The sequence below is a fragment of the Lonchura striata genome, chromosome 3 (assembly GCF_046129695.1).
Source record: "Lonchura striata isolate bLonStr1 chromosome 3, bLonStr1.mat, whole genome shotgun sequence".
NCBI lineage: Eukaryota > Metazoa > Chordata > Aves > Passeriformes > Estrildidae > Lonchura > Lonchura striata.
In genome coordinates, this window is record NC_134605.1 from 30,577,809 (window position 1) to 30,699,704 (window position 121,896).

General features: G+C 45.4%; 3 protein-coding genes across 3 annotated transcripts; 2 read left to right on the forward strand and 1 right to left on the reverse strand.

Annotated features, from left to right (window-relative positions):
- The first annotated feature begins 55,201 nt into the window (after positions 1-55,201).
- MRPS18A (mitochondrial ribosomal protein S18A) lies at positions 55,202-78,091 on the forward strand. Its single transcript, XM_021550484.2, has 6 exons — positions 55,202-55,318; positions 55,490-55,521; positions 58,997-59,101; positions 66,984-67,107; positions 67,866-67,932; positions 77,127-78,091. The coding sequence occupies exons 1-6, from the start codon at positions 55,219-55,221 to the stop codon at positions 77,269-77,271; spliced, it is 573 nt and encodes a 190-aa protein (XP_021406159.1). The 5' UTR covers positions 55,202-55,218; the 3' UTR covers positions 77,272-78,091.
- A 1,056-nt stretch (positions 78,092-79,147) lies between these two features.
- On the reverse strand, positions 79,148-97,583 carry RSPH9 (radial spoke head component 9). Its single transcript, XM_021550483.2, has 5 exons — positions 97,321-97,583; positions 96,981-97,143; positions 96,154-96,283; positions 95,450-95,596; positions 79,148-79,418 (listed from the first exon to the last, which is right to left on the reverse strand). The coding sequence occupies exons 1-5, from the start codon at positions 97,545-97,547 to the stop codon at positions 79,258-79,260; spliced, it is 828 nt and encodes a 275-aa protein (XP_021406158.2). The 5' UTR covers positions 97,548-97,583; the 3' UTR covers positions 79,148-79,257.
- An 8,062-nt stretch (positions 97,584-105,645) lies between these two features.
- On the forward strand, positions 105,646-113,327 carry LOC110481681 (uncharacterized). The gene is made up of 2 exons (XM_021550429.2): positions 105,646-105,669; positions 111,594-113,327. The coding sequence occupies exon 2, from the start codon at positions 111,621-111,623 to the stop codon at positions 112,749-112,751; it is 1,131 nt and encodes a 376-aa protein (XP_021406104.2). The 5' UTR covers positions 105,646-105,669; positions 111,594-111,620; the 3' UTR covers positions 112,752-113,327.
- The last annotated feature ends 8,569 nt before the right edge of the window (positions 113,328-121,896 follow it).

Here is a 121,896-nt window from a genome sequence, read left to right on the forward strand (position 1 = left end):
TCAGGAACACAGAAAGGGGACCCATGCATCTCAGGGAAGAGAGAATTGGAAGGATAGTGCATCAGTACACCAGGCACCCAGCAGGGGAAAGGCATTTTTCACACTTCCTTCTGGCACCACAGCATATTCTGGCAGGGCTGTGGCAATTCACCTGGAGTGTTACATCATTGGGGCCTGGCAAAAAAATGCTGAAAAAAAAGAAGTTTCACCAGGCACCCAAGCACTGGCTACTGGCACAACAGCATTGTTGGAAAGGTACTGAGATGTCAATGAGTCACAGGTGCAGAGTCACATCAGAAAGGGTATACCAGTTTGTCCCCTCCCAGTCCGGTTTCAGAAGGAGTTGCTGGTCCTGCTAGTGGTATTTTCCATGTAAACTTGGCAAAGCTGGTGATGCCCAGGATTAGCTTCTCTTAAGGGAGGGAAGGGAAAGCCAGGTGATACTTGGAGTTGTGCTAGCCTGATCCTCACACAAAAATAATACTGGGCTCTTCCTGGGCTCTGCTTCTTTCTGTTGCCTGCATAGGAACCACATCACTCAGTGGAGACTGGCTGGGAGGGCAGAGGGAGAGACAGAAAAGCCCAAAAAAGCAAATGCAGTTATGCTACCTAGGTTGGACTGATGCAACAGCTATTAGGGGCATTGCAGGATTTGCCTGTTTCGGAGAGGAAAGTAAATGCCATGACTGCTTATTTGGTGGGGTTTTCCTTACTTGCTGACAATTTCCCGCTCCCCCTGCCTTGCTCATGCACCACACATGACAGACCTCAGAACAGCTGCAAACTCTCATTGCTGTACAGAAAACAACAGGCCAGCAACTCCTCCCTGTTTTCTTTTAACTTAAATATGATAAATGTCAAAGAAAAGATGAGAAATTACTTTGGCCTGAAGCTCAGTATGGACAATAGTGAAAGTCTTGTAGAGCATTGGTATCCTGCTTCAGGAGAGGAATATTGCCACCTTTCCAAAAGCACCAGGCTAGGCATTAGCTAAGCATCAGCTCTACACAGTCCAAGGCAGCCTGTCTAACACAGCACAGAACTCAAAGCCATGATTTCACACAAGAAGAGGAAGCTGTTCAGGAGTATCTGGGAGAGAGAGCCTGCAAAGGAGGACTGCGCTATCAGGCACTGGGAGGTTGCAGCACACAGGCAGAGCTGGGGCCCAGGGCTAGACCAGCAAAGGCTGAAGGGCAAGAGTGTGGAAAGATGCTTTGGGCTGGATGAGTCACAGATAGGAATGGAGGGCACAAGCTGAGCTGCATGGATAATATTTCCACAGTTGCTGTCTGCAATAAATGTGGATCTTGCCTCTGCCCTTGGTCTAGTTATCCTCATAGATCCCATGGAGCCATGGTTAGTTAGTTGGTTGGTTGGCTGAAGCAATTTCAAGCCCAAGAATAAAGCTGGAGTTTCCTGGAGCAGTGCTACTGTCCACACACTGGGTGACCTCATGCATGTATACACCAGGGAGGTACATCCACCAGTAATGACCCAGGACCTGCAGCTTTAAACTCCAGGTCTAAGTGTTGCATCAGGTTATATAAAGTTCAGTTGCATCACACACTGTTGCACAATGCAGCCTGATGGCAGCATGCCATCTTCATTCATCGATCAGGTCTCATCGGCCACAGCAAACTGGTCAGGAGAGAGGTGTCAGCTCTTCAGGTTACCCCAGTGTGGGAAAGCCTCTCCCAGATCACCACACACTCCCAAAATGTGCAGGGGGAGTTGCCACCCAGTCCTCTGTGGTATTTGGCACAACAGCAACACAAGAGCCCAGTAGGTAAGCAAGGCATGAGCTGCCCAAGTGGCTTCCTCTTGACCAAAGCTGAGACCATGTCTTTTTGGTCAGACCCTCTGCATGCACTGCTCCACAGGAAGCTCTGCCAGGCAAAATGTGCCATTTCAGAGCCCAGGACCCACCTCACCGTGGTGTATCACTGTGGCACCTCTTGCAGGTGGTCTTGTCAGCTCAGCCCAGCACTAAACCCAGCTGATGTAACTGCTGCTCTAGGTATTGCCACCAGGATCTGCAGAATGCATCTGCAGATCAGTCAAGAATAGGGCACAGCACCAGCACTGCCCTGCTCTAGCAATTCAAGACGTGGACTAATGGGAAAGATGGTGAGTGGCTCTTCAAGGGGCAAAGGTGACAAGAAAGCAGTTGGAAATCACAGTCCACCAGGAGCACACTTGAAGTTCAAAGGAAGTTTGTGTTTATCTCCAGAGAGCCCCTGCTCAACAACCCTCCCTGGATGTGCTGGGCCACCCATGGTGGCAGGCTCAGCAATGTTCAGTGGATTCACTGCTATTGTGTGAAATCCTGCCTCCTTGCCAAACGGCGCCCCTCCTCTGCTAAAAGCGCAATCCCGCGATGACCCACTCTAGGGCGTGGCATTGCAAGCAGCGGCCCATCCACCAGGATGAACTGGATGAGAGCCCTGCAGCATGGGAGGATCTCTTCTAGGAGGGGTGTAGGGGCACCTACCTCTGCAGCGAGGTGCTCTGTCCCCCTCCAGTGGCAGAGACCTACAGGAATCAGACCTACAGCTACCAGGCTTCACTTGCCCAACCCACCAGCCACAGCCATCCCACGCCTTCCATAGCAGAACGTGGGCATTTTGTCCATCAGGCAATGCCACGTGTCATAGTCACGGTGGATTCTGAAGCCACCAAGGCATTGTACCACGGAAGTCTTTGGCAAGAAAGGTGCCCACATGTGTGGTCCAGTAGCCTGTGGGAGACCTCAGACAACCAGATCCTGATCCTCTGCACATCTTGACATCAGCAAAGGCATACAGGTTGTCATGGCTCCTATATTTACTTTAAAAAAAATAGATTTTGACTTCTGCTTCTTCTCTGCCCAAAATGCTGTTGCTAGAAATGGAGGAAGGAAATCCCCAGTGTCTCTGCATACAGAACTGTACATTTGGTCTTGCATTTGCCATGCCTGCATTTTCCTTGTGGGGCTGTAATTGAGCAGGGACATGGACTACTTGTCTGCAACCCTACCTGCCCCTGCAGTACATGTATCTTCATGGGGATCATCCCAGTTCTTCTGGAAGATCACAGGAAAGCCCAATGCAACAGGGATCCACCAAGACTGCAGCATGGAGATACTCAGAATATTCTTCTCGAGCAGTTGCTGGTGAGATGGCAACACAGCACAAGAAGACATGGACCCAACTTCCCTGCAGACCAGATCAGCTTCATGCAGCAGGAACATCCTCCAGCCTGGGAATGAATTTGGCACAGGGAGGATGAAGGTGAGAGGTCTGGGAAGATAAAGGAGCCTGACAGGTTGGCACATCTAGTGATTTTCCTCTGTGCAATGACAGGAGGAGAACACATCCATACCCTCATGACTGATTTTATCACCAAGATATTGTACACTAGCTGCAACAGGAGCACACGCTGAGGAAGAGAGTTACAACCAAGCCATGGCCCAATCTCCAGAAGCTATTTGCTCCCTCCAGGAAGGTACTCTGCAGCCAACACCTGGCTTTGTCAGGTTTGCTCAGCCTATTGAGTAGGATGAGGGTTTAATACCAGCCAGTCAGGGCTGAACTGTGAGGGCACACTGAGCTGGACAAGGGCATGGACAATTTGTTGGGCCTACTGTGACCTCTGCTGGCTTGGTCTGAAATTGGTGTGCTGGTTGGCCTTGACTCACCAGAGTGTGGTGGGAGCCGGTCCACCTGTGGCAAGGCTCTCCAGAGCTTCCACACCGCAGTCCCTGGGGACTGCAGCCTCCAGACATGTCTTTGCTCTCACTCCTAATGTAAACAGAATGCAATACCCTTAACACCTCTGGAAAGAAAATTGGCCCCAGTCCTCATGACAACATCCTTCTGTGGTCCCTGGGCATGCCAAGTTTAAGTTGTGATCCCCCTAGAAAACGATATGGGGTCAGGGAGTGCCACTTTGAGACAGCAGGCTCTGTGAGGCCATGGTGTCCTGCTCCAAGTGGACTGGTGATTCGTGGGGTCCCACCACAAGCCTCCCTCATCCTGCTGATAGTGTGGACATCAGAAGGCCTGTGCTATGGAAGGGACCCTCTTGTGGAAGATACAAATTATACCCTTAAGTGACTATGACCATGAGAGGCCATGACAAGTGCCTTTTTCGGTCTGCTATAGATGAGCCTTGGAAAGGTCATCCCAATGAGCAGAACAGCTCACCCTCTTCAGCTGCTATCTCAGGGTCTGAATCTTGATCCCTTTTTCTCCAAAAAAAATGCTGATTTAAAAGTTTCTGGCCTTTCCTAAGCCTGGCTGCTTGTTCCTGAACCCATGCTGCAATGTTCTGCCTTCTCAGGGCCATACTGATGAGAAATTCTCCTCAGCAGCAAAGCTGCTTAGGAAGCTCCTGCCCTAGCTTCATGTTCTGGATCCTGCACAGCAGTGTGTTCTTCCTCTTGTCCTTTATCCCCTGTGGTGCCACTACATCAATGTACATGACCACAGAGACAGCTCATTCATTGAAATGGTTTGGGTTAAAAAAAAAAAAAAAAAAAAAAAAAAAAAAAAAAAAAAAGCTTCTAAAATTAAAGCAACTTTTGTGCCCCGTTGTAACCATCTCTGTGATCCAGGTTGCAGATGATAGCAGTAGCACAACCAAAGGTACAGTCAACCTCAGCACAGGGGACAGAAGCCTCTGGCCATTTTTGCTGCCAGGAAAACTGCAGCTCTGAATTGCACCAATCAGGTTTTGAAACTCCAGGAGGTTTTGCTTTGCTTCTCTTTAGATCAGGGTTTTGATCTTGCCTATGCAGGCAGAGAGCAGGAAGCTTTCTATTTTAAAGGAAATCTGAGCTTTCAGTTTAATCCTGTGTTTTTAGGAACGCCTGGATCTTAATCCAAGCCTGGAGTTTGAACTGTTTTAAATGGATGTTGTGTGACATTTCAGAGCTAGTTGCATTTAATTGGTGACTTAGAGTCTGTTCCCACTGCCTTGTATGGAGTTTTAGACTACAGTTTGATGAGAAACACTGAAGCACAAAGAAAGCACATTCACTCACAAACCCCTCTCCAACCTGTACATATAAAAAGAAACATGGAGGGAGAGAGAGAGGCAAAATTGTTAACAAACCAGTAGGGTGCTGAACCTCACTCAAAATAAAAAACCAGGCACTTATTAGTAGTGACACATTAAAGTGTCACAAGTAATTCCCATAAAAGATACTGCAGAACTAGTTTTGGTTTGTGCTTTTTCCTATGCAAGTCACCTCATCTACAACAACACAAATGTTTATTGTAGCAGAACTTTTTCAGTAATTAAACATTTCAAGATCAACTGCTTCTGCAGCACCAAACAAGACTGAATGGTCGTACAGATTCAGAGTTTTCCAGTCATCTGACCTCTCTTGTAATGCAAATACTCTTCATCATAGCAAGCACACCTTCCTCTGGGCTGTTTGTTCCTGATAAACACAGGACAGATTCTTACCAATGCTGCAATATGTACTGAACAAACATTGTATCATGATCTAAAAATAAAACCCGGTGAAATGAAAAACTGAGACATTTAAAACCCCCTATAAGACATTCCTGGGCTATGGGGATGTCTTTTGAAAAGCCGGGACACGCAGACATATGACACAACACGTCCTTATCAGACAACCTTTGTCCCACCCCATCAGACTGCTTCTCTCCCATATGATGGACTTGTGGACTTGACCTAATTGTGATACTTCAGTAAGAGCCTAGCCTTTCTTTAGCAAAGGGGATTGTCCACACAGACAAGGGGAAGTGATCGGTACCTCCAGATAACTAGCAGTGTCACTCAAGAAAATATTGACAGCACTGAATAAATGATGGTGCAAACCACTAGGCAGAAGGTTTTGTTATTACCCTTACTATTTCATTTGGGTTGCAAAACCACCTAGAAGATTCCAAATCCCATCTTTAAGCCCAGTGCGCAAGGCTGACATATGTTTGCCAAAGCTGAGATCTGCTCCAAGCAACACATGAACTGAGACAAGCAAATGAAGGAAGAGCACAGAGAGGGTCAAGGTGATGACAGAGGGAGTTCCCAAATATGTGCTGTGCCCCACCACAGGAGGTGCTGAATTTTCCAGGTCTGAAACAAAACTTGTACCATTGAGAGAATTATAATGATTGTGACTGAGAGAAAAACTATTCTGCAATATCAGCCTTGACCTCACTGAAGCAAAACCCTCTTAGTCCCTGAGGCAGGGTGGAGTGAAGCAAGATAACTTAAGGAAAAAGAGACTCAAACACTCCCAAAACAAGAGGCTCAATAACAAGTGAAGAGTGACTGAGCAGGAAGGCAGTTGTGGGCTCTTGCAGTGGGCTGCAGGCTGAATCCCCAAAGCTGGAAAGTTCATTTCAGTGTCCATATAAATATTTCTGTAAGTTATTTTTAAGTGTGTGTTTTGAAACTGAAGTATATTTAGACGAGTTAAATGAAAATGTGGTTTAAAGGAAGCTGCTTCTTTAGAAATTTCCCACACTGGGGAAGTCTCCTCAGCCGTGCTTGGTCCATGCCAGGGGTGCCCAGTCCCATGGGCAGCTTTGCAGGCCGGCGCCATGCGGCAGCAGCAGCACTGCAGGGCAGGAGCAAAGCCACCTCTCTCGCTGAGGACAAGACAGCCGTGTACCAGCCCTCTTGTTGGCACAGGAACGCTGGCAGCCCACATTTCCATGCTGCTTTTTGGTCTTGACATGCCAGGAGTGGGGCAAGATGTGGTGCAGCACATGAGAGAGGGGAATGGGGAAGGAGGAAATCCTGGATCTAGGGAAAGCCAGCTTCTCCTTCCTGTGAGCATGGCCAAGTGACTTTCCCAGGGTGCAGCAGGGGTCATGACAATAGTCTCTTCCCAATGCTGCACAAATCTGGGGTACTCATCACATGTGGTCTGATCCCAGAGCACTTTCCACAGAATCAGGATATTGCTTTGGCCAGGCTCCAACCTGGTTTGAGCAGCCAGTACCCTTTTCACAGAAGCCAGAGATCAAAAAATTTCATGAGATAGACAGCACAGTCCTGCCTGGTCAGGAGACCATGGACCACAGCATGCCGTGTTCTACCTCTCTGTTTCCCTGAGGGAGTTTTAATGAGCTGCAAACCTATTTTTCCTTGCACATCCTAAGCCATTCTGCAGTACAAATGGACAGCTTTCTGCGCTGCCCCAGACAGAACTGCTCTGCACGGGTGATAAAGTCCTCCTACCTGTGCATAAGGCTGAAGAGGGAACCCAATTATTTAAGGACTAATTCACATTAAATAATGCTGGGAGTGACTAAATAATGCTGGGAGTGACATGTAGAGAAATACGTTTTCTTCCCTTTTTTGCTTGCCTTATCTTTCATCTCATGAGCAGAATTCTCACAAGCTTTCCTGTGGATTTCAGCTGGCTGGGTTGATTTAGGAAAAATCTTTTGAAGCTCTTGCACTCCTGCCTGCACAGTTGGATGACTTTTTGGGGGAGTTCTGGGAAGTGCACATCCAAGAAAACCTTTCCAGGACTCTGATTTTCTTTTCCAGCTTTTATAGATAGTCCAGCTGGAACAGCAGCATCGTGTATGCTATAGTTTAGAAATCTGACCTAGTTCCTTTAATCTGCACTAGCTGTGGGAGCTCTCAGAGGGCTCAGAAACTGTGCTCAGCCTCACCAGGTCACTTGCAACACAGGCTTTAAAGAAAAACTTTCATCCAAAAGTAAAAACATCATTTGATGGATATGAATTTAACCTAAGATTGGGGGGGGGGGGGGGCAGGGAGATATTTTCAGCTTAAGCAACAACAAAAGTATTACAAGTCCTGTTTCTTCTGCAGCTAAATGAAAGTTGAACTCTGTGAGATGCAGCCTCCATCACCCATGAGAGCTTTCTACTGGGGAATTCCATAAAAAAAAAAGAGCAAGAGGTGTATCTGCTAAATACAAATACAGGATTAACAGCAACTGACCCTATGGCAAGACCCCAGTCAAGCTGCTGAAATGAAATAAAGCTTGCAGTAAGTCCCAGATTCCCTGTTTGCTGTGCTGTGTATCCCCAGTGCTGGAGAGGCAGTGTTCTCCAGCTGGTAGGCTGCTGTCTGCAGAACAGCTGCCAAGGTGGGGGTGAGACCGCCAAAGTGTTCTTTAATCACAAATAAAAGCAATGTTGCTTCTTTCTGCCTCTCTCCCTCAGCTATCCTTAGAGGGCCAGAAGTCACCTCTCTGAACACCATTTCTCTACCCAGTCATCAGTCAAGCATTTTGATATTCCTTTTATTTTTCCCTCACACACGAGGGCTTTTTTTCCTCTTTTCTCAAAGTGAGGGCTTACTCCTTGAAATAGAAAAAGGCTGAGAAACCCATTCCTAGGTGCCCTTTTCTCAGTATAAGCAGAGGTTTATATAAACAATATTCATGGTCTGTTTGGAGTCTGTTTTCTTCTTACAATGATAGCTGCCACTTAAAAGGAGGAACAGACCTGCTCTCCCTCTAGTCAAAGCCAATGACAACATTTCTTATCCTAAATCACCCTCATCTTTTCCTTCTCTCATAGAAGTGCTTTTCCCAGGCTCCCAGCCTTTTTCAGTAGCAGTGCCCCAACCCCCTCTGTTTCTTTTTTATCAGAGCTGGAGACTATATTCCCTTCCCATGAGAAAATGCCACTATAATATTTGCTGGTTTTTCTTTTTTTCTCTCTTCCACCCCACTCCCGTTTTGTTTCCTTTTGACCCTGGTGACACACTGGGAAGAGCTTGCCACCCAGCCATGCCCACTGATACTGAGAATCCCATCCAACCAGCTACAGCTGATTTAAGACAAAGTCCTCTGAACTAATGGTTTGACCAGTCCCTTGCCATACACCTTCCCCCAGACTGGTTTGTTTCTCCATGCCTCAGGGTCCAGATGTTCCCACTGCCCTCCTCAAGCCTCCTTCAGAGCAGAGATAGCACTGTCCCAGAGAGGAAATCTCTGAGCCTCATCAGCAATGTTGAAAATGCATTTTGAATGCAGTTTTCATCACAAAGTATCCCAGCAGCAGTGACATACTCACCTCACTGCTTTGATCAGGCCACTCAAGAATATCAAGTATACAAATAGGACATTTGCTGAAATCAGCTATGAAAATTTAAGAGGTGGTCACTGCCTGCCCTGCAACAAAATTCCCGTTCTTAATCTGCACAGGGAGACATTTACAGGATCACTGGAGTTTTGGTTTGCTTGTTTTTAGGCAATGGGAATTTTGGTTTTGTTTCCCAGGTTTCACATGCAGCCAAAGGGCTTTTCTGAAACAAACAATTACAACCTACAAAAAAGATAGGCCCACAGGACATTCTGACTGCACAAAAGCAGAAATATTATACTAACAGTAATAATTTGAATTGTGAGAGCATTCAGGGTGAGATGGCTGAACAGAAAGTAACAAAGGTGGGTTTTAGGAAGATGTATAGCCCCTGGTGCTGCTGCAGAGCTGCTGCTTCTTTTGGATCCCTGGTGTCAGGAGAAAACACCCCTGGATACTGGTCACATCGTCCCTGTAAGTGTTCATACACATGTACCTCTGCAACGTCACCATTTGGCTGCACTGAAGAAGAACCCCAATATTCCCATGCGTGGCTGCACTCTGCAGAGGCGGCAAGCCTGTGGGGCCAGCCAGGCATGCATTTTTCCCCACCTCCTTATTTTTCAAAGAGTCCTTTCTTATCATCCCCCCCCTCCCCACTCAACCTCCCCATTTCCACATGTTACTGGCATTCAAGGCAAATATTTCTCCCAGACTCTTTGGTCTGGTGTGTTCCCCCTGACTTTTCAGAGGCCCCTTTATCAGTCAAGATCATGGTGAGCCGGGCAAACATTACCTCAGGGGCACTGTGAATCAGGGCTGGGGGTGTGAATAGGCCCCACACATTCTCTCCAGCCTCTTCCCTTTCCTATAGCAACCAAGTTGGGAGCAGGCAGGTCACACAGCCCCTCCGTTGTGTGGAGAGCCCTGCCGGGATGGGGGGGCAGCCATTTGGTGGGAGCAGGTCACAGGGGGACGGGACTGGGAACAGGGGGCACGGGGGCAGTCCTCAGCCCTGTGCAAATATGGCAGGGGCTGCCCCGGCTTCCTGCTCGGGGCCTGGCCCATGGCTGTGCCCCACCCGCTCACGCCTGGACCGCTCTTCCCCGTTAACCAGCCATCTTTTCTGGTGCGAAAGCAGAGCTGCTCCTCTTCATCCTGGCCTTGTCGGCCCTTCAGAGAGGAAAAAGGAAAACAGCATAACAAAAAATCCTGTGTCAGCCGTAGATCCCAATGGAGAGCACCAGGCAAAAGGGAGGGAAGGAGCAGGAGGAGCCTGGTAGATCTTTCCACAAGCAGGGGTTCCTCCAGGAGGAGGGTCTTTCCAAGGCAGCATCCCAGACCAAGCAGTTGTGCCTGCCTCTCCACACCAAGCCCCACATCTCCCTGACAGACTTCTCTGGAAAGCTTCTCAGCCTTGGTACATACAGCAGCACCAAGGTGGGAGATATCTTCCTGTGCCACCTGGATTTTGCATGACAGTGCCCAGGGACTGGCATCAGCTGTGCCTCTCACCAAATTGCAAAGAAATGTGGACTTCACTTCAGCAGTCCCCTCATCCCTCACAAGGTGTGAACACCAGCTCCCTCACAGCACCTAGAGGGTTTCCCACAGCCCCAGACATGCACTCTCCTGCTCCTTTCCCCACAACAGGGTTTTGTGCAGTTTCTTCCCAAGGGAATTTGCAGTGCACAGATTATGCAGTGCTTAGCTAAAGATAGCAGAGGGCCATCTGTCCTCTCACTTCTGACCTCCTGGAGGTGACCCCTCTCTTGGCATAATTCCCACTGTGAGTGTGTGGAGATAGGGTCTAAACACAGTTGCACAAAAGGACGAGATCTCACCCAGCCCCATGAAACTCCATGTCTGGGTGTCCTCAGGGACAGCAGACAAGACACACACCCTGGCATCAGTGACCAAAGACAGCACTGATCAACAGCCTGGGAATGTGAGGCAATACACTTTTTCACAGGGAAAAGGGAAGAGGATGACATTTTGGCTCTGTAAAGCTTTCCCTTGTAAAATATTTATGATCTGATGTGACAGGGAGAGTCATGGGGAAAACTCTACGTGCAACAGCAGCCTTCCTGTGGCTCCACACATAAGGGACAAGCACAGCTGTGCTGAGTCAAAGTGAGCATCAATCTAGCCAAGTGCTCTGTCTCCAATGCTGGCTGATAGATGCCTGAGGGAAAAGAAGAGCAGGCCAACAGTGATATTACCTCTGTATGCTCTTCCAGGCTGATTGTAGCTCAGGACTTCCTGAGACAGAAACCGCTTTCATAACTAAGAATCCTTGAGGGACTGTTACTCCTTGCGTCTGATTAATCATCACAGAAGTCACAGATTTGTAGCACTCACAGCATCCTGATGTGTGAGGCATTCTATGAATAACCAACCCTCTTTGCTTTTGTACTGTACATGATTTTTGTTTAAGATGCCTTCCTCTGGCATCTTAAATAAACAAACAAACAAAAATTAAGTAGGTAACTTTTCTTTTGGAAACATAGTGGTGTCTGGGATGTCAGACCAGATTCTTTGCCCTCAGACTCCTGGTTAGATGTTGGATACACCCACCCAAGTAATGGGATGCACAGGCATGGGAGCTCAGTACAGTGTCTTTTCCGTCATGCTCAGGTATAATGGGGCTTGTTGCCTTTCCATGCCAGAGCCATAGCTCCTGGGGTTGATATTGTCCTTAGCTGTTTGGGACAGCTCCTGCCTCTGCCAGGGAGCTCTTCCAGGAACTCCTGCAGCGTACAATGCCACCACAAATTCAGCAACATTTTTCTCACTTTTACTTTGCTCTTCTATTTTATGCTCAGCAGCTCTCCCCCAGGAGCCCTTCAGTCACTGATATGGCATTCCTCTTACAGAATATGGCCATGGATAGATGAAATTTCTTCCTTAGGTTCAGCTTAACCCATTAGAGAGCACCCAAGCCATCACAGAGCTCCCAAGCCTAAAACCAGAGATATTGAACAGGACTTTGTCTACCAGGAGAGAAAGTAGGATAGATTATAGAGGTGTAGACATGAAAGTGACCCTGCTCAGGTATCACCAGCACTAAGAGTTACTCGTCTAAGCCCCTCTGAAAATATCACAGGAAGGGTCTCCCATTGTACCCTTAGATTGTTTGCCTCTTCATTAACCAGCTTGACAGTAGGAAAGTTTTTCCACATATCATACCTCAAATATTCCTGGACACTTATGCGTGTTGAGCCTCATACCAGCTGGAGCTTTTTCAGGACCTGTGGTTTTACTCCTAAGTATAGAGGGAAACTGTCAATTTGAATTCTCATATGGTTCCAAAATGAGTGTGTTGTGGTTATTTTACTAACATTTTTTATGTCACAGTAGCAGCCATGAGGCACTATGAATTGTACAGATGGTGAGGAAAGAATGGTCTTCCCAAAATCCTACATGATTCATGGAGAATTAGGATGCTGACAAAAGGTGGGTAGCAGGGAGTAGTAGGCCAGGAAAGTGATAGTGATGGTGACTAACATCCTGAATTCCAGGAGCCATTTAGGCTCTCCTACCCACGCCTGAGACCCTCCGACACTCTTGTGGTTTCACAGTCATATATTCCACTTTCTAAAAAAGCTTTCGCTCTCCCCCAAAGTTTGTGCAAGGCCCACCCAAACAACGGAAGAAACTCACTGACCAAAGGAAGACTGATTGCACTCAAAGTGCTGACACATGCACCGCATGACCCAGCCAGGAGCTGAGCATGAGCGTTTTTCTCCGCTCTTGGGAACTTCACAGCTCAGCAAAGGGATGGAAAAAACTATACGAGAGAAGTGCATTTTTTAGTGGATAGTGCCCCTTCAACGAGTTGCTACGGCCTCTGCTGAGAGATAACTGGGTCTGTCTCAGGGTATTTTGGGTCATAGGTAAAACATCTGACACCTTCTACTGGATCAAGGGTAGGTAAATGCGTCCTTGCAGGGCTGCTCCCTTGCTCTGTGGGAAGAAGTATGCCTCCATCCTGACATCCATAGCCATTCCCACCACGTGGCAAGAATTGCCCTTTCCAGGCAATGGAGAAAACCAGGCTTTTGATCATGCACTGAAGACACTGCTAGTCATATCACAAGGAAAAGGCTGGGGGATAGCAAAGAGCAAGAATGGTTTGCAGAGTCCGTGACCTGCTCCTCACAGACTGAGGGCTTCAGAATAGAGGGGATATAAGAAGGAGCAGGTCCTGTGCCAGAGAATGTGGTCTGGCAGACTTTGGGCTGTGGCCTGCAATCCCAGCTCCAGAGGGTGACATGACAGGGTAAGGCAGCACCATATGTACAGTGAGCTACCAGATGTTATGCCAAGCGTGAGATACAACAGGGCATAGTAATACCCTCCAGCATCACCCTGACCCACTCCAGAGCTGGACTGGACTGCCTCAATGTAGGATTATTGCCCCATGTATCCAAACTGATGGGACCACAGAGAAGGGTTCCTGCTGGTTCCCAACGCCCAGGGAGGCTGGAAATCAACACCAAGAAGAACTAACCACTACCATGGCATAGATAGCCTCAGCACACAGAGCCACCCACATTCCTTCTCCCTGACTCCAAGGCAAGAAACCAGGCACTGCCTGGCAATCGACTGTGTTATCTGGGTTTAGGATAGATTTGGTGCATTGGCCATGCTGCAGGCAGGGCTGGCTGTTCACAGTGAAGCAGGGAGAACATGCTGCTAAAAGGGCACCAGCCTCAGCCACAGAGGGCTCTTGCCACACTCTTTCCACCAAAAAACCCTTGAAGAGGGATCCTGGTGGAGATGGCAACCCACAGGACTGGCCAAGAGGATTTGCCGGTAGGCTCTTTGTCTTCGCAGTGCTCAAAGGCTCAGCAAGGGAAAGGAGACTTGAATTGTTGGATGATGTTCCATCCTAACACAAAGGTGGTACCAGTCACAACTTTTGCCCTGAGCCACACAGAATCTTTGCACATGCCTATTGTTCTCAGCTTTTGCCTCTTCACCAGGTATTCCCACAGAAGAGAACACATGAGTTTGGGATTAAAGCACTGAGCTCAGGTCTCCCTCCCCTGCATGCAGCAGGCAAACCCCTCCTTGCTTCAGTCTCACCTCCAGGACCTAAGGCTGACAGGTCCCTGCACCCTTTTCCTGGGGTGATGGTAAAAAAAATCTCATCTGCTGAGGGCTGTGTAGGCATCAGCCCCCATGCTTCCTGACGGGGAGCAGGTTAACACGTAGCTTGTGCGTCATGTTTGCAGTTTATTTAAAATCAAAGACAGGCAGGAGAATAGCAAGGATGCGTTGGCTAAGGGCCACTTATCCTGCCACCCCCATGTGTGTAAAGTCTCCATTTGAGGCATCTGTGCCTCCCCAAGGACACATCCTCTGCTCCTGGACTGTGGGCAGAGCCTCTCTTTCCAGCTGCCTCCTGCCCCCCAAGCCCTGCAATCGCCTGTGAATGAAACGGAGCTATTATTGCTACTTCTTTTAAAACCCATTTCCCAGAAAAGAGGAAAAAAAATAAAAGAATCCACGTTAACAGGAGCCTTCGGCAAGGCACCCACCTTTGTCTTCCTGCCTCATTGCCACCCACCCAAATCAGCAAGAGCTGTGGGTGGCATTTACAGAATATTTCCCTGCTGAGAAGTAAAAGCACTAGGAAGGTGGCCCAGCTACCAGAGTGGGAAAATCAGTGGTCTGAGAGCATTTGGCCCCAAATTGAAGTGGTTTATTTCTGGTAACTCAACCACAGCAGCTTCCAGTAATGCTCATAAAGCTCCTTTCCACTCGGGAGACAGTGACTTCCAAGGGCCATTTCAACTAGCGCTCTAGTCTGGCTTCCCTTAAAGTGTGCTGGTGGTAAGCTGAACTCCATGAGGGAACTGAAGCTGACCAAATCCCATGTGGGGGACACAAGAGATCTCTTAGCAGAACCCACAAGGCCCTTTTACACTGTGAGTATTGACGAGCCAACCTCATATGGTCTGGCCAGCATCCATGTGTTTAGAAAAAAAAGGGAGCAGGATGGCTTATGAAGACTGCCTTTTCCTGTCATTCCCAAAATCTGCCTTATCCAGCTAGGAACTCCCAACCTGCTCTGGACAGGTTGCTTACATCACCTCACTCCCACCAAGCCCAAGACAGGGCAGTGTCAGCTGAGAATAGCTGTGACTTCTCCTTATATATGCTCTGGACCTAATGATGTCTGGTGTTTGCACTGTCCTGTGGGGAAGCTGGGATGTTGCCTGAAAGACATCTCTTGGGGAAGCTGCAAGAATAAAACTAAAGCACATCAAAGCCTAGCTTTGTCCAGAGCTGTTGCACATCCGAATCCAGTGACTTCATGCCATAAGAGTGCCACCAGAGCTGCACCAAGTGAAGCTGAAGAAGGCATGGTCTGGCCAGCTACCACAAACCACTGTTTTGCCATGCCAGACGCCATCACTGATTGTTATCCTGCTTGTTGCTGTCCTGGCTTGCAAGATAAGCTTGTATTCTATTTGCCATCTGTTAAAAGTTAGACAGTTTTTTTAAGTCCTTCCAAGAACAATGTCTCCTTCCGGGGAAATATCTTCTGTTAATGGGCCATTGAATGACTCACACATGACTGGTAAAGTTACATTATCCCACTGTGAGATGCTCTACCCAGAGGGAGGAGCCAAGCATCCCTACCTGCATAAAATCAGCACTTTTTGGGACATCAGGGCAGACACTTTGCTGAATTCTCAGAGGAGCAGCTTCTGCTCTGCTGGATTCCCAGAGGAGCAGCTTCCTCCCCGCTGGATCCCCAGAGGAAGACCAGACTCATCTACTCCATCACCAGACCTTCAGAGAAAACTCCACCCTTCTAGAGATCACCGCTTCAGCAGCATTTCATCTGCCACTCCAGGAGGAGCAGCCACCATTTAACTGGACTATTACCAACACCCTCACTCCTCAGGGTGTCAGGTTTCTGACACTATCAGTAATTTTATTTGTACTAATTACATTATTTCTTATTTAGTTTTTTTTTCCTAATAAAGAACTGTTATTCCCATTCCCATATCTTTACCTGAGAGCCTTTTAATTCTGAAATTGTGGTAATTCAGAGGGAGGGGGTTTACCTATTCCATTTCACGGGAGGCTCTTGCCTTCCTTCACAGGCTCCTGTCTTTTCAAACCAAGAAAGATTTTGGCACCCAATATGTGGCTCAAGGGCATTGAGAGGGCAAAAAAGATTAAGAGTTCTTAAATAATTGAATTTTTTTGTCTGTGCTGATATAGAAATATCTTTAAGTGTCACCATGTAGTCTAGTTTACCCTGATTTGGGTGGCATGTGGTTCTCCCATTTGCAGGCCCTTATCTAAACATGAATCCTATAACTAAGGCTACTGTGTCTGTTATCCAGTTTGGCTTATGGGTTAATAAGGTGAAGAATTGATGGATCTTTAATTTCCTCTGGAAGGCAGGTACATGGATTCAAAGCTCTCACACACTAACTGTAAGTTTTTGGGGTTACTTTAATAATAATACCTACTGTAAGAAAATGACACCGTGGGAAATTTTCTTCCAACCTTTTAACCATCTTTTTGGGTCTGCTCCACCAGTTTTCGAAAGGTTAAGATCCACTCTAAATACTAATGATATCATACAATGGGTGGTGCTGCTGATATGCCTGTTATATTTAGCACTCAGAGATAATGGAAGATTAACCTGGATAACTACCCTCACACCTACACCACAGACTGGAGATGCTGCTGCTCCAGAGCCTGACCCTGCCCCACAGCCGACCTCAGAAATGAACCGCCCAGATTGGGTGAGGGTTCTGGTTAAGGAGATACGAGAGATGCTGAAGGAGTGCATTTCCCCAGCTGGTGAGAAACCGGCCCTTTGCCTTGAGGAGGGATAGTCTAATAGTACAGCTGTGGAACCCACAAATGTTACAACTGTCCAGGTTCCAGCTGAACCACAAAGGCAGTCACGGCCAGCAGCAGTTGCCCTGGTAGAAACAAGGAGGTCTAAGATGAAAGCAGAGCACCCAGATAGGGATAGGAATGGAGGAACCTCACAACCCACAGGGGAGACAGAGGTCGTGATCATCACCGAGTCCTTGACGTACAAAAGTCTCCATAATCTGCACAAAGACATTGTGCGACGAGGGCGTGAGGCTTATATTACCTGGTTACGCTGGGTCTGGGATCTTATGGGTACAAGCGTGCAGCTGGATGGTGGTGAGGCAAGGAACTTGGGACCCTTGACCCAGGACTCAGGTATGAATCAGATTTTTGTAAGGGAACCAGGGTCCCTTTCCCTCTGGGAGCGGCTTTTAATGAGTGTCAGAGAGAGTTTTGTCCACAGGGAGAGAATGCAAGAGCACCATCATAGAATGCGCTGGAAGACCCTCGAGGAAGGGATCCAACAGCTGAGGGAAGTGGCAGTATTGGAGGTACTCTTTGGGAGGGATGGATGACACAATAATGACCCCGACAAGGTCAGGTGTACGGGACAAATGCTGTGGAGTCTGGCAAATCTTGGGCCATCTCAATACGCCACCTTCATTGCAACAATCAATGCTGACGCCCACCAGGAGACAGTGGGCTCTGTTGCCAACAAACTTAGGAATTATGAGAGTATGATTAATGGCCCAATGCAGGCTCATATCTCAGCTGTGATTAAGGAGTTCAAAGAGGAGATGAGGGAGGAGATAAGGAAGGTTAATGCAGCACCCATGAGAGTCACAGGCCCCAGAATCAGCGCCCAACAATCCCCAGCTGGAGAGAGAGGGTACACCCCAAGGGCTAATCTGTGGTTCTTCCTGCATGACCATGGGGAAGACATGGGGAGGTGGGATGGGAAACCCACTTCTGTCCTGGCACCACGGGTCCACCAACTTAAGGAGGGAAACTCTAACCGGGGGAGTTCCACCAAAGTGAAGGTAGCCTCAACCTCCCGTGACCAAGCTTGTGGGTACGATCTGTCAGACCCCCTTGAAGAGACCTCTAGTATGTATGCCCAGGAAAGGAATAATAACCAGTGTTAGAGGGGCCCTGTCTCTAGCCAGGGAGAGGCATGGGAAAACCGGATCTTCTGGACAGTGTGGATCCGATGGCCTGGCACATCAGAGCCACAAAAATATGATGCTTTAGTTGATACTGGTGCACAGTGTACTCTGATACCATCGGGACATGTGGGGGCAGAGCCTGTTTCCATTGCTGGTGTGACAGGGGGATCACAACAATTGACTCTGGTGGAAGCCGAGGTGAGCCTGACTGGGAAGGAGTGGAAGAAACATCCTATAGTGACTGGCCCAGATGCTCCGTGTATCCTAGGCATAGACTTCCTCCGGAACGGCTATTACAAAGACCCAAAGGGACTCAGGTGGGCTTTTGGAATAGCCGCTGTGGAGGCAGAGGACATTAAGCAATTAAACACCTTGTGTGGACTGTCATCTCAGGGGTTTCTCCTGACTGCATGTGTTCAGCTACTTACCATTGCCACAGCTGAACACTCAGCCCTGAGAACCTGACCCTGGCCAAAGCCTCTCCAGATCCTGGCTCCAGTGGCTAAACAGCACCACCTGGGGCACCTTATAAAGCAATTGGCTAATGCTTTTCTCTGTCATTAAAAATATTTCATGTGTTCTGTGCTGAATTCTTCACTGGTTGCAAGGGTTGCACAATCACCCCTTTTATCTGCCTGGAGTTTGGCCCCTTTGCGTTTCAGCTGGTGCTCCATTCACCTGAAACTGAAAGCTGTGACACACCAGAGCCTCTCTACATTTCCTTGCAACATTTATTCCACTACTGCACTGCCCTTATTTCCTTTTCAAGATACCAGGTAGGCCACAATGCTCCCTTGTTTGAGGCCATGCACTGGCTACAGCAAATTGCTCCCTGTTTTGCCCCCTGTCCTGTCATTTTTTGGGTCAGAGCTGGCCATGCAGCACAGAGATGGAGAATGATGGAGCAGCAAGGAAAGACAAAACCTCTGCCCATGGAAAGCACACTTGATGAGTACACCCAGCTTGGCCTCAGCAGAATCCCACTGTGTGAACAGGCACACGCAAACACAGCAGCACACACACACAGACCCAAGCACTGCTGTCCAACACCATCACACTGGTTCCAGAGCACAGTGCAAGCCCCTGAACTCCCAGATGCAACTTCCCAGTTATCCCCTCTCCCAGGGACTACCCAAAGCACTTGTTCATCTTCCAACCCAAAGTCAGGGCAAGGAGCATCAAGGAAGTTGTCCCAGCAGATTCCACTTCCCACTCAGGTAGGCAATCATTGCCAGTTTCCTGGGGTCAGCCAGGAGCTGTTGCTAGCACAGGGAGGAGGGATCTCATTCCCAGCTGATGTCGAAATGATGGGGATCAGCTGAGAGCCCATTTCCACTCCCTCTGCTGCTTCAGACTGTAATCTGGCCTTTAATGACTGAGCAGATCTGAATTTCCTGCCAAAGTTTAATCACAGGGATGGAGAGAGAGAGAAACACATGCAGTTAAGGGGAAAGGTGAGTGAGGCAAAGGGAGGAAGAGATATATTATCTTCAGCATGTCAGCTTGGGAAAGAAGGTCCTGAGGAAACAAAGGCAAGCAAAGCAATATATGCTAGCAATGGATGGCCTTTCCCTTAGGCTAGCCAAAGACCAAAGCCAGGCAGGGAGGTGAGGTGCTGCAGTAAGGGAGAAACACAGCCAAAGAGCAAAGGACCCCAGTAGGGAAGGAAGAAGAAGAGTGGGAAAAAGTGGATGAGGATGTAAGGAACTCCATCCTCCACACAGACCCCCACTAATCAGGAGTATGTGGAAGCCTTCAGACTCTAGACAAGTAAATTAGTGAGAATTAACAGCCAGCAGAGAACAGGTGGCCAGAGCAGCTTGGATGCAGCGCAGGCTTGCAGAGCTTGCTGATCACTAAAGTTCATAAACACAAGTGCCCTGTGGTACCTCCAAGTACCAGTGGCCCTCTCTGTGGGAAGCCCAGTCACTACAGCACTTGACCCTAATATATGATATTTTCCAGTAAAGGTATGTTTCCTTCCTCTCTGTGCCTCTGCCTCACCACTCTGCAAAGGAAAATGCCAGCAGGGATGTAGCCATGCTCTGTGTGCCCCTACAGGGCAACGAGGCTGGGAGCATGCCTGTCCTTTCAGTTCCTTGTCTGTTGCTCACCCTGAACCAGGATGTCCTCTCTGTCTGCCAGTGGCTACGAGTGAGGTTGGCTCAGGCTTCTCAGTAAGGAACCCAAAACTTCTCCTCATGCCTCTCAACTTCACTGATCCATTCACACCACTGCTTTCATCGCACTGAGTTTGCACTCTGGGGAAATAAGCCTTGAACTTGTCCTGTCCTCCTGCAGTGAGCAAATTGTCCTAGGAATGCTGGAAGTGCTCTGCCAGGTCAGCTTTGTTTGTCACTGTGGTGTTTGCCAAGTCAGGACTCAAGTACAACCCAGCCTGAGCTTCCACAATCCACCTGCCTTTGCTGTGGGGCTCCACACCTCTGGCCTTCTGCAGCCCCAGCACCTAAAGGAGAGCAGGAAAAGCTTTTTCTTGGCTTTGGAGAGGGGCAAAAGACAGAGGCGGAAAGAGAAGAGCTGGTGGTACCTGCAGTATCTTCTCTATATACAGACTTGGTTCCTTCTGTCCTCAGTTCTGCAAATAGCAACAAACATGGTGCATTGGTATTACTGCCAATGTTTTAATTATTATTGCTAATAATACAATTTATATTAATAAACAGTGCTTTCTGAGGAGTGGAGGAAAGCCCTACAGCAGATGCAGAGGAGAATGAAGTCAAGGAGGTGAACTTGGGTGGATATCCCACACCAGCACTCCCCACACCACACCACTCCTTCATAATTGCTCTCCCTCATCACATCGCCCATCCGGTATCTCCCAAAAGTGCTGTGGCATGAGGACAGAGTAAGTGTCCTGGGCTTCTTCTCAGCCTCCTGGGAGCCACCACGCTTAGTCTCACTTCACAGCAATACTGAGTTGGCTTGGAAAATGCTGCGAGTAGCCAAGGAGAGGAAATTAAATCTGAGGCTACTTTACCATTAAGCCTCAGAAGCTAATCAGAGAACTTTATTAAAAAATAATAATGGTGATAAAAAGAGAAAAAAGTAAGCCGCCTTGGAAGCTGTTCAACTGTGAGCAGCTGAGAGCATGGAAGGCCTTTCCAAATGCAAACACAAGTGAGCCTTCTCAGGGCCAAGCTGTGCTCAGGACAGCAGGCTGCAGTTATCAGTTATGCTGAGGTCCAGTGCCAGATCATTTCTGATCAAAACCAGCCCCTACTGGGAATGAAACACATGCCCTCCTCATTTTTTGCCAGGATCAATTCCCGTCTGGACAGCAATGAATGAAAGCATTTCACAGAAGCCGGTGGTACTTCTTCCCAGAAGTTTTCCCCTCTGAAGCCAGGGAATCCCCAGTGGCATGCCTGAGGCTTACCCAAGTACTGCTCTGTGGGCAGTCAGAGCTCTTCCAGTACCTGGTGATGTGGCAAGACCAAGATAATCTCAAAAGTCTTTCATTTAATTTTTTTTTTTACAAGCGTTTACCAACAAAGTATTGCTCAGAGGCTCAAGGTGCACACTTGGGATACACTCCCCTTGATATCACAGAATTCAGATGGAGCAGGGTTGGCTGTCCCCAGAGACACTTGTACCTTGTAATTGTATTTCCTGAACTCCCTTCTTGGTGCTCCTTTCACTACCACTGATAGGAAGAGTGAGAAGATGGGAAAGTACCACTGATTTCCCTCTAGTCCATTCTCCAGCTGGGAGCCAAAGCATAACTGAAACCCATTCAATCAGGGAGCAGCCAGGCCCTTCCTGGGTATAAGGTTCCATGGACTCAGAATCTCCTATCCCAGCTATCTCAGGACAGGACCACTAGGAAACCAAACATCCGGTACACACAGAACTTATGGTACAGTAGGGGCATGAGCTCATTGCCCATTTCCTCTTAAGCATGTCTGCACCTGCCTCAGTCCAACCCCCAGAATGTAACAAGAGGTGCAAAGCAACTGCCAGCTCATGCTGACCTCTTGGTTCCCCAGGCAGCATCCAGGGAGCAGCTCCGCTCCCCTTTCCATCCTTGGGGCACAGTGAAAGCAGAAGAAAGTGCTGCTCTTTTGCTCCAGGGAGAAAGGAAACCTGCAGCCCACACTGCTGCAAGTCCACGTACTTTTCCAAGAGTTTTCTACCCTCCAGATAGCATCCACTGGGCTCAGCCCCCAGCACCTTGCCAGTGTGGCAAGGAATTGCCCCAGCAACTGGGCTCACCCCTCTCCACTGGCTAAGTCCTGGAGAAACTCATGAAATTACAGGAGAAGGAGAGAGAGAGCATAGGCACTTAGGGCAAGGAGTTAACAGGCACTGAAAACCTAAGACAAACCCCTCAGCTAAGGGAAAGAGGCACTAGGGTCCCTTCAATATGTCTTGACTACTATCTATGAGGCTTTCCCCTGCAGTCTGTTTTCCTTTGGGCCAACCCCAGCATGAGTACCTTTCTACTTCTGTTATTTCCACCGTGTGGTCCATTACACAGCTGGATGTCTTGGACATAAAAAGCAATTCTCATGGCTAAATTGACTGTACTGCCTAATCCTTCATCACAGCTGGGAATTTTCATCTTGAGGGAAAAGTGACAGAGGTCACTTCACTGCCTCTACTACTAACTGTTAGGTTAAATGAGAATCTCTCTGGGGCTCTCCTTGAAAATCAGTCATCTGGGAGCTGTGAAGTGCCCCCAGGGAGGCAAAAGAAAGGCAGGGAGAGCTGAGAAGGGAGCAGAAAGCTTACCCACGACCTGAAGTGCATCTTAAGCACTGATATTGTATAAACTCCAGGAGCAAATTCTCCCTTTGCCCAAGGACACCCTCACAAGGGAAAACACATGAATAAGTAAATCCTGGAGGAGACTACATCAAGATCCACAAGATACTCATTTGCCTGCAGCTCCCCTGCAACTAGAGGAGATATTTACACCTTCACTGAAAGCCCACGAGGATTTTCCTTTCCTCTGCAGCCCACTCTGCCTGGCAGAAAGGGCCAAGGTAGAGAGGCTGAAGTGGCTGCTACAGCCCCTCAGGCTCTTTGTGCCCCTCCACCCTGGTCCTAGGCTTTAGGAGATCATTATCAATTGCAGGTGACTCTCGGCTTATCCCTCATCACTCTTCAAGCTCCTGCCATCGTGCATTCTTTACAAGCCTCCTCCCTTCTCAGGGGCAACCTGGCTTTCGGACCCCCCTGCAAGTTTGTCAGGGATGTTGGGACACAGAAGGGGTGGTGGAAGACAGAACCAATAGTCCATGAAGTGGTAATCCTGAGATTAGCCAGAGTTCAGAGGTTAATTGCAAAGGTGTGGAGAGGAAGAAGGGAGCACAGGGACCACAGGTAGACCCAAAATGAGTCTTCTTCCTAAGCAGCAAGGCTGGCCCCAGGTGCACTGCAGTTTCTGAGAGACAGTGTGAAGGAGGCAGTATTCTAGGAAGATGTGATCTCCCACTTGTGGTCAGAATGGCTCATCCCCCACAGTTCCTGACCTATCTCCAAGCCACTGAGCATCCATCTCCTAAGCCCCAGGTCATCAAACTAGCACTGTTTACCCCACAGGGGGGTGAAGAAACTAAACCCACTGGAGACTGTGCACGGCTCAAATACAATCCAGGCTGTGCATGAACATAAAATGGGAACATGCAGGGCAGCTATTTCAGAGGAAGGAGGCAGGATTTACAAATCTTCCCACCCAGACTGATTTCTCTGTGGCAGACAGAGGCATCCTGCAGGGAGATCTGAATGGGTTTGTAAGCAGGAAGAAGCATAAATGCTTCAACCTCAATTAATTATCAGAAAACATTACTAATTTGCTCCAGCACAGCCCTACCAAGTGTGGGGTTTTTTTGCTTCCAGACCATAAAGTGACTATCTCTGCTGGATACAGCTCTTGGATTATGTAGCTTTACCCACTTGTGGAGAGCTGCCTGTGTGCCCAAGTGTGGCAGAGGCAGCCCTGTGTGACCCATTGAGCCCTGCTGATCTCAAGGGGAAGATGGGGAGAGCAGACCCCTCCCCAGGGTCTCCAGGCAGCAGCTCCTGGGAAGTCAGTGCTGCCGGCCCACCAACAGGTTCCTGACATGCCCCTCACCCGCTCCATTGCTGCCACATCCCCAGGGCTTTCCTCTGGGATGTCATTAGTCAGAAACTGCAGCATATGACCACACATCTGGAAGGAATTAGATGACAAGAGCCTCTGCCAGCTGTCTTCATTTAGGTTTGTTCATACTTGGAAGCACTCTGCAGCATGATCTGTAAAATAAAAAGTTGTGCTGATTGACACGAGCCAAGGGTTTCCTCTGAGGCGCTCCCTGCCCCCATCATTTCTGCCCAGGATGACATTAGTACTTATTACATCCCGGAGGCTGGCTGTGTACTACGGAGAAGGTTGTGTAAGAATAATGATGGCACAGCTGTTAACCATTGCCTTTCTCCATGTCAGAGCATGGCCAATTCCAGCATGGACACAGAGTCCATGGGAATGAAACCCTAGCTGACAATTGGACAGACCCAATGACACTACCAAACACCATCACCTAAGGGGCATCCAATGGATCTTTGGGACAGCCCTGATGAGAAGCCAGGACCTGTCCCTCAGGACTTCACCTAATGCTGAGTGCTGAGTATGGGCATCCCATGGACTGTGACACAGCTGGTTCCTTCCCTATCCCTATTTCTGTACATTGGGCTTCTCCAGCTTCCTTCCCAGACCCCAGTGGCCCCTGAGCTCATGTGTTTTGTTCTGCTCTGAGAGGGAGGAGAGCCCTCTACTGCAGTAGTCTGGGGGGCTGGCCTCCCTCCAGCAGACCCTCCTTCCCACAGACCTCCATATGACAAACTGTGACAGCTGGGCAGGTTGTGCTACCTCTGCTGTAAAGAAGGAGATGGCGAGGACACCAGTGCCGTGGGACACATGAGGCACTGGGTAACATAGCAGACACCATCCTAGCAGTGGTCTGTCAGTGGGGTTGGGCACAGTGCGAGCATTCCTCACCTGTGAGTTCAGTCTAAATATCCCAGATACCTGCAACACCACTGAGCTCAGGAAGGGTTGCAGAGCTCACTGGAGAAGCAGATGAGAAGCTTGGGAATCTCCCTTTTTCATTCCACACACCAGTTTCCCATCTTAAGCTGTTTTTGCAGGCTTGTCTCTGGGAGATTAACAAGGTCTGGGGTCAACCAAAAGAGGCTATCAGGAGAGTAGTGTCTAAGCTTCACTGACTCTTCATGGATTTGTCAACAGACTTTGGATCAGCTGTTCCCAATCTAATAGTCCAAGTCCCACACACGAAGTGAGGGGCTGCTGGGAAAACAGCTGATCTTTTTTTTAGGCTCTCCCAGGGTTGGATCCTTCCCTCAAAAGATGAAGCAGAACAGGAGCATCAAACCCCTGACATTGAGTCCTTCCCAAGAAACAGGATGCTACTGTGGGGAGGGCAATGAGGAGGTGTGATGCTGCCGGAGTATATACTCCTGCAGGAGTGTTATGTGTTCACACAGCCAGGTAAGGCTCCCTTAGCTTCTGCAGGGTGCCCAAAAGCAGCACAAGGGGCTCACAACAGAGCTGGAATGATTGTCTCGTCTGTGTGACACATGATCTCCCAAAGGCTGCCATTGCTGGGCCCCCACCAAGGGATTGCATTCCTAAGGACATGGCTTCAATTAATGTATATTCTTTCCCATTTTATTTAAAATTGAGATTGAGCTGCTTCTAAACAGATGTGTTGGGGGTAGCCAAATATTTGTGCTTTTGCTGGCTGCTTGTTTGGCATCCATGCCTGGCTAATGCTAAATTCTTTCTGTTTCCTCCCAGAGGCAGTGAGTGAGAAGCACCTCAGGGGATGTGGTGGGCACCCTCCACTCAAATGCCCAGATAATCACCTTCACACAGGTCCCTGCTGCCAGGATGACTTACCTGCAACCCTGGCATCTCCTACGTCAGCTACATGCTATGGAAGGACAGGAAATATGAAAGCAGTTGCTCCTCTGGGAAACTCAGGAAAAGAGTGCCCAGCACTGGAAGGAGTGGACAGGAGGCCAGGGAAGAATCATCCTTTTGCAGGAACAAGAAGTAAAGCTGTCCTGCATTCACTCTGTTTCCTGCAGCCCACACCAAGAGCAACTAGACAAGCAAACCCCCATCAGAGGGGTTCCACAGGCCCTTGTCACTGTGCACAGCCCCACAGAGCCCCAGTAACCCAGGGTTTTTTTCATGCCCCCACTCAGCTAGGTAACCGTGTCCATTCTGTGGAGGTGGATGGCTTTGGAGATACCCTAAGCTGCAGGAAATAAAAGGATGCACTGGAGAAAAAGGCACCACACCAGGGGGTGGCAGCAAGGCCGGTACCTTCTGTCCCCGTGCTCACTGCAGGGGGACAGTACCCACAAAACTCAGCAAAGTCCTCAGGGACTTCCACCCACTCAGCGACATTCTCAGCTCTGGCTTGTCCAGGAATGTGTCTTCGGAGACGACTTCCAGCTGCCTGCGAGGAGGCTTCTCGGCACGCAAGCCTTTGAGCGGGGCGCTGGGAAATCCCCCTGCTCTCGGGCAGGACCCGAGCTGTGACTCAGAGGCAGGTGGCGGAGGGACAGCTACGTGCGAGCGCAGGCCGAGCCGGCTGCGTGCCCGGGGAGCGGCGCGGACACCCCGCGGCGCGGAGCGGCTCCGCCAGCCCGGCGGCACCGCGGGCTGCGCAACGCGCCGGCGTCACAGGCGCGGGGGAACCTCTGCCTGTCTCGTCCTTAGCCTGGGAGGCGTAAGAACAGCATCGCGCAGTTCCCTCCTCCTCTCTTCCCGTGCAGACACAGACCTATTCGTGCTGGCAGAAAACCGCAGTCAGTTTCAGAGCTGGAAGTGGGGCTGTCTCCACAGACTCCAGCCTCTTAGCACGTTTGGCCAGGTGCAGGGTTAAACACAGCCCCCTGCCCCCACAAGTGGTTTCACCAAAGCTCCCAGAACCGGACACGCCACCTTAACTCTGCAACAACCTAATAGCAGTGGAGAGAGCATTAAACCAACTGCTCTGGCGCAGCAACCTGATCCACCCCTACCCAGTCACACACCTGGACACTCATCCATGATGCAGACAACCAAGCTAGAAACAGTCCTAGCACATCCTCTGGCTCTGAGCCTGAGACACTATGGTGGGAGGAAGACATTTCAGCGTTGCAAGCTTCTGTTCCCTTTTGCTAAGGGATAACCCATGATGCTATCAGTTTACCCCAATGCCAGGCTACGTAAGCCTTCCCTGCCTCCTGCCACCTTTTTCCCCCTCTCCCCCCATTTCCCAGGTTCCTCTTTTCTCACCACCGTCTGAGTCCAGATGCTCAGGACAAACCAGGATATCAAAGGACAAAGCACAGTAGTCAGGTCACTCCCTGGATATCCATCAGCAGCTATTTGGGTCTCACTCAGGAGGCTTATTCTTGCTGTTGGCTTATACAACCACCAAACCCTCAAATCTGTGACTGCAGCCCCACAAGATGAGAAGTCATGATCTTGAGGAAGAGAGACATTTTATACTAGTCACTTTACAATTTTTTTGAGACTATAGTAAAATTCACCCTTGACCCATCAGCCCAGTGCTCAGCACCTCAGCAGCATGTCAAGCCAGAGAAAGCCCTTACCCAAAACTGCAGGGTCAGGTCATCCCAGCTGATGCAGGAACATCTCTCTTGCTATGCTTTCATGTAGGATTTTTGAGTTTGATGCCAACTATTTCAATCCAGGTGCTTCTAAGCTTCCTCTGATCTCTGTGTCAGCTTCAGTGTCTTTCCTATACTATTTTGTCTTACATCATTTCCCTGAAACAGGACCCAGTCTTGTCCTTCAGCAGCAGACCTGAGCAGGTGAGATACCACAGAATTTCACCTCAGAGACAATTGAGTTATTTTCAAAAACAATTTAGATGCCAAATTGATGGGTCTGGCTTGCAGTGCTTTCCAGCTGGAGGTCTGCCCTAGGCCTTATACTGAGGTGCTCACTCACACTGGAGTTTAATGCAGCTCAAACAGACTCAACATCCCATCCCTGGAAATGTCCAAGGCCAGGTTGGATGGAGCTCTGAGCAAGGTGTCCCTGCCCAAGGCAGGGGGGTTGAAACTAGATAATCTTTAAGGTTCCTTCCAATCCAAACCACTCTGTGAATCTATAATTCTGTTACTCCATGACCTGATTTTGGCAGTGGATGGATCCAAACATTAAGAAATGGGAATCAGTGGCAAGGAAGAAGTAGTGGCTGGTAGGATATGCTGGTTGAAGGCAGACAGTTGGCACTTGTGGTCATACTGGTCAGAGATGCAGAGCCAGAGGATTAGAATGGTCCATCTCAATGGGACACAGAGCAGCATCAGACTCTTCCTTGCTGCTCCAACTACATGGCAGCTCAGTGCCACCAAAGGCTTGTCAGAATGTCCACCTAGCTCCCTTCCCTTTCTCTTCACTGACGTCTTACTTTGTCTCCTCTGCCTGGGAAGGCTAAGGGGAGAGAACTGGTGCAGCAACCTCAGTCACAGCATTTACCCCAGCAACACCCTGCAGCCTCCTAACTACTCCATATAAATGCCACAGATTCTAGAATGGGTTCCTGCCAGCTGATCATGACTGGGATCCATCCCTTCATCAGGGAGGGGCTCTGCCTCTCTAGTCCTCCAAGTTCAACACGTCAGGAGAACAGACCATCTTCCCCTTGCTGTCAAACTCTTAAGCCCTTAAGTATGCAAGTACAAAGGGATGACATGTAAAGGCTTAAAGAACGCTCCTGCTGATCCTGTGTTTGGGTCAGCACTGGCTCCTTCCACAGATGGGCCTTTGAAGAAAAGGCCACAGAGCCCAGGAATATTCACTTTCTTGTCTGCACTTCAGATAATTGTGGGCTCTCTCCCAATCCCACCAGCAAAGACCTGGGCATGTTGTGGATGTGCCCCACAACAGCATACCTGTAACCCAGCTGTGCACAGCTGGCAGCACTGGCAGCATCCAGGGCCTCCTGAGGGGAAAGGAATCACCAGCCTATATGTGCTGTATGGGCTGTTCCTCTAACTCTGAGCAAGGAGCTGGTGACCCCTCTCAGCCTTTGAGAAAGGAGCTCACTGGTCCTCTGTGGAGAATCCCACTCAGCAGGATTTTGTGTCTGGATGCTACTACATAAGAATATCCAGTGAGGAGGGAGGACGGTGGAGAGACATTGCTTTTTCCCTGATCACCAACTCACTCGCGAGCTCATCACAGTGCCTCAGACAGGTCAAACTCCAGAAAGCACTTCTCCCCAAACACCCACCAGAATGAAGTCCTTCAGTCTTAGCAGAAACTTTTCATGATAACACAGGATTTCCCTTGTTTCCTCAATACCTGTGATTTAGGGCTTTGATTGCCCAATATTTGTGTGATGGGCCTGAAGGGAAGGGGAAGGAGGTCAAGCTGGTGTCCTCAGAACTTGATGACCATCATCCCCAAAAAGCCTCAAGCATGTCTTGGATGTCTGCCCTGAGTCATTCCCTGTTGAACTTAACATAGCCGTACAGTAAACATCCTACTCTTCAAGCCAGCAACGTCAGATGCTAACTGTCCTGACTGGCTGCTCACATACACTACTCACGTATTACTAGAGAGCACTCACAGATCTGTCACAGCATCAGAGTGGGATTGTATTTTTCCAGTCTGTCGTGACTCACTGGTGAGCAACTGGGGACGTGCAGATTGTGTCTGGTGATGTTGTGACATGCATACACACATCTGGGGGAGTAATTAGATCTGCGGCCAAACTCTAACCTCAGGCTTCTTCTGTGGTCCCATACTCAACCTGGAAGCCAGAGACCGAGGGCATAGTCTGGCCTTGCTGACCCCCGGTAAGGGAGATCTCCAGTTTGAGGACATTCCTGGGCCAAAAGATACTCTGATGTTCATTTTAGCCCTTACCAACCAGTGCCTTACAGGCACCGTGAATGTTGGTGAGATGATGAGAGGGGGAAGGATGCTGGTAAGGCTCAGCTCCCAAAGGCCAGCACCAGACCCTGTGGTGCATGTCCCCAGGGTGCACCATTCCCAGCCCCAACTGCCCCCATCATTCTCCCCAGATCCTCAGCTCAGTGGCATGTCAGGCAGGGCATTTTCCAGCGGGTATAGCCAGTTCATGCTCAGCTATAGGATATGAGACCTCATTCCTCAGGAGTCTCATGCTGGAAGGGCAGAGATTAAACCCTCCAGAATTTGCTCATAGAAGACCTTTTTTCTTTCCTTTGCCTTTCCATACACTCCATCTCTCTCTCCCCACCTCTGACAGCCCTTCTGTACTCCCAAGGAGGAGGCAATGATAAGAGCAGAGCTGGATAATATCACCTCTCTGATGCCAAGAAAGCCTTTGGTATGTTTGCTAAGTGCTGTCTTGAGGAAGCTGTAGTCCATGCTCAGGCAGGCTGACACATGGGGGAGGGTTTCTGCTGCCTGGAGCTCCAGTGGGCAGGATTGGGAATCTCCAGATTGGTCAAGGTGTGAGCAGACTGGCCCCCTGCAGATAAATTCCAGGGGTGAGATAGGGTGCAGCTGCTAAGGAGCAGGGAGGGGGCGACTGCCCAGCTTGGCAGGACAGTCCTTCTAGATGAAGAATGGCTGTAGTTTAAAAAATGCAAAGTTTTCCCATATCTCCCTCCCAGTGCATTGTCTATTCCGCCTCAGTCAATGGCAGACCTTGGGGAGTGCACAAGGCACAGGACAGGCAGCAGCAGGGCAAACTCACACACCCTCTGGCAGTATCACCATCACACACCAGTTCACACCAGTGAAGGATTTCCCTGGTTGCCAAAACACCACTGCTTTTTTGTGGGAAGGGCTGGTGCAGGGCCATGGGATACATACTGCCTCCTCCCTCTTTTGCCAACAGTAAGGTCAGAGAAACCCAAATCTGTAAACAGACCACATCCATCTTGAAAAATCCTTTCATCCTTCCTAAAAGGATATCTGTTCCTGTGCTGTGCATCAAAGCTAAAACCAGGTAAAATCAGGCTGGCCTGGCAAAACTTGCTCTGGCTATTATGACGTGGTGCAGCTAGGGACTTTTGGTTTGGGGGTTTCACATTATTGTCTTTCCGCAGCTCTTGTACACACAAAACATGAAGGTAGAGAGCTGCTCAAGCTCTGCTCTCCACAGAGGAAACAGAAGTGAATGTTTGCAGGCTGCTTGTAGAGAAGAGAAGCCCTCCGCAGCCCAGCCCTCAGCCCTCCCCTTCACTCCTCGCCAGAGAAAGGCCTTGCTGGGCCCCAGCTGCCTCTCCACCCCAGCTACCTCACCAGATGTTGGTCATTAACAGGGACCAGTGTGAAGCAGGGTTGGCCTCTGGGAGCAGCCTCCCTGTGCTGTTAGTGGTAGTGTGTGTGAGCAAGAAGGTGTTTGTGCAAGCCAGCATGTGTGTGTGCAAACATGTCTCCAAGGGTTGCAGTGACTGCTCCTTTGCCCTGCTGCCCTTTCTTGCACACTCATGCTCTTGGCTTTTTGCTCATCCTTGCCCCCTCGCTGTTTTGTAAAGCCTCGAGAGCTGAACTATCCAGAGGCCAAGAGCTGGAAGTGTCCCACCTCCTCAGCTGTGCTCACATCCAGCATACAGAGCTTTCTCAGTGCACAGAGGTGCCACCTTCTGATGCCATTTCTGTGGTGCCCATTTGGCTCTTGTTCTTGTCAGCCCACTTAGACACACACAAAAAGCCTAGCCTTCTGATTCATCTGCCGTGGGTCCTGAGGAAAATCAATCTTCAGCTTTTGTTTTCAGAGGATGGAGTGGGAACTGTTTACTCAGTGAGATGATTGAGTCATTCTTTTTCTCCTTTACACCAAGTAAGGGAAAACCATTTCAAAGGGAAAGGAGTGGAACTGGATCTGGCATCAGACAAAAGTTGAATGAACTCAGACAAGAATCAAAGACAAACAAAGCTTTTGGGTGGCTTGTCCATAATACTGATCAGTCCCAACCCAAGTTCTCTGCCACCACAATCAGAAAAAGACTTCATTAAGAGTAAAGCTACAGCCTAGCCTCCTGCTGCTAGGACATGATTTCAGCAGTCCTGCCTTCCAGGGGCCTGCTTCACGTCTTAGGTCCATTCATCTCCTAATGCTGGGAGGGAAGCTCTGGAGTCCTACTCTGGTTGTTTGGCATTAGTATTTGGAAGAGCTTTTGTTCCACCCACTAAACTCTGCAGGGGCTGTGGAGGCACCTAGGAATAAAGCAAATAATGTCACTAACTTTGTCCATACACATCACCTCTTCAAACATGGACACAGGGTCCTCAGCTCATGCCCATCTTGATGCCAGCAGGATTTGAGGTCGAGCACCTCCATCCTAGAAGGATAGAGGAAGAGTCTTTGGCCCAAACTGAAAGTAAAGGAACATTGTCTCTAACATGAATGTTTTTTTCTCCTCAAATATTTGTCTGACCTTAAAGTCTTCTCCATTGGGCATTTACATGCTGCAGCAGATGCAGCCAGAGTGGAGCAGACACTGGGTAGCTGCTTAGGAAGATGAGCAGAGATTTGTTGCCCTTCTTGCTGCAGGACCCATGGCAATCACTGCTGTTTAGTCATGAGGAGTAGCACCTGGGAGATGGCTGCTAGTGCTCAGTGGCTGATAGATTCAGCATTTCCAAAACTTTCTTGGCCACAGTGGGTCAGTGGTCCTAGACATGGCCTCAGCTCCCACATGTGCCTCTTGCAGTAGAAAAATAAACAGAGATAGCAAAGCCACGGACAATGTATTTTACAAAAACCTCTGTTGCTAAGCAGAGATGCATCTGGGATTGACACCAGTTGAAGTCTCCCTCTTTCCCTCTTGGCTCTGTTCCCAGATATAATGAGTTGTATTCAAGGACCTGACAGGTCCTGCTGCCAGATCTGCATCCAACAGAACATGCACAGGGGCAACCTATGGTCATGTAACCCCCAGGACTGGAAATGTCATCATTGACTTCACTGGGTGCATTTCACTGCTCTCCAGAACCCCACAGAGCGACTCAATGACATCATTGCTATGGGCGGGCTTGGCAGAGGCAATGGGGATGAGGTCCAGACCAGCCAGCAGCCTGGGGATGGTTAGCATGGTTTCCACATGTTAGTTCTTCCTCAGAAGTCCATCTTTGCTGCTCAAAAGCCTCAAGTGCCCTCTTTAGCTCACCAGCGCAATAACCATGACTGCTGCTATATATGCAATTTCAACACACTTACATAAGCAAGACACCCTGGCTAAAGGAGCAACCAACTGGAAATTCTTCAGCTGATTCTGCTACAGGCAAAGGGAAATTAAATTAGTCATCCATGCAGAGTCCATCCTTTTTGTTGAGTTTGCTATGAAATATAAGGTTTTCACCACTGCTGGAATACTACCAACTCCTCACAGCAGGATTTTGGATGTACACACATCTGTGCTTCCTCAAAGGTACCTGGACAGTAGGCAAGTGGGATGGGCAGAGAAGAAAGAGAGAGGAGGAGGAGAAGGAGAAAGAGACAGGAAGCGAGACAGCTGGATAAGCACAATAGCAGAGCACTGCTCAAAAAATGAACAGCAAAGAATAAGGGTTGCCATTATAAATTAACATTATGACATCCCACATGGTCCACAAAATCCATTAAGCAGACAAGAGGCCATAAAATTCTTTCTCCCAGTAAGGTTGCCTTCCAAAAGGAAGTTAAAATTGAGCACAGGTTTGACTTTATCTGGAGCAAAATGCACACACCAAACAATGGTGTTGTCCACAAATAGGCAATGAGAGTGGCTCTGCATCTCAACACTTGAAAACCAAGAAAAATGAAAGCTATATGTAGTAAAGAGGATAAACAATTTTTCCCAATGAGCAAAATAACTAGCTCCTCCAATAGACTAACAAATTGATCTATGTGCACATTATCACAGAGCAAGATATGCTTGAAATGAGTAGAGATTTCATGACATTTTGGAAAGTGAGAGGATGAAGACTTACACACACAGTCTCAGTCAGGGTGCTATGAATAGGGTTTTATTTTCTTATGAAAAATACCATTGGGTCATTATTGATGAAGAGGATGATTACAGGTCTGTTATCTCAGCCAAAAGATTGCACTTCCTACACCCTAATTTCTCCTAGTACTAGGATGTGCCATTGGTTCAGCAAGGGAAAGTGCCAAATCTTGACTCATCAGAACTTCCTGTTCACTACACAGTGACTCAGAAGACATATTTCTAAATTCTATCCTCTTCTTGTTTCCCTTTTCACCATGCTGCTCATATTAGATAAGGGTAGTTGGGCAGAAAATATGACACAACTTGATTTCTGTTACCTAGTGTGTCAAACTAAAGATCACTTTTGTTGGGCTTTTTTATTTCACTTGCGTGTACTAGTAGGCAAAAGTCTTACTAAGTAACTCTGCAGTGCATATTTTCTCTATGAGATTCATCTGGTGCAAGATGATTTCTGGTATAGATTCATTTCTGTGTGGGAGACTGACGTGTGTGGACTGGATCTTACCTGATATTTCTCAGCAAGTTTTCTTGCTGGTTTTTTAATTGGGAAAAAAAATCACTTTACTGGAAATTTACAGTTTTTTGGAAATTTATCAAGACTGACAGACAACATGGGTCAAGGTTAGGTCTGCAAGAAGGATGCAGGAGACCCAGACTCACAGTCTGCATCAAGTTGGCCAGAGAGACTGATTCATAACACTGCTGTAGTTCCTCTGCCAGGATCCCTCACCTAATGAATAGTGAATCCCTTACATAACATGAAAAAGTTCCTTGGGAAGAGGGACACCACTTCCACACAGAAACTTGCAGGATGGGAAAAATGTCTGGGACACTAAAGATGGAGATCTCAGTCCCTACTTCAATCCAAGCAAATATTTAAGCAGCTCTCACTCAGCATCTTCAAAATACTTTGTGCCACATTGCTCACAGTGCTCTGGGTGGCCACTGCAGTGACTCGTGCCTGGCAGGTCTGACCTGAAGCCCCGCTCATGTATCCTTTCACTCAGGGGATTAGTAAGGACAGCTGAGCTGCTCCCAAAGCACAGTTGTTAAAAGAGTTGAAGCAAACTGCTGAACACCTACAGGGTAGTGAATGGTGACCACAGATACTAAAAACTGTTGGGAAGCCAGTTAATGACCCACATCATTGCTGAGAAAACAATAGGACCTAAATCTCCTAAAAGGCTTCCACTGACATCCCAAAAAGCAGATGGGATCTCAGGTGCTTCAGGCTTCTCACAGACAGTCCTTGTAGGCAGCACCCAGTGGCCCCAAGCAAGTATTTTACTTCATTATCCCCTAGACCCCACTGCCTAAACAGGTTCCTAAGCTGGTAAAGAGCTGTCATTTCCACAGAAACTGAAGCACAAGATAGACTGGAGCAGATAGAAGCCATGCTGCACACCCACTCCTCTCCATCAGAAAGCACACAGTCCACAAGCCACATCCTGGTTGTTCAGTCCTTGGTGTCTCAATGCAACTGCAGCGAGTGCAGCCCCCAGCACCAACCATGCTCTGACACCACCAACAGACAATAACCCTGACTCCCACTGCTACCACAGCCCTGCAAGCCAAGACATAAACAGAAATCCCCCAGCATTTACCAAACTGCCAGAAAGATGCAATGACTATGAAGGTCAGACCTCATGTACTTTTTCCCTACCAACCCACATCTGGTGGTTGTAAGAGGCCACTTCTGGAGCTGGACATCAGCTGTGGGTTTATTTTTCATGAGGGGACCTCTCTGCCCACTGCAGGGCCACAGAGCACTGCGGGCACCCTGTGGTCAGGCACGTGTTTGCCATTGTGCGGGAAGCTTGGCTGTCAGGAGAGCTTTGAATGCTGCTCCCAGCTGCACCTTGGCAAAGCTGCTTTCTGGCAAAAGGAATTCCTCCTTGCTAACTAGTTGCTGTAGGCTAAGGAGGGTTGTACCTTCCTGGTGTTCCTCCTGCTTTTCCTCCCCACTCCTGGGTGCTAGTCCTTGCCCAGCCAGGGTGCAATCCCTTGCTGCTTAGCTTCAGGGGCAGTAGCTCCTGGGCTGCAGGATCAGCCCTCCTGAGTGCAGTAAAGCTCTGTGCAAGGCAGGTACCCCCTGGCTCTGCCCTTCCCAGCCAGCCCCATGCTGTTCCAAAAGCCCTGTTGGCAAAGTGCCTCTTGGCTCCTAAGAAAACATCCCCTCGGGAGCTGCTCTTAATTGGTGGTTTCCTCCTCTTGCTCTTACAGCACTGAGTTTTGCTTCCTAGCTCATATTTTATAAGGCTGGTTTTTAATAGGTTGTGCAGGCTGCCAGACCTGAGTCTACCTTCAAACTACTGAGAAAAAAACATCCTGTCTGCAAACCAGAGGATAGACATGGCTTTGTGTCTGGATGTGGGCTGGGCAAGTGGACAACATCTAGAAGCCAGTAAGGGCTCTGAACTTTGAGGTTTCAGGCCTTCAACAATTTGAGTAGCACCCAAATGTCACTGAGGCCCAAAGAACACAAACCAGGGTGGTTTCCAATGTGCAATGCCATAGTGAAAATGAGGGTCTGGAGGGCAGGAAAGATCTTCATAGACTGTAAACAGCCTGAGTATTTATTACCCTCCCATCATTACTATATCCTTCTCCAGGGATCACCGGCTGGGCCAGGGAATAGATGAAGCTGAAAACAGCACTGTCTGAAACACAGACAGATTTTATCGCTGCACACCCCAGCTGCTGAGGGACGAATGGCTATACACAGCTAATTTGCCAGGACATGGCATACACACAAGAGGAGCCTTCTGCTGCCTTCAGTAGGCCAGGCATAGAAGACAGAGGCTGGCAGAAGCAGCACAGTCCCCTCTAGCTGCCTTGGTCAATTTTTGCACTGTCCCACCCCTACAAACCATCCCAGTCTCCCTTAAGAACTACGGTACTGATGTCTCCACAGCTACTTTGGCCCTTTCCTCCTATGTGGGTATTTGTGGGGTGGTAGGGGCAGCAGAGTTGGTATACTGATGCTGAACACCTATTGCACACCAGAGGCATTGGGCTAGCCAGCATCTTTCTCTTTGCCCTGAGAGCAAGTGCTGGCTCTGGCAGGGCTGTCACAGCAGCAGGGCCCATGTCCCCCTCTAGCCAAGGTGCCACTTGTCTGAACAGCTGAATTCCATGCTCAGGGATCAGGCAGGGATGGAGGCACATAGCTATAGCTGATCAAAGCCACAAGTTATTCTTCAAGAAGAAACCCAGGCTGAACTCTGTGGTGGCAATTGCAGTTCCAGATTCTAGAGGCAGACTGCAGTGAGAAGGAAGACAAAAGAGCGCCACACAAGCACAGATAAAATCTTCATTCCTCTTTCCATTAGACTGTCTCCTTTGCTAGCTGCTCAGCTCTTCACCTCCAAATCCTCACCAGCTCCTCGACCTGAGCAAATCTGCAAGTTATCAACCCTCACCTGCCTTTTTGCTCAGATCCAAACTGAGGAGTCATCACCCCTCACACCTTATCACACTCACTACTGTCCACTGGTGCTTGGAAAGGTTTCTCCTCTCCAAGGAGCCCACACACGGTGTGACTGCTGAATTCCACACGTGGCTGGCAAGTCATGAGGGGATGTTTGTGCTCCCAATCCAATTTGCAGAACCGACCAACATACCATGAATTACAAGTGTCAGATATCACAGGCACATCTCCAGCTGGATTTTCCATTCACAGGGGAGGTATTGGTCCCAGAATTGGCAGCAAGTACCTCCCAAGTGTAAGAAAGAAGGGTGACTGTCAGAGAAGGGCCACAGATTGATCCCCCACCTCTATCCTTCCTCCTTGCTCACTTGAATATTCAGTATGTGTCACATCTCTGAGCTTTTGACTCCATTTGCATACAAATCTCCTCATAGATAAGGGGCAAAGGAGGGAGACCAGAGGCAGGATAGTTTCTAGAGAGAATAGGATGCCCACTGTTTTCCCAAGAAGAATCAGGACCATCCTGCATCCCTTCCAAGACACTGGCCTCCTTGTACTCCAGGGATGAGCCCCACCACCAAGCCTGGACACCAGGTCATGAAGAAGGAATTTGCAACTTAACCCTGTGAACTGCAAAGCAGGGTTTATTTAGGTGTGAATTGTTATTAATTGCTGTGTGCATTGCAGCAGAAGAGAGGGGCTCCAGTGGAAATCATGGTTTGCAGGCAGAGACACATACACAGAAGCTCATCCCTGCCTCAGAGTTTACAGATTAAGGAGGACCAGATGCTGATGCAAAAGGTCCCAGCAAGAAACACCAGAGGCTATCTCAGTCCAACATGAGTGCTCAGCTATGGGGTAATACAAGTAGGGAGAGAAAAACACTGAGGGGAAGCAGGGTCTGTAAAAGAAAACAGGTAAAGTACATGGCAGACTTGAGCACAGAGATCCCCTGGCACAAATCCCCAGCACCATTTATTCTTGCAACAAGAAGGCATCCTGCTGAAAGTGTACAAAATACTCACAGAGAGAAAGGCAACAGGGTGTTGCTGCTATCCTTGCACACAGAAGGGCAAACAGATATTCAATTCGATGAGGAAGAGACCAGTCCAAACTTCATCAAAGCAACTGATTTCCTTTACTCATCTGGACTAACCAGCTATCCCAAGCACAAGAAGATGCAGAAGACAAGAATTTAGCAAACCTTACAAAAAGTTTGGACAATGGTATGAATGAGAAGAAACAAAAAAAGCACACTAATGATAGCTAACAACACTTTTGTGAAATATGCTAAAATTTATCCTCCTGGTCCCAATCCCATCTCAACAGAGAATAAGCAGAAAGTGATGTTAAATGTTGAACGGATTTTGTTACATCTGCTTACTGCAAAGTTCTTGCACTTTCCCCTGAAGCATCTGGCAAAGGTATCAGAGAAAGCATCAGATAATCAGCTGACAGGATCTGGAAATAAATGGATTTTGGGGTTCACCCAGTTTGACCATTTCAAAGTTCCAGTGTTTCCAGGGTCAAAATTGCAATCCCCATATTTGCATATACAAAGTCCTTGCAGACACCAAGGAAGTGAAGCCATTTGAAGTAGCATTGCCAGTATTTGTGATGGATTGTGGATCTCATGATACTGTTTCTGTTTTTCCTTAAAGCTCCAGAACCTGACAGATGATTAGGTAATAAACACATTATCTGCATAAGACAAGTCTCTAGTCTGATTGTGTGTAGGGAAAACTGAAAATTATTATACTAATGTGTTACAGTGAGCTCATGGGCACTCTGTGCCCCCTTCCCTGGGACCCTGTGACTCTGATCAAGATAAACCTGGACCCCTCCTTCCTGCCCCAGCGGGGTTAGCGGAGAGCCAGGGAAGCCCATCCTGTCCAAAGTCTATATAGACCCCTGATATTTCCTGTTCGTTCTCTTTTGCCTCACTCTCCCATTGGACACCACAGAATAAAGAGAGCTGAATCAACGTATACCAGAGTAAGAGCGTCTTTTAGAAATCTTTGCCTTCTCCTGATATTCCTCCTCTCACAGCCTCGGACCTCTGGGCTAGCCTGATATTCAGGGGGCTGTGTGAGGGGGGGAACGTCACTAATGCAATATGTTTTCTACACAAGAAAGTTTCTCATAGTCTTCACTGTGGGTAAAAACTAAAAAATGCTTTTAAAAGGCAACTCTAAGGCTCAGAAACCAAGGCAAAGGGATAACATGTTGCATTTATTCTTTTATTAAAGCTCATGATTTTACAGCTATCACAAATTTTTGTGGCCCAGCTTAAAACATCAGAACCCTTGAGGCTTAGAATACTGAATTTAAGGCAATGTAACCTGCTGTAAGCTTCCTCATATCTCAGCACTTTATTTTTCCACCTTCTGACCTTCTCTCAGTTGCAGGGCAGCCCAGCAGCTCTTCAGAAGTCCTCCTCTGCAGTGTCTGCCTCCCCCCATGTGGCTGACTTCCTAGATTTTATCAGGTATCTTGTTGAAGTCACTGTTTTTCTTAAAGCTCCAGGTCTCAGACTCACTCAGATATGTGAAAACTTACATCATACAAGGAAAAGTTTCTACTCCTTATAGCTTCCAGGAAAAGCTATCAACAGAGCCCTACTGTAACCCAAAAGCCCAATACTGAAGGCCTGAAAAAAACACCAGTATCTTTTTACACTAATGAGACGTTTACGATTTGAGAGATTCAGGTCTTGGATCATGCATCTGAATTCCTTCTGCTGGCAACATTGTTCTCCCCAGCCCTCAATTTGTGAATGGGTCTCTCTTGCCTCCAGCCTGCTGCTATGCCATGCCATTCTAAATTTACATTTCTGCTTCCTAAAAAGGCTAAAATGCTAAAAAGTGCTCCACAGCAGTATGGATTCTGGGTAAAAGGAGATTGATGTTCCCTTGAACACCAAAACTCACTCCAGCTCAGGCACTAGTAGTATGCCCTTAGTACAGCCCTGAGCTTTTCCCAGGGCTGTCTCTGTTGTGTCTGTCTCCAGCTGAGCTACGTGTCTCTCTCCCTCATCTCAGGGCAGAGCACCCCCTGGCCAGGCAACAAAAGCAGCTCTCCTGTTCCTCCTAACACTCCATTCCTGGCTCCCTTGTCAGGTTAGCAGAGGTAGCCATGAGCTGGTAAAGGTTATGACCAATTTTCCACTGCTGTTGTAATTTGGCTCTTGTTTCTACAGCACCGCACAATTTTGGAGATGGGCTTTTGGAAGCCCAAAGGCTTTCTGACTGGAGTTGGAGCTGAGGGTTTGGGCATTCACAATTGACATGGGAAACAAGTTAATGCTCAAGCTCAGGCTCTGACTCAGGTTTAGCATACAGCGTGAACATGCCCACATATTAGACTTGTCCTGGGGCCAACACCTTACAGCAGCATCCTGAAGGCGAACATACACATCTCCTAAATTTGTGTAACTTGCTCAGCGAGGGGTTTCCAGTGCTTCCTGCACCCCAGTACAAGGTGTGTGAGATTTATGTCTGTGGCTGCTGCACACAGGCACAGCTTTCCAGGAAAGGTGTGTTTTCCAGCTCTTTTCTGTGCCAGTATTGCCGCCACCTGGAGATGAGAGGAATGAAGGGCTCCCAGCCATTTCCTTACCTTCATCCCTCTCCCTTTTCTCAGCCACAAAACATCCTCCTCTATTTCAGCTGGAGGGAGAGCTGGCAGCCTCCCAGCTTCTGTGGTTAGGATATCCCATGAGTGCAGCCTCTTGCGAGCCTTGCTCTGCAAAGGATGGGGCCCTTACGCTCTTGGTAAAAACACAGCTCCTGGGCACTGGGGGAGGCTTTGGCAAAAGGAAGCAACCCTCACTCAGCATACTCACAGTCCTTCACCTTTTGGGAGGAGGCAATTTGCCCTGGGCTTTCCTGTCCTTGTTAATTTAGAATTCAAGCTGCAGATCTGCATGAACAAATACAGGCTTGTGTGTTCGGCAGAGTTGTGCACATAAAGGAGAAGGGGTTTTGCCCATGTTTTTTATGGCAGTGCCTGTGTAAGGGAGATGGGAGGGAGCTTATACCGTGCATGTGCATGTGCACATTTTCATGTTGTCTGCACACGTGTGCATGCGTATGTGCATTTCCATATTGTGTCTAATAGTCTCTTTGTTTCTTCAGAGAAGAAGGAAAAGGAAATCCACATGTAATGAATCCATTTATTTTATGGAGCTCCCCTGGAGAGGGGCCGGGGAGCATGATTTATGCAAAAAAACAGGCAGCTGCTGTTGGGAGCAGGGCATCAATCTGGTTTTGATTTGAATTCATAAGTGGAGGTGGCCACACAAGCCAAGGCCTCATAAACTCCCCATAGAAGAGAGTGGCTCGTTGGTGTGAGGCTGTCAGAGCCTATTTGGCCATTAGTATCGAGCTGTTCTCCACTGCATCCGACTAATTCCCACCCTGTTGTTCTGCTTTCTTAGAATGTGTTTCCCTGTGTTGAGGCCTCCCATTAAAAGAGAGAGGCAGAGCTGTACTGGGGCACAGACTGAAATCTTTGTATTGAAGGGCAAAAAAGCCCTTTACAGAATATTTGCAGTTTATGTCACAATTCAGTGTACAATGTATGCTAATACAAAAAGTAACATGACTTCTATTCTACAGTCCAGTTCCTCAGTGCCATTTATAAAAACAGAGGGAGTGAGGTGGGATGGAAAGACTTCTGGGATGAGATCAATGGCCTGGAAACTACATATCATTCATCAGTCTTTTTTCCATCCCTGTCATTCTGCATAACTCAATGCATATTGTCAGGACTCTGAGTGTAAAGGGACAATGAGGAGATGCTTTAACAGGGCAGAAGTCTTCACAGATTCTGTTTTATTACATGATTCTTCATCAGAATAAGAGTCCATAGAGTTTAACCATCAGTAGTATAAGAGAGAATTGTCCATAGCGTACTCGCTCACACTGTGATTGTCCCATATGACAAGAAAGTTGCACTTGGCTTCCTGATCTCCCCCAGCTGTCTGTGCCTGGCACAGCAGATATGAAAAGAATCTAACTCAGAATCTAACTCAGGTCTGTATTCTTCACCATAATCTCATGCATGTCCAGCAGAGGTAGGCAGTTAAGTAGACAGACAGTTCCACTATATCAGTTCAGGAAACCAAGAATGAAAACTGGTCTTTCCTGAAAACTGTCCTCACATGCTACCAGCAATTAATTATTGGACCAAATAAATGATTTTTGTATTTCACTTATTCTGTGTAACTTGGGTCCCTATAAAGAACACAGATTTTCTTGTTCTCAACACTGAACGATATTTTTAGATCACTCAGATACATGTTGTCCCTACAGAGAACAGACAACACTTGTCTGTTGACATTGAACTTTAGAAGACTTATGCTTGGCAAAATTAAAGCCTAGTGATGGGACAGTAAGAAGAATTTGGAATAAGAGTTGTGGCTCACTTGCCACTTCCTAAAATGCCCAAACCACCTTGCAGAAGAAGGATTTGTTTTGAGAGCTACAAAAACGAAGGTGGCTAATTGCATGTTACACCTTTGTTGATCTTCCAGATAGTCTTTCCATGGCTTTAGCATGCACTGATGTGAAATGCTGACTTTAGGAAGCAGCCACAAGGAATGGTGCGGTTTTTTTGGAACCAGTGGGATCAGGGCCTTTCCCTGAACCATCAGTTTTTAGGCTGATGAGAAAGAGCTGCTTTTACAGACCATGCTGGAAAAAGCTCCTATAAAAGAGTCTGGTCTCCATTTCTGTGGAGAAATGGATCAGGTCACAGAACTTCCTCCAGCAGTAGCTTTCAAGCATAAAGGTGGATCCATTTCACAATTTTATTTTGGAAGAAACCTAATTGCTTACTAAGTCTCAGAACTACTACTCCTGTAGCAGAGACTAATAAAGATAAGCTGAAAGGCCTCAAATATGCAGTAAAGTGGCATTATCCACACTTGTCCCTTGATAATCTCCAATTCAATGATTTTACTGGTTGAGAGACAAGACTGAGCACCAACAACCAAAACAATGTGAAGGACAGGTGAGTAGCTAGAAGTAAACAGATCACCTGATGTTCTTCTGTTTTGCATTTTCCTTACTTGTATACCAACAGAAGTGTCTTAGTAGCATTGCAAAGGATATTTATAATTAGGGAAATGTTTGAACTAATCTACCTTTCCACCTTCTGCCTGTTTTTACTTCCACTTATCAAGTGCATGTGTTTCAAGTCATCTTATGAATTGTACATTTTCTGAAGTCTCGACTAAATGATACTGTACCTATCCAAGTTTTTCAATGGTCCCTTCAGCTTGTGCAACTCTTATATTTAATCTGTTCATCTTCATACAGACTTCCAGGAGAGAGGCACATTTATGTCCCAATTATGGCTAAGTCCCTGACAAACCCAAAATACTAAGGCTTGTCCCACACTGCAAAGGTCATTCAGCCAAAGGGGGCTGCTGATGTAACTGTGCCAGCAAAAACTCTCATGTAGATGTCTTCAAACTGATGCAACCCTATACTGTCCTCATTCCTGTCACTGGATAAACATGGAAATGGCCGAAGGCTGGGAAAAGAAGGCAGTAAATAATGCCCAGTCAAGCTTCTAGACATGCAGACCATATTCCCCCTAGGTATCTCAGCCAATGTTGTTATACTCCTGATGATACAGTAATTAACTTATTACTCCTCCACTGAAAACACACTTTTTAAAGTACTTTCTTCTTCATGAATTCATGAAAAGTTTATTCTTGCTATTCTATTGGAGTTTGACTTCTAAAAATGTGTCCCTTAATTGCTCACAAGAAAAACATGTTGGAAAAATCACCTCATGAGTTTTCAAGGTCACACAGAAAGTATGTAGAAAAGCAGAGCATTGAGGCCATGTGGTCTGTGTCACCATATAGTCACCTAAGAACATGGATCAGATGAGGTGTGAGAAGCAGTACAGCCTAGAAGTACCCTGAGAAATATTTGTGCCATCATCAGAATTTAACAACCCAAAAAACAGAACACAAAATAATCCTGGGAGAAAGGATGAGCTATCTCAACCAACAGACGCCAAGACATGCTCACACATGGTGCTGCAAGGCTTGCTGAATATTACACAGAATAGCACTACCCACATGGGAGTGTCATGCTAGGCTATGACACTTCATCCCCAAATGGACAGCTCTAAGGACAGGGAGAGCAAGTAGTTTCCTGCAGTATCCCTGAAGATCAATAGAAGCCTTCACAAAACTGGAATGAGGACCACACACCAGGATTGAGACAGCAGCTGGGAGCAGAGAAGGTTCCAGACTGGCCTCTGGGCACCCACAAAGGGCATAGTAACTTCTGATGCTCCTTACACAACAGTTACAGGGCCATTGCTGCCTGTTTGGAAAGAGTCTTAGTATACAATGGGGAAAGTTGAAAAAAAGAAATCCTGAAGAGACTAGTCTAGCTCAGCTGGTTGAAAACAAAGACCCTCCTAGCAGCAAATAACTCAGCACAGCCCTGACTCCTTCATCTAGGAGGTGATTTTCATCCAAGAGCTCCTCACCAGGAATTACACCTTTTCAGCCAGCTCTCTGCAGTTCCTACTGATTTGGTCTAATGAAAGTCACTCCTAACCAATACCGGTTTAGTAAAGTTCCCACCAGATCAAAACTGACCTTAGTTGGCTCCTGTCACTTCCAAAGAGCTCCTGCTGATTTGGCTGACTGACTGAGCTCCAGGAAAACTCTGTGTAAGCCTTGCATTTGCAGAGGGTAAATTCTCCCTTTCTGGAACACAGAGGAGACAGGAACAAAGCCAACAGGAACAAACACAGTCAATTTGTCTGGATGAAAATGTTTGCAGCACCCCCTGCTCTAAGGCATCTGAGCCGGACCCCTAGACATCCTGGGCAGAGCAGCATCCCATGCCACAGAGACACAAACCTTCCCAGCCCCTGGCCACTTTCTTTCTAGCTTTATCTGATTGCCCGAGGCCTGGACACTGGCACAACCACATGCTGCAGCCACTTGCAGCAAGAACTATCATTACAAAAAGTTCTTTCATCTAGCAAGGGGCCAAAAGATTAGGCCCAAAACAGACACTCAAAAACACCCTGTACTTTGGAGATGAGCCCAACAGGACTTTCAGGCACTTTCCTCACCCCTCTCAAACTTTTGGCAGAACTGTGATTCAAAATTATTGCTTTAATTAGAGGCTTACAGCTACTCTAAGCATCTGACTTCCGTGCATGGCCCACCTGGCAAAGCAGGCACACCTCCCCCAAACCCATGTTGGGCCCATAACATTTGCAGGTTGTGTGGGCTGCTCTGTTTCAGGGCTGTGGAGCCTGTCGCATTCCTCTCCAGCTGCAGTGTCGGCAGCGTTACGCTGACAGGTTCAAGCCATGCAGAGATGGTTGTTTTTATAACCCACTCTCTTTTAACAAAACTTTCCCAAGCTTATTCGTCTACCTTATAGTTAAGATCACCTGCTGCTCAAGGAAATTCAGATTCTTAATGGAAAATTGAAAAAAAGACCCCAAAAAAACTGAAAAAACTGACACATAAAGGCATCCAAGGAAGGAGAAAGCACCTCAGCACTAACCAGTTAGTCCAAATACTGAGCTCTGCTAACATCTCTCATTCCTGACTGGCAACTCTCCTCCTCTCTCTGTTGTTCCCTGATGTCACCACAAAATCTCTGCTGACCTGCAACTCTCCCTACTGTTTCAGCTTTGAGCCTTGATCAGTAGCTGATCTACTCAAAAATTAATCACAGCTCAGCTCTGGGATCCCACAACCCATCTCTGCTGTATGCCTGGGTCTTTTCTCATGACATCTCAACTGCTCTCGTCCCTCATTCTTAGTACAGCTCCTTCCATGCACTTCAGTCCCAATTTACCACCTTCTTCAGCCCATAAACCAGACAGATATGGAACATGTGAGTTCCTCTGCTACATCAGTCCCAAGGTCTCCATAGTCCAGTATTTTTCCTCCTGAAACAGCTACCAGACCAGAGAGGGAAGGGTTTAAAATACACTTAGCCTGTCTACATCTGAGTTTGAAATCCACTTAGACTGTCTACCATCTGAATTTGAACTGACATTAGCTTAGAAGCCTGAAACATCATGTTTATTCTGGCTTTCAATTATGTTGTTAATAACTACAGTGATTCTCCACATACTTCCACTACTTGCCATTCACACACTGCCCAACCAAGTAAACAGTAATAATGTAAGTGCACCGAGTAGCGCTACTCAGGTCTTTTCCTAAACGAATTTAATTAAATTAGGGCAATTCAAGATGTCTGAATAAATCAGTTTTCTCTCAAACCATGCACTGGCATTCTATAGGGAACTTAATTTGCCATGGAGCCTCCTCTTCAGTATGTTTGGCTGGGTCTCTCTGAACTCTTCTCGAGTCTTGATCAACCTAAATTTGGCTAGTCCTCACATAGTAATATTTAAAGCTCACACAATACAAATGAAAAAAACATGCTATAAAAGGATTCAAAACAATACTATTTGTTTTTTGTTTTAAAATTTTGGTATTGAATTTCATGCTATTGAATCCACAGCTCTGGAGACCATAGTCCCCTTCTTAACTCAAAAGGTGCTGCCCAGGCAAGACAAGATTCTTCACAGTGTGCTGGAGAATCGACTTCTACACTCCCTAGTGAGTTTAGACTCTGAGTAACATTTAGTCCACAACTTTTTTGATTAAACAGTCAATGAGTGCAATGAAAGTCCAAGGCCTTTTAGAGAAAGAGATATTCTTGCTCACTAGAAACTGGACTACAAGAAACCCAACTTATTTGACACATTTACTGCCAAAGAGCTGTCAAATGGAAACAGCTTATTGTGAAATGTTTTTGTCATGAGAATGAATATTCAGTCAAGAACAAAACAAAACCTACCAACCTCTCTGACTTTAAAAACAAAAAGCGCTCTGGCCAAGAGTTTCAAAGCTGTTCATTAGCCTCCACTGGCCTGAGATCCAGGATCCAACAAATTTTAAGAGCTGCTGCCCAGTAGGACAGAGAACAAGACCCCAGACAGGTGTGGACCAGGTGTGAAAAAGTAGAAGGTTAACACACCCCATCCATCACTGGACAGCACATCTGTAAAAATGGAAATAAATATTAAACTCAAGTCACTGTCTTGTCTGGAGATGAGCAGAATTCCCCCCAGTGGCAAGTACAGAATATCACATGGTAAAGACTGCAGTTGAGCTGATTTACTGCTAAACTGTGCTTGTATGTTTGTAGGAGGCTCTCATTCCCTTGCTGCTGAATTTCTTCTTCTTAATACAAGAGACAAAGAGACCTAGTGCTCTTCTGAATATCTCTCTGGTTCATTTTTCCAGTTGCAAAGCAAATGGTTTGAAGTTTGATTGTCTTGCCAGACTCATAAAAATAAACTATCAAGCGCTAGCCAAATTGTGAAGAACAGCATGTTTTATGAAAACCCAGTTAAACTATGGCCATCAGTGTCTCACTTTCATCTTTGCTGAGCACTGCCTCAACTTTCTTGCTGCGTGCCAAACTTGTATTCTTCGCTGATCTACTCAGTGAAATTACAGTTAATAGTTTTGTTTTGTTGTTAGGGGGAAAACACACACACACACACACACACACACAGATATAGACAAAAAAAATTCCTAGTTTATATACTAGATCTGCAGGGTACCAGGAACAAGTATCTTTGATGCCAGGAGGGGATTTTATTTCCATGTATTGGATGTCAAGATGGGAATTGTTTGTTATTATCACTCACACAAGCACAGAAAGTCTTTCCCAAAAACAAACTGACAGACATTAAATGAAAAGCACCACACTGCAATACACTTTAGTAATCCTCAGCAGTGGAACAGCTTTTTGAGCTGCACGACGACACATGCAGATCCCACAGTCCAATGTACCAGGAGATTTGGAAAGTGTCATAAAAGTACTCTTTTGGAAATTCTCTTTTCCCTTATCTGTCTCTAAACAGTTGAGGCATCCAGCCATCCACCCTAGAAGACAAAGGGAAATGCAACATCATATTGTGTTTTCACTTGATGGCAAGGAGGACATCACTACAGTTTTCCAGCAGCCTCCAGGTCTCTTCCAAGTTGATGATTAATAAAAGTAAAGATTTCATTAAAAATGCAATTCAACAGATTACAAAGCAGAAAGCACATATAGTTAGGGATGAAGTAAAATTGATTTTAATAGACCATTAATAATCACTTCAGCTTATATAACCTTTTTTTCCAACATACCAATCCAGGAAGTAAGCTTGATGATGACTGAAACAAAACAAAACAGAGATGTCCTACTGTCTTGCACTGTTATCACTCTTCTATTGTCTTCTATCATCTTCTCTTTAGAAGACTGTCTAATAAGACTGTCCCCTATTATTTACTACTCAGTGCAATTCTGATGTTTTTATTTGTTATTTGAGGTTTTTCGAGCTGAACAATACCAGAAAATTAAAAAAAAAACACAAAAAAACAAAACAAAAAACACCCCCAAACAAATAAACAAAAAAACCACCCCAAAAACCTAGAAAGCAAATGTATTCTTTCCAGATTTACAAAATGCAAAGATAAATCAAGATTCAGATAACAGTTCTCTGTGGATTAGACAAATCTGCTGAGACTCAAAGTGGTAGCGCATATAGGTGTGTACAAGAAGTGCCATGTTTTAAAATTTCTATCCAGCTGCAAAACAGCAGCATTACAAAGAAATACCACTCTGAGAACTACATCAACAGCACAGTTGGCTAAGAGAGCACTCTTCTCAGAAATACTTGCAGGAGTTAGATGACTGAAAATCTCCAAAAGTAAAGGACTTTGAGGCGAATCCAGCTGATATATTTGTAATATGGTGCCAGCATAATTTCCCCGAATGGCTAAAGAAAAAGGAAAGCATGAAAAGGGTCAGTTGGGAATGTATGTGCATGTGGGGGAGGGGGACAAGGAAAAGGCAAAACTAGCTGGGAACAGGCTTCATTTAAATTGCATACAGACCTCACACAAAGCACACAGAATTGGTCAGTAGATTGAAGCCATCTGGCTGGAGGAGCCATAAGAGTAAAAGCCTGCTGGAGATCTCCCCATCATGTCCCATCATGGTCTAACATCAGAGCACAGCACGGGCTTCCTCCCCTCCAATCTCATGGAGTGAAATATGGGAAGATGAGCAAAAAGAGGATTGAAAAGTTCATCCCTATGACATAGCCCCTACTCTTTTCACAAAGTATGTTGTCCCAAGGCCTCTCCACTAAATCTTGTTGCCTTGGTGGCAACAAGAGAGAAACTGAGTCAAGCTCTATGTGCTGCAGCCAACAGCACGGACACCAACAGCTGTCTTCAGGCTTCCATGAATCCCCAGTGAAAGACCACCCCAGGGCTCTCCTAATGTGAATGAACCAGAGGACTCCAGTCTCCTGCTCACCCTGGCCATTTACAAGCATGTTTGTTGCAGAAGGCAGATGTAGCATTTGCTACAGTGCAGCCTGGGAACATCTGAAGAAGCAATATTTTTGTTAGAAAAACATACAAATGTATTTTAAAACTTATAAAACATATCTTGATTTATATCTCAGATAAAGCCTCTGATTTCATTTAATGCAAATTAAGACTGCTTGTGTTTCAGAACATTGGAATCTGAACACTCAAAAATGCAATGGTCTTTATACCAGCCAACCATTACAAATTTAATAGTTTTTTATTGCCTGTTTTTCTGAAGTCCCTCCTTTACCTGGGTTGGAAAATCAAGGCACTTAACATCTGGAAAAATTAAAGCTTTGGAAGTTTGCCGGTCTGATTGCCATGGTGTTGTTACAGAGTTTTTGTTCCTTATGATTCTTCCATGCAGCTCAAATATTAATTGCCAGAGATCAAATCCAGTGCAAGTGGTTCGGTTGTTTTCCGTCATTTTAACTTGCCCATATGGAACATTCCCAAATCATCAAAAGTCATCAGTATTTTTTAAGCACTGAGAAGCTCAGAACTTATCATTTCTACATCAGAAGTAATTTTGAGTGATCCTAAAGTCTTCTCCCTCTAATAAATGCCATCACTGAGGTATTTTAGCTGGTATCAGCAATGCCACAGATACTAGGTATAACAGTAGTAGTAAAAATGTATAAGGAGCTTGGTGGGGGGGGGTGAAACAGAACTGAAATGCTCTCACAAAAGGAAGTTGGATTAATTTTCCCACTGGATTTTTCTTGTTTACACTTAGCTTGAAATCTTGGAAGGAAACGTAATGAAATTATTCCTTGGTTATTTTACTTTGAAAAATAGCTATATCCACTGGGAAAATAAGAAAACCTTAAAAATATAAACAAGTTATATTCAAGTGAGTCACTTGTTCTTCTATCCCAGCACCATCTCTCTCTGCTCTCTTTGCAGCATTTCCTTCTTACCATCTCCAGCTGCCTTTACATCTCCCTTCACAATTCCAACTATTAATTTTTGTCCCCATGTCATTTTCCTCCACCCTCTAAAGTCAGTTTGAGAAGCTACCTGTCACTTCTTCAGGGACACAGGCATTTGGGGTACACTATTGTGGTGTGGAATGGGCCAGCCTTTCCTGCTGACAAGATCTGGCCACTCTTGACCAGACAGCTGATCCACGTGTGATGAACCCTGCAGGAGCCTCCATGCCCTAAAGGACTCATGACACTGGACAATCTTCAAGGACATTCCTATATCTCAGTGGCTGAGTAGGATGAACTGTATTGTGGCAGGATGATTGTTATTCTCTTCCCTTATTTAGACTTACGATAGGTTTTGTTACATTCATCTTTTATTATTACAATTTTGAATTATCCAGGCTTTTGTACACATAACTATAAAATATTATCGTAATATGTGCTTTCTAAGTATGAACAACACACCAGGATAAACCTGTGAATCTGTGTCCCTCTCATTTACAGCTGAGCATCCCCAGAACAGTTCTCAGGATCTGTAATAACATCTAATGTATGTACATATATAACAAGTAATTTTGAAGAGTTTACTAATTTTCCTCATTTAAAATCTTGGATGATCAGTTGTTGAATTTGAACACATTTCTTCAGCTTTTGATCACGCAATATCAAATTATAGACTTTAACATAAGTTCTGGATGTTTTGCAACCTACTTGTAACAAGATTCAGGTTTCCTAATTTTTCAAGAAGGGGGAAGGGCTGTTGGATGCAAAATGAGCGCTGACCTGCACTGACCCCTTCTGGAAAGCACCAAGAATGTACCATTGGAAACAAACCTGCACTGGACCTGGGGGTGCATGTGGGAACTACTTGACCTAATAGCTTTTTCCATCTTGACTCCTATGACTTTTAATCATTTTTGGTTGGAACAGCCTCAGCCTTCAGAAGCTATTTGCATGGGTAAGGCTCTGGAGCAAATATGTCATCCATTAACATCCAACAGACCAGAAAAGGCTCACAAGACCAGAAAAATTTCTTTGTAGATGGAAGCAGATACACTAATACAAGCAACAAGAAAAATAACAAAACATAGTCCATTTTCAGATAAGAACACAACACAACACAAATTAGTATGAAAAGAAAAATGGAGCCTTACAGAACATCGACAACGTGTAACCCCAAAGCTGTTCAAAGAAGAGAATACAATTTCTTTGAGAAGTGCCCCATAAAATCTCTGGAGGCTGTGAGCAGTTAGGGCATAAGTTTCTCAACTAAAATACGGTACTTCCTTGCTCCTGACCAAACCCACATTTGGGAGCAGAGGTTTAATTTTTATTCAAAAGGAAAAGGACTAATTCTTCAACTGCCAGTGACAACCTATTCTGCTCCTTGGAAACGTCCAGTTCTATCTAAACTGTATGACCCACAATAGTGCTGACAAATCACAGATGAACCAGTTTACAGAAAGAAAATCACTTTATTTTCCCTCATGTACAGGCACATCATATTCAGGGCTATATTTCTTCTTCCCTGAACACAAGGGCTTGATGAAATAAACACATTCAAAAATTATCTGCAAGAAATCAGAAATATGTCAAATTTCCAAATTTGGAAATAGACTGTGGGCTTCAACTCAAATTGGCACATGCATTGTTTTTCTCCTTGGGACTTGATGGCCTGCACTGCTAACAGTTGTAGAAATATTCACAAGAAAAAAAAATTCTCAGGAGAAAAGACAAATTGCTCAACCCAAGCATGCAGGTTTTTAAGAATGCAACAATCTTCCTTCTTTACATTAAGCTGTTTGTCACTTAAACTCCTTTAGAGACAGCATTTGTTTGAAGGTGAGGCAAGCAAGTTAGGTACTTACTGAATTTGATCTACCACCATGTTGCTGGTCTCTTTCTGTCTAACCAAAAGACACACTACTGCTTAAGTATCTACTTCAAAAGTACCATGACATAGAGAAGTTTTTGAACAGCCACTAATCTCCGGTCTACATAACTTTACCATGGTGAGCCAGTACCATGCTTATCAACTGTTGATTTCCATCCCACAAGTTAAGTTTTTACTATCACAAGAGGCAACAAAGCCAGCAGAAGAAACTGCATTTATTTTAAGCCACTGAATAAACCCTCCTGTTAGGTTGTTTCTTCCCCTAGGATAAAACTCACTTTATAAAGAAAAAAAAACCAACAACCAACTCATAAAATTACTTCACTACACCACTGTGCCCAGCGATGTTCCTTCTCCTCATAAGGAAATAATCTCCTGACTGGATGGCAATAAATATTTTGTTTGGCTCTTACGTTTAAACTTTGGGACAAGTTGAAAATCACCCTGATTCTAGAAATCATTATATAGGATAAAGTGGCAAGAGAGGAAGAGTTTTCTTCCGGCAAGCATTCTTACTCAATTTGTTCTCTGAATAAATGGGATGGCCCTGCTTTCACTGCTTGGCATAAAGCACAAGAGTCTGGACAGAAGCCCTGCCTTCATTTCCACTTCTTTGGAAAGTCCGAGTTGAGAGCTTAGACCTGCAACAGAAAGAGATTTGCAAAGTAGACTGTAACACAAAGCCAGTGTAACACACAAGAGGAAGGAGATGGAAGGACCTCCTGTGACAGGAAGATCAAATTGTATTTTGCAATAAATATTACTTTTATGTTGCAGTTTTGCACCACATTTTAGATGCAAACTGAGAAAAACATACAGAACATCTTGGATGCGCACTCTTGACCACCGAAAAAACAGAATGGCATGAATGTCCATCAGTGTGCATGACTCACAAGTGGTTTTAATTTACTCTCTTAGTTTTCACTTTCTGGATTTTTTTAAAGAGTTGAAATGACAGAAAACAAACAAGCACTTGGAGAAACTCCATGAATGACCTTTGCTCTCAAGTACAGCTCAACTCAAGTACACTGTTTACAAAGATGCAGTATTACCATCTAAGACAAATTGTTTGTTGGTATCTGAAATCCCAGTGGACTATGTGGGTCTGAGCAAGCACCTCTAGGCTACCTTGCACCAAATGCAGGTATAAAAAGTCAAGCAATGAGGTATCCTAAGAAAGATGATGGGGAAAAGTGATCTCTCAGCAGCCTGTCAAAGATAAATTATATTCAAACAAAAATGGAAAGTGTTTAAATTAGAATGACTGTTTCAAGAGTTACAGCCTGGCAACACACTGCTTCAAATAGTCACCTGCTGAAATGTACAAAATACTGCAGGAATGGGCAGGGGCCTCAGGATTCCTGGAACATACAGATATGATAATGGTGATTTGAAACAAACACCCTCCCCAAATCCTACAGCTGGCCTGAAACCCTCCTTGATGCAGGAGGCACTCCATAGCCCATCAAAACAGAGTAGCCATATAGTTGAAGAAAAACACCTCTCAGCCTTCCCTCACTGGAGAGCTAGGAGATTCAGGAGCTGTGGCAGGAGCTAAACATCCTCCTAAACATGAGCCAGTGTGTGCCCAGGTGGCCAAGGAGGTTGATGGCATCTTGGCCTCTATCAGCAAGAGTGGCCAGCAGGACCAGGGCAGTGATTTTCCCACTGTACTTAGCACTGGTGAAGCCACACCTTGAGAGCTGTGTCCAGTTCTGGGTCTCACATTGCAAGGATGACATTGAGTTACTGGAGAAGGTGCAGAGAAGGGACATGGAGCTAGTGAAGGGTCAGAAGCACAAGTCCTGTAAGGAATGGCCGACAGAGCTGACAGTGTTTTGGCTGGAGGAGGCTCAGGGGTGACCTTATCGCTCTCTACAACCCCCAGAAGGAGTCGTAGCCAAGCGGGGATCGGCCTCTTTCCCCCAGCAAGCACTGCCAGGACGAGAGGGCACAACCTCAGGCTACGCAGGGGAGGTTCAGGTTGGACAGCTGGAGGAATTCCTCCCCAGAAAGGGCGATTCGACATTGGAATGTGCTACCCGGGGGGGTGGTGGAGTCACCATCCCCGGAGGTGTTAAGGAAAGCCTGGAAGTGGCACTCCCATTGTCTAGTTCCCATGGCGGCGTTCAGTCATGGGCCGGACTCGATGACCTCAGAGATCTTTTCCAACCTAGCTGAATCTGCGATGCTGTGATCCCAAGCTGATGCGACCGCAAAATACCCAAGGCCCCAAACAAACAACCAAACCAAACAAAGAAAAAAATAAAAACCAGGAAAACTCAAGCCCAGTACCAACCACAACACACTTAAAAGAAACAAACGAAAACAATGAGAAGGACCACACCACAAAGAAGACACTGGGCAGGGCAAGCGCCACCTCCCCCCGGCCCGCCCGAGGCGAGCGACGCGCGCCCCGAAATGGCGGCGGCAGCGCCGCCCCCGCCAGCGGAAGCGCCGTGACGGCAGCGCCGCCCCGGCAAGATGGCGGCGCCCGGGCTGCTGCGCGGGGCGCTGCGGCGGATCTTCTCCGGGCTCCTGGGCAGCGGCCGGGCCGCGCCGCCCGCCCGAGCCCTCCGCCAGGGTGAGTCCGCAGGGGCTCTGCACGGCCCCGCGGCCCCTTGCCTCGCCGCTGTCATTGAGAGATGATTGCGGTCGCTGTAATTTGCCCTCTTCTCCCGCCCCCTCCCAAATGCTGCTTCTTTCAGGCTGCATGGGTCTCATTGTGGCTTCCCGTCTCGTTTTTCTTTTGCAGTTGTGGAAGTGACTGAAGGCAACACGACCACAGTAAGTCCCTGCACCTCTTTTCCTTGGTAGCTACCTCTGCCGTGGCTCCTCTCTCTTTCAGCCGCGCGTGTGCCTGTGCCCTACCCTACAACAAGTAAAGGAAAAAAGGGGACGCTTTTCTGCTTGAAAGACCTCTCAGGGTGTGAAGGCAGAGCCAAGGTGGGGATTCGCTACGAGTGCAGGTAAGCAATGGAGGGTTTGGCTGCTGAAGGGAGACAGGATTATCAGCCTGTTGTTGGTGACAGGTACCTCCAGTCAGAGCCACTCATGAGCACCAAACCCCTCGCTGCTAGCCTAGCTAAAGTTGGGATCCTTGACCAGAGGCATTTGGGATCTAAAGCGCTAGAGACCATTCTTCAGTTCATTTCTTAAACTGGTGCTATTTGGTATTGTCTTGAGTGTGGACAGACACTAGGGAGGATTGCCAGTGGCTTTGTCACTTCATCCTGTGCTGGCAGTGCAATGTAGCATTGAAGGATGTGTCTGTACTGCCTACATGCCACACACATCTCATGATCTGTGTTGTGTTTGACTGCAACGTGTGCCATACTGACTTCAGGTGATACAAAGCTTCCATCTCATAACACGTGTTAAAAAAAATTTAAGTGAAAGGGGTGTTTTCAAATTAAGATGTTAAATACTAAAGGAAAACTGCTCCTGAAAATGAAACAGACGTTCTGAACTGATAAAGAAGAGCATCTTCTTAGCTACAGTTTAAGGCAGGAATGAAAAGATTAAAACTGTAGAATTAGAACTTTGTGTAGTCAGCACCATCTAATCTGTTATACTTTTATCAAGAGAATTATAATTTTTTAGAAGCTCTGAAATTACTGAAGGGCAAAGGAGATTGCATTATTCTGCTCACATTGCATATGGCAGTAGCACTATATGTCTTGTCTGCAGAGAGATAACACAGATATTTATATATATATATATATATATATCTATATAAGATGAGAGTTGAGGAATTTGGGAATAGCTAGAAGACAGTGCACTTAAATGTTAATCTATATATACACAAATAATAAGAAGGGAATGGACTATTTTGCTTGCTAATGAAACAAAAAACTTCCTTCTTCATGCCTTTGAAGCTCTTAAGTATTTTTCTCAGAAATATATTTTGCTGTAAGTTTTTTGTATTTGTGTTAGCAGACATTGTCATGTCTGAAGCCTGCAGGGAGCAGATAACTTACTCTATTTGATATGACATATCTAAAATATATGGCAGTTAGCAAGATGTCGTAAGACTGTCAACAAAAAATAAGTTTAAGGGGTGACAGTATGTATGATGGAAAGTATCTATTTCTTGCCTTCAAGTGCCAAATTACTAATCTTTGCCCAGAAACTGAAGAGAAGAGCTTGCAAGTGTGACCTGAGGTTGTTTTAACCAAAACAAGAGGGGGGTATGCACAGCAACAAAGCACACTCAGTGGATTGCTGTAGCTTGCACTCAGTTTCAAAGGGGATGTAAATTATAGTCGCAAAAGTCCAAAACATTAACTCGGGCTTGAAGTAGAAAAAGTAAGCATTACATTACCAAGGTACTTTATGGAAATAATTCTTCCTGGAGATCTGGATATATTTGTGGTATAATATCCTAGCATGAGTCTGGAATCCATCAGTGCCCCTAGATGAGAAAAATGTTGTCAAAAAATGGTGTAAATTGACAAACTAAAGTGCTGATATGTTTCTCAGTCTATCCATTGGTCACTCCATTTTTCCTGCCAATTCTACATCAGTCTGCCTTGAATCCATATTTCCCTGTTCATCTTTCTGTGTCCTTGTTTTCAGTCAGTATTGAGGGAAGTATTTCATGTGAACCAGTAAATAAATCCCAGAGAAATACAGATTTCATCAGCATACTGAGAATGTAAAGCCCTTACACTCCCTCGTAGACATTAACAGAAATACAGCAACTGGGTGGATTAACAGTATAGAAGTCCTCAGCAGTTGGAAAAACATTGCCAAAACTTGCACACTGAAATTTACCTCAAGAAAAATTGATGTTGACATAGCATTCTGAATCTGTATTTTCGAGATGGAATTACAGCCATTATACAGTCTGAAGCCAGACTGGCAAGAATCAAGACTAGATACACCGGCTTCCCTGAAAATAACTTTACTGATTAATAGAAAATTAGGTACTGGCCTATATCTTATATTCATAGTAAAGTATTTGTTTTTGTAAAACTGGCTGTTTTACTTGTAGGGGAGGGAATCTTACTTAAAAATTGACAATTCTGTCTGAGGTACTGAGATGCTTAAACTACAAGTAACTTACTTGTTTCTATTTTATCATCGGAAAGGCAGAAATCTGGCATATGAAATAGTTATGTGAGTTCAGCTGGGTGCCAGTTTCCAGTGCACACTTACAGGAAAGGTCATGCTTTTCTCTTCCCAGGTTTTTAGGCACAGAACCTGATGTTTTCATAAAAGTAATCTTCCATTTCACCCAGGTTTTCTTTTCAAACTCTGGTGCTTGCACTCTTTGAAGCAGACAGTTGGTGTTCAGAATCTGCTTTTAATCTTAATTTGACAAGAGGAAACTCCAAAATATCCTGGAGAAAAAAATAGCTTAGTTTTACTGTCTCTTCTGTTCATTTGGGTGCAGCTTGAGATAGCTCTTGTTTCCATTAGTAAGTTCTCAAAAAAGAAAAAGAAGACAAGTGCACATGTAGATAGACTTCGTATTTCTAACACATCTACGATTAGGAAACAAATTTGTCAAGTTCTTCCTTTACACACCTCGTACATCTCTCTGCATGTTACTTGTGAGAAAATTATTATTATTAAATAAGTATTAATAATCACTTTATAGTGATGTAGAAAAGATAATTTTATAATCTTGTGAAAAAATTGTTCAGAGAATTAAACTGGATGAAATATCAGTATTATAAATCTACACGCCCCACAGCCATTTCCTAACTATCCTTTCTTAAATTTAAATTTTGCTCAGAGTTTTCACTGCTGGTGATTTATAATCACCATATATATCTATATATATTTATAGCAAGCCCCTATATGTTTTCAGCTATAACATGCATCTGCTATTCTGTGACATTCTCATGTACCCAGAAAAAAAGTTATTTTAAAGCTTTTGGCTAAAAGGCCTCTCCACTTTCAAGGTATGGTGTTTTAAAAGAGTACTGCAATAAGAGGAATTCAGGTGACTATGAGATCTGCACTCTGACTGTCAACTAGTTTACATTTAGAAAAACATACACAAGAATTTGCCAAAGGATTTTCTATGCCCTTTGAATTTTTCCTTCTCCCTATAGTTTATGGCACTAGCATACCAAAGAGCTTGTTGTATCTCTACAAAAGTGAGTTGAATGATGCAGATACTGTCCCCCTTTACATCCTCACAGAACTGGTCAGTATACTGTGGACTTGATGAAAAGTATTCCTTGAGTCACAGGTGCAGGTAAAGCTGTAAGCTGTGCCTGATCATTACATGCTCTGAATTGTTTTCTAGATTGAAGGGAGAATTATAGAGGATGCTGAAGCACCACCTCCTCCAAACTCCTCTGGCCAGTGTCCCATCTGCCGCTGGAACCTGAAGCATAAGTACGATTATGTGGTAAGTTTAATGAGGGAGTTCCCCCAACTCTCATCACTAGACAGGTATTGCTCTCAGATCTACATACCCCACAAACTGCCCCTCTTGTATTTTCCTGGGTGTAGTAAAGATGCTTAACTCTAGCTCTACTTCTCTTGGGTGCAGCAAGAGCCTCCTACGCAGTAATTGTCTGCCTTGACAGATGGTGTACCTGGGAAAAAGAATGAGCTTGTATCAAATGGGAGATTTGGAATTACTCACATGGCCATCTGATCTGAAAAGGCCGTAATAGCATTTCCGTGCCCAGCTGCATTTCACCATTGCACTTCACAGAGAATCAAACTGGACTGTAGCATCTAGTCAGTGGATACAGGCCTAGCACCAGAGAGGCCGGAAGGCTTGACTAGGTCAATTACATGACTTCAAGCATTACGATTGCTCATTTGTCATTGTTCACTAAGTCAGTAACTGCTTCATACAGCTTTTAAAACTTTTCGTGAGTATGAAGGAGCATGCATTTTTACTTACCTTGCAAGAGAAAAAACAGGTTTTATTCAAGCATTTTGTAGGAAATTATAATGAGAAGTTTACTAACTAATGAGGGGATAACTAACAGTAAACCTAGAATATGGGAAGGAAATCCTGTAGTGCTTTAAAACAAAAGTACAATAGTCACAAACACTTCAGAATAAGAAGCATGATATAGCAATAATGATAGAGAATGTAACTTTTCAAGAGGTCACTCAGAGTTTTCAAAAGGACTAAATTACCCCCTTGCATACTCAAAACCCACACTGGAATTAGAAAAGAAGAAAAACAGACAGGAACATTTTACTGAGATAAGGCAACAGAAAACTCAGAATAGGCTAATGTCAATAGGATTAGAGAAGGGGATACAAATACATTGGAGAAAAAGAAATGTTTGTGAGAAAGTCCATTATTGAGAGGAGAAGGGGATTGAAAGCCGCTTTGGTTGCAAAATGACTGTGCTGTTTGTGTGTAGTCCTAGTGCACACATATTTTAGTATTTGTATATTGATGGCAATCTGCAAATGCAAAACAACAGGAAAAAACAAATTAAGAAATAACTTAAGCATTGAATTAGGTACAGACCAGCAGGCCTGTATTGCATGTTGCCTCAAGGTCTTGAAGGAATTAGCTAACAAATACATTACTTCACTCACAGGATTTTTTTAAAGCATAAAAAATAATCCTAGGGAATCACCAAATGGTTTGAAAACTGCAAGTGACGTACCAAGTAGGTAAGAGAGGAAGGAGAACGATGCTGATGGTTACTGATTGGTAAATAAAATGTTGCAAATTCCAAATAAAAGGTGTCAGCTAGGAGTAAAAACAGATAACCTGTATTATAGGACTAATTAAGACTCATGAATTATGAATAATATGAATATGGCAATAGTACCAGACAAAATACTTGCAATTACTCGAGACAGGTGAAACAACAGATGTGAGGTGTAAATGAAATACGTTTAGTGGCTTTCAAAGCCTGTGTTGCAGAAATGGATGCATTTAGAATCTAATGTTGTCAGTGATTCTTACTCAGGCTGGGTGCAATATTAAACAGTGAAATAAGATGGGGGAAGGGGAGTGTTTAGTGTTTCCTGGCTTGGTTTCTCAACAACATCAGAAACCTGGATATACAATGAGTTTGCAGATCATAATAAATTCGGTTAAATGACAAATACCATTAAGCTTTGTAAAGTACTACAAAACTGGGTCATGTCTGTTTTGTGTTGCCTGTGTTCAAATGCAGAGATTCCTTGCAATTCTTTTTCATGGTTGCTGAATTGTGTAGTGATCAAAAACAACTTTTTACTTACTCTGGAAGATACTTTAAGGTTCATATCATTTTATGTGACTTTTAAATGGAAGAAGTAAACAGCATCATTAAAGTCAGTAACTCTAGAGATTTACAGAAAGTATTCCATGAGTCACACATTAACAACCCTTGAGAAACTATAAACTGATGTTCAGGGATGAAATAAGTTATGGCAGTAGATTGCATCTTGGAAATTTATATGTAGACTTACATAGATTCAGTTCCTGCTGTCATGCGTGGTAAAAGACTCCACTGAATATCTGGAGAGATCATGCCGTCAAGAACCAAAAAAGTATTAGACAATATGATTCTCTAGAGTCTGAGTTCCAGGATTAGAAATTGGTCACAACAGACAGTGTGAAACATAGATTTTTACACGTGTTTGTAGGTGAACTAAGTTCTGAGTTTTCTTCCACACTTCACTTTGATTCTTAGATCCTGATTTCTACTGTGCATTAAGGAGGCAAGAGAAAACTAAATGTGAAGAGAGATTCTGTAGCCAGTCTTGAGAATCATTGCTAAGATGGTTTCTTAGAAGTTGTGGTGCTGAGACACAGTCTACGAATGTGTCCACCTCAGCTGTCACATGGATTTTGAATACATGAGCATCTAGTGTGTATATATCCAGTACTCTTTCTGGATAAAGAGCTAAAGAGAGCACTGTGAACTGGTATTTTGAAATTGCAAACGTTTCCTACCTCATACTTAGAAGCATCCTTCTGTGGGGCTAATTAGAACTAGGAGAAATCTTGAATTCTGGAGTAGACCATTTCTCTACTTGTCCTTTATGTTTTTGAATCCTTTTTACTAGTCACATATTTTCAGGATTTTCAAATGTTAAAATTTCCCTTTTCTGTACTAAAGTCAATAAAAAGGTGAATAAAAATCTTCCTTTTCTGCACTAAAGTACTCTCTGCTATTTTATTCTCTGTTGCAGCTGTCCTGAGCAGCAGAATCTTGAGATGCTTAAGTAGTGAAGTGCAGGCATTTAACTCTGTGAGCAATTAAACAGTGGGACATTTTTCTCAATGGTGGTTAATTGTCCTAATTGTCTGTAAATTGAGAGCAGCTATTTTTGTTAAAGATATAGCTTAGTTCACACAGCATAACCCAAAAGATGAGCTTGGTGAGAGATTAGAATAGATGGTGGTTCCTTTGAGATTGATAAACTGAGATCAGTCTGTTGCACAGAAAGGAAAGTGTGAGCTTTTTTGCTTGGGATGCTTGTAATTGGACTGAATGAGGCACTATGAAAAGGGAAGTATTGAATTAGCGCCTGAGGGAGTTGCGTAATATGACCTCACAGGACTTTCCTTTTGTCATGTGCAACTAGCACAGTCTAAAGTAGTGGCATAATGAGTTACTCTGGCTGTCAGAGAACTGGGGGACCAGTGTCTCCAAAGTCATTAATCAATTGAACAGGCATTGTGATCACTAGCAGTCTGCCTCAGCTGTGGTGTAGAGGGCTGCAGTTGTCTTTCCCAGTTCTATCCTGATCCTCTGCTGTGGCTCAGGGTAACAGAGCTTAATATGTAAATTCCCACAGTTTGTGGTCTGCATGTGTCTATCTGACCAGTGAAACTGAGATCTCAGCTGTTTTTTTTTTCATATCCATCAGAGATAAAAAAAATTCTTTTGGTCATTCTATGGATGCAACTGGATTGAAACCTGCAATTCTTTTACAAAATGCATGGATAATGGTGTACAGCTCTCAGGAGTAAGGGAGAAAGGAAAAACTAGACTCTTGTATAAGTGGAAATAATGACTGGCAGACTTGTCTGATACAGCCCAGTAGTAATTTGGCTGCACAGATAGAACTGTTCTTGCGGTAAATGAAAGTTTTAATGAATCACGTGTCAGTCAAGGATCCTGCTTTTCAGAGTTTCTGCAGACATTAAAATGCAGGTGCCTCTACATTTTGGTTACCATCTATTCACAAGAATATGCAGTATATAGTGCTCCATCTAGCAAGTTTGTCCAGCCCTTTTAGAAGTGGAGGCTAAACTTGTTTTTAATTTGCCCCCCTTATCCACTTCAAACATCATTAGTTTGAGAAGGCAGTAAATATGTCATCTTGCTTTGGCAACAGTTAGGAGAAACCAAACTACAGGCTTTGCCTATTAGCCCTAGATTAATTCAGTCCAAGTTGTTTTCATCAAATGCTGCAGATTACAGGGGTGGGAATCTGGGTCCAGCCTCATGGGAGCTGTCCAGTGATTAAAGCAAATCAGTGGTTACAGGCTTGGCTGTCCACTAGCACAAAATGTGAATTTCATTGAACATGACGGCACCATGAGAACTTGCCAGACATATTTTTTAATTTGACCGCTCTATGTACTTTTTCACTTCCCTCCACAGCTGCCCCATGAAGTTGGCTGTACCTGTCTGCTTTGTCCCAGTAGTAAGATACATCTGTGTGAATACTCTGGGAGAGGCACCTGGCCTGTTAACTGTGGGGAATCTTCAGAAATGGACAAACCTTTGGTCAAGTGTGCAGCATTTTAAGCCAAGCCGCATGACTGTGATTTGGAGCTGTAGCAGCTGGGACATGACTGATGATTTCAGTCAAGAAATGACTGCCACACCAGGGTGTTGGTCAGTTGGTGATACTGTTGGTCAGAGATGATAACAGAGAACAGATTCTCTTGATTTTTTTTTCCCCAGAGGGAGAAAAAAAAACTATTACCACCATTTGTTTCCCACCACCCCCTTTGCATGGAAACACTTGATAACGAGCCTGTGACTCCATGAGGTGGGGTGGTAATATGAGAAATCACTCGGACCACACACACACCCTTCACAAGAGTGTGTGGCCTACTTAGGCTTTCATGGCTGCAAAGACTGAAACTGCCTCAAATTTGCCATCAGCTCTCTTCTTCCTTTTCTCCACAGAGTTATGCAGCAGGCTAGTAGCAAAGTCTTGCAAGTTTTTATCTTTCTAGGCACTTGAAGCTGAACAGTCCTTTTTCACTTAGGGAAGTGTTAATGTTGTGTGCTAAATGGCATATTGAGCTGTTGGTGATTTGAAGTTGCAGACAACTAAAGAAGAGGAAAAAGGAGGATGGAGTTCTGCTCTGTTTCCCTAAATCCAATCTAGTGTATTTCAGGAGCGGTCAGAAGTCAATGCCTTTGGACATTTTGGTTGGCCTCCATCCAGTTTCTGCTAGTGCAGCTGGCACCATCTGGTGTCCTGGTTACTGTTGTCCTTGGCAGGTCCCTGTTTTAGCTGGGCTGAGGGATACTGCTTCCCCTCAACCATGATTGGCCTCCCAAGAGCCTGCTGCTAGTTGCTCAGCTAGGCTTTTCTTATTATTTGGATACAGCATTGTTCTGTAGGGTGCCTGATAAGTAATTTTGTATCAGTGAGATACTACAGTCAGTTCCTTAATGTCAGTGGGCCTACATGACATGCCATATTTTCAAAGGAGCTCGATCTGAAGATCAGTCTGAACATGTTCACTGTAGACAAGTGGATACAGAAAGAAAGCCAGATATGGGAAGAGGGAAACTGCATGTCATGGTGATATTAGTGAGGATGGTATTGATTGGGGGTGGGGGGTGGGAAGGACAAAAACAAACCAGAGAACCCCTAAACAAATAAAAACCCTCAACATTTTGTCTATAACGCTTGTAACCAGCATTTTGTCCCAGGTGACCGGAATCCATTTTTAAAAAGGGTAGAAAGGAGGAACTTGAGAACTACTGACTTACCAGCCTCACTTCTGTGCCTAGGAAGATCACAGAACATCTCCCTAGGAAGCTTTGCTAAGACGCATGGATGGCAGGAAGAAGATTTCATATAGCCAGCAAGGCTTCACCAAGGGCAAGTCCTGCCTGACCAACCCAGTGCCCTTTGGTGATGGAGTGACTCCATCAGTGAACAAGGGAAGGGCTTCAGATGTTATTTATCTGGATTTCTCTAAAACCTTTGACATGGGCCTCACAGTATCTTTCTTTCTTAATTGGGAGGAGATAGACTCAATGGCTGGACTGTTAGATGCATAAGGAGTTGGTTGGATAGTCACATCCAAAGAGTAGTGGTCAACTGCTCAGAGTCTGGTAGACATCAGTGACAAGTGGTGTACCTCAGACGTCCTTACTGGGACCAGTTCTATTTAGTACCTTCATTAATGACACGGACAAAGGGATTGAGTGCACCTTTGTCAGGTTTGCAGATGTCACAACTGAGAGGTGGGATGCCATCCAAGGGAACCTAGACAAGTTCAAGAAGTGCCTGTGGGATTTCATGCAGTTTAACAAGAACATATGCAAAGTGCTGCACCTGGGTCAATGCAGCCCCTGTTATCAAGGCAGGCTGGGAATGAACAGATGGAGAGCAGCCCTGGGAAGGACTTGAGGGTGCTGGTGGATGAGAGGTTGGACATGACCCAGCAGTGTACACTCACAGGCTAGAAACCCAATTCTCTCCTGAGCTGCATCAAACAAAGAGTGCCCACCAGGGCAAGGGAAGGGATGAACTCGATCTTTAAGGTCTCTTCCTACCCAAATAATTCTACGATTCTATGACAGCATCTGTCAGAATCCATAATTACCAGAAAGGCATTCTAAATTCCAGCAGCCTCCTTGACACCTGAGCTGGTCTTGTGCAGTGGGGGTGGGTGAATAATTTCTAGTTAGATTTCTGAATGCTCACTTTATATTACTCGGGATTATTAGCTTTTGCAAGGCCAGTAAATTAAGGTAAGAATGCTTCAGGGAGCTCTTTGTAGAACAGCAAGGGTGGGGGGTAGGAGTGGGTCTGTGAATCTGTGAGCTGGCAGTCAGGATCACCCAACATGAAAAGCAACAAGTGCTCTTTGTTCTTGCCAGTTGCCCTGGCCAAGGGGTGCAACTTTGAATGTCTCGTTTGAACTCAGTCTGTCAGGACGCTGGCTGGCTAGTCCCCTCCGCCTGCAGGCAGCCTCTGCATGGTTCTGCTGCCTCAGCTAGGAACATACTTAGAACAGCTGTGGAGAAGTAAACTCTCAACCAGCAACAAGTCTGTTGAAGGGGAAAAAACAAGTGGGAAGTCTCTGAAGGCCCTTTGGGCCAACTTATGCTGATGTCAGGATGTTAAGAATGCCTGCTTATATTGGCCTGAGGGGTATCTTTGCACTGGTGTTGTGTGTGGAAATGGAGAGCATGGATCTGAATCCTGGGCGGTTGTACTGTGTGCAGTTAATGGGACACTTGTGCAACAGCTGTTGCTGCTGTGTTTAAGAATTTGTCATTCCAGCCCTGTGATACTATCTTATCCTAGAGATCCCTTTAATTTTATCTTTATCAAAAGGACTGATTTACATTTCTAGGGTTTTTAATTGTAAAATTCAACAGCAGTGTAGTCTAAATGGTTCTTGAATCACAGAAAAGCCCTCAGCATGCTTCAAGTGCTCCTTTTGTCCACCATAACTGTCACAGCCCCACGTAATGCACACACAGTCAAAGGACAGAGTGCAGCAATTTATCCTATTAGTCCTTATTCACCAGCACGTAAAGCTTCCTCATGCAACAGCTTGGACCATTTCCCTGCATTCCACCCCTCCAGAGAGACCTGAGGGAAGCTCCACCATGGGAAACTAGATAAAAGTTTGAGGTGTAGATAGCAGAGAACAGTCCTGCTCTGAGGGAACAAGGAGGGAGTCAGAGGTGATCTAACATATCTGTGAACTTTAGGACAGCAGCTGTGATGGCATTTCAAGTTGTGTAAACAATATCCATCTGTAGGTCTTGTGTAACTCTGAGTACCTAGGATACATTATCTTAGCAAGAATCTTGGAACAAGTAGTAAAACAGTGAAGGAGCAGGGATTGAAGCTGACATCATGTGTTTTCACTAGTGAAGTCTGGGGAAGACTCAAACCATCTGAGTGACCTTACTAAGCTAAACTGGCAGGCACTGATAGCAAGCAAAAGCCACTTGTTGCCAAGCTGCAGACAAAATGCGTTGTTTGTTTTACATTGTTTTTGGGTTCTGTACACAACACAAGGCTCAGCACAACACCTGCAATCACAGCAGTGAAGGTAGCTGGGGCACTGATGGTTTTGCCCTTCTTTCTTCCCTCAGGATGTCTTGCTGCTAAGTCAGTTTATCCGTTCAGATGGAGGGATGCTGCCACGAAGGGTCACAGGCCTCTGCTTGGAGGAGCACAAGAAGGTTGCTGTCTGTGTGCAGATGGCTCACCGTGCAGGTACGTAACTCTGCTAGAGATAACCCCTGACTGTAGGGTACCTACTGAACCCCTTGAGAGAGGTCTCCTGCCCAGTTGGTATAGATCAGTGAGATGTCATTGTCCAGTCACCCAGCAAACTTGTTATGGTCCAAGTGCTGGGACAGGGTGATGGAATATAGACTACTTGTTCTGCTTTCTCTGTATCCTGACTCCTGCCTTGACAGCAGACATTTATCACTGTAGATGAGACAAGTGTTGCAGTAACTAATGACTAAACACCTGCTTCTGAAATTACTTGATTAACCTAAGCTTGACCTACCCCATCAGTAACGTACAACTCTGCCATCTGCCATGCAATGACTTTTTTACTTTTCCCTGGGAGTAGGACCCAGGTTGACACAGTCAAGAGTATTGTGCTGATCTTTATGCCTGATACCTGAGTTGTATCCAAGTTAAATGGACTGAGAATTTTAATAGTCAGATTTTCCATCCTGAAGATGGAATCTGATTGGACACCAGTGCCCTGTGTCCTCTGTAAAAGCCTCTGTGATGAGCCCAAGCGTCTTTGGTGTACATTTCCTCCCTATACCCAGCACAACTTCCTAGCTTCTCTGGCTAGGGTGTAGGTTCAGCAGTGACTGAAAATCAAATACCCTTTCTAATGTACTTGAGCTTTTGTCGTGCTGTTGCCTGGCTTATGAGGTGTAATGTAACTTCTGAATGCGATAGAACCAAAGGGACACCTCAAAATATTCTCACATCTTTTTCTGTTTCAGGTTTGTTGCCAAACCACAGGCCTCCACTTCCTGAAGGGCATGTTCTCAAGAAACCCAAGCTGAACAGGTGAATAGTCTTGTCTTTCTACATTTCTCTTATTCAGGAATAAATTAGAAAGGGAAAAGCATTTCCTTACAACTGGGTGAGAAACACCTCAGGCAGCAGGGTTCATAAAGAGTATTCAGCATTTTGGAGATCTGTCACAATATTCTCTTGGCAGTCTTTTAAGGACAAATCATACCTCATAAAAACCATTTATTCACACAAGATTAAAACTGCCACACATGTTAGAGTCTGCCGGCCCTTCCTCAGCTGTGCTTTGTGGAAAATAGCACGCTCCAGCACGGTGTAGATGAATGGAGGCAGAGATCTCTGAAGTTTGCACTTGAGGAAAGAGGTTTATTGGGGGTGCAGAAGGTTCTGCCTCGTGCTCCCAGGCACAGCACGTGGCCGGGCTTGAGAGGGTGGGGGAGGGGAGAGACAAAAGGATGCTCCAGGAGAGGGGAAGCTCCAAGAGAGGGGAGGAGGTTCCAAGAGGGGAGGAAGTTCCAAGAGACCGCGTGGCCCCTTGAAGCCTCCTTATAAAGGGGCTTCAAGGTGGGTTGGAACAAAGCATGGCCAATGGGGTTACAGACACTTGATGTTTTAGGGGAGGGATAGAGGTGTGGGGTGAACCATACATCTTTTGGGGGGTGAGATGGACCAGTCCATTTGACCCCAGGACCCATCCGAAGGCAGGGGTGTCATCTGGCCAGCTGGGAGAACTGTTCTCATCCTGGCTGTATCATTTATGAATAATCGTATTTGTCCATCCTTCCCAACAGTGCTTACCTCCTCATCACTAACAATAAGTAAGGCAGTCACAGGAGGATGCCACAGATTGAGTCGCAGCACCACAGAGTAGCTGAGGTTGGAAGAGGCCTCTGAAGATTGTCTAGTCCAAGCTCCCTGCTTAAGCCAAGCCACCTAGAGCAGCTTACTCAGAACTCTGCCCAGCCAAGTTTTGAGTACATCCTATGATAGACCTTCCCCAGACTCTTCTGAGGGCAGCTTTTTCCAGAGAACCAGCCTCATCCAAGACAGTGTTTCTTACATTCAGACAGAATTTCTTTCTTAATTTGTGCCCATTGCCTCTTGTCCTGTCACTGAGCACCAGTGACTGGGGAGAGCCTGCCCCTCTCTTCTTTACACCCTCCCTTCGGGTACTTAGGAACATTGGTATGACCTCACTGAACCTTCTTTTCTCCGGCTGAGCCGTTTTAGCCCCCAACAGCAGGAGAGTGCCCAGGCAGTGATACCAGCAATGAGGAGGGTGGACTGAGCAGCCAGCAGGGGTCCATCACAGGCCCATTACCTTCCGCCCCATCCCAGTTTCCTCCAGTCAGCAATTCACCCTCTCATTGCTCTTCCCCCTCCCCAACCTGAATGGCCCCTGGCCTTTGGTGGACAAAAGGAAAGCCTGCAGCCACCTCCAGCTCTGTGCTGGGCTCTTGGAGGTGCTAATCCCCTGTTTATAACCTCACACTTTGTTTCCATGGGGATGTCAGAGCAGTGTACCAGTCTCACATTAGCAAACCATGGGGTTACCAGAGGTCGTGGGGGGGGGTGTCGCTGGGAGAGCTTAGACTGCAAGGCTGAGGATAGCTGGAGACTCCTACATTTCAGGTCTGGTTCTATAGTGGAGTTTTGAGAGAGGCTCCTGGAAATGCTGGCAAGCAGCATAATGTTTGTATCAGTGAGGGTCAGATTAGAGGACTCGATGTTTGTTGTAGCCCTGTAGCCATCAGATACTTCTACTGTAATAACTTTTTCCTTGTGTCTTACAAGTCTTGAGGATTCTTTAGTACCTGTGTCTTATATGGCAGCTGTGGGGTGGAGCATATTATCTTGTTAGCATTCACATTGCAACCCTGAGTAGGTTGAGACTAGAAATGGTATATGCAGTATCTTGCTGGAATCTCAGCAGGACTCTAGATCTAATGCCCTGACTCTTACAAATTGTTCTATACACCTTTAATAAAAACAAATACCTCTGGATACATTCTACATGCAAATAGGTGTGCTACATCTCTAAATCAGTTAAATTGGAGATTACTGCATTGCTAGCCCCTTCCTACACTACCCTTGTTTTTCTCTTCCCAAAGAGGGAGTGTAGCAGGCCCAGTGGAAGCAGTCTAGAAAAAGAGAGCAAAGCTGCTTGCTGACAATATGGAGTAGAATTGAAGTAGGCAGACTTTGGGGTCTGAGTGGAGACAAGAGAATACTATCAAGAAATGGGATTGAAAGTTTTAGTGGTGGGGCTGACACTATCCCAAGAGCTACTGTAAAGTGCAAGAGTACTTCAGGAGTGTTCTCCTGGTCCCTCATGATACTGTCTTATCAGCCTGTTGGAAGGGGAGAGCTCTGTGTGTTGGAGCCTTGCAAAATCTTGGCCATTCTGTAAGAATTTTGACCATGTGAACCCCCACCTGTACTTCCTTTGTTGCGCTCTGGAGCAGTAGCTGGCATGGCATAAGGCAGGAGTTACGAATTGCTTCCTTCCTTTAGCCTGAAGTGCACCCATATGCTGAATGACTGAAGTCATTTAGCTGGTACTTATTTTGGGAATTAAGCCAGAGCTCTTATCAGAAGTTTCCCACATAAATGAGTTGTCCAAGCTTACCTTGTCTTTGACTCTGTACTTGTTTCCAAAGCTTTCTGTAAGTCTGCAGTAACTTGGGAAGCACTCAGTCTGTGGTGCTGCCAAATGCAAGTGAACTGACAGGGGAGAAAAGGGGCTTGAACTTCGGAGTCAAACAAGCTGCCTTGTTTGATGCCATTAGAACATGTCTGCATCATCCTTTAAACATGTAATATCAGGGCTATTCACCTGACTTAGCTTGTTCCTTCATTGTATTTATGTCTACTGGATTTTTAAGTGCCAGTTCAAGAAGAGATCAACAAGATCTAAAGAGAGCCTATTATAGCAGGCAGTTCATTACACAGTTAAGTAATGTATTCTCCAAATCTTTGAGCTTCATCTCTTTTTAAGATCACTGTATTGGCTGTTCTGGCCATCTTTACCACTCTGCTTAGATGAGAGTAACAGTGCCTTTCTGCACTGCTGCTATGACCCTGGGAATGTCAAAAGGGAGAAACTGAGATGGCTCATAATATGTTTGCATCCCTTGTTAAAGCTTTTCTAAGACAGAAACACAGGTAATGTAAGCAATCTGTTGTCTGTCTCTTTACACTGAATGGAGAAAGTTTTCACTTTTGTAAAGGAGGGGCTTCTGAGAAGTCACTGTTTACTCCAGATGTTACCTCACACACTTCTGTGGGAATTTGTAGTGTCTGGGAACTGCCTGCCATCCTACACTGAGGTGAAGAATGTTTTGCTCATGGTAGAGCTCTTGGCATACTACACCATCAGCTGCTAGAATGACAGGACTAAAGCCTCAGATAGCCTTAGGGACTGATTCCACTCACACCACCTGAGACTGAAGAAGATTCATCACTTTAGTGTCAGTTGGGACTCAGAGCCCAGTGCCTCTGCCATGATGCAGACCTGAGCACTGTATTACTGCATGTAGACTCGGAGCAGCAACTCTGGCCTGGCTGAAGGCTGGCAGATTACTTCATTTGGATGAGCAATCCGTTTCATTTTTTTCCTGTCTTGCAAAGTTCTGGTCAGTGCTCCCTGTAGCCAGACTTCTTCCAAGGCTGTGTCAGTATTTTTGAAAGCAGCTTCATCTGTTGCCGAAAGAGGGATAAATGAGCCTGATGAAAAACTGATGTGTCCCTTAGACAATGTACAGGCCAGCTACACAGGAGGAACTCTACAGCTCCTGGGAAATGTACTAAGAAAGTATATAAAGAGCTGAGGAGCTGCATTAATGTATACTTTTGAAAGCACTAAAAAAAAGCTGTTCCTCAGCTATATTTTTACTGCAGTTGTGGCTGTGTTGGCCAGAATGTTTGGCCCATGTCACTGTCGCCCTGATTAAAGTGAGCCTGCTGCAAATCCAAAGAGTCTGGCATGCACTAGCTAGCACCTAGCTGGGATTAAAAGGTATCATGCCACCATATGGAACTATCAGCAAACTGCCTTGTTTTAACAAGGGTCAGGCATGCTGAAATGCCATTGATTTAGTGTTGTGAAGTGTGGATTTATCATGTAAAACCCCTCTGCCTCTCAAGAAGGTGCTCTTCTGTTGCTTATTCAATGATGTTTTCCAAAAAGCAGAATTCCTGTTATGTTTTCTGAACTGGTTGTACTATCTCAATTGTACAAACTTGGACATTCCCTTCTACATGCCCCAGATTTCTCTGCAAAGAGATAAGGATTTCCCTGCTTTGCACTGGGTCATTTGGCAGCTGGCCTTCCTCTACCCACTCCATCTCCTTATCCTGTTTCCACTACTGGAATTCAAGAAGAGCAGAATGCTTTGAGACTATCTGACAGGCAAATCCTGCCTTGTACTTGGTTATACAGCTGTCTAGCATAGTATGGAACATTCATCATGATGTAATGTAACACTAGTTACAGAGGAGGAGCAGGAGATTGGGAACTGCAGAAGAAGGCATAAGATGAAAGTGAAAAGCTAAGCTTTGTGGTCAGCTAAGCTGAGGGTGGTAGGAGATACATAAGAACACCTTGTGGTCAGAATTCAACTGGGGAGCATTCCAAATCTTCTTCTATCCCCTGCAGCTGGGACACTGTCCAGGTGAGACTTGCCATGATATTTCTCATTTCTTGGAATTTAGTGCCTTTTTGTTTTCTGCCTGATTTGTTTTTGACAGTGATAGCTCATGAATGTTACCACTCAACTGCTTTACTAGCTATGGTTCTTTTGAAGAAATGGCCATGGGAGTAACCCACATCATCCATGAACTCTTGAATGTTACCACTCAACTGCTTTACTAGCTATGGTTCTTTTGAAGAAATGGCCATGGGAGTAACCCACATCATCCATGAACTCTTGAGTCTCATGTCCTCACCTTCTCTTACGTATCATTTGTCTGCAAAAGTTGGAAATGGAAAACAAATGAAGATTATCCTGTCAATGCAGAATTACTCCCTACAGTTCATTTTCCTCATGTTTGGCCCAGTCTGGGGCTTTCACTCTTTCCAGGGGATCATTCCACAAGCAAATTTGTCATGCAGCCAAGGATTGTTCCCTCATCCTCAGCCTGTATTCTCCCTTTCAAAACTTCCTGCTGTTATTTCTGCATTTGTTCATGCTCCAGCCTGGCATGTTCCACTTATGTGCTACAGCAACAAAACATTTTCACTAGCTTTCGAGGCTGAGGGAGATTCTAAGCAATTTCACCAGCATTGTGTAGGGTGACAGACTGTTCCCATACTCCAGAGTCATGTGTGTGCAGGCCACCACAACCCAGAACCATTTGGGAAACAGTCAAGCTCAGCTGTAGGTCAAACGTCTTCCTTTAAGTAATAGAAACCTGAATAGCTCAGCAGTTTTCTTTTCAGCATGGAAGTTTTTGCATGGAAAATGTGGACTAATAGTCTATCCAGAACAGTCCCTGAATTCAAGCCAGCATCTAGATGCTCTTTTAATATTAATATAGCACTCATGTTCTTCTGGCAGGTCCAAAGTATTGGTTAAAACACAGCAGTGTGAAGTTGTTCCCTATCCAAAAGGACTAGGGAATGTCACAGGTTCTTGGACTGTCAGCAAGAGGTGCTGTAAGATTATGGAATACTTGATTTTGAGTTCTCAGCTGCCACTCCATTTCCAGCTTCCTACTGGAAGAGCATAATTTGGCACAGCTAGTATCCAAGTCAGTCCCACCTCCATCACCTGAACTGGAGAAGCTGTTCTGTGTTAAGCAAGAGGGAGGCTCCCTACAAATTCGTCAAGAATTACAAAGTTCTCGGGCTCTGTGGACACCTCTAGTCCCTGGGAGCAGAATCCAGTTTCCCTACTATCAGCATCTCACTCCAGCAGCATGTGGTTCCTCTCATCTACATGGGAACTGTGTTGTGCATGGCATGTGCATTCAAAAGCAAAGAGCCAGAGGGGCTGCAGGTGAGCAAAGCCAAGAGGTGTCATGGGAAGGGAGGTGGCAGGAAGAGGCAGTCTCGCCAGCATTTCATCAAGTGCTTCCTGCAATCGATAGGCCTCTGCCTTCTGCTCTTAATCCAAACAAAAGCCATATTGAAAAAATTCAGTGAGGGTTCAGAAGTTCAGACTTGAACTGTACCAACATGGCCTTTGCTTGGACTGTGTATGTGGTTTTCCCATTTCCCTTATCCTGCACATGAAAGCCTTGTGCCTACTCCTAGGTCTAAAGTAGCAGCCTCCAAGTGGGAAGGCCTGCCCACTGAATAGAATCCATGAAAACAGACTTCCACATGCTACAGAGATTTTAGGCTATTAAAATGACTGCAGGTGAATTAACCACCATTGTTTCCATCCTGATTGTATCTTGCTGTTTTCCATTAGGGAAATCCCACCAGGGTGTCTTATCACTTTTTTTTTTTTTGCATAAGTTACTAATTTGTGCACTTGGAGTCTAGGAATTCTAGTTCTTGCACAGGACGCTACCATAGTCAAGGTGGCAAGCAGTGCCCTGAGGTGAGTCACAACTCCCAGGACTGGCAGTTATGTTCCCCTTTGCCTAGAGTGGGAGCTCTGCACACTGAAGTGACAGATTAGGACATTGTGGACCAGCCGTATTTGGCATCCACCTGAAGAGTCTGTCTTGACAACCTTCAGCTATTTGACAAAATTCAAACACTCTGCCAGTGTGTTTGTAGGTGAGGATAAAAACTCCCCAAGACAAACTTTATTGGATACATGAAAAGTAGGGGCACTTAGCGAGAAAAGGGTGTATCCTACCTTACATGGATGGCAAACTTTGCAGGAAAGTCCTGTATGCTCAGTTTTGAAGCTTTCCTCTGAGAGTCTTGTGGATTGTTTTTACTCAAAAAAAAAAAAAAAAAAAAAAAAAAAACCAAAAAAAACACCCAAATCTGTGAAATCAGTAGGAAATAGAGTTAGTCAAAGAGGTGAAGGAACTTTCTAGACTGACTGCTCCCAGGCATCAGGCTTTCGCACTGCTGAATCAAGGTAAAAAAAAAAAAAAAAAAAAAAAAAAGGCAGCAAACAAAATAGGACAAGTTTGAGTTTTGGACAAAGCAAGTATTAAAAGCCCCAAAAGCAAATGTGCTCCAGGAAGGAAAAGCATCCAAATGTCTGTTTCAGCTAACAATGAAAAGCCCCAGCCTGCAGTCCCCAGAGGACGCCAGAAGCCTGGACCAGAGGGCTGGATTAGACCTGCTCAAAAGAGAAATAACAAAAGCTTTAAAATCAGGCCATTACTAAATCCTCCTTCCTATGCAGAACTGGGGTGTGCACTTCCAGCCCCCACACAGAAATAGAGGGATTTCTTAAAAAGCCACTGTCTGTCTAAACCTGCATACAGCATTGATGTGAATCTGACATTCACACATTCACTACTCTCCCAGTGTGATCATTTATTATCACAGGAGCACTTTCCCATAATCGTGTGGACATGTGACCAGAAGTGCACTTGGCACATTGATGCATTAAAACAATTTGGGATTTTTTCCCTCCTTTTCTGTTAGTCTTGCAATACCAAAATTTGTGCTACACCACCCCCCTTGCAGTAAGGGGAATATGAAAAGGAGGACCTAGCCCATGTGCTTATCTTCTATACAGCTTCTCCCAGAGGAGCTGCCTTGCCATGATCCTTTGCCAGATTCCAAACTGGGGACCTGCATTTGGTCTCTCTGAACTCCCCTTGCATGTGAAATTAGAGACAGGAAAGTCTCTCTTACTTCCTGTCCTGAGGCCGTTATTTAAGGGATTCCACTAATGCACTAGGATAGCATTATAGGTCAGAAGGTATGAGTTTAATGCATGTATAGGAAAACAAGTTGCTGGATCTTGCTATGTGTCATCGCCCAGATCCCTCCTGCTGGTGCTTCTAGATGTTTTAGCTGTCAAAAACTCCTCAAAGCAAAGTATTTTGAAAGTGGCTTGATTTCAGAGACAGAAAGCTCCACATGTGATTCATTTTTCAGTTTGTGCTGTTAGGGAGTACTGAGGAAGAAAAGTGCTAAATGGGCTGCTGTTCTGTAGTCTTTAGCTGCCTGGTATAGCAAGCTTTCTCTGTAGTTCTCATGAATGTGCCAAATGCCTTCAAACAAATGTCTCTGTCCAAAGTTCTTAATATCACAAATTTGCACGATGTAAATAAAAGGTAACAACGCTTTTTGTGGGGAGGATTAGTGATTGAGGTTACACTAAGATCTTGGGATTACTCAACAGATGCGTGCAAACATTGCTGGACAAAGTTTATCAGTCTGTTCCAAATTCTAATTTGTTGGAGCATTGTTTGTGCAGATTATGCTAAGGTTTTACTTTGGATCTTTATTGTGTGAAAAGACTCCTCTTTCTCTAAGTACCTCTATTCCCCTCTCTACTGGTAGCAACAGATTTAAAGCCTAACAAAACTCCAGGCCACCCAGCCACAGGGTAAGATTTCCAGTAACTGATTCTGGATCTGAAATCCCCTGTGTGTTTGTGAAGCCAAGTCTAAAACTTCAAATGGTAAAAAGCAGAGCATGTTTGCCAGACTTTGCGCTTCACAGAGATTTGTAGTTGTAATGGTAATTCCATTTTAATACCTCTTACACTGTAGGTGCTGACTTCCTGCACTAGTAGACTCTAATAGTATTGTACAGAGAACACTAGAGCAAATATGGACATATAAAAATACAAGACTAGGCCAGAAACCCATTGCATGCAGAAGTAATAACTAATTATTCTCCCAAAGTAAATGTATTCGTATTTAGAAGCTTTCTCACAGAATTTAGCCTTTGTAATTAGTTTACCTTATTGAGACCAGCTGTTGAAATAAAACTTCCCCTAGAGGCTGGATGCATTCAGTCTTGGACTTAGCTGCAATGAAGGGATTTGGCACTCCAGTTTAGCTGCAGGTGGACAACTTGCCAGCAGCCTGGAAACTACACCTGATTTGTTTTGTGAAACTGGAAGTCAAGCAGGTGCCAGTGGGTTCAGTAGAGAGATGAGCTTAGAAATTCCAAAACAAACAAAAATTCCTTTCCAGTGGTCCCTTCTGAATTGAGGAAGCTCTGGTCATGGTTATTCATTTTATAAAGAGGCATGTTAGGGAGGCAAAGGCTATAGTGCTTTGCTTCTGCTTCAGCTGGAACATTTCTCAGTGATCAGTCTCAAAACTGAGATGTGTTTGTGTTGTTTTGACAGGTACCTGACCCGCTGGCCCGTCAGATCTGCAAAGCCCATTTGGAAGAGGGGCCCTAAGTGGTGCAAAAAGCCCTTTCCAGTCGGACACCCTTTGCTGAAGGATAATATCAAATATACACAAAAGCCTCTCTGCTTAAACCACTAGTGACCAGAACTAGCATAGTCAGTAAGCACATATTGTCCACTGTTCTGCTGGGTTTTTTTCAAGTTTGTCAACATCTCAAATTTTCTTATTCCAAAATTGTCTTTAGTACTCTATTGTGTGTGATCTTTTCCTCTAGGAGAATACAAGAGCCATCAAAACAAAGTTCAGTGTGCAGGATGATTTGATGAAAGCAAGGGTCAAAGACTTCTACCTCAAAGCCAGAAAGGATCTGTAGGCTTTTGTTTCTTTATGTTCCACAAATGGGTTTGTAAAAGGTTGTTTACTTCTCTTCCCAGGAGTGAGTGGTATTTCCCCATTAGCACATGTTTCAACTCAGATTTGCCTCATTTGGGCTTTTGTACCTGTGACACAGATGGAAGAAAAATGTCTCTGCAGCACTGTATTTTCTCAGCAGTAACAGAAATTGTTACTGTTACTGAAATTAATTTTTTTTATTATTATAATCTGTACTATCCATAATTTTCAGCAGAACACCTGTGGCAGCGGCAAACAGGTGTGTGTCTTACATGTCTCCTTAAGAATTCCTAGCTCGTGCTTCACTCCTGAATCTGACAAATACACAGTGTTGACATCCTTGATGACTGCCTGTTCTTTTTTCCCCTAGCAAATAAATTTTTCATAAATATTCTATGTCAGTGATATGATTGTTTCATGGGATAGTTTGGAACTGATTATCCATCCTGTAACTAAAAGGTGACACCATTTCTCTCCCTGTGTAGTACACATACAAATCTCCCACCTACTAACTATTGCTAATTATGGGTCTGGTATGAAAGGCTCATTAAATTTATTATGGTCATTATTGTTTTGCTTCCATTTCTTTGGTATTTTTTGGGGGGCTACAAATCAATACATTTTTATGTACTACTACGCCAGGTAATCTTGTATTGCTTTTATCGGAGTCATCTGCTAATACGATCAGCATGGACAGGAACAAAAGGTAAGAATAAACCTGTATTATCCAGGAAATCAAATTAGATTTAAATGGTTCTTTTTAGCCTTATTTTGTGAAATAAAAGGCCTAGATTCAGCCTCTTAAGTTGGCCAAGACTTTTTGCTTTGGGAGCCAGAGCCAAGACTTCATTAACCATACTGAGATAAAATCTCTGGCTGACTGTATCTGTTTTATAAAGCTTTAAAAGCTACAGCCCTTCAGAAAGGAAAACATTTTTCTTTATTCTCATACATACAGAAGTTACTCTGTCTTCTAGCTCAGGTAGCTCTTCTCAGTGAGCTTTGCTAAAGGAAAAGCCACTGGATTAAACCATTGTCTTGAGATGAACTTAAAAAAGCACATTTTTCAAGACCAGGTAATGCCTACAGCTATTTTTTTCCTACACTTTAGTGACATGAGCTGGAAAGACCCCTCTGATTTTGGTGAAATCTTAATATCTGAAAAGCAAAATACTCTTGTCAATATGCCTTTCTAGAGTTCAGGGTTTAATACAGATCCTTTACAGTATACATCAGCTTTCTGCCCTGACTCCCTCTGCTTTTGTCATTCATGAATGACAGCAGGTATTCATTCACATTTCCAAATTAGTTCTTGTGTAAGCAAGGTGCTTTGATTTCTGACGTAGAGCTTGCCTGTCAGGGAAGAAAATGCCATTTGTTACTATCTAAAAGATCGGCAGTGACACATTACAGGGAGAGCTTGGTGCTAATAATGCCAGGGTTGTGTTCAATCCCCATATGGGCCACACTTAAGAGCTGGACTTGACGAGCCTTGTGGGTCCTTTCCAACTCAGAATGTTCTGTGATTCTCTGAATTCCATCTGGAGTTCAGGGAGGATTGCATACAATGAAGTCCTAGGAAAAGAATCAGGGCCGGCATCCAGGCACAAAAGAATCCTGCTCAAAGTGCAGAGGTTTCACATTTTTATTAGAACAAGGAGTAAACAAAATTTCATAAGTATAAAATGTAGATCTTCTCTAGTTCTTGAGTCCTTCTCCCAGACAGAGGAGTCACAGCATGAAGGGCAGATCGAGATTCTTCTCACCAGTGCCAAAATAGACGTAGCCAAATTGCTTGGTCATTGGGACATGATAGAATGTCAGTCCCAGCCACAGCAGGCTCCGCAGCACAACCACATTTCCTCCCTTCTCCAGCTGGATACTCCAGGAGCCTGTGTGAGAGATGTGCAAGTGAATAACTGGAAAAGGAAGAAAGAGGCAGGGCTCCTGCAGCAAGTTAACCTGAGAGAAAGGCTGCCATGGGTTCTCCCTGACCAGTTAACAGTACACAAGGCTGCACTGGGGTTTGTGACACCTGAAAGAAGTCTGGGAGAACAAACCTCGATGCCCTGTTTTCCTTTTGTCAGTTCAGCACTGCAGGCTGCCCTTGTTTCCAGATGTCTCTCTGGGTTCACATAGTAGCATATTCCCATGGCTGTGGTGGTAATGTCGTATGCGTCAAGCTCCAGACTGGTATAGCTGATCCCCAGGAGAGGCTGCAGCTATTCTTGGCTGTATCTGAGTGGGCAGCAGTTACTCCAACAAGCTCTGCCACCTACTTGGTGTAGCTAATAGCTATAGAGAGCCAAGATGAGCTATAGCAATCCTGCATAGGAATGAAATTGGTCCTTAAAATAAACTTCTAGCATTAGTAGTGGGAAGAGAAAGAAGGTGCTTTCCTCCTTCAGGGAAGACTGATTTCTCTGATGCAGCAACTGGAAAAAAATTAGAAAATGAAAAGTAGGGTATTTCCTATCTGAGGAATATATAGAAAAGGTTAATTCTCTTTAGTCTTTCTTGGCTCCATCACTGAAGAGGATATGCGTGGTAGGGGCAGAGGGATAAGTTTCCACATTAATTTTGTTTTGGCTCCACAGAAGAGGTTCAGAGCCAGTGTGAAAATGCAGTTTCTTCTGGATACAAGGAGCTTGGAGCCTCTGAGTATTTATTTTGCATCTGACATGACAGCTTGGGAATTGTGCCAGAGGGAGGGGGCTGAAGCATCAGCTTGGATTCAATGCTGGAGGGCACGGAGCTGCCAGGAGAAGAAAATACCAGCTTGAGCACCAAATCAGTAATACCTAGGGGCTACAATGTAGGGAAGAAAGGTCCTCCTGAAACTCCATCTTAAAAAAAAAAACAGGAGCAGGCCCAAAATTTAAAAATGTGGTTGAAACTGTCAGGCTACCATTGGCCTAGAGTCAAGCAGTCAGCCTATCTGTACCCAAAGCCAAAATCTGCCAATTCCAGAATAAGCAGAAAGCACATAAAGTGTTGGGCTATTTAGGCAGTATTCATCTTTGTAGATAATTTTAGGCTCATTAATTTTAGGCTCATCAATTTATGCCATGATTCATGCTTACTCATGTCACGGTTAGCCTGGGGAAGGACGTCGGTGATTGCTGTCAGCTGCGGGTCCTCCCGCTCCCACTCACTCATGACTCTTGGCCAATCTTAGTCACATCTGACAAAGGACTGAAGGGCTTTAACACCCCAGGTTCCTACAGCAGGTCTCCCTGGGATGTGGCCCCAAGGGCTGACTGCAGTTCCTGGAGCTTTGGCCAGCCAGCAGCTGCAAGGAAGCACAGGCTGTCAGGCTGCCTGGCAGCCACGATGCAGCAGCTAGCTGGGCAATCCACATTCATGCAGCCTGGGGCTCTTGTGTTCTCCCTTCACAGTAGACTTGTCTCACGTGCACTTCATGGCAAACTACAGTAGCTGAAGGAAGGAGGGAAGTTGAAAGGAAATGTTTATATGTTTATATGTTGGTTGCAGAATCAGAAAGAAACAATACAATTCAAAACCCTGTAAAATCAGGTGTTGAGATGTGCTGCTCACCTCTTATCTAACTCTTCATATTTCTGTACTTCTCAAAAGTTTCTTGGCCACCACTGTTTCCTTTGCCTCCTTCAGCAGCAAGTTTCACATGTTTGTTATACTATAATGTGCAAGTCTTGTGTCATCTCTGATATGCTATCTTTCAAAGTACCCTCTTCAGTCATGTGCAAATGTGGAACTCTGTGAACAGCAAGAATACCTATCTCCTTTCTGACAGACTGACTCGAGCTGCCGAACAGCAGTACAAAACAGACATTCACAGTCTTTTTTGGGAGATTTCTGCTTTGGAAAACTTACTTCTGACTCACTCTCCTCCACATTTCCACTAAAGACAAACAACTGGGGTTGCAGTAAAGCAGAAGATTACTTAATATCGGACAGTCAATACAGGTGTGTGCCATCTTTTCACCTTCCTTGCACTGTGACATTCTTTACACAAGTCCTAGGTACAACATGAGCTAATATCCTCACAAGCAGTGGTTTCACATACAAGGCAACCCCAGTCTCCCATCCAGTCTCTCCAATACCACTCATACGGACACAAACTGGCCTGAATCTTTTTCATACCTGGAGTAAAAATGCCTATTATGGTTCAGCCACTGGGATTATGAACCCTGACTGAGGGGATCTGCTTGTTCTTAAGAAATTTCATCACTCAAATAGCATGGAAACCCAGATGAGAAACACTTTGCTAGAAGGCAGATCATGCAGTGATAGAAGCACTACTGCCATTTGCTGTCAAAGGAAAAGCTTTCAGTTTCTTGAACTTTGTCTCTAAAAGTTTTCAACATTTGCTAGTGACAGTAACATGACCCTGCATAGGAGTGTTGATTAACAAGTAGCAGGCAAATAAGTCTGAATGTAATAGTGACAAGTAACTCTCAATTTCTCTTTTGAATGACTGCTCCCAGCACATGGTTCTTCAACTTGAATTTGCATAAATTACCTACAAGTCTTTCCTCCAAATACTGATGGTACTTGCTGAAGTTTTACAGACTGGTTTGTGTGGCAGGGGATGGTGACATGCTGCAAACTTTTCGTAAAGTTTCTCTGACAAAAAGATGAGGAACTCTCATTGTTTTTGATTTAGGACCAGTCCTCTAAGAAACAAGTCTGTCAAGAATAGGACTATGCCTTGCCTTGCTAGGCAGTGAAAACCTTTAGGGATTATCTAATTTGTTAATGCCTCTCAACATACTGGAAGCATCTAACAACGTGGGTACATGTGATAGCTTGTTTACATATGTTTACCTACATAGATGAACCCTCTAACCCAAACTAATTACACAGAACAAAAAGAAATGCCTGGAGCATGACAACTGGGAAAGGTAAGAGGGAAAACAGGGTTTTCAATGCTCTTAGGAACTGCATCTGGATTTACACATCTTTTCATTGGATAAATTCACAGAGGAGGTAGAGTAAATCAACATAATTAAATCCCCATATCTGTGCTCTGGGGCAATAGAGTACATGGATCCATGATCTCCTCAGAACATTTACCCAATGACACACAGGCTTATCAATCTCAGCAGAGTATTCATCAGCAGTTAACTCTGCTGATCAAAGGAACTTCCCATGCACCTTCACACCTGGCAGAAATGGACAGATACAATCGAAGATTGCTCCATTCACTTTCATGCTACATCTCTGAAGGCTGTAATGTGCAGTTTCTACATTTCCCTATCATCTGTCCATGCTGCCAATTCTCAAAGGGCTCAAATTTGTCATTTCATAAATGTGAGACGTTTGGGGAATATGAATTACTATTGTTATACTTTCTAGCTCTTCTCTGGCCCTTCATTCTGCATGTAATTCTACACAAATATGAACAGTAAAGTTCTGCTGATGCTGCATAAGCCTTCCTGTAAAATGAGGGCCTGAACAAAAACAAGCAGGTTACATAAGGGCAGTCCCATCTGGACTGGCACAACATAGGTTGAGAACAGGAAAAAATTACAAGAAGCGGTCTGTCATTTTCACTGGCATCCTGTATTCAGCCAGAATGATGATTTATCCTAGAGCTACTCTTTATTCTGCTGAGCCAAAGAGTAGAAGCAGTGCTACCTTCCACCTTCTACTAACTGGATCACTAGAGATATTTTTCTAACCTAATCATCAAAGGTGATTTCTTTCAATATACTTTTCCAGACTGGACTTTTCCAACACACAAAACCCATTCAGAAACTACATTTGATACACAGTGCTGGTGTATCTTCTAAGAAGAGATTACATTAAAGTTCTGGAACATCTCTGGGTTCTTTGGACTTTATTAAAGTGAAAAAATTAGAATCTGTTATTTCATTTTTTTTTCCCCCGTACCTCACCATATCAGCTGTATTTGAGGAAATGCTGCATAAAACAAAATTTGAACTTGTGTGCAAATGGAGATAGTTGTTCTCTCAGAAAGATACAGGACATTAGTCTTCTATCACAGCTCAAACCTCACTATACTCAAACAATATGCTTTTTTTTGGGAGGGCCCAACTTTCTTGTAGGAGTTTGAAATATTGATGTCGTAAATCACTCGAGAAGTACTTTAAACAGTAACTAATGAACAGTATGCAATAATAGCTTAAAATAATAAGCCACCTTATTTTTCTTTAATATAAAGTCTTAGAAATGCATTTAATAATGCATTATAAAATGGAATGAGAACTATGAAAATTAAATGCTACTTTCATCCTTTTTTTTCTCTCTTTAGTTTTTTTAAACTTCTATGCTATTACAGATGCTTTTGGGGTAAAACCATCACATAGATAGCTTTAGGTCTGTATTACTATAAAAATGTAGAATTTGGGTCCAAATCCTTTCCATCACTGGCTGAGAATATTCCATGGCACTCCCTGTGTCAGACAATATGTCTTACTGAGAGACTGGGAAGCTCAAAGCCTCAGTTTGTAAGGTACACCAAGATTCCTAGATAAAAGTTGTCAAGAAAAAAAGATTTTAAAATATTATTATTTGCATTGGAACTAAAACTAAAACTAGGAGTCAGCAAGTTAAGGTTGGATTTCCTAGACTTAAATACTGATTTTAACTTGCATCTCCATGTGTGCTGTCTCTAAATCAGGCAGTGAAGTTAACTTCACACATCATGTAAAGCTCACTGAGTGCAGGGAACTGGTCATTGCTCTCACACAAGAAATTCCTACCAGTAACACTGTTCTGGTGAGGTTCCCAAAGTTCAAAACACATATCTTAAAAGAGCAAGTTAATATTTAAGCTGCACCCAGCAAACTTAAGAAAGCCAAGCAAGCTTTCTGTGCTGAAACTTTTGCCTGTTGCTGCTCCAGAAGGGAAGGGAGGGAGCTGCTGTGTGGGAGGAAAGAGCATGGGAAAAGTATATGCTGGATGAAGATCTGGAGCTTCCTATTCCCTCTTTGGATCAGGCTGCAGCCTCCACCCCTCCAAACACAGGCAGGAATTCTGAGGAGTTCCTTACATCTTTCCTAAACAAGAAAGTGCTTTGAAGATCCTGATGTTCACCCCATGTTAAACCACTGCCTTTTTTATGGCCCTTCAGCAGCTGCCAGAACACCAGGGCTGAATTTCAAAAGTCAACCTCCTTCTCAGCTTCTTCTTCCTTTCCAGTCGCCAATAGAAATCCCTGTCTCATCCCCCATGTCTGCCTCAGCTCTGGGATGAATCTTGTAATCCACAGAAGCAATAGGGTGCGTGAGACATGAGCTTTAAAACAAGATCCTTCCAAGAGGGCTGTTTGCAGAAGAACTTTTCTGCTGTAACTGGTCCACTTGCAGTATGACCTCTTATAACACTGCTGCTTTGGAGGTGATTCAGCAATGCCTCATTTCAGTGCAAGCTTGAGAAAAAACAGCTTTAAGAGCTAGACAGCCTGATAGAGAGGCTCCACATCACAAAAGCTCACAGAGGGTCATAAAAGTGACATTATCAATTCTTTTTCAAAGGAGGAAATGTCTCAAGGGAAAAGCAGCCAAACCATGGTTGCACTTACCATTAACACATTATGCTGCTGCAAGAGCAGGTTACAACATCTATTGCTGCAGTTAGTCCTGAGTGAGAGTCAAGTATGGAGTCATGGGACAAATATTAACACCCAGAGAGGGGCAACATAACCATTTTCCTCTGCAAAAGCAGCCACTGCTTGGCTGTGTGACCCCAAGCACTTAGAGCTGACAAAGCCTCACGACACCCGTGGGATTTCGCTGCCATTTCCCTCCAACAGAAAATCCTACACGAGGAAGAGCTTCCTACTTCTAATTTGTTGTCTGTAGGGAACAAAGACAAATTGCAAACCAGAGCAGCTGTGAGGAAAGGTCACCGTGCTTTGGTTGTCAATAAATTGTGCCACACAGGCATTTCACACACAGCCTACCAGCCATAAGAACACATCCAAACAGTCCTATTTGGGGGCCAAACTCCTTCGTGCCACTTACTGGCTGCAAACTAAATCTCTTCCATTTGCTTGACACACCACCTGCACCCCATATGTTAACACTGCTGTCAATATTTCCAATTCCCCATATAACTATTTAATAATTATTAAATAAAAACACAGACTGGTTGCAGGTTCAGTACTATTTTTAAAAGCCTCCAGAGCCAACAAAGCACAGCTTACAGTCAGATGCTGCCAAGTGGCTCTTGCATGGTCCTAATGTCTGCCTTGTCCTTGACTCACAAATACCACCATGCCCAAAACCCAAAGTAAAATGGTCATACTTTAGAGGCTTTTTTTCTCCATTATCCTCTTCCCCTGTGGCTGTTCCTGCAGTAGAAATTATTTCAACAGGCCCAGGCCTTCTATTTACACATGAAGAACCTGTTTCCTGCTGACAAGGAAGACCCAGGGATTGCAGTGCTGTCCCAGATACACAGTATTCAGGTAACTCCAAGTAAAAATTAAATTCAGGCCATATTTAGACATCTGACAACAGTGCTGCTTAATCAGCAGCCTCTGCCCTCAAACCCTTATTCCAACCCTCATCATTTTTCCATCATAGAGACACAAAAGTGGTTATTTATTGCTTAGTGAGTCAGGTAGGGGAAATAATCTGACTGAAAATATATACTAGAGAGAAAGAACATTATTTTTCCAGCTGGAATCTGCACAGCCAGCAATGCCAACACAAAAGAAGGGACAATACACAGAAATAAATGAGCACCAGAGGATGGGAAGGACTGAAAAAACTAGCACTGAAGTAATACATATCAAATTAGAACCTCCTGTTAGTTTGCCCTTTAGTCCTAAATCCACCTGATAAAACAAAACAAAAAGATTCTAATTAAGAGAAAGATGCAGACTGCACAGAAAGCATTAGAGTAAGGACTTGGAATAGGGCCGTACACTAGAGGAAACAGCAAAACCATATGCAATCAAAACATATAAGGAGTAGGAAAAACTGATTAAAATCCATGCTATTTGTATTCTGAAGACTACAGTACAGATCACCGAATCTTGGGTTTTCTGTAGTAAATTTAGAAATCTCTCAGAGTGGCAAATCACCTCCTTCCAAAGCACAAGTTTATGCTGGGTCTCATCACACTCCATATTTCTTGTTCAGCTGGTTGCTGCAGAAACGTTTTTGGAGCGTGCCAGGAGTCACGTAGCATCTACCTGGGGAGCCCCTGCATTAATCTGTCACCTTCGTGGATTTCTCTAAGCCCATTGGTTGGTGGGAAGAAAAAGGAGTCTCTTGCCCCTCCCTGCTCTGAATGAAAGACGCTTCCTCTAAATCTTGCTACAGGATTTCAAGCTCAATTCAGCTTCTTTGGGGCTTTTGTCACCAAACAAATGTGATGTCTTTGAAAGAAAGATTAACAGTTTGATGAAAGGATGCAATGGGCAGGTTTGTTCTAGCCTGCTTCCCCTAGAGCTTTTGGTCACTGTCACTTTCTTACCCACTGGAGAATATCTGTCTGACTCTCAGAGGAGATTATGGCCACCTTGTAAGATTTTTCCTCTCCTGGTAACAAAGCACTGGCCACTTTGAGGAGGTGATAATGATTAACAGGGGCTGAATTAGGGGCAAATAACCTCACACTGATCTCTGAATTCTGAGAAAACATGAAGGAGTCGATGCTGGGATTCAAAACCCACCAAATACTTAGAGCATATCCAGTTCGCTCTCCTGCAGGAGGGGCAAGTCCACAAGCCCTGTCAGTACCCCAGTTATAGTTCTTACCTCATCATCAAATTAGCAAGGCTAGTTCAAAGAGCTTGGGATGAGGAACAGATGGCACAGATTATAAACTGTTGATGTTTTTGTACTAAACTAGATATGAATTCTGGACCAAATTACCCAAAGAGTTTACCAGTTTCTGAAAATAATGTCACACTGAGCATTTCCACATAGCACAGTGCAGTGCTAATTCTGAACACTAAAAGCTAAGCATCTTTTAATGACTGTGATAGCCTACTATTTCTGCTCAGCATAACTGCTGTACAAATATACCCGAAGATGAAATATCCCTTGTCCTTTTCCCTTTACACACTGCCACACATCCCTTCAGCATGTGTATTTTCAATCCATATGATATTTGTGTACAGTGAAACAAGATGATGATAACTGGCTTCTTCCTTTCAAAAGCCCTGTGGCCAAATGGGCAGCCAACAGCAAAGCAAAGCTATACACAGGGCTGGCACCAGTGCCAATGACTGCATAGGCAGGAGCTGCCACTCCTTGGAGCCCCTTCAGAAACAGATCACTCCTAGCAAAAGCTGACCTCGTTCTGACTTCAGTAAAACACAAACTGTCCTAGGATTTCCCCCACAAGTAATTTTTCATCATTCCCTAGAGAAAATGTTAGGCCAAGGCAGACTGATGTGGTGATAAACTTGAAGCTTCCGGTTCTATAAGGCTTTACCAGCATTTCCCATCATTTTAGCAGGAAGTTCATCTCCTTTTTATGTCCAAGGAACCAGAAGCTTAAATGGAGACAGAGTGGGTCATGATTTCTTTCACTGAGGAGGAAAAAAACCTTCAAATAAAACCCTTTTCAACCCTGGTAAGTTGCTATGAAGATTGTTTCTGTCCTCATTCTTTCCCTACAGCAGTCTGGAGGGTGAAGGACTCTACCACAGCTCTCAGTTGATGGGCAGCCCTATTCCAGTATAAACTCATCCGAGGTCTGACTAAAAAAAACCCTGAGGTGATACAGACCCAGGACCCAAAAGCTGTGAATATGCTGCTTTATTACCCACAGACAAAAAGCCCAAGGAAAACAGGCTCCTTTCCAGTAATCCAAGCAGACCATGATAAGCCAGTCAGAAGCTCTAATACTAGCTGGCCCAGGAGTTCTCCTGCCGTGCTGCCACAAGAGAGGTTCCAGTCTGATCTTGAACTCCTGAGCTGGCAGCACCCCGGCTTGTAGAAGGAACAGCATCTTATCTTGCTCCTAGGCAACTTTCTTGGGTCACTGCAGGAATGACCCTAACAGCCTCTACACATCACTGGTAAAAATTAAGAGTGACCCTACTTTTAAAGTATGTAGGGGACATGCTTATATATTGTCTACATCCATCTGCATGCATGTGATCTCTACGGATGCTGAGAAAGCCTTTGAAAAGCTCAGTGACCATTCCAGAAATTGGCTAAGCTTGAAAGGGAGAGAATATATTCTCTATACCTACAGTTCAGGAGGCTAGTATGCCACACACAGTCTGGAAGCTCAGGACATACCTTTTCCTTGATTTGATGCTTCTCCTGGTGATTTTTTTCTCATTTTACTTTTTCACGGTTTCCTTTTCTGTGCTCAGCACTGACAATGCTGGCACCATAGTGCACCCTGCTGGAAGGCAACAGCTAGAGTAATCCTGGAATTATTCCTAGGGATGGCCAACTTCAGTTTGAACAGAGAAATTCAGGTACCAGTGCTTTTACTAACAATCCACTGAGCCAGCTACTGAGTTCGGTTTTCAGATCAGAAATCCTACTGTTCTGATGCACACTCATCTGGCTTTCTCGTTTTCCAACGCTGTATTTTAAAGCTTGTTTATCAAAACTACTTATATTAATGTCAGGTAACTCCATGGTATTCTGTAGCTCAGTTTCACAGATTCACCAAGTCTAAGGATCACATCTCCTAACAAGGAATGAGGATAGCTGTGAGCCATGATAGGCATTTCAGTCTACATTTTCGTTACTTTTTATCCTTGCAAACATCAAGTACTGCCTTCTCATTTATTATGGGTCTTTTAGTTTGGATTTCAGTGAGACAGCTTGAAAAGCCATGTCCCTGTGTGGCTCTTGGCAGGCTAAGGAGTAAAGTGCTCTTGCTCTCGGCTTTCACAGAGCTAGGGAGGTGCTGCTTATTGTTAAGCAATGAAAGGGGAGGGCTCAGGTCACATCTGTGAAATGTTAGTGGAGAAGGGAGGCTGGGTGAAACTAGGTGGCCAGCACAGCACTTCCCTGGATTTTGCAAGGCCACTAGGGAGATAGGCAGCCATTTGTCTTAGAGCCCTGATAAAGGGCCCTTGGCTCTGGTGGCTGGCTGGGGGCTGTAAATACCTCTGCAGACACACACTTGTCAAATGGCTGGAGACAGAGGCTGATAGGGGATTAATCGCCTTGAAGGGAGGAGGGAGGGGGATCGAAAGCAAGTTAATTAGCTGTGTTAATGTATGGAGATAAAGCAAGGTCGTGCCTCCTGGCCTTATTCCTTCCTGTACCCTGACTTTTGGGACAGCCATGATGGGGCTCCCAAAATGGCCCTTGAGAGCAGCCACGGAAACTATCATCCACTTAGAAATGCAGCCCCTCCATCTTCAAGAACCCATTAGGCACCAGCTTTCACTAACTGATAAAGACTGTACTAATGAACCTCAGATGACAGGTTAGTGTTCTAACCGAGGCTACTGTTCAGCAAGCTTACAGAAAAGCTTGTGCTCAAAGTTTTCAGCCAAGGAAATGGCCACAAATCCCTTTGTCTGTAATGTATAAGGAGTGCTCCAAAACCACTGCACTTTTGGGTGAAGAAAAAGCTACAATCCAAATGACTGTCACTTTCTCCATAGTCAAATGGTAAAGGAGCTGGAATGATCTTCTGTCTAGGCATTTCTTCTACCCTTACTTTTATCTTGAAATGGAAAGTAGACAAGACTCACTGATTCACCCTGCCACTATATACCCATTTGGACTGATGCTATAAAATCTCTCCCAGCAATAAAGGTCCACAATAGCAGTAAGTCACAAATGTTCTCAGCCTTCTTTTGAGTCTTCACTTATCATAGTTCAGAAAGCAATGCCAGCTGAAATGAGCTGACTTACTGTTGGAACTCATTGTCACCTTTTTGTTACTGTCACTGACAATGAAGAAGTCCAAGCTGAACATCACCCTCCATGGCTGCCATCAAGTTTATGGCCAGGCATACCAGGAATCTGGACTCCAGCATACCACTGCCCATTAAACTGAAGTCACTTATGTGTATCTGGAACTATCAACTTGTCTTTGCATTTGACTGAAACACAATTCCCAGGAAGATATCCAGCATGATGTTATGATGCCAAGAGACATAGGCTCATCCATTACCCTTGCTAACTGGTAATCTTTTCACTCTTTGAAATTGTATCTCATTGTTAATTTTAGTTCTGGCTATAATTTTTAGCTGCTGATTCCTGTTATGCTTTTCTCTGCTATAATAAATAGATCTTCAGTACCTAATACTTAAACTCCACTGAGTATTTACACAGTGTAATACAGCCATTCTCACAGGCTTTTCCTGTGATAAACAGATAAACAGATTGAACTGTTTATGTCTCTCACCAGCCCTTGAATCAGTTTGTGACTCTTTTCTGCAACTCTCCAGTTTTTCAATGTGCAGTAATCAAGTTATGATTCCACTAACAGTATATGCAAAAGTAAAGTCACCCCCATGTTCCTAGTTGCTACACCCTCGTTTATGGATCTGCAGATCAAGTTACCCTTTTAAGTCCCAGAATCAGCCTGGGAGCTGATGTTCAGTGAGTTGTGCCTGGATTTCCTTTCAGAGCCACAGTTTCTAGAATACAATTCCCAAAGTCTGACTTACAGTCATTATTTCCTCACGTGACTTTGCAGGTATGTACACCAAAATGTACTGTATTTAAGTAAGCCCAGTTTTCTTGATGTCTGTATCCATCCTGCCCTTACCATTATTTATCTCTCCACCAACCTCTTTATTTTTAGATCATTTATAAATAAGTTGAAGAATATCAATATTGGCACTGGTCCTTTTCTGACCTCTCCCAGAAATACACCCATTCACTGAATTCTGAATTACAACTGCTAAGAAAGATTAAATTTAGGGGAATAATTTTGCAATGCCAGGATTTATTAAAGATTATTATGCCACAAGTCTCCTGAGATAATAATTTCAGAAATAATTTATCTGACTCTGCCATTTTAATGTTTTTGATTCATGGTAAATGTTGTTTAACTCTACCCTCTCTTAGCGAACAGTCTAAAAACTGTCTGAAACAGTATTTTATTGTCTTTGCTTGATGCAAGTCCATATTCTTTCCAAAAAGAAACCAGAAAAAAAATTGAGCTCTTCTGCCCTTCCACATGCTTATCAGCAATTTACCATCACCATTTAGTGACAGTTTCCAGTACCTTTATCATGCTTTCTTTTCTTCTTGTCATTCTCTACTCATTATAAATTCCAATTTATATCAATCATTAATCATACCAAATCTTCTGCATTTCCTTTTATATGTCCTTTTTAAAATTCTAATTTCTACTCTTAATCTACAAGTGAACTGTGGTAGGTTTTCAACCAAAGGCAGCTATTTACTGACTGGGGGTCATGGCTTTTGAAGAAAGTCTTCTCATATAAATACTACTTCCAGTCATATCTTTTCCTTTCTGGACATACCTCCCCCTCTACATCAGTTTTTAGCAGTGCTCTGTTGGTATGCCTTATCTCCATATCAAAGTGATCTGATTCAGTAATCTGCAACAAACTGTCAGAGTCAAGTTATTGTTTTTCTGAATTGCAGTTTGAAAGTGCCAAAGAAATGAATTCTCCATCCCTTGTCTCGCTTCCTTCCAAACTTCCAGTCTACACTCCTACCTTAGGCTTTCACTCATGTCCTTTCTTTTTCCTGGCAGAATGGGGCATAGTCTGATCTGATACCAGGGTCACAGTGAAATCAACCTTCCACCTCTATTTTCACTTCCCCCATTATTACCAGTGCCTGAAATGTGTCTATTATTTCATATCTTCACAACATTAAGTCATCAAGTGAAAATGCTGTAGGCATGCTAGGAATTATTGATATTTGCTTTGCTATTCCGTTATCTACAAGCAGATGCATAACTACCACAGCCCTAGCTCCTGAAATACTATGTCCAGGGTTCCAAACTCCCTGCAGCAGAAAGGACAACACTGGCAATGTGCCAGCAGCTGAAAGGCCACATCTAATTCTGCATAAAGTTGAGCAGATTGTCTGCTTAGACTAAAGCAAACAAGCTTATCTTTAATGCAGACATATGGCCAGCAAAACCTACAGATCCCAGCGTGCAATGTTCTGGCCAGCTGGCCATTTGGATCTGGATGAAGCATTACATGTCTGATATTGTGGTGTCAGAAGATCTGTATCACAACCCCTCCATATTCATGCTGTCGAGACAAGGTACTCATTTCTCACTTTTCTCTACAATAATTTTTAAAAATGCATTTAAAAAAAAAAAAAAAAAGCTAAGTCAGTCACTTGTCTGTGGGAGCTGAGACACCAGAATGATTAAAGAAGGAACAGCAACATATTCTGAACTTTTAAATTGCACGGATAACCTGATAGACACACAGACAGAATCTGGAACCTGCAAACACCACAGATATCACTGGTAAAGATAAGAATGGCAGACAGTTTTGCTACAAAACTCCAGGATTTCCAATTTTGCACTAAACTCTGCTTTTACCATTGTTGCCTTTATTCAACCCCATTTTAACTTCCTTTCTTCCCACCTCTCAGCTGTCATATAAAATGTTCTCTCTGCCACCAACTTTCCATTCTGTAAGACACCTCTGCTCTCCTATAATGACACACCATATATCTTATGACAGTTACCCCCTTGACAGCCATCACAGATGCTAAGTATCCAATGAATAGAGAAAACTATTCTAACAGAGTTGTTACTTTTAGACAGGTTAAAACCAGCCCTTAATCTCTCAGTTCTGTTCTTTAGGTCGTTTAAGATGATAGGAGAATTTAGCCAATGTAAGCTGGGAGCTTCACTCCACTATCACTTACCCCTAGGTCACTTCTTATGTATTTATTGAGAAAAGAGACTATTCTAGCTTCAGTCACAATTCTAGATGCAATAATTTTGAGAATTCTACTTCTGCCCTGACAATAACTGTTCAAGACAGGATCTAACCACAAAAGGCAAGAAAAACTTTGGGTCAAAATGAGGGCATTTGCCAGAGCTATGAACATGTCAGTAAAAAGAAAAAGCTCGGTCAACTTCTTCTGCCCTATCAGGACCAACATGCATTGTCAGAGCTCAAGGAAAGTAATCTGAGAACCAGAGTTTGAGTATCTCACAACCAGGAGTGACTCTGGCAAAGCCATGCTGATAAAATCAGCAGAAAGCCTGTGTCCTGTTTTCTTCCCCACATTTTCACAAGCAACCAGTACTTTTAGACAAACTGAAGGCTTGTTAAAGGAGGCTGGGTTGATCTTCCTTTAATGTCATAGCGCCTATCTGCATGTGATAGAATGCAATTAGAGAGGCTACATGCCTTGCTGATCCTGTAACCAATTCCTGTCTTACTTCCCTCACCTCCTTCACCTCATCCCCGAATTCAGGACAGAGCAGGCAGAACTGCACAAGACCATGAAGAATCTTCTCTCGCCTTAAGAAGCACTCAGCTGCATTTTAGCTCAGGTAGTCTTTCAGAGGCAACTGTTTTAAGGGTACTGAAATCTACACTAACAGCAACATCCATCTGGGAAGGGGGTAAAGGTTCATGCTTACACAGACATCGATATGCCACAGGAATACAATCACAACAATGGCACAGCTGAGCCCGACTTTCTATCTGATACCAGGTAAAATGCAGCTACAAGTCGAATTTTACCTGAAGACTTTAACAAAGCCATCATCTTCATGTCTAACACATGGTCTGTCTCCCTACAATGAGGGAGGGAGGATAAAAGAGGGGGGAACAGCGGGAAGGCAACAGTAGCAAAACCCAAACTACCATAAAAAACTGCAGCTAAAATTTTCTTAGGAGATATCTGGGATCTAATCTCTCTTGCAATTCTGCTTTGAGTCAAAAGAGCCACCTCAATGAGCCCCAGTGTATGTAAAAATGTGCAGTCTGTCCAGACTACACCTCTGGAAAATGACTGCAAAAGGACACTCCCAGTAAGCTGAAGAGTGGTTTAGATTTTAGCAGTTTATGCTCTGTCAAAAATGTTCAGAATTCAGGCAGAAGCTCACATTCCCAGTTATTTTTTTGCCAAAGGGGTGACTGGGAAGAGGGGGTAAGCAGAGAGAGGAAGTGAGGGAGAGAGAATCTTGAAAAGCCATTTACAACACTGGCAATTCACTCTCCATCCACTCAATTCCATCTGACATAGGTCACCTAGTATCCTATCCTACTACTCCTGGACAGGAATAAAATAAAAAAATCTAAGTTTGAATTGTTTCCCTAGAATCTCCCTAGACAGAGGACATGATAACACTTGGTCCAATCCAAAAAATTGCAGCAAATCAGCAAAACCAGATAGAAATGAGTAACAAGCTGCTCCCATCTCTTTAGAGAAATGTTTTGCCAGAGGGATCCCCGGAAGAGACTTTAAATATCTTTGCAGCTGTCCACCAGAACCCTAGAGATGTAAATTGAAGATACAATCCAGTATGCCTGTATTTTTTTCTCATTTCACGATGTATAATCCTGTCACAGTACAGACTATTCCAAGGCAGTTTATCCAAGGAACATTTGAATTCAGCCTCTTAGCGATATCAGCTTGGTGTTAATGAGAGCCCATTTAGATAAAGAAGAGAAATACTGGGTGGAACAAGAGGTGTGAAATACTTCAAACCACATAAATTCTCTCTATCACTGGTGGAGTTATCTCTCCCCATAGGGTCACCAGTTGTCACAAGCTTTACAGAAGTCAGGAGGGAATATGGCACTGAGGCAGAGTGTGGCCAGACCTGTTGAGAGCATATGACAAACCTGGTGCACTTACATATTTCCATTTTAAAGATTTAGAATTGCTTAAAACAGGAAGTAACTACAATATTTAGTAAAGGATAAAGTTCCTTTACAGATTCACAGAAGCTTCTCACACCACCTCTACAGTAACCCACACCAGTCCTCTTAGTGTTTCCAAGGCTACTCAAACTTCCCTATTGCCTTCCCTCTCATTGCATCTCTTGATTTTGCTACCTTTACCTCGTGGGATATCATGCTCCAGAGAGTCTAGAAAGTCAGTGGATGGGTCCAGGTCAGCCTTTTCCAGCAGGGTTTTATTCTTCAGGTTAGCAGGCTCAGTGAAATGGAAATAAGATCTTAACTTTTTTGCCTCCACCAAAGACAGACCTGCGAACAGCCATTGGTGAACATTAATACATACGTGGAAGAACTAGGGTAACATTCATTATACTGTCAAGTGCCTCTAATGCCCACAGCCCAGAACAAAATCACAATCTTTCTCCAACAGACTCACAGAAGGCTTGTCAGAAACAGGTGTCAGCACTCCCTGATGCTGGGCGTTGCAGACCATACTGACAGCAGCCCCAGATAATCAGTGGGTACTGACATGAGGACAACTGTCTGTGCCCATTTGGTCATATCCTATATATAAATGGACAATTCACTACTTCTGCAATAACTAAACACTACCATAAACTACAGTTTATACAGACAAAATACTCAGTTTAATGACTCAGAACTATTACTGACTCTTTCCCCACCTTCCAGAGTTGAATCATACACCTGAACATTAGTGGCACTGGATTCTCTCCTCCCTGTTCATCTTATCCAAGGGGAAAAACAAACCCAACTGAAATCAAAACATCAATTAGAGAAAGTCATCTTAATTTACAGCCTTTATGATCAAAGTACTGTTGATCCTGATAAAGACAATCAGAATTTACCTTCAAAGTATCTGTTTTCATGCACAGACCCAAGAGGAGTCTTCACAAATGCCCCCCGGGGGACGATACCAACTGCTCTGTCTATCTGTTCTATTGTAGCTACGAGGCGGTCCTCCTCCTTGATCACAGGCTTTAAAGAAAAATAGGGAAATTTTAAAGGCAGGGCTTTCCTTGTTTTCATTTCTGAAAATAAACTTGAGGTGACACAATGGACTTACTGTCTTGGAGTCCAATGGCACTAAGAGGATCTCAAAAGACATTTCATAAGATAGGACATAAAACATGGTTAGGAGCAGACAGTTTAGACTCACCAGAGATCTAACTATCCATCCCTTCATCTGTTCTTTCCTCCCCCCTCTATTCACCTACTTATGACTTACTTATTCATTTATAAAGAATGTTGCCTGCAGTTACTATTAAAGCTTCAGAAACCGTGAAGGATCTATACCAGTTATGCATAATAAAGCATAAGGGATATTTACTATTTCTGAGGTCTATTGAACTCCTGAAAAAACTGAAGTAAGAGATCAATCAAAAAGCTGTTGCTACATAATGACAGCAAGGGATTACAGAGTTACAGAATATTCTCAATTGGAAAGGACCCATGAGTATCATCAAATTCAACTCTTAAGTTAACAGCCCATACAGCGATTAAAACTGCAACCTTGGTGTTATAAGCCTTATGCTCTAACCAAGAGGAAATTGTGTGTCCTTTGCCTGACCACATGCTCATGCTGTTCATTACAATTGAGGAGAAGCCACCACCTGTGCAGTGTGAGTGGAACAAATGTAGCGAACTGAGTTCGAAAACGTTTTGCTGGATTTACCTCCTTACCACTTTGAACCAGTCTCGCAGCAGCTTCTGCGTTTATCTCAGCCAAGCTGTACTCAAAAGAAGGATCCCCCTGAAAGTGGCCCTTCAGCTGCTCAGCCAGCGCAAGCATCTCCTCGGTGGCTGGCGTCAGGAGGCTCCAGTCCAAGCAGTTAAAGCTGCCAACGACAAGCACGACTCAGGGCCGAGCCCGGTAAAGAACGGGGCTCGAAGCAACTTCGCCAGGCCCCTGAGGGCGTTCCCTCAGACTCCCTCCCCAGGTGCGGCCAGCGCCCCGCGACTCGCAGGGCCCCAGCGCGGCCCGGCCGGTCCCTGCCCCGGGGCGGCCCCCGCACCTGTACAGGCGACTGCGGGGCGCGGCGCGGTCGGGGCCCAGCCCCTCGGCGATGTAGTAGGCGCCGCGCAAGCCCTGGATGCAGCCCCAGAACCAGACCCGCTCGAAGCGGTAGTCGCGCTGCACCAGCGGCAGCGAGGCGCCCAGCGCCGCCCGCCGCTCCGGGCTGAGCCCCGCGCCGCCGCCGGCCACGAGCGCCAGGGCCGCGGGCAGCGACTGCGCCTCCATCGCGCTGCCGGGCGTTGCCGGGAGACCGCGGCCCGGCCGCTCACCCCGCTTCCGCCGCAGCGGGCCGAGGGGCGCGCTCGGCCCGCCTCGTCCGGGCGCGGAGACGCTGGCGAGCCCCAGCGCGGTAGGGGTGCTGTTCTGGGTGTCTGCCCGCGCTGCGCTTCTCAGGTGTGAGAGGCCTACGTCCAAACGCAGGCGGGCATGCAATTGCATCGCGTCTTCATCGGGATACCACAAAGGGCTCCGTTTGCTTTATTTGTTACATGGGCAACAGGGAAAAAAGCTCTTCTGAAGCTCACTGCTTACAATGTCACTCTTGCAGATCCTGAGGAGGGACATAAAATTGATGAGGGCTGAAGCACCTCCCCGATGAAAGCAGGCTGAGGAAGTTAGGACTCTTCAGCTTTCAGGAGAAGGTTTTGTGGAGATTTCATAGCAACCTTCCACTAACCTTCTACTAACAGGGAAGCCAGAGAGGGACTCTTCATCTGGAGCCATAGTGATAGGATAAGGAGTGTCAGGTACAAACTGAAAGAGAGGAAATTTAGGTTAGATATTAGGAAGAAATTCTTTACTGTGAGCGTAGTGAGACACTGGAACAGGTTGCCCAGGGAGGCTGTGGATTCCCCACTCCTGACAGTGTTCAAAGCCAGGTTGGGCAAGGCCTTGAGCAACCCTGGTCTAGTGGGAGGCGTCCCTGCCCATAGCAGAGGGTGTTGGGGCTACATGATCTTTAAGGTCTGTTCCAATCCCTTAACATTCCATGATTCTGTGATCTTATCTAGCTCATGTACCTCTATAAATAAATGACTTATTTATAAATTACAGCATTTGCATTGCTCTTTGGCAGCTTGTTTTGCTGAATCACAGACATCCAGGAAACGGCTCCTGCCCTAAAAATCTTGCAGTCTGGCTTAACACAAAATACAACAAATAAGTAATGAGATTGTGCAGCTGCTTGGACAAATAAAATTTCTGTTTGACGTCTTCAGGAAATTTGAGCTTTTATATGTGTGTTATATAAATAAATATGTGCATGCACTTACATTTAAATCCATTGTAAAGTCATAAATTCTTTCTTTTTCATCTGTTTCCTGTTCACTTCTAAGGAAAACACTGATCCTGGGACTGCTGCCTGTAACAGTTGTCACCTGATTTTTTGTCAAGTGAGATGTTTAATGGGCTGTACAGCACAAAAGCTGACCCATTAGCTTTACTTACCCTGTACAAAAGGCAACTCAGATTCCTGAAGATTAACCACCTTCTCTTTGATGGGAATCAGGCAGAACACACTGAAGTGACCGCAGACTTTTGTCCATGCTGCCACCTACCTCTGCCTGATTTGCTCAATGCAATAGGAATTTTCAGGCTTTGTAGACTCATTTAATCACTGATTTCTCTAGAAGTGTGTGTTAGTATTTTATGATAGGGCTGTGATTGTCCAGTGAGCAGTGGAACTGCAAGCCAGACTCATTTCACATGAGTCAGAGAGGCAACCCAAAATCATAATGAATTTCTGCCACTGTCAACCACAGCTGGATTCAAACCAGATGCTAACAGCTGAGAGGCTCTTTAGCCTGTTATGGATCTTCCAAGCCACCTAGTCTCTAGTCTTTGCCTGCCCTGACTGAAGTTTATCAAAAATAATATCTATAGCTTAAGGAAATGCTTCCTGGTTCAGTAAAGTCTGGTGGGTAACTCTGCTCCCCTTTGTCTTGACCCCAATTATTAAACACTGATAAGAACTGGGAAGTAAGTGGTTGCATTATTTAACAAATGAAAGGTCAAAAGTGCTGCTATTCAGTAAGGTCAAAGGTTACCATCACTGTTATTAAACAGTTCGAAAGCAGTTTCTCCCATTCCTTGCCATCCCAGGCTGAAACAAGGAGCTGGTCAGCAGTGGGCAGACAGGAGGGAAGAGAGGCACCAGGCATTATTCAGCTGTCATCTGGCTAGGTGGCATTTCTGAGACACCTGTTTCAGCAAGGGAAGGTCCACAGTCCAGCAGCTGCCATCAGAGGACTGAGTTCTCCTGCCTTTGCACAGAACATGCACATACCTGTGTGCCAAAAGGTTTCCACTTGTCCCAGCTCCACCCTTTAGAGCTGGCATCCTTTTGGGGGAGAAAAGAGTCTCAGGTTCCCTTCCACTCATCACAGGCAAGGTAGCAAAGCTTGCTGAGCATCTTGAAATACATGTGAGTTGTTGCTGTGTGCACAGTGTCTCCTGGATGCTTCCACACCTTTCACAAAACATTTGAAAACCTTTTTAGTGATGTAGTGAAGTGAACTCATCTTCATACATGTTCTTTAGTATACCTCATCTCCAAAGAAAGAAAAATAGCTATGTCATTTCCATTTCTGCTGGTACAAATTGATAAGGCTGTCCTCAAAATCCGCTTGCAGAACAACTATTGCACTGTCCTGGGCATCCATTGGGCTGACACTGATCACAAGGTATAGTGCCATCCATCACCTGGTTTTTTTGTGTGGTGGGGACAAATCTGCATTTGGTTCCCATGCAGCAAAAAATGGATAATGGTTATTCCTTCCAGGTGTGTTGAATATAAAATCTAACCTTCCTTCAAATCATCTCAAAATTTCAGATTGTCTCTGACTTCATAAACATTGCAGTTTTGAATAATTTTCCTGCTTGTAAGTCCTTACTGCTAAGGATAGTAAAAGATAGTAAGCAAGAGAGGAAAGTACAGGGTTTTTCTCAATAAGGAAGGAAAGATAGATGGCTGCTTGTCAGAAGGGGAGGAGACTGTGGACGACAAACAGCTGAACAAACTTCAAGAACTGCAAAGTGAAGCCTTGAGCTATGCTGAGGATAAAAAGTAAGGAACTAGAGCCAAGTGATGTTTTAACAGGAACAGGAGGGATCTGGAGTGTCCCTCCCTGATATAATACAGACACTTTCCTCTGTCTTGGAGATTGTACTAAACATGGAAAAATGCTGGGAGTACCTTGACTGCACATTGTTCAAAGGAAAAGGATGTGGGTCTTTTGTCTCATCTAGGACCAATACTGTTTTCTCCATTAGTGGGACCTGAGCTAGCTGTGTGCAGTCATGGGGAGACACAGAGAGGAAGGGGTGAAAGTGCAGTGTGTGCCATGAGCTGGACTCCTCCACTTCTGGAATGTCTGCAGTAGCACTCTTGGTAACAGCAAGAAATTTGGCTAGTAGGTCAGGATGGGAGCAGCTGTGCTGAGATACTGAAGAAATCTGCAGGAGGACTGTCACAAGCCTTCCCTGGAGATTCTCTTTGGCATAATCCTGGGCAGGCAATATACCCAAAAAAAGTGGTCATCCTGCCTTACTCAGGAAAAGACAAGCACGAGAGCCAAAGAGCTTTGTCATTTCGTGACATCAAATCTTCTATGTCTTTAAGGTTTGTTTCATGCTTTTCATCACTCCCCTAATAGCCTCTATCATACTGACTGCTCTTGGCACAGGGGACAGGTAGAGTTTACTGGGGTAAGAAATACCAATGTGCTGATTACATCATCCTGCCCGGGCATCACTTCAGTTGCTGTGATACTTCTAGCTGACAGCTGAGCACACATGTCTCTCTTGGTTGTTTTTCAGGTACCCAGAGGGGTGAGATGTAGCACTGTGACTTTGCACATACCATGCTGCCAGTTGGACTGCTGATAGCCTGAGCAGGAAAGTGCTGTTGAGGAATCCTGGGAAAGACAGAATAGCACAAGGAGAAATTGCTGTGTCAATGTAGTTCTGACTGTGGTTAGGCTTCAGGAGAATTTAATGCATTGTTATAGCTGTTATCCACATTGTTGTGGGTATTATCCAGCCCATCATTTTTGTGTCTTGGCACTAGGATTTAATATATTTACAAATAGCTAACACAAGATTTTTCAGACATCCTACAAGGTCAGGCAGTGCATAGAAGACTGCTAAATTGTTTTGGCGATTCCCTGGATGTAACCTGCTGATGACATTCCCTGGTCTTTATAAATTTGATTTTTAGGACTGACACTCAACTCTACAAGCTGCAGTTGCTACAGCAAAATGCTAAGAGCATGCCTTATAATGCATGCCTTATAATAAACCTGACTGATTTAGGCTTTTCAGGGCTGTGACCAAAACTACACATCACAGAGTGGAACGAATCAGCTGCCAGTGGTAATCACAGTCTTGGTGTAATGAGGTTTAATCAACTTGTCCTTGGAAGAGAGATCAACAAGTTCTGAAGCTTTCAAGTGGCTCCAGGCAGAATCTCTCTAGTGTTTAAGCAAAAAAGCAATGAAGACTGGGGTGATGCTTGACGCATGTGGCAAGCTGCTGATGGGATGGATGTTTCTGGCCTAGCACCTGAGAGCCCAGAGCAGAAGCAAAGAAGTGCATGCAGGGGAGCTCTGGAATCAGAAGGATTGATAAGGCAGAGCTCATTAACTAAAGATAAGGTTTCCAGACAATATTCTTCTTGTAGTAGTCTTGGTTTTTATCCAGGCAGAGCTTATTCCTGTTGGAGACCTCTGCATATCTCTCTTTGCCAGATAGTCAGAGATCACTAGCCTTTTCTCAGTGTCACTTTCTATACTGATTGCCATTTTCAATAGGGTTTTTGTTTTTTTTTCCCTCAGAAAATACCTCCCAATATGAAATTTCTACTCAGTCTAAGGCACCTACTTATGTATTTTTACCTTTAAAAATGTATAGGAGCCCAAGACCAGCTCAGGTGGGGTGTGCAGCTTCAGATAACTGTGTCCTCCAAGCATCAAACAACCAGAGAGATGTTTGCATCCCCATTTCTGGAGCACTGACTATTGCCAGAAAACTTAGCCATATCCTCAGCAAGCCTTTTGCCTTTGTGTGGATTCATTCTTTCACCTGCTGCTTAATTACTTTGTTTTAAAAACCTAGCTGCATTGTGCTGACATTTATATGTGGTTTCTATTCTCAGTAATAGAGATGAGCCAGGTAAATTATGTCAAAAAAGGGGAGGAAAAGAGGGTTCTTTGCACAGCATCTGCTGCAGAGGCTGTTCCTCCACATGCAGTGTGTGGCCCTCACCCAGGCAGCCTTGTAACTGCTAACAAAGGAGGGGTTTCCTCATTTTTACTGCAAGACTGAAACATATGTTCTGTCTAATTCAGGAGAAAATGTTACTCTGAAATTTCCAGCTTTTCTTTCCTGCCTCAACTCAGCTCTGGGCAGAGATTGAGGAAATCTGAGATGACCCAGGAGAGAGAGCAGCAGAGACCTCTGCCTAAACTGTTTGAATAGATACCCTTTCCAAATGCTGGCACCTGGGAATCCTTTAATGACTTGGATGGTGCTTTGGGTAGACTGAATATCTCCTTTCAGAAACAGAGGCTTATTATTATTATTTATTTATCTGCCTTAAATCCTGCAAGCAGTTGGAAAGTAACCCTTTCTTGTGTTACATTCCTACCAGTGTGCTGAATATCATGAGGCCAAAGTTTATTCTCATTTACTCTGATGTAACTGCAAGTATAAATCTGTATTAAGGCAGATACTTTACATCAAATTTTCAAAGGGCAGAATTTGTTTTTATTCACTTAGTAATCTTAAACACACATCTCCCATTCATAAGGGAATTATATGTGAAAAATTCCAAATGTTAAATGGATATGTGCCTCAAACATAGCTATTATTGAAAAGCTAAGTAATAATTTGCAACTGAGAGGATAGGGTTGTCATTGAAAGAAGTAGTAGAACACCATGTAAAAAGTATTTTGTCCTCTGCATCAGGAAATTGTTATAACAACTGAATTTTATTGACATTTCTTTATTTACAGAACTCTGGTAGGAGTAATTTTTCCTCCTTGTCTGCATAGAGGCATCTATTTGATCTAAAGAGAGAATGCAATCTTTGGTGTTACGGATATGCATGAAGACACTTCTTAATAATCTGTTCCAGAGCCCTAATCTCCTAAAATTTATTTCCTACCTCTCTTCTTCTTGTCTAGAGTTGTTTGTCATTGTCTGCATCAGTCCCCAAATCTGATCTACTCTATAAAATCATCATTTGTACGCCTGAGCCACATTCTCTTCAGACTCCTGCCTTTCTTGGCTTCATCTGTTTTCCAGATCTTTAAACAATTCATAGCAAAAACCATGAAGTGAACAAGTAAATGCTGCAGCTTTGGAGGTTTTCCTTTACCTGAGCCCAGCTTACAACTGCAAGGGTGAAGGTTGCTCTGGTTTGTTTGGCACCTTGCAGAATGAATCCTGCTCCCAGTCTGGCCTTTAGTTTTTATGGGATTACAAGTAGTGTCACAATAATAAATACCAGCTTGCTTTCCTGCAGAAACTGTTACATTTGCCATTGCTTCTACCAGCCTCTACCTCAGAATTTCCTGCAGCAGAATGACCTTGTCCAGCAAGGTCTGGAGGTCATTGCAGATCTGAGCTAAGGAAGTTTCCCCATGACAATAAGAGAAACCACATGCTCAAGTCCCCCCTGTGAGTTTGTCAGTGCAGCAGCACAGCAGTATGCCCATAAAAATGGTGTGGGTCTCTCGCGGCTAGTTATTTGGGCTTCATAGCCAGCCACAGGGTGATTTCCTGCTTAAAACAACTTGTGAGGTGTAGAGGTGCATCTGAACTGTGAGGCCTGGGGCTGTTTTCCAGCTTGGAGACCCAGATGTGCACTGCTGCTTGTTTGTCAGGATGCAGCTGGGGTGTGTACTTGTCTGCCCTCTCTTCTCTCTTCTCCCTACCATGCTTCCAGCTTTCCATTGGGAAAAAAACAGATTGAGAGCAGGAGGGTGGGTGGTGTGGTGGACTCCTGGTTTAGTCTGCCTCAGAATTTCATACAGTTCACCTCAAACTAATAACATTGCAAAGCTTGACCTGGCACAGTAGAATCACTGTGGGACAGGCTGTTTCCAGCTTCTGAGCACCTAAGACCTGCAGACTGGGACTGTGGTAGTGCTTTTGAACCAAATTTCCTTTCCCAGACAACCACCATGAGATGTCCTCAGGCATTCTTTGTTTTACAGTTACCATTACCAGTAGGATGAGCTAAGGTATAATTTTTTTGGGAGAGGGCTGTTAGGGTCAATACTGACAAATCTGCCTAGTTCTAGGACTTCAGTGGGTCTCTGTGTGCAAATGCTTAATCAATTTTAAAATACAAAACTACCTGAAGTTTCCTTTTCATTTAACCACAGCTTTATTTTTGCCCCTATTTACCCAGAATCACATCCTTTCAGCTTGAGATCATCTGTCTTAAAAATTATGGGCTGTTAGGGTGTGTTTTTAGTTTCCCCACATTATGGTTTCTCCCTTTCCCCCTCTCTATGCTATTTGGTCCGTCCCTCCTTCTCCTCCTCCCCCTTTTGCCTGTCAATCTTCCCTTTCCCCACCCCAGTTATATAACTTGCTGCTGAGTCATTCCCCTGACTCCACCCTGGGGCTTGTCTGTCACCCTGAGGCCTCTCCCTCCCATCCAGAACCAGCTGGGGCCTTGGGTGATAGGCTGATCCCCAGGGACCCCTCCTTCCCCCTCTCCCTATTAGATATCTCCCTTGATTGTCATACCCTTTACCACTCCCTGGTTATTCCCCATTGGTTCATTGATGTTCCCTCCCCATGTTACCACCCACTGTTATAATCCCCTGCCAACTGTACCCTCTTGCCTTTTGGGGCATACCCTATTCGAGCTAAGGTGGTGCCCGTGGACCACCAATAAACTTGGAGCTGCGGTACCCTTGAAAGGACGACTCCTGAGTCTTTGTCATCGGCACACAGGGTCCCCTAGAAGTTTAGTGCAGCAAGACTCACAGGTAATACCCCTCGCCCGCAGTGGCCAAAGGGGGTGGCTTTTGTTGACAAGCATGCCTAGCACTGAGCTAGCTGCTGACCAAAGGAGGCACCGCATCAACTTGGCGCCCAACGTGGGCCCTGGAATTGCTGCCAGACCCCTCGCACAAAACCAGCGGGGCTGCCACCCCTGGATTTACAAAACTCCACACGACAGCCTGCAAGAGGTCCATGGCCCTGAGTTACCCCCAGTCGCAGCAGGCCTTGTTTTAGAGGTTGCGCTCCTGGGGGACGGGAGAGGCAGCTTCCTTGGAAGTCTCTCCCCAACAAAGACCCCACTTCAGATTTTATTTGCCCCCTGGACTTGGTAAGTAGGGAAAATTCCCTATATCTTTTCTTTCTTTCCCCCCTTCCTTTTTCTTCTCTCTCTTTGGGTGCGGGACAAGGGGATCCTTTCCTCTTTTATTCCCTGGGTGGGGGAAAGATTTTGGGGTTGTCCAGTTGGGGCTGTTTCAATTTCTTTTTACCTTTTTTCTGAAGTGGGAATTTTATTTGCTCTGCATTTTTTGAAACATCATAATGGTCAACAAGTTGTCTGCAGAGCAGAAGGGGGTCTTCCTCCAAGTTGTGGGTATCCTATTGGGGGGTGGGGTGTCTGTTAAGAAAGGTCAAGTTAAAGATCTAGTGAGGTGGCTCTTTCTTCATTTCCCTGAGGTGACTACCCCTGAAAAGGTGACTGATAACCAATTTTGGGATCAAGTTGGACAAAAATTAACAATTCTAGGCAAAACAGGGAGTAGTCAGATTTCTAAATTAACATTTTGGGCTTTGCAAATTCAAACAATTTTAAAAGCAAAACAGGGAATGGAGATAGAGCCATCATCCGACAGATCTTCCCCAGTTATGTTCTCCCCTAGCCCTCTTCCCTCCCTGGTTTCCCCTAGACCTGGAATTCTGAGGGGAGCAATCCACGATCCAGCGCGGGGCTGCTACTGACTCCCCGGCTCTCCTCAGAATACTGGGTCCCCCCGCCTGAGGAGTCTCGGATGTCTGACTCCCCAGGAATTTTCCAGTCCCCATCTTTCCCCAAAATGTACAGTTCTATCCAAAAAATCCCCAAAGTTTGTTAGATTTAACATCCCCGATTCCCCATCTCCCCAAGATGGCCCCCAGAGAAGCCAAGATGACAGATACCGCATGGCTTTTCCCGCCACTTGTTCTCCTCCTCAAGATAGCACTGGCACCGAGGGGAGAAAATGGTGGGCGCCACGTGGATTTTCCCGCCTCTTGGTCTTCTTCTTCCCAAAATCCCTTTCGTTCCCCTTCCAACCCCTTCCGGTCCTTTGACCCCTCCCCCGGTTCCCGCTCCTCCCTTTCCTTGGCCCCTCCTCTTCCCTGCAATCCCGCCTCCAGCTCCGACTCCAGTTCCCACGGATTTGACCCCTCCCACCAATGTTACGCCTCTAACCCTGGTTCCTCCCTTGGCCACTCCCCCCAGGCAGAAGTCCCTCCTCCCACGGGCTCCACCCTGTCCCTTGGTCCCTCCCACCTGGAACCACCTTCCGGTTCCCACAGTCCTCCTTCCGGTTCCCACGATTGTAGGACCGGGGAGGTGGGGCCTGGGAGCAGAAGCAGCTCTCACTTACCATCAGGATCCCTCCCTGAAAACAGCAGTCCCACACAGACACTCCTGGCTGCGCCAGTCACCTACATCCCAATGGCCAAGGGTGGCACGCGCGCCCAGTGAACCCCACTGCTATTTCAAGTTACCAAAGAGTTATGCAGGGCGCAGTGGGAGTTCACTCGGGAGAGCGAGTGCTTCCGGGGGATGCGGATGGCCACTTTGTCAACAGACCTTACCCCTGCAGATGTCCACCAGCTCTTCTCCTGCCTCTTGACTCCTACGGAGTTCTTGAGGTGGGAGACAGAGTGGTGGAAGGAGGTCTGGGCCTCCCTTTACCAACTTTGGGAGGACCTGGCCACTGCTCATGACGCAGGGGGAAGGATGCTCTCCCTTGACCACCTCTGCGGTCAAGTGGAGTGGGCCGACGGAGGGCGACAGGCCTCAGAAATCCCCCGGAATGCGTTGCGAGAATCCGTGTGGGCAGCAGAAAGGGCGTTCTTAAATCTTAAACCGAAGGGTCAGGTCTTGAATTACCTCAAGATCATGCAGTCCCCCAATGAGACCTTTTTAGATTATGTCGAGAGGCTCCGCAGGTCGGTGGAGCTCCAGATAAAAGATGAAACTGCGAGGCAGGAGGTGCTGCGGGAGATAGCGGCAGTCAACGCAAATGCCCAGTGCAAAGCAACCATCCTGAGTCTCCCTCTGGAGCCAAAGCCAACCCTACATGACATTCTAGAAGTGTGTGAGATAAAGGTCGACTTCTTGACGACGGAAGAACCACCTAATGGGGGACCTGCACCAGCCACACCACCGCCAGCCAGACCGAGACCAGCCCGACACGCCTATGCCGCCAACACCGGACCGCCGATGCCGCATCAACGCCCTCGACCCATAGAGCACAGCCAGAGACCAGGAGACCGTTGCTTCCTGTGTGGGACTCCAGGACATTGGTTTGGGGACTGCACCCTAAAAAAGGGATTTCCATCAAATTAAGAAACAACAGGGCAGGACCCAGGGACCGCCAAAAAACTGACTTTTGAGCGCAGCTCCCTCCTGCGCTCGGACATAAATTTGGTGGGCTCTGTGTTTTCGCAGGGAGGGGGATTCCAGCAGACGCCCACACCAACCTCAACAGCCACTAAAATGGACTCAACAATTCCTGGACTGGACATTATTCCAACGGATAGTACACGTGCACTCTACGAGCAGCAACACCGCAGGCCCATCTTAACAACAATGTCGTGTTTTTCCCCTTTCAGGCTCCAGCTGACAAAACTGCTGCACCTCCATGACTCAGACCGCCACCTAGTCTTGGTGGCGCCAGAGGGTTCAGGTACCTGGGACCAGCTGAGATGGAAGTACATCGTTGTTGGCGACACAAAATACACACCCCAGGAGATCATGGTACTGCCCGGGTTAGTGACATCAGACCCAGGGCGCTTCATGCTTCCCCTGCATTGTGTTCGCCTGCCAGTGTTTCTCCCCAAGGGTCAAATAGTGGTCCAAGCCATCCCAGTCCCCGAACCACCTTGGGACCGGGAGCAGGCTGAAATTTAAGAAAAAACTTATTCCATCTGTCTATTGGGCACAGGCCCTTGGGGAGAACAAGCCAAAAATAACTTGTGGCCTTAATTTCTGGGGCGAGCGAAAGACAGTGCAGGGGCTCCTGGACACTGGGGCGGATGTGACGATGATTCCCGCTTGGGAGTGGCCATCACATTGGGAATTGCAAAACGTGGCCGGACGCGTGCAGGGTGTAGGGGGTATTAAATTGGCACGACAAGCTAAGAGCATTGTACAAATTGAGGGGCCAGATGGGTAATTGGCTTCCAAACGCCTGTTCGTTTTGGATTTTATGGAACCCCTCTGGGGAAGAGACCTGATGGCCCAGTGGGGGGCAAAAATTGACATCCCTAAGCCCCCCCAGCTTTTTCGGGCGGCAGCCACTGAGGAGCGCCCCACCCAAAAACTGAATTGGCTAACAGATGAACCAGTTTGGGTGGAACAGTGGCCACTCAACAAACAAAAACTAGCAGCACTCGAGGAACTCGTGAAGGAGCAACTTAAGAAAGGTAACATCGTGGAGACCACCTCTCCGTGGAACTCCCCTGTCTTTGTTATTATAAAGCCTAACAAGGACAAATGGCGGCTCCTTCACGACCTCCGTGAAATAAACAAAGTCATTGAAGATATGGGGTCTCTCCAACCAGGGATGCTGTCCCCATCAATGCTCCCCCGCAATTGGAATTTGGCCATAATAGACATAAAAGACTGTTTCTTTCAAATTCCCCTACATCCTGACGACGCCCCACGGTTCGCCTTCTCGGCTCCTACCATCAACCAAGAATCCCCAAGGAGAAGATACCACTGGAAAGTTCTTCCTCAGGGCATGAAGAACAGCCCAGTCATCTGCCAGTGGTACATCTCCTCCTTGCTGTCCCTGTCCGTGTAGCTGTAGGAGATGCCATCATCCCGGACTACATGGACGACATACTGGTGTGTGCCCCCATGGACGATCTGCATACCTATGCACTTGGCCTAACAATGGATTCATTGATTGCTGCAGGGTTCAAGCTCCAGACCAAGAAGATTCAGAGGATGCCACCTTGGAGGTACCTGGGGCTGCAGATGAAAGCGAGGACCATTGCTCCTCAAAAACTGGAAATTCGCAATTCTGTCCAGACCCTAGCGGACCTTCAACAACTGTGTGGGTCGTTAAATTGGGTAAGACTGTGGCTGGGTATCTCCACCAAAGACCTGGCCCCCCTTTTCAATTTATTGGAAGGGGGAGAGGGGCCTAGTTCCCCACGGACCCTTACCCCAGAGGCGCAGAAGACTTTAGAAAAGGTACAAATATAAATGTCTGCCAGGCAGGCCCACCGCTACCAACTGGGTCCGCCCTTCCAGTTCATCATCCTGGGAAAATTGCCACACCTCCATGGGATGATATTTCAGTGTCACAGTAAGATCAGGGAGGAGGACCATGGCTCGAGGGACCCTCTCTTGATCATAGAGTGGGTTTTCCTCAGTCATCTTCGGTCCAAGAGAATGACCTTGCCACAGGAGCTGATGGCTGACCTCATCCAGAAAGCGTGGCTGCGCATCAGGGAGTTGGCAGGGTGCGACTTCAACATCATTCACGTCCCAATCCAATTATCCATGGGCCAATTTACAAAAGCAATGTTGGAGCACTTACTCCGTGAAAATGAGTCCCTGCAGTTTGTGTTGGACAGCTACACTGGTCAAATTTCAATTCATTGGCCGGCCCACAAAATTTTTAATTTGGATGTCCAATTTTCACTATCACTCAAAAGGGTCCAGAGTAGGCAACCTCTAAAGGCCCTGACAGTTTTCACTGACGCGTCCAGAGCATCCCACAAGTCCGTAATGACTTGGAAGGATCCTCAGACTCAGCAGTGAGAGGCAGATATTGCCAAGGTGGAAGGATCACCTCAAGTAGCTGAGTTGGCCACTGTTGTCAGGGCATTTGAGAGGTTCCAGGAACCCTTCAATTTGGTTACAGATTCGGCATATGTAGCTGCTGTAGTGTCCAGGGCTGAAAACGCAATCTTGCAGGAAGTGCCTAACACCGCCCCATATGTGTTGCTCTCACAACTAATAGATCTTGTCTCCCACTGAGAACAACAATTTTATGTGATGCATGTCAGGTCGCACACTGACATGCCGGGGTTCATTGCCAAGGGCAATCGAAGAGCTGATGCCCTGGCGGCCCCGGTACACATGGTGCCACTCCCTGACCGGTTCCAACGAGCCAAGGTCAGTCATCAGAAGTTCCACCAGAATGCACCTAGTCTGGTCCGGCAATTCCAACTGACCCGCGACCAGGCCAAGGCCATTGTGGCAACATACCCCCAGTGCCAGAACCACAAGATGCCCGCACTCAGTGCTGGGGTGAATCCCAGAGGGCTGCACAGCTGCGAGGTGTGGCAAATGGGTGTCACCAAGATCCCCGAGTTTGGCAGGCTTAGGGATGTCCATGTATCAGTGGATACCTTTTCTGGCGCCGTCTATGCCCATGCAGGGGAGAAGGCAAAGGATGTCATCAACCACCTCATCGATGCCTTCTCCATGTTTGGAGTCCCTAAGGTTTTAAAAACAGACAATGCCCCTGCATACGGATCCAAGCTTCCTGCAGCAATGGGGAGTGGAGCACACCACCGGCATTCCCCACTTCCCCACAGGTCAAGCCGTAGTTGAGAGGACCCACCAGAGCCTGAAGAAGATCATCAAACACCAATGAGCAGCTATGAAGGCAGAGTCCCCTCATGTCCAGCTGGCACAGGCGTTGTTCACACACAATTTTCTAAATTGTGCGTTTGAGAACCTGAACCCTCCCATTACGCGGCACTTTAAGACCAACCCTCAGTTGGAGCTGAAAGAGAAGCCACCGGTCCTTATAAAAGACCCTGAAACCTGGCAACTGCAAGGACCATTTGAGCTCATCACTAGGGGGTGAGGGTATGCATGTGTTGCTACCCCCTCAGGGCTGAGATGGGTGCCTGCAAAGTGGGTACGCCCATACATTACCAAGCCAGTTCAGGCCACACTTATCAGACAAGTCGAGGACGTCTGCTGGAGGAGAAGGCAATGGACCAATTCAATCTAAGTTACCCCTTATTAACCCTCTTTTTATATTTACTTCACAGCCTCAGCCCGAGACCACCAGAAACAGCATGGACCCCAACCACCTGCTCGTTCTACTCTGCCTCACCATCCCCAGCTCTGCATGGATCGTTCCCCAGCCAACAAAGAACGTCTGGAAGACGCTGGCACAAGCCCTTGGGCAGGACAACATCTGTTTGTCCACCTCTTCCGCTGCCGACCCATTCCTGTTCTGCCTTGTAGGGATCCAATATAAATTAGATGATTTCCCCTTCACCTTCCCTAACCCCACCGCTTCTCCCAGCAAGAAAGCCTGCTCCTTCACCATCCACCAGCTGGACACGTGGAGATGGGTCAAACTGCTCCCCCTGATGGAAGATAGTCCCCAGGAATTGGACCTACTTGGATACTCTCCCTCTTATACCTGTATTCATTTTGATGTTACCCCAGATCCCCAGGACTGGCCTAAAATTGAAGTCAGACAATCTAATCAAGCCTACACCGCAAAGGAATGGTGCCAACGAGTAATCAAAATCCCTATGTTTTCCACCCCCGACAACCATCCCCATTCCCTCCCAAAAGGCACATTCTTAATTTGTGGCACCCGGGCCTGGGCTGGCATCCCCCCTCACCTTATTGGAGGCCCTTGTACCTTCGGCCAGTTGAGCCTGTTTATCCCCAACCAGACAAAAATTTCTCATTGGAAACAGATTAATGGAACCTTCCAATTGGCTTGGCTAAAACGGGATACCGAACTCAGTAATCTGGATAAAAATTGTGACTCTGAAATTTTTCATTGGTCCAAGCCAAAAGGCATGGACACAATTGTGTTTTTACCATGGGTGGCCATTGCCCATGCCTTCAGGGAATTGGCCGGCCTGGAGTGCTGGGTGGTGAAACAGGCCAATGTTACCTCAACTGCGCTTGCTGGTCTCCTATTAGATGAGGAGGTAACAAGGCAGGCAACCCTCCAAAATCAGGCAGCCATTGACTTCCTCCTCCTGCTCCATGACCATTCCTGTGAAGAATTTGAGGGCTTGTGCTGTATGAACTTAACATCCAAGGGTGGGGATGTCCGGAAAGCAATCAATAAATTGCAAGATATGATTAAAGACATCAAAAAGGAGACTGGGGATTGGTTGAGTGTCCTGGTTTGTAAGATAAGCTTGTATTCTATTTGCCATCTGTTGGAGGTTGGGTAGGTTTATTATCTCTTCCAAGAATGATGGTTTGCTCCGAAGAGGTAATGGTTTGTTAATGGGCCATTGACTGACTCACTGCAGGCCTGGTAACGTTACACCATCCCATTGTGAGATGCTCTACCCAGAGGGGGAAGCCAAGCACTCTTTTATGGTATAAAGTGGTACCTTTTGGGAGACAGAGCAGCTCTCTCTCTTTGTGGGATTCCCAGAGAAGCAGCTCCTTCGGCAGGATGCCCAGAGAAGCGGCTCCTTCGGTGGGATTCCCAGAGAAGCAGCTCCTTTGGCGGGATTCCCAGAGAAGTGGCCCCTTCGCTGGATTTACAGAGGAAGACCGGCCCAACTACCACCAGATCTTCAGAGAAAACTATACCCTTCTAAAGATCACCACTTCAGCTGCAATTCATCAGCCACTGCAAGAGGAGCAGCTGTCCTTTCAACTGGACTGCTACCAACACCCCGACTCCTCAGGGTATCAGGTTGTGGACTTTATCACTAGTTCTGTTTGTACCAATTGCATTTGCCTTTTTAAATTGTTATTTAGTTTCTCCTAGTAAAGAATTGTTACTCCCATTCCCATATCTTTTCCTGAGAGCCTTTTAATTTAAAAATCCTGGTAATTTGGAGGGAGGGGGTTTACCTTCTCCATTGCACAGGAGGCTTTTGCCCTCCTTCACAGACTCCTGTCTTGTCAAACCAAGACATTGAGCGACCTGGTGGGGTATTGGGGCATCTCAGGCTGGGCCACTTCTATCATTTGTTTGGGTCTAATGGTTGTGTTTGTTCTTATTTTAGCCCTTGTTATATTTGGAATTCTGAGACGGGTGGTGTCCGGCCTCATCACCAAAGCCCTAACAGTCCACACAGCAAACCTGGCTGCCCTCCTCCCTGCCCAGGAGCCTGATGTGGACGAAAAAGATCAACCAGTCCCAGAACTCGAGGAGGGACCCTGGGTGGAGAAGGCTCCCACCTGCCAGCCGTGGTTTGCTGACACCTACCCGAATTCAGAATTCCTGCCCCAACCCGAGTTTAATTCATTTTAAGGAACTTTGAAGGACCTTTTAAAGGACTTTTCATCAGTTTTTCGTTTTGTTTAAAACAAAAAAGGGGGAGTTGTTAGGGTGTGTTTTTAGTTTCCCCACATTATGGTTTCTCCCTCTCCCCCTCTCTATGCTATTTGGTCCGTCCCTCCTTCTCCTCCTCCCCCTTTTGCCTGTCAATCTTCCCTTTCCCCACCCCAGTTATATAACTTGCTGCTGAGTCATTCCCCTGACTCCACCCTGGGGCTTGTCTGTCACCCTGAGGCCTCTCCCTCCCATCCAGAACCTTCCAGCTGGGGCCTTGGGTAATAGGATGATCCCCAGGGACCCCTCCTTCCCCCTCTCCCTATTAGATATCTCCCACACAGGGTCCCCTAGAAGTTTACTGCAGCAGGACTCACAAGTCATACCCCTCGCCCGCGATGGCCAAAGGGGGTGGCCTTCATTGACAAGCGTGCCTAGCTCTGAGCTAGCTGCCGACTGAAGGAGGCACCGTGTCAATGGGCCACAGCTGTATGGAGTTGGCTGAGGAAAGGTGAATGCTGCAGCCATTTTCTAAACATTATCTACTTGATGTAAAGAAAAATAGGAACTCAGGTATGCTGTTCGACATGTGCATTGCTGAGTGGTTGGAAGAATAGTGCTGTGAAAAAAAAACTGAAATCAGGAATAGGTTATAATACCGGCCAGAGGCTATTGGTTGAAGCCTAGGTCCAGCAGAAGTCAGTGTCAAAACTTTCACTGATTTTGCTGGATCAGGATCTCATCTGGAAAGTGCAAATGCAAAGTCAATGGAACTGCAGTTGCAGAAAGAGCAGTTATGCAGCTGTGGTCAGTGTTTCATATAGAGAAGCAAAATTACAAACCTACAGTATGAACTTGATGAAAAATTTAAAAGTGATTTTGAGGTGTCTACTTGTTCTGAAGAGAAGCTGTAAGATAATACCATGGGAGATGATTAGAGCATGGCCTGGGCTCTGGCCATGAGGAGATCCTCTCTCCCAAAGAAAACTCACAGCTGTCTCACATTACTGACTAAAGCAGACTCCTAAGGGGAGAGATTCCTCACAAATTACTTGTGAGAGCACAGCAGCATGGTTCAAACTCCCAGAGGACTTCTGGTTACAATTATATAACAATACTAAAGTCCATTGAACTTATTGCTTAAGCCAGAAGTAACCTTGGCTGATGATGAGCTCCCTTGTATGTTGTACAAATTCTACCTGGTAAATATTCACAGGCTTTGCACCCACCAGAGCAGCCCCCTTCTCCCTCAGTAGTAGGAACTTCAGATAGTTATTCCAACCCTATAGGAAGTGGTTTGGGAGAAGGCAGAATGAAAGAAATCTCTTTTTGTTTAGATTTAACAACACCTCCTTGGATACTCTGAACAATCATGAATAGTAAGTGGCATTATTACTCTTTCCCTCCACTGTTTTTAAGTAGAAAATTTAATGCTAGTACAACCTGAAGGTAGAAAGGGAAGCTTTTGCTTGTTTGTTTAGTAAGTGCTTTTTAAAGTTCCTTTTAAAATCATATTTTATAAGGTTTTTTTTTCTTTGCAAGGTTATGGCTAGAAAAGACCTGGAGTGGATGCAAAATTATCTCTCAGGTACTGTGCTCAGAAACAGATGTGAATTATGCTCTATGGGGTAACTCATTGACGTCTTTTATTATTACAGTTGTTGGATCAAAAACATAGTGGAGGTAGTGGAGACAGCAGGCCTTTTGAGCAGCCTAGGAACAGGCAAACAGCAAATGGGAATTTCACTGAATGGATTTTGTACAGCAAAAGCTTGGTACACAGTGCCCTCTTTGTTCCACAGAGAAGAGTGCATCCTTCTGAACCTTGTAGCAAGAAATAAGCAAAATTCTAGCTAAGAAGTATTTTGAAGGGAAACCAGCTGTTCAACTTGGCCTCCTCCTTAATCTTTGTGTGTTTGGAAATGCTGTGCAAATCAGGGCTCCTCCAGGCCAAAGTGGAGACTGCAACAAATATCTGAGTGTAGATATTTGTGTCCCTGCAAGGACATATATCAAACATGGACACACAGACCTTTGCCAGCAGAAGAGGGGCTTTGACCCTCTGTAGGAGCACCAGAACCAGAACTGTTTACTTCAAATGCTCTTTCTGTTGAAAGGCTCTTTGGGTTTGGAGCATTTGAGAGACCCAAATGCAAGGATCCAGTGAGATCCTCACTTGTTATATTCTCTGCCTCTGTTAGAGTTCAACCAGGCTTGTCACAGGCTGGAAATCTCTCTCCTCTCCTAATTTTGGTAGCAACAAGAGGATGGGTCTTTTCAGAGAGCCCTCCTCACTGAAAAAAACCACAAAATGCAGACATAGCAGAAGCTAAGAGCTTTCACACTCCAGGAAAACACAAAATTTCTGAGTTAGAAACATGGGAAGAATCTGAAAGTAGCCTGTTGCCCAGTGATGTGGAAATGCGTGTGGTGGACAGACTGCACTCGGCATCTGAGGATGCAGCAGCTGCTGTGCCTGGAGCACACACAGGTGCTGCTGAGGCCTCAGCTGCTCACAGTTCCAGGAACTGGAGGAAGAGGCAGCCAGAAGGAGCAAAGAAAACACAGACTGAATAATCAGGAAAAGAAGATAAACTGTGCTGAGTGGCAGCTGGTCTTTAGAAAACAGGCTGTGTAAATACCCCAAGGGCCTTGTGCATCATCCTTGGGAAGCTAGTCCCCAGAGGGGGACTCAGCTGGGTCACCATGCCACACCACTCCACAGTGGAGGTATGTTTACTTCTGCACAGTCTTCAGTGTTTCCTATGAGAACATTCCCCTGCTCATAATCAGTATCTGCTGACCTTTCAACGAGTGTTTCCCTTCTCTGTCTATACACATATGTTTGTGCCAGAAAAAGCCTCCAAATAAATTATTTACTGCTCATCTTCTGAAGGCAAACATGCAATCCAGGCCCGATTTTTACAGTGTTGAAGGGAGAGACCAGCGACCAAATAATAGGATTGTGCATTTTGTCTTCAATGCATAGGTGGCATACAGTGTACTTTCTCTACCTGTGCATAATGGAAGCAGTTTATAGGGAAAACTTGCATGGAATAATTTTCTGCATTGTATATACTGACAGTTTTCCTGATACTTTTGCAGTGGTAGGGATGGGTGACTTTTAGAAGAAGAATGCAGCTTGCCAGCAGTGTTTCAGTGCCTGCTGTTAATGTTGCCTCTGGCTGTAATTGTGCAAACCATCTTTCAATGAATATTTGACAAAAGGTATCACCAGTTTGTGCTTCTATTAACCCATAGCTCCATTTTGTATCTGCTATATCCCTTTCTTTTTCTGTTCATCCTTTGCTGTGTTTCTCTCTTCTCTCTCTGTCCTTCCTGTGGTTCTCCAGAAACGTGCTTTGTAATGTTTGTTCCCTGCAATTCATTTGTACTGGTGAGTTTGCCAGGCCTGGAGGCACACAGAAGTTTTGGCACTGACTTTGATCTGATCTTCAGTGATCTTGGTGAAAGAACTGACCCCAGCCTGGAGATGTGGGTTTCCTTATAGGACTCTGCAAAGGCCCCACAGAGCAGGGTTACCAAAGGAGAGGGTCAGCTGAAATGATTTGCTATGAAACATTGTCTTTGTCTAAGCTGAGGTTTGGAGCAGAAGAGCAGTGCTGACAAAGCAGCACTTAGGTGCCCTCTGGCCCTGCTTGGGGCTGCAGCTGTTGTAGCAGTGAGACATTCAGTCCTGCACCATCCAAAGCCTTGGTCTCCCTTCTGTTGTGCCTAGGCTGTGGTTTCCACCCACCTCTTCCATGCTTTTGGTACTTGCTGTCACCCAACACCTGGTTCAGCAAAGGAGCTATTTGGCAGAAAGCTTTTTGTAACCGACTTATTCAAGGAAATTAATAAACAAGAAACTCTGCCTAGTGCAGTCCACACTAATGGCCTGTCAAGCATATGGCAGTGCTATAGATACACTGTGCTTGATGCCTCACAAAGACAACATCCCCCACTCTAAGAAATTGGCAGCTTGATTTAGAAGCGAAAAATGGAAGGAAGAAGAGATGTGCTCCAGGGCAGAGACCTGTCCTCTCCCCAGCACTACCTGGACTGTTTATTTCATGCAGGGCAAAGGAGCTGGGGATTAGCTGTTGTCTTTACTCTGCAGGCAAGCAGCAGGGAGTAGTAACAAACTAGGGAATGGAAAAGGAGTGTAAAGAATTAATTCATAAAAGCTGAAAGGAGTTAAATGCACGATGACTCCTGGAATTTACTTGTGAACTTACTGTTCCACTCCTTAATCCTCTAAGATCCATACAGCGTCAGTTAAGGATCTGCGTCATCCATTTGTTTATTGGCTATCCATGGTGCCCACAGACTCCAAATGAGAGCAGATAATTATTTGCATTTATTGCCGGACTAGGGAACTTGTGCTGTGTTTCAGAATCTAATTGTTCTAGGAATACAAACAAACAGAGAACACAGAAGCAGAGAAAAAAAAGCAAAATTTCTTTCAATCTAAGAAAATTTTTTAAAAAGACCTGCAGAGAAGAAAGCATTATCACTTCCTTTTCATGTATGGGAACTAGAGGATTAAGAGATCAATTAACTTGCTCAAAGTCATGGAGAAGGGTGGGTAAGGAAATGAACCCAATCCATCACTAGCCTTTGCTTGCAATCCCATCTCTTCTTTAAATAAGGACTCTGCTCCATCTGTGCAGGCAATGTGGTCATATAGCTACCAGGCAATAGTCTGAATGGGAGTGTAAAACTCCCAATTTAGGATTAGGTTAAATTGTAGTTTTTGTAAGGGGTAAGAACTAATGCTACTAATGACTGGCTACTCAATTCCATAGATCTATGAGAAGGACTCAGATTATACTCACTCACACCTGTGACTTGCCTAAATCTGACGATTTACAGAATGTGCAATCACCTAAATACCAACAGCAGTGTTTTAGGACAGAAAAGTTGGGGAACTAAAGACTTGGAACAAAAATCTGGCTTGAGCTACCTGTTTTTTAATGAAGACTGTCTTGAACATCCTCACGAAGAAAGTCTGTCTGGAAGTTGCTGAGGGATGGAAAAGATAGCTTGTTTTTCCAGAAGCTGAAGTGGTTGCAGCCACTTGTTGTGTTGCAGGTGGGCAGTGGGCATGCAGCTGGTGGCTCCTGTGAGTCCATCAATTTGCCCCTGTCATCACAGCTGCTGGAGATCCATTCCTGTATCCTGCCCTCTGTAAACAGCAGCTCATAACCACAAAGCATCAGGCGTCTCTGGTGCAGCATCAGCTCAGGGAGCCTGAGAGCTGCTTGCTGAAAGCTGCTTTCTGTTTGCTTGCAGACATGTCAATATTTACTGAGTGAGGCTCCACTTCTGCCCAGCTGGAGCATGACAGTTTTGCCACTCTTGCACTCAGTGGCCCTGTCTTCCAGCATTAACATCAGGAGGTGATGAGTGACCAGGCTGGCCTGATAAATGGGAAGAGATCTGCAAACAGAGAACAGCAAACACTTCCTGGGGGGCTCAGGACACCTGCTGAGAAATATGTTCCTTTTTTCAAGGATCAGGTGTCTTCTGATGGTGTATCAGGAGAGACATAGGAAAGGTGCTGAGGAAGGCCCAGCTGTGAGCAGGGGTACACAGTGAGCTGTTAAGGTGCTCTCATGGAGAAGGCACAGTGCCACCTCAGAGCTGTAGCTGTGTCACTGGGATTTCAACAGAGCCCTGTGAGTGCAATACTGAGGGGAAAATGACAGTCCAAGAGGTGCACCAGCAAGGTTGACCCCCTCTCCTGTTTCTGATGGGAATAGGGAAGGTAGGACACACTTGTGGGGAAGATGCTGTCAGGGGCTGGAAGGTGCTGGGCTCTGCTGCACAGTTACAGCTGCAGTTCCTTAGTTATCAGATGTGTTTGAGTGAGCCATTATCTGCAAATAAAAATCAAGAGGCCAGTGTTTAGTGTTCAAGCTTAATTCTCTGGGATTTCACAGCTGTTTGCGGATATTTTAGTGGTAGACACATTACAATTAATGGTTTGAATTTGGCTGGAGCTTACTGGCATGGTCTGCTCTGCATTAGGTGGACAATAGCTCCCAGTGGTGGGGACTGGCAGAAGGGAGGGATTACTAAGCAGTAGAAAAGGCTTAGAGACATTGAGGGGGAATATTCTGAAAAGGATAAGCTGCTCAGTTTGGGATTCTTCAAGGTTAGGTTTTTTTCATCCTTCTCCATCAGGACCATAGGGAAAGAAATTTAAATGACTGAAAACTGTACCTTTTTGTACAGTTTAAGTGACAGGATGGCACAATAGGTTATCCAGATTTGGCTGATACACCTTCAAAAATCCCTCAGAGATGTCAGTGTTAGTGGCAGCATTTCCCTGAGGATTTAGGAAATGAGAGGGTCAGCAAGGGGGATATGAGGACAGGGAGTCAAAACATTATATAGAATCATAGAATAATTTATGTTGGAAAAGACCTCTAAGATTACTGAGACCAACTGTTAACCCAGCACTGCCAAGTTCACCACTGAATGGAAACAGCAGAGTGCAGAATAAGGGAGGCAGCGATAGATCAAGTATTGAAAGAAAAGCTATAAACAATGAGAGTAAGACAGGGAAAAATGATACAAAAATGGGGAATAATAGTTTATGCATTAAGTGAGAAATAGGAGTTGTGGCAGCAGAACTTTGTATACAGGCAAGCAGTGTAGTAGCCTTTTCCAGCTTTTCTAATACCATGCTTTACATCATGGCTGGTTTAATGTGGTGTGGGACTAGTGACCCAGAGGTTCAGATTTCCTTTGCCATTATGGATTTGACATTTCACCTCAGTGGGGCACAGCATCCCACAGTGATTGTGAGGGATCACTTAAATTAATTTTCATAAAAAGGATATTAAACAAGCTGCCACACCAGAAAAGGGTACCAGCAGAGCTACACTCAGTACTGTCATTCAAGGAGCAGTGCAAGTCTGCAAGGATCCCAGCCCTGCTACCTTGATCTAGCAGAGCCTGGGGCAGCCAGCAGCTGCACTGGGCTGCCTCCCAGGAGAAGGGTGGACAAGATCAGCCAATATCTGTTCCCCTTTAATCTCTTGTTCCTTTATGTTTTGGTTTTGTTCTTTTGTGCATAATAAGTTGCATGCTCTGGCACATCCCCAGCCACTGTCCTGGATGGTGGCTCCTCAGGCAGGCAGCACTGCCTGAACTTGGAGGCTGGGATGTGGTAGGGGCTGGTGCAAGCTACAGACTCCAGCGTGTTTCTGATGGCCCAGCTTCTCCTGCCCCACTGCACTTGTCAGGATTCCCAGGGCTCACCAGACCCCATCTGGAAGAGGCTGAACCATGAAAGTTGGTTCCCTTCATGTCACTGCTTCCAGTTGTTTTGATTCCAAGAGGTGCAAGTCAGGACTGTGTGCAGGGCTTCCCTTCATGCACATCCAGTTACACAGTGTCTGCACAGAGAGTGCCTGCACCTGCAAGGTCCACTCGCCTGGAGTCACTGATGCTTTTCACCTCATGCGGATGCCACTGAACACACTCAGTTGCTTTAGGAGAAATGGAAAGGGGAATAATGTCCTAACAGTACATTTTCATCTTCTACAAATGCCTTGTGCTTTCTCAGCTTCCACCATGGCTTCAGGAAGTTTACTAGGACCCTGGTAAGGGAGCTAAAGATGTTTTTTTGATGAGAAAGAGTGGTCACAGATACTCTGGCATATTTCTTCATTTAACCCCCTCCTGAAACAACTTGCAAAGCAGCATCCAGGGCAGCAGCCTAGAGGGTGATGGCTCCTTGTGAAACAAAGGGTTTAGACAGACTTTAGGAGGGGAGGCTCTTTTCCCTCCAAGCAGTGTATGAAATTCCAGATAATTTCCTTCTGCCTTGGTGTTTGGTGGTGTGCCCACAACTCCTCCATTTTGGGAAGGACATAAGGATAATATTAAACGCCTTCCACTTCTGAGCCTTTTGAAACATGAGGGATCCTTACAAATGTTTGTCATCCAGGAAGGCACCAGCAAGAGGAATATACAGAGCACTGAATTTAGCTGAAGTAGTGAGGCACCAGCTTCTGCATGACTGTACACTGCAGTCAGAAGTAGTAGTGATGGCAGTATCGCATATGGAA

Bases quoted from the DNA above. Each gene is read 5' to 3' on its own strand.
- MRPS18A (XM_021550484.2), top strand. From the start codon at position 55,219: ATGGCGGCGCCCGGGCTGCTGCGCGGGGCGCTGCGGCGGATCTTCTCC. The intron at 59,102-66,983 runs GTAAGTTTAATG...TTCTTCCCTCAG, and splicing joins AGCATAAGTACGATTATGTG to GATGTCTTGCTGCTAAGTCA. The intron at 67,933-77,126 runs GTGAATAGTCTT...TTGTTTTGACAG, and splicing joins AAGAAACCCAAGCTGAACAG to GTACCTGACCCGCTGGCCCG.
- RSPH9 (XM_021550483.2), bottom strand. From the start codon at position 97,547: ATGGAGGCGCAGTCGCTGCCCGCGGCCCTGGCGCTCGTGGCCGGCGGC. The intron at 95,597-96,153 runs GTAAATTCTGAT...GGCTGTTCGCAG, and splicing joins TGAAAACAGATACTTTGAAG to GTCTGTCTTTGGTGGAGGCA. The intron at 79,419-95,449 runs GTAAAGGTAGCA...TCTCTCACACAG, and splicing joins GGAGCATGATATCCCACGAG to GCTCCTGGAGTATCCAGCTG.
- LOC110481681 (XM_021550429.2), top strand. From the start codon at position 111,621: ATGGACCCCAACCACCTGCTCGTTCTACTCTGCCTCACCATCCCCAGC.